The sequence below is a fragment of the Schistocerca cancellata genome, chromosome 4, assembly GCF_023864275.1.
Source record: "Schistocerca cancellata isolate TAMUIC-IGC-003103 chromosome 4, iqSchCanc2.1, whole genome shotgun sequence".
Taxonomy (NCBI): Eukaryota; Metazoa; Arthropoda; class Insecta; order Orthoptera; family Acrididae; genus Schistocerca; species Schistocerca cancellata.
This window is the reverse complement of record NC_064629.1, coordinates 183,895,115-184,039,293: the sequence shown is the minus strand read 5'-3', so window position 1 is coordinate 184,039,293 and position 144,179 is coordinate 183,895,115. Positions and strand designations below refer to the sequence as shown.

Genomic DNA, 144,179 nt, shown 5'->3' with positions numbered 1-144,179 from the left:
CTGCTGCATAGACGTGTTGAAGAAATCTGTGCCTGTGCGGGTGGCGACGAAGTGCTTTCCTCTGACAACGTCTGCCATCGTGATGGCGCTGCGGTACGTCGTAGTTCTCAGTACTGACCTTGTGTCCGTCACTGCGGCCGTCCTCGCGGTGATATGTGTTGGCCGCCGTCGTGCTGCTGTAGCTGCCCTCTTCTTCTCTACCTCCACTGGCGGTATCCCTCTCATTCTTCTGTTGGCGTTTTTGAACTGGGGACGCGCCCTGTAATTGACAGGGTGTGGCTCACCACAGTCGCAACAGCAGGCCTTTTGCTCTCTTGGATGTGGGCATTTCCGATTGTCACGCCCCTTGCCGCATTTCATGCACTTCGCCGGCATAGTGCAGTGACGCACGACGTGGGAAAATTCTTGGCAGTTGTAACACTGCGTTGGGACTCTAGTAGCTCGTAATTTCTCTGCGATGACGACTAGCCGGGTCATCTGGAAGATTTTGGGGTGTTCTTCCGTATCTTGAAGGTTCAAAATGGTTCAAATGGCTCTGAGCACAATGGGACTTAACATCTGAGGTCATCAGTCCCCTAGAACTTAGAACTACTTAAATCTAACTAGCCTAAGTACATCACACACATCCATGCCCGAGGCGAACCTGCGACGGTAGCGGTCGCGCGGTTCCAGACTGAAGCGCCTAGAACCGCTCGGCCACTCCGGCCGGCTTACCTTGAAGGATGGCAACAACCGTCGGTATGCGTTTCGTCGCCTGTGGTGGTTTATGTCGCGTCACGGCGGTGGTTACGAATCCAGCGTCTTCGAGGTCTTCCTTGAGCTCAACATCGGTGACTGACATCGGTATTCCATGTATGGTAACCTTAAACATCTTGGAACGAACTGTCGGGAAGGTGCAACACGGTATGCCCGCTGTTCCGACCGTATTCATCACCTTCGTATAGTCGATGGTGGCGGATAATGTGAGCTTCAATTTATCGCCACCTGCCTGCTTCACTATGAAGGGAAACCAGCAGTTGGTGTTCAACCAGTTCTCTAGCTTCTTGTAGCTCTCCGGATACTGGAGAACTATCGACGGGAGTTTCTCTCTTTGTGGCGTGTTGCCATCTTGGTGCTGTGTATCAGAGTCCAATTCTGGCACATCAGGTGCTGCAGCTAGCGCGCTGTAAGCATTGCTCGTCGTCACTGGTGTATGTGTGGGCGCTTGCCGCTGTCGCGTGGCCTTCTTGCGTGGTGGTTTCAGGAAGCCGCCGTCGCTACTTCCCGATGACTTTTGTGAATCTGTCGTCGTCTGCCGTGCCGTGCATTTTCGCCGTGTTGTTGTGTGCGCTTCCTCATCTAGGTCCATGTCGTCACAGGCTGAAACCATCTCATGAAGTACTGCAATTGGTGCCTCGTGTGTAGGATTATTCCGTGCGTCGATCCGTTGCCGTTGCTGGGTCGCCATCTGTGAAGCAGACAGCGGGAGCGTCGATGGTGCTTGACCCATCGGACGGTGACCACCGGCCACGAGCTCCTCTTCTGCAGCTGCCGTCGCAGTCGCTCTCGTTCGTCACGTCCGTTCGCTGTGACATCTCGAAGTCGACTTTTTTTGGAAATATTCGGTTTCATAGGTCTAGTTCTAGCTATGGCCCTGCAGGTTTCGCGACGCACCTCTTCCGCTGTCTTCCGGAAGCTAAGAGAAGATCCAATCATAGCGGTCTTACCAGCTATTTGACGGTGTCTCTTCAGATACGTGGACGACACGTTTGTTATTTATCCACATGGAAGAGACAAGCTGACTGAATTTCTCATACATCTCAACTCACGACACGAGTTCACCATAGAGGTAGAATCGAATGACATGCTCCCCTTCTTGGATGTTCTCGTCAAAAGACGAGATGACGGTAGGTTGGGGCACAGCGCGTATAGAAAAAAAACTCACACCGACTTATACCTAAACGCGGATAGCTGCCACCACCCTGATCATAAGAACGGCGTGCTAAAACCACTGGTATTCAGAGCTACGGTAATTACACCATGAAGATGCGGGGCCTGCTAGATGATACCGCATACCACAATATTGACAGCGACCCTACCAAGAGGGTCGAAAGAAAAACTTTGGCGCTTCTCAAAGATTCCGGTTTCCCTGAAGAGCTCACAAAGAAGTTATGACCCAGGGCCCCTCTTCCTCCAAGGCTGTACGGCTTACCGAAAGTCCCTAAGCAACACGTCCCATTACGTCTCATTCTCAGCAATATTGATGCCCGGCGTATCCTCTCGCAAAGTACCTCAAGGAGCTGCTCAGCCTTCACGTGGGGACGTGCCCAAAAACCATATACGTAACTCTTCGGATTTCTTGGGACGCATCAACCACCTCACGACTAAGGAATTTGACATACTTGTGAACTTCGACGTGGTTTCCCTGTTTACTACAGTTCCGTTACCTGAAACTCTGGAACTCATCGGCCGGAAATTTGATGAGAAAACTGCCGATCTGTTAAGACGTGTTCTAACGTCAACATATTTTCTATTTGACGGTGACTACTACGAGCAGACCATAGGCGTTGCTGTGGGGAGTCCTCTCTCTCCCGTCGTCACTAACATGTACATGGAACATTTCGAGAAGGAAGCCTTGGAGTCAGCGCAACTAAAACCTACCTGTCTCTTCAGATACGTGGACGACACGTTTGTTATTTATCCACTTGGAAGAGACAAGCTGACGGAATTTCTCATACATCTCAATTCAAGACACGAGTTCACCATAGTGGTAGAATCGAATGACATGCTCCCCTTCTTGGATGTTCTCGTCAAAAGACGAGATGACGGTAGGTTGGGGCACAGCGCGTATAGAAAAAAAACTCACACCGACTTATACCTATACGCGGGTAGCTGCCACCACCCTGATCATAAGAACGGCGTGCTAAAAACTCTGGTATACAGAGCTCTCACTCTCTGACAAGGAAAGACTCCAACAAGAACTGGCCCATCTGAAGTCCGTGTTTCTGAGGATCGGTTATAAGGAAAGGCAAATCCGGGATGCTCTACGTCCGACACTCGCAACACAACAGGCGGAAACTAATGAAAAACCTGAGGAAAACGCGGCCATGGCATTCATTCCGTTTTGTGAGGCCTTATCGGGAAAAGTTGGACGCATTTTAGGAATATCAAGTAAAAACCGTCTTCTGTGCTCCAACTAGAACCAGAGCACTTCTTGGCAGTGTTAAGGATGACCTTGGTATACGTAAATTAGGGGTTTACAAAATACCGCGCCAATGCGGTAAGGAATACATAGGTCAGACAATTCGCACCATTGAAGACCGATGCCGCGAACACCAATGGCACACGAGATTGCAACAGCCTAAGAAGACTATCGCCGAGCATTGGCTGTCAGAACTACACGGCATGGATTATGACAAGACCAAGGTCCTAACACAGACTTCGAAATATTGGGACTGTATCATCAAAGAAGCTATAGAGATCAGAGTAAGAAAACCTGAACTGAATCGTGACAGCGGCTATTCCTTAACCAAGCTTGGGAACCAGCCATTACCCGGATTAAAGAGAAGATAAAAATACCCCAGAATGTACTGACTTCAAGGCAGGGGGAGGAACCTTCGAAACGCCGCCAACAAATCTCCCTGGATGCGGGTCTACGAGGGAACACCCAGACGCGCTACGCAAATTCACGGAGCTTCGTACTCTGGTGTGTTGTAGGGTGAGCAGGTCACCCCTTTCCTACTTCTTCTTGGGGGTGTTGGAAGTTGTCTTCTCGTCTGAATCTTCCTCACGGTTGCGTTGCTTCTTTTAGTTCATCTGGCTCATGTTGCGGCGTGCCTTTACTCCAGCAACAGGTCTGGCCACGTCGTTGTCGGGCGCCAGTGCACTTGGTTGCCCAAGTTGCGGACGAGGTCGTTATCCGACATCCGGGCGTCTGCATAAAAACGATGCGACGCCTGCCGGAATCGGTGTTTGAGCAGCGGTACTCCCGCTACTCTGTGGAGTTCTCAGGTGCTGAAGTCTCGTGGCAGGTGAAGCGCTAACCTAAGCGCCTTGATCTGGGCCGTCTGCAGCTTTGCGATGGATGAATCGGCCGCGTTGCCCCACAACACGGCAGCGTACTCTTAACACTGACCTGATTAGTGTCAGGTACAGAGTTATCAGCATGGGTTTCGAAAAAGACGGTCGTGTGAAACCCAGCTCGCGCTATTCGTCCACGAGGCTCAGAGGACCATAGACACGGGTTCCCAGGTAGATGCCGTGTTTCTTGACTCTCTTGACTTCCGCAAGCCGTTCGATACAGTTCCCCACAGTCGTTTAATGAACAAAGTAAGAGCATATGGACTATCTGACCAATTGTGTGATTGGATTGAGGAGTTCCTAGATAACAGAACGCAGCATGTCATTCTCAATAGAGAGAAGTCTTCCGAAGTAAGTGTGATTTCAGGTGTGCCACAGGGGAGTGTCATGGGACCGTTGCTGTTCACAATATACATAAATGACCTGGTGGATGACATCGGAAGTTCACTGAGGCTTTTTGCAGATGATGCTGTGGTGTACCGAGAGGTTGTAACAATGGAAAATTGTACTGAAATGCAGGAGGATCTGCAGCGAATTGACGCATGGTGCAGGGAATGGCAATTGAATCTCAATGTAGACAAGAGTAATGTGCTGCGAATACATAGAAAGATAGATCCCTTACCATTTAGCTACAAAATAGCAGGTCAGCAACTGGAAGCAGTGAATTCCATAAATTATCTGTGAGTACGCATTAGGAGTGATTTAAAATGGAATGATCATATAAAGTTGATCGTCGCTAAAGCAGATGCCAGACTGCGATTGATTGGAAGAATCCTAAGGAAATGCAATCCGAAAACAAAGGAAGTAGGTTACAGTACACTCGTTCGCCCACTGCTTGAATACTGCTCAGCGGTGTGGGATCCGTACCACATAGGGTTGATAGAAGAGATAGAGAAGATCCAACGGAGAGCAGCGCGCTTCGTTACAGGATCATTTAGTAATCGCGAAAGCGTTACGGAGATGATAGATAAACTCCAGTGAAAGACTCTACAGGAGAGACGCTCAGTAGCTCGGTATGGGCTTTTGTTAAAGTTTCGAGAACATACCTTCACCGAAGAGTCAAGCAGTATATTGCTCCCTCCTACGTATATCTCGCGAAGAGACCATGAGGATAAAATCAGAGAGATTAGAGCCCACACAGAAGCATACAGACAATCCTTCTTTCCACGAACAATACGACACTGAAATAGAAGGGAGAACCGATAGAGGTACTCAGGGTACCCTCCGCCACACACCGTCAGGTGGCTTGCAGAGTATGGATGTAGATGTAGATGTAGATGCCGCCGTGTGGGGGCAGAGTCGTCGCTGGGTTGACTAATGGGTATAACAAGCGCAATCTGCCAAGCGCTTTACCCCTTACTTCCCTGACGTGCGCCTTCCACGTCAGGCGTTGGTCCAGAGTGACGCGTAGGTAGCGTCCGGTGTTCGACCACGGGATGGGGCCTCCCACGATGCTGAGTGGCTGCAGGTCGGCAGGATCCTTCTTCCTAGTGAAGATCACCGCCTGACTTCTGGCTGCGTTAAACTTGAGCTGCCATTTGGTGGCCCAAGCTCCGAGGACGTCGCAAGCGGATTGCAGGCGGTGACGCATCAGCCTGGCGTTGATGCTTCTGCCGTAGAGTGCCGTATCGTCCGCGTAGAGCGCAACGTGCACGCCCTGCCTCTTCGGAACGTCGGTGGTGTACAGTGAGTTGAGCGAGGGGCCGATGACGGACCCCTGTGGTACTCCATCTGCTATGGGGGGCGCTGTCGACGTCACGTCGTCGGCGCGCACGTGGAAGGCGCCCCCAGTCAAGTAGGATTTGAGCAGGCGGGCGTGCGACACCGGTAGGCCTTGTGTAAGTAGTTTATACATAAGGCCGTCGTGCCACACGCTGTCTCAGGCTCTGGAAACGTCCAGGAGTACCGCCCCAAGATACTCCAGCGTCCCCATCGCTTGCTGTACCAGTCGAAGTAGCTGCTGCTGTGTGGAGTGGCCCCTCCTGAAGTCGAACTGTTCGTCAGGGAGCAGGCCTTCCTCCCCGATGTGTCGCCATAGCCTCTTAACGTACAGCCTCTCGTAAACCTTCGAGACTGCGGGCAGCCCAGACACGGGGCAAGAAGCCAGGCGTCGAACCCCGGTGCGGACGGCGGAGGGAACGCCCGAGGGAGGGGAGGGGGAATCTGATATATACCTCACGTCTACTTACCCTTGGCAGTACATCAGCACACCTGATGATGGCAACAAAGTCGATTGCAGAAATACAGGGTTATTATAAATGATTGAAGCGATTTCACAGCTCTACAATAACTTTATTATTTGAGATATTTTCACAATGCTTTGCACACACACACAAAAACTCAAAAAGTTTTTTTAGGTATTCACAAATATTCGATATGTGCGCCTTTAGTGATTCGGCAGACATCAAGCCGATAATCAAGTTCCTCCCACACTCGGCGCAGCATGTCCCCATCAATGAGTTCGAAACGGTAAGGCTTCTGCTTTAGCCTTTTCCGCAAGATTTTCCAAACCGTCGGCTGTGGTACGTTTAGCTCCCTGCTTGCTTTATTTGTCGACTTCCACAGGCTACGCGTGAAACTTTCCCGCACGCGTTAAACCGTTTCTTCGCCCACTGCAGGCCGACCCGTTGATTTCCCCTTACAGAGGCATCCAGAAGCTTTAAACTGCGCATACCATCGCCGAATGGAGTTAGCAGTTGGTGGATCTTTGTTGAACTTCGTCCTGAAGTGTCGTTGCACTGTTATGACTGACTGATGTGAGTGCATTTCAAGCACGACATACGCTTTCTCGGCTCCTGTCGCCATTTTGTCTCACTGCGCTCTCGAGCGCTCTGGCGGCAGAAACCTGACCTGCGGCTTCAGCCGAACAAACCTTTATGAGTTTTTCTACGTATCTGTAGTGTGTCGTGACCATATGTCAATGAATGAAGCTACAGTGAATTTGTGAAATCGCTTCAATCATTTGTAATAGCCCTGTATTGTTTCCTTTGTTCACTCACACCAGGCTGTTCTTCAGACATTCTTTTCCTCATGAAATACGCATGGAGAAATTGAAGAATCACACTAGATAAATTACAAAGCTTATAAAGAAGCTGATTTCCGAAGACTCGTGCATAGGGCAGTCAATATACCTATGAGCGAAAAAGATAGAGAGACTGAAATTAATACCGTTAAGAGAATAGCGATGAATAACGGTTACAGAATAGATATGGTTAAAAAAACTGTTATGGAAAAGTAATAAGCGCAAAAAGGAAAAACCTGATGGAGAGAAAGTGAAAATTATCACGATGCCATACTACGGAACAGTCTCACAAAAGTTAGCAAATATTTTTAAGCCATACGATGTTAAAATAGCTTTTCAGACTAATAACCTAGTGAGGTATAGCCTTAAGCACGATATTGGCGAGAAGAGAAATAAGATCGGGAGTTTATAAGATTCAGTGCAGAACTTGTGATGCAAAATATATAGGGCAGACAGGAAGATCATTCGCGATCCGGTATAAAGAACATAAAGATGCGTTCAGGTTAGGAAATTATGACAAATCAGATGTAGCGAACCATATATATGAAACAGGCCATCCCCTAATAGCATAGAAGACAACGTAGAAATATTGCATGTAGAAAAGAAAGGGAGGAAACTTGATTTACTACAGGAATTCGAGATAGCTATCCATGAAAAGAAACAAAGCAATATTCTAAATGCACAAGATAATTTTAAAGAAATGAAATTTTTTAGCGGGTTTTTAGAATTATTTTAGGGTAGGTATGCGACTTTAAACTTGTAGCATGTCACTGACGGAGTTGCGAGAGGCTAACGATGGCAGACCAATGCAATAAGGAAATAAGGCGCCCAATAGCATACCGTTACCGTCAAGCACACGGCTGTAACCACGCCACAACACCTAGGCACGTCACTCCACAACAGCTCCCGAGCCGACACAGTGCGACAGCATATTTGGTAGCTATGGGACGGCCATCGACTTGTGTCAACAACTTCAATGTAAGACGAGGACCCACAGTCCAATATACTTTTAATTCTGTTTTACTCTATGGACTTCCCAACTATTTGTGATGGTATTTTGTCTTTTTAGTCCGTTTAATTTCATGACATAGACTTTACAACCTGATGATGAGAGCATTGTCTCTTGAAACGCGTTGTTAAAATATATGTATAAGAATCGCGGTTGAATGCTATCAGTCATAACCAGTATAACGACAACCGCTACCTCGACTCCATAATGGATTGTATTAAACTTGTTTTTTTTATCTCTTACACCCGTATGAGGCTTTGTACTGAATGTAATAAAAATATGAGTTTTTACAGGTTTGACACTTGCTTTTCTCTTTATGACTGAAACTTGTGTATTCCCCTTATAAATTTCGGTGTCGTACATTTATGATACTTTATACAAGGATGTAACTCACCTTCTTTTTATTCTTCACTGGTAAGAATGCGACAGGTACACCAACTTAGAGACTGGATTGGGACATGTAAGCGAAAATTCCAGAGTTCGTCGTATAACGAATAGCGTCAGTAACAAATCTGATGATACCGGATGTGATATGCTTCTTCAAGAGAAAATGTAATCATTTGGAAATTGTTGCAGGCTACCTTTTCTGACTGTAGATGACGCACGAAACAGAGATTTAAGGAACCAGTGGCAGTAGGTGCAGTACTCCACACTTCCGAAGCTCTCCTTTCGCCAGGGAGCCACCAACATTGATGGCGCAACTCTCTGCGACGACTAAACGTGAATTAGATTCTTAAGAGTAATTGAACAAATGGTTCAAAAATCTCTGAGCACTATGGGACTCAAAACATCTGAGGTCATAAGTCCCCCTTATAACTACTTAAACCTAACTAACCCAAGGACATCACACACATCCATGCCCGAGGAAGGATTCGAACCTTCAGCCGTAGCAGCAGCGAGATTGCGGACTGAAGCGCCTAGAACCGCTCGGCCACTACGGCCGGCAATAATTGAACAGTTTCTTATAAAATACACTACTGGCCATTAAAATTGCTACACCAAGAAGAAATGCATATGATAAACGGGCATTCATTAGACGTATATAATATACTAGAACTGACATGTGATTACATTTTCACGCAATTTGGGTGTATAGATCCTGAGAAATCAGTAGCCCGAACAACAACCTCTGGCCGTAATAACGGCCTTGATACGTCTGGGCATTGAGTCAAACAGAACTTGGATGGCGTGTACAGGTACAGCTGCCCATGCAGCTTCAACACGATACCACAGTTCATCAAGAGTAGTGACTGGCGTACTGTGACAAGCCAGTTGCTCGGTCACCATTGACCAGACGTTTTCAGTTGGTGAGAGATCTGGAGAATGTGCTGGCCAGAGCAGCAGTCGAACATTTTATGTACCCAGAAAGGCCCGTACAGGATTTGCAACATGCGGTCGTGCATTATACTGCTGAAATGTAGGGTTTCGCAGGGATCGACTGAAGGGTAGATCCACGGGTCGTAACACATCTGAAATGTAACGTCAATTGTTCAAAGTGCCGTCAATGCGAACAAGAGTTCACCGAAACGTGTAACCAATGGCACCCCATACTATCACGCCGGGTGATACGCCATTATGGCGATGACGAATACACGCTTCCAATGTGCGTTCACCGCGATGTCGCCAAACACGGATGTTACCATCATGATGCTGTAAACTGAACCTGGATTCATCCGAAAAAATGACGTTTTGCCATTCGTGCACCCAGATTCGTCGCAGGCGCTCCAGTCTGTGATGCAGCGTCAAGGGTAACCGTAGCCACAGTCTCCGAGCTGATAGTCCATGCTGCTGCAAACGTCGTCGAACTGTTCGTGCAGATGGTTGTTGTCTTGCAGACGTCCCCATCTGTTGACTCGAGGGATCGAGACGTGGCTGCACGATCCGTTACAGCCATGCGGATAAGATGCCTGTCATCTCGACCGCTAGTGATACGATGCCGTTGGGATCTAGCACGGCGTTCCGTATTACCCTCCTGAACCCACCGATTCCATATTCTGCTAACAGTCATTGGATCTCGACCAACGCCAGCAGCAATGTCGCGATACGATAAACCGCAATCACGATAGGCTACAATCCGACCTTCATCAAAGTCGGAAACGTGAAGGTACGCATTTCTCCGCCTTACACGAGGCATGACAACAATGTTTCACCAGGCAACGCCGGTCAACTGCTGTTTGTGTGTGAGAAATCGGTTGGAAACTTTCCTCAAGTCAGGACGTTGTAGGTGTCTCTTTCACACTTCCTTGTTGACAGCTTGGATCCATGGCTTCGTGGGATCTACGCCACAATGGAACCCTAGCATCAGCTCTTACCCAATGAAATCGAGACCCTGTGTGAATGCTCTGAAAAGCTAATCTTTTGAATATCACAGCATCTTCTTCCTGTCGGTTATATTTCGCGTGTGTAGCACGTCATATTCGTGGTGTAGCAATTTTAATGGCCAGTACTGTACTCCTAACATGCATACCCTGGATGGCGTGTAACACCCACGTCGTCATCTTTCTATGCAGGGTGTTACAAAAAGGTACGGCCAAACTTTCAGGAAATATTCCTCACACACGAAGAAAGAAAATGTGGACATGTGTCCGGAAACGCTTACTTCCCACGTTAGAGCTCATTTTATTACTTCTCTTCAAATCACGTTAATCATGGAATGGAAACACACAGCAACAGAACGTACCAGCGTGACTTCAAACACTTTGTTACAGGAAATGTTCAAAATGTCCTCCGTTAGCGAGGATACATGCATCTACCCTCCGTCGCATGGAATCTCTGATCCGCTGATGCAGCCCTGGAGAATGGCGTATTGTATCACAGCCGTCCACAATACGAGCACGAAGAGTCTCTACATTTGGTACCGGGGTTGCGTAGACAAGAGCTTTCAAATGCCCCCATAAATGAAAGTCAAGAGGGTTGAGGTCAGGAGAGCGTGGAGGCCATGGAATTGGTCCGCCTCTGCCAATCCATCGGTCACCGAATCTGTTGTTGAGAAGCGTACGAACACTTCGACTGAAATGTGCAGGACTCCATCGTGCGTGAACCACATGTTGTGTCGTACTTGTAAAGGCACATGTTCTAGCTGCACAGGTAGAGTATCCCGTATGAAATCATGATAACGTGCTCCATTGAGCGTAGGTGGAAGAACATGGGGCCCAATCAAGACATCACCAACAACGCCTGCCCAAACGTTCACAGAAAATCTGTGTTGATGACATGATTGCACAATTGCGTGCGGATTCTCGTCAGTCCACACATGTTGATTGTGAAAATTTACCGCCAACTAGCGGTGAATCGAGGAAGTACAATACATACTGACGAAACTAAAATGAGCGCTAACGTGGAAATTAAGCGTTTCCGGACGCATGTCCTCATAACATCTTTTCTTTATTTGTGTGTGAGGAATATTTCCTGAAAGTTTGGCCGTACCTTTTTGTAACACCCTGTATGTTTCATAAATACGAAAGTTTGTGAGTGTTAGTGTGTTTGTTACTCTTTCACGGTGAAACGCTGGACGGATTTGGATACAATTTGGAATGCAGATTCTGAATTAACACGTAGGCCACTACATAAACACTGAGGTGACAAAAGTCATGGAATACCTCCCAATATTGTGTCGTACCTCCGTTTTGCCTGGCGTATTGCAGCAATTCGGCGTTGCATGGATTCAGCAAGTAGTTGGAAGTTACCTGCAGAAATAGCGAGCCATGCAGCCTCTATAGCGCTCCATAATTCTGTGAGTGTTGCCGATGTAGGATTTTATGGACGAACTGACCTCTCCATTATATCCCATAAATCTTAGATGGGATTCATGTCTATCTGTCTGGGTGGCCAAATCATTCGTTCGAATTTTCCAAAACGTTATCCAAACTAATGGCGAGAAATTGTGGCCCAGTGACATGGCACATTCTCATCTACAAAAATGGCAGCGTTGTTTGGGTGCAGATGGTCTCAAAGTAGCCGAACATAACCAATTTCCAGACAATGATCGGTTCATCTGGATCAGAATACCCAGTCCATTCCATGTAAACACAGCCCATATAATTAGGGCGCCCAATAAATTTCAAACTGATGATGGTCGAAGTAGAGAGGATATAAAATGTAGACTGGCAATGGCAAAGAAAGCGTTTCTCAAGAAGAGGAATTTGTTAACATCGAGTATAGATTTAAATGTCAGGAAGTCGTTTCTGAAAGTATTTGTATGGAGTGTAGCCATGTATGGAAGTGAAACATGGACGATAACTAGTTTGGACAAGAAGAGAATAGAAGCTTTCGAAATGTGGTGCTACAGAAGAATGCTGAAGATAAGGTGGGTAGACCACGTAACTAATGAGGAGGTATTGAATAGGATTGGGGAGAAGAGAAGTTTGTGGCACAACTTAACTAGAAGAAGGGATCGGTTGGTAGGACATGTTTTGAGGCATCAAGGGATCACAAATTTAGCATTGGAGGGCAGTGTGGAGGGTAAAAATCGTAGAGGGAGACCAAGAGATGAATACACTAAGCAGATTCAGAAGGATGTAGGTTGCAGTAGATACTGGGAGATGAAGAAGCTTGCACAGGATAGAGTAGCATGGAGAGCTGCATCAAACCAGTCTCAGGACTGAAGACCACAACAACAACAACAATAAATTTCACACTTCTTTGTTGACAGCTTGGATCCATGGCTTCGTGGGATCTACGCCACACTGGAACCCTAGCATCAGCTCTTACCCAATGAAATCGAGACTCATGTGACCAGGCCGTTGTTTCCAGTCTTCTAAAGTTCAACCGATACAGCAAAGGGACTCACGTCGGTCGCCGCGCTGGATTAGCCGAGCGGTCTGGGGCGCTGCAGTCATGGACTGTGCGGCTGATCCCGGCGGAGGTTCGAGTCCTCCCTCCGACATGGGTGTGTGTGTTTGTCCTTAGGATAATTTAGGTTAAGTAGTGTGTAAGCTTAGGAACTGATGACCTTAGCAGTTAAGTCCCATAAGATTTCACACACACACATCACGTCGGTCGTCTACCGCCATAGCTCATTAACGTTACATTTCACCGCCATGTCATACCGGATAAGTTCGTCGTAGCTCCCACAGTAGTTTCCGCGGTTACTTCAAGCTGTGTTGCTTGTCTGTTAGCACTGACGACTCTACGTAAACGACACTGCTCTCGGTCTTCGTGAGGAGGCCGTTGGCCACTGCATTGTCCCTGGTGAGAGGTAATGCCAGACATTTGGTGCCGGCCGCGGTGGTCTAGTGGTTCTGGCGCTGCAGTCCGGAACCGCTGGACTGCTACGGTCGCAGGTTCGAATCCTGCCTCGGGCATGGGTGTGTGTGATGCCCTTAGGTTAGTTAGGTTTAAGTAGTTCGAAGTTCTAGGGGACTTATGACCACAGCAGTCCCATAGTGCTCAGAGCCATTTGAGCCATTTTTTGAAATTTGGTATTGTCGGTACACTCTTGACACTGTGGATCTCGGAATATTAAACTCGAAAACGATTTCCGAAATGGATTGTCCCATGCTTCTAGAACCAACAACCATTCCGAGTTCAGTGACCGTTAATTACCTCCATGGGAGCATAATCACGTCGGAAACTTTGTCACTTGAATCACCCTACTACATACCACAGCTCCCACAAGACAATGCGCTTTTATACACAGTCCGCATGGCTGTAACGGATCGTGCAGCCACATCTCGATCCCTGAGTCAACACATGGGGAAGTTTCCAAGACAACAACCATCTGCACGAACAGTTCGACGACGTTTGCAGCAGCATGGACTATCAGCCCGGAGACCATGGCTGCGGTTACCCTTGACGTTGCATCACAGACAGGAGCGCCTGCAATGGTGTACTCAACGACGAATCTGGGTGCACGAATGGCAAAACGTCATTTTTTCGGATGAATCTAGGTTCAGTTTGCAGCATCATGATGGTCGCATCCGTGTTTGGCGTCATCGCGGTGAACACACATTGGAAGCGTGTATTCGTCATCGCCATACTGGCGTATCATCCGGCGTGATGGTATGGGGTGCCATTGGTTACACGTGTCGGTCACCTGTTGTTCGCATTGACGGCACTTTGAACAGTGGACGTTACATTTCAGATGTGTTACGACCGTGGCTCTACCCTTCAAAAATGGTTCAAATGGCCCTGAGCACTATGGGACTCAACATCTTAGGTCATAAGTCCCCTAGAACTTAGAACTACTTAAACCTAACTAACCTAAGGACACCACACACACCCATGCCCGAGGCAGGATTCGAACCTGCGACCGTAGCAGTCCCGCGGTTCCGGAGCTCTACCCTTCATTTGATCCCTGCGAAACCCTATATTTCAGCAGTATAATGCACGACCGCATGTTGCAGGTTCTGTACGGGCTTTCTGGATACAGAAAATGTTCGACTGCTGCCTTGGGCAGCAAATTCTCCAGATCTCTCACCAATTGAAAACGTCTGGTCTATGGTGACCGAGCAACTGGCTCGTCACAATACGCCAGTCACTACTCTTGATGAACTGTGGTATCGTGTTGAAGCTGCATGGGCTGGTGTACCTGTACACGCCATCCAAGCTCTGTTTGATTCAGTGCCCAGGCGTATCAAGGCCGTTATTACGGCCAGAGGTGGTTGTTCTGGGTACTGATTTCTCATGAGCTATGCACCAAAGTTGTGTAAAAATGTAATCACATGTCAGTTCTAGTATAATATATTTGTCCAATGAATACCCGTTTATCATCTGCATTTCTTCTTGGTGTATCAATTTTAATGGCCAGTAGTGTAGGAAACAGTTACACCACGGAACGTAACAATCCGATTTCATGGACAAGGCGTCATAGAGCAGTTGCGTCACATGCGTCTAGTCCAGGGTACTTTACTGGAAGTGCGCAACTGGAATCGATCATTCTGTTTATGCAAGAGGCAGATAAGAGGCGAAAGTAAAAAGAAGAAAAGAGACGGCAGGAAGAAGACCAAGGACAGGAGACCCTCATTAATGAAATTAGGGAAATTCGGAAGCGACAAGACAAGGAGCAAAAGATATAGGACGAAGTCAGGAAACAAACTGGCAGAGGAGGGGAATACAAAAGGAGTCGAGGGAGGTGGGGGGAGAAGGGAGGTAGGGAGAGGTTTGGCGGGGAGAAAACAGGATGGAAGGGGGGGGGGGAGAGGGAGCCCAGGGAAAGGACGGAGGAAAAGAGGGGGGGTGAGAACCAGAGTTGGTAGGAGGTTCAAATGGGTCTGAGCACTATGGGACTTAACATCTATGGTCATCAGTCCCCTAGAACTTAGAACTACTTAAACCTAACTAACCTAAGGACAGCACACAACACCCAGTCATCACGAGGCAGAGAAAATCCCTGACCCGCCGGGAATCAAACCCAGGATCCCGGGCGTAGTTGGTAGGAGGGATAGATGGAGGGAGAGAGGGCGTCATCCGGGAGGGGGAGTTGATGGAAGCCACCTTGGGAAAGGAGATGAAGGGTGTAGAGATGGAGGGTAGGGGGGACACAACAGTGAAGACGTGGCAGGGGACGGGGATGGGAGAGGAGAGGAGCAACCAGGGGGTGAGGGGGATCAAGGCGGCGGGAGGTGTAGAGTATGCGGATATGTTCGAGGTAGAGGAGCAGATGTGGGAAAGGAATGAGGTCATAGAGGATCCGAGTGGGGGACGGGAGGTGTATACGGAAGGCGAGGTGGAGTGCATGACGCTCAAGGATCTGTAGGGACTTATAGAATTTGGGGGGAAATAATGATGGGCAAAACGCAAATAGAAACAGGTCGACAAAAAAAACCAATATTAAGTCCAAAGGTTTAATAATGAGCCTCAGTGGAATGTCAGAGTCTGACGAGGGGCGCATTTTGGTAACTTTTAAGAAAACAGAACTATCAACAGGAGGAAAACGCAAAATTGTAACCAGTTCATGCAGCCGGTCTGGAACTCACAAGGGGAACTCCCCATCGCACCCACATCAGATTTAATGGTAAGAGGACGCCTTGGACAGCCAGCAAAACTGAACATAGATCAAGCATGAAAGTAGTGAGAAGGTGGACTTGACTGTGAACACAAAAGCAAAATAGAAACAGTTAACCATCTAAGAACAAGAAGTACAATATAGATTAAGTGAAAAGTTAAATGGCGTCGCAATTAAGTGGTTACGGTGTTGGATTGCGCGTTGTGTTCTAACATCCCTCGTGTCCTTTTTTTCCGCTGTTCGCGTTATTCAGATTTGTGTCTGTGTTGTGTTGTAATGTCCGTTTGCAACAGCCAGGTGTAAAGTAGGGCCCAATAATGACAGGTGATTCTGCACAACTACTCTAATAGCAGCCGAAAGGAAGTGGCTTTCGAAAGGGAACCGCAAACATTTGATCACAAGGCGGCAAGTCAGCCGAATCCTCCACCGGAAAGCACGTCTGATGTGTCATACACGGCATTAGTGGCATTACGTGTGTCATATGATAGGAATGTCTTATCGACACACGCAATTTATACGACTGGTAAGTGAGTGAGATATGCCTCCTTGCCTGATACAGGTGTTTGTATAAATATGAATGTGATCACGCCCAAGGAAATGATGAAAACGTGACAGTTTGTCACATAGGCTGCAACAAATCAATGCAACTGTTTCACAATCACACAGTTTGTCTGTGCTCTGTTAAAATACATGTTTTTAACATTTCTGAAGTTGCGTTCCGTTTTGGAAGTCTTGACTCTTGAATTCGTTAGTTGTAACAAAGTTCACACCTACTTGCTTGTTGTTTTCATTTCTGTGAGATGCCTATGTCGTATCTCTCCTTCTCTCACTATTGATCACGTTTACTTGCTTCTGTAACGTTTTCTTACCACATGACTCATATTCTATAACTAATGACAACCGCCAAGGCCGGCCGGTGTGGCCAAGCGGATCTAGTCGCTTCAGTCTGGAACCGCGCGAGCGCTACGGTCGCAGGTTCGAATCCTGCCTCGGGCATGGATGTGTGTGCTGTCCTTAGGTTAGTTAGGTTTAAGTAGTTCTCAGTCTATGGGACTGATGACCGCAGATGTTAAGTCCCATAGTGTTTAGAGCCATTTGAACCATTTAAACCTGGACAAGAATAAGATTTACCGCTTATAGCGAGCTGTTGCCTTACCACTTTTTTTTTTTTTTTTGTTAACGTGGGACCTTCCGTTTGGCGGGCAAGTGCCCCACCGTTCTTTTTTTTTTAAATTGTAAACAAAAAAGATTCTCTGTTTGTTGGTATTACAAAATGAGACTAACAATTTCCTCATATATGAACTTATATAAGCTGAACACGATAACTATAAACCAGACTGACGTAAAATTTATAACGTAATAAATAGTAAACTTTGGGAAGTTAAACATACGTCAGAAACGAAAAACACAATAAAATTATGTTAAAAAGAAATACTTCTCCAGCTATGCTATGTTCGAGTAGGTCGTGTGAAACCCAGCTCGCGCTATTCGTCCACGAGACTCAGAGGGCCATAGACACGGGTTCACAGGTAGATGCCGTGTTTCTTGACTTCCGCAAGGCGTTCGATACAGTTCACCACAGTCGTTTGATGAACAAAGTAAGAGCATATGGACTACCAGACCAATTGTGTGATTTGATTGAAGAGTTGCTAGATAACAGAACGCAGCATGTCATTCTCAATGGAGAGAAGTCTTCCGAAGTAAGAGTGATTTCAGGTGTGCCGCAGGGGAGTGTCATAGGACCGTTGCTATTCACAATGTACATAAATGACCTTGTGGATGACATCGGAAGTTCACTGAGACTTTTTGCAGATGATGCTGTGGTGTATCGAGAGGTTGTAACAATGGAAAATTGTACTGAAATGCAGGAGGATCTGCAGCGAATTGACGCATGGTGCAGGAAATGCCAATTGCAGCCAATAGAAGAGATAGAGAAGATCCAACGTTTCGCTACAGGATCATTTAGTAATCGCGAAAGCGTTACGGAGATGATAGATAAACTCCAGTGGAAGACTCTGCAGGAGAAATGGTCAGTAGCTCGGTACGGGCTTTTCTTGAAGTTTCGAGAACATACCTTCACCGAGGAGTCAAGCAGTATATTGCTCCTTCGTACGTACATCTCGCGAAGAGACCATGGGGATAAAATCAGAGAGATTAGAGCCCACACAGAGGCATACCGACAATCTTTCTTTCCACGAACAATACGAGACTGGAATAGAAGGGAGAACCAATACAGGTACTCAAGGTACCCTCCGCCACCCACCGTCAGGTGGTTTGCGGAGTATGGATGTAGATGTAGATGTAGATATGTTTCAAATTTCCATGAATATCTGTCAGAAATCAAAGCAAGTACTGCCTCACATATAACATGTAAGTGAAGTTGAATTTCGGTAACAACCACTGCACTGTCATACCACAAATAATATTTCCGTATTGCTTGAAACCTGGTAAACTGAACATCATTGTCGCATTACGAAAAGAAAGAAAAACACTTCACAGTGGAGAATAGTATTTCCAATCCCCCCCCGCTGTTCTGACATCCGGGTATGTCTTCTCGAGAGTATACGGTATCCACCTTTCTTATCATCCGTTCATTCTTTCTTCACATCTTTCTTCGCATCCAGGACGATCCAGCTCTTGAGACGCAGTCCATAGGAAGTTAGAGAAATACTGTCAGTATTTGGGATCGTTCACTATCTTTAGATATCGTTCTTGTAAAAAGGCCCAAAAGCCCATTACTGTTTTTGGGCCATCTCTGAACATAGAGCAATGTCTGGTCTAGAGGCCACGTTACGGCATTTGTTTTGCTACGTGGGTAGTACGTCCCGTCCGAGAAGAATATAATCCCTGATTCAATTTTGTGTTGTCCCATTCGAAGAAAGAAAGCGATCATTTATGTCGTCAAACGCCACTCTTCTGCCGAGGGGCCGCATATGATGTGGCGTTCGTCGTTGTCCAAATTTTGGCACTGAGGGGCATAATGGTGAATTCATATGAATCGCGTGAAGTTTGGCATGGGTGACATTCCTACCATTAACAGTTAGGTACCACATTGCACTGGTTTCTGTGTCTAAGGAAACATGGTGTATCGATCGCCATACTACTTGCCAATTGATATGTGGATGCTTCCTCGTCCGCAGCTCGTGCTCGTGCGGTAGCGTTCTCGCTTCTCACGCCCGGGTTCCCGGGTTCGATTCCCGGCGGGGTCAGGCCGGCCGGAGTGGCCGTGCGGTTCTAGGCGCCACAGTCTGGAACCGCGAGACCGCTACGGTCGCAGGTTCGAATCCTGCCTCGGGCATGGATGTGTGTGATGTCCTTAGGTTAGTTAGGTTGAAGTAGTTCTAAGTTCTAGGGGACTGATGACCATAGATGTTAAGTCCCATAGTGCTCAGAGCCATTTTAAACTTTTTTTTATGCTTCCTCTCAATATGATTGGTGTGTCGTCCGGTCGTTAGTATCCGATAGACGTCACGCACCGTTACAGGTCTGGTTTACGGCAGAGCCGTCTGAACTTAGCTGTATTCTATAAAAAAAGGGCTTATATGCTGTAGTGACTGGGAAATGTGCTGGACCGCCACTGGTGCCGTTCTTCTATTAAGGTTCCTGCCAGACAAGTCTGGTGTCGTCTCCACAGTTTTAACATTGTGCTGCTATACAGGGTGGTCCATTGATAGTGACCGGGCCAAATATCTCACGAAATAAGCGTCAAACGAAAAAACTACAAAGAAAGAAACTCCTCTAGCTTGAAGGGGGAAACCAGATGGCGCTATGGTTGGCCCGCTAGATTGTGCTGCCATATGTCAAACGGATATCAACTGCGTTTTTTAAAATAGGAGCCCACATTTTTATTACATATTCGTGTAGTACGTAAAGAAATATGAATGTTTTAGTTGGACCACTTTATCCGCATTGTGATAATGGCGCTGTAATAGTCACAAAAGTTTAAGTACGTGGTATCACGTAACATTCTGCCAGTGCGGACGGTATTTGATTCGTGATACATTACCCGTGTTAAAATGGACCGTTTACCAATTGCGGAAAAGGTCGATATCATGTTGATGTATGGCTATTGTGATCAAAATGCCCAACGGGCGTGTGCTATGTATGCTGCTCGGTATCCTGGACCACATCATCCAAGTGTCCGGCCCGTTCGCCGGATAGTTACGTTACTTAAGGAAACAGGAAGTGTTCAGCCACATGTGAAACGTGAACAACGACCTGCAACAAATGATGATGCCCAAGTAAGTGTTTTAGCTGCTGTCGTGGCTAATCCGCACATCAGTAGCAGACAAATTGCACGAGAATCGGGAATCTCAAAAACGTCGGTGTTGAGAATGCTACATCAACATCGATTGCACCAGTACCATATTTCAATGCACCAGGAGTTGCATGGCCACGACTTTGAACGTCGTGTACAGTTCTGCCACTGGGCACAAGAGAAATTACGGGCGATGACAGATTTTTAACAAGCGTTCTATTTAGCGACAAAGCGTCATTCACCAACAGCGGTAACGTAAACCGGCATGATATGGACTATTGGGCAACGGAAAATCCACTATGGCTGCGACAAGTGGAACATCAGCGACCTTGGCGGATTAATGTATGGTGCGGCATTATGGGAGGAAGGATAATTGGCCCCCATTTTATCGATGGCAATCTAAATGGTGCAATGTATGCTGATTTCCTACCTAATGTTCTACCGATGTTACAACAAGATGTTTCGCTGCATGACAGAATGGCGATGTACTTCCAACACGATGGGTGTACGGCACACAGCTCGCATGCGATTGAAGCGGTATTGAATAGCATATTTCATGACAGGTGGATTGGTCTTCGAAGGACCATACCATGGCCCGCATGTTCACCGGATCTGAAGTCACCGGATTTCTTTCTGTGGGGAAAGTTGAAGGATATTTGCTATCGTGATCCACCGACAACGCCTAACAACATGCGTCAGTGCATTGTCAATACATGTGCGAACATTACGGAAGGCGAACTACTCGCTGTTGAGAGGAATGTCGTTACACGTATTGCCAAATGCACTGAGGTTGACGGACATCATTTTGAGGATTTGTTGCATTAATGTTGTATTTACAGGTAATCACGCTGTAACAGCGTGTGTTCTCAGAAATGAAAAGTTCACAAAGGTACATGTATCACATTGGAACAACCGAAATAAAATGTTCAAACCTACCTACGTTCTGTATTTTAATTTAAAAAAAAACCTACCTGTTACCAACTGTTAGTCTAAAATTTTACGCCATATGTTGTGACTATTACAGCGCCATCTATCATAAAGCGAAAAAAATGGTCCAACTAAAACATTCATATTTCTTTACGTACTACACGAATATGTAATAAAAATGGGGTTTCCTATTTTAAAAAACGCAGTTGATATCCGTTTGGCCTATGGCATCGCCATCTGGCGGGCCGACGATAGCGCCGTCTGGTTTCCCCTTCTAGCTAGACAAGTTTCGTTCTTTGTAGTTTTTTCGTTTGACGCTTATTTCGTGAGATATTTGGCACGGTGACGATCAATGGACCACCCTGTATAGTGCCACGGCACGATCACGTACATGAGCAAGACCAAGTCCACCCCTACTAAGAGGGAGGTTAAGGGTGTCGTATCTTAGTTTAAATAGAAGTCCTGCACTCACAAAGGAACCGAACGCCACCAGTATTCGTCGTGCTATCGTCACCAGCACTGGGAGTACTTGAGAAAAACGCGGAATTCGTGACACCGGGTAGGTGTAAACATACGTGACCCGTTGGATCATGTGTAATGCCCGTTTGATGTTGCGTCTAACGCCCGTCCGGACTGGCTGTAGTAGTCTCTTATAGTTGTATGCTGCTGTGCGACGTATGTCGTTGGTAAAAACAATATCTAGGCATGTCAAGCGGTCGCGTAGGTCGCAAAGTAACGAATCGAGAGCCAGTGCATATAATGTTGTTGATAAGGGACGTCCTTGTCTGACCGATCTCGTTACGATGAGAGGTTTTTTCATGCGTTCATTGACGAGTACTTTGGAGGAGGCATTGCTGAGTAGCCGCATCACGACAGCGACAAATGAGCGTGGAAAATGCGTGTGTGTCAGGACTTCTGCGAGATACTTATGGCTTAATCAAAATCTATTGGCGCTGAACTGCACGGAGGCGGCATGCCGTTGGTAGGGCGATGAAATCGCGATATTCAACAAGCGCCGTCTGGATGTTCGTATCTCCGCTCTGTGCAGTTCAACTGAGTGACAGTACTTGGCGCAATACTCTCCGGACGCGTGCTGCTAATAATCTGGGGAATATTTTAAAGTCGCAGTTAAGGAACGTCAATGGTCGGTAGTCCCGTATCCGTGTACCATCGCCGGCCGCGGTGGTCTAGCGGTTCTAGGCGCTCAGTCCGGAACCGCGCGACTGCTACGGTCGCAGGTTCGAGTCCTGCCTCGGGCATGGATGTGTGTGATGTCCTTAGGTTAGTTAGGTTTAAGTAGTTCTAAGTTCTAGGGGACTGATGACCACGGATGTTAGGTCCCATATTGCGCAGAGCCATTTTTGAACCGTGTAGCATCCGAGGGTTTGTATATCGGCATAATCAGCCCCCCCACAAAAGCCGGCGGTAAGGGCACTTCAGAAGACAGTAATTCGCGGCAGGTAGTAGTCAGTCCTGGTGCTAAAGGTCCTGTAGAATTCCAGAAGGAGGCCATCTTGCCACGGCGATTTCTTAACCGCTCCCCTACCAATGACCCCCTTCTCCTCCTCCTCTGTAATCTCCTCCATCATTTGTGCTTCCGTCTCTGATTCAATGGTGCCGAAAATCGTATGTGTAACTTCGTTAATGGCCACCATATCGGTATCCATTGCGGTGTAAAGTTGAGTGTAATCTTCCACAAAGGCATTGTCTATTTCTTGTTACGATGTTAGGTGTCTGCCATCATCCGAGTCCACGGCATGTACAATGGCTCTTCGTCGTCTTTGGTTTCGTTGATGATGTGACACTTCGATGGGCGTTCTCCTGCAACCCGATCTAGTGTCCGCGCCCTGACCACCGTACCTTCCAGGTGGCGTAGCATGACGGATATAATTTTGACCTTTGCTCGTTGTATCGCCTCTTGCCGCTCCGTGGGAGGCATTTGTTCGGCGCATTCCAGTAGCACCGTGAAATAGAAGTCCATCGTCTGACGTTGCCACACTGCCTGCTCAGGGCCACATGACATCACTACACGGCGCAGCGCCGGTTTGGCGCACTCCATCCACCAACTTAGGGTCTTGGGATACGACCGAAGACGTCGCTCGCAAGATCTCCAAACTTCTTCAATGACGTCTCGACAAGATGGGTCCCGCAGGTGGGCGACGTTCATTTTCCAAGGACCGCGGCTACGCCACACTTGCTGCCGCCGGAAGAAGATTGTGAATATTAATGCTGTATGGTCGGTATAGGCTGTAAGCCACAGCTCCGCTTCCAGGACGTCAGCGTGAAGACTGCGTGCAACATATATTCGGTTGTGATGGCTGGCAGAATGACTCGTTGTATGGGTGTATCCAGGACTGGGGCCATGGACGTGCTCCCAAATGTCGACAAGATGCATACTCTGCATCAACATTCGTCATTCTCGGCACGGGCTATACCGAGGAAATTGGTCTTTCGGTGCAAGTACACAATTAAAATCACCGCCTAGGATTAATCGGTCGCGTCGACCTAGGACGAGCGGGGCAATTTCGTCTGCTTTGAAGCGGTAATGCTCTCGCCTCCTTTCTGTAAAGGACGGTGCATAGATGTTGATGAGTCGTACGTCAAGTACTGCTATTGCTCATCCTCGTGCCGACGACAGGTACAAGTACATTCTCTGCCATGATACCTTCTTAATGAAGTATTTCTATGCCATTGCCAGTTTCAAAGGCGTGTGATATGTAGGATACGTACCCCCACATGACAGGAAATTCATCGACGTATACTTCTTATAGGAGGACGATGTCGATGTCCGCTGCTTGTAGCATGTCTTTGAGTAAGGAGATCTTAATCTGCGACCGTATGTTATTGATATTGATAGAAGCAAGCCGATATGCTTGTCTTCGATTCGTCGCATGTACACTACTGGCCATCAAAATTGCTACACCACGAAGATGTGCTACACACGCGAAATTTAGCCGACAGGAAGAAGATGCTGTGATATGCAAATGATTAGCTTTTCAGAGCATTCACACAAGGTTGGCGTCGGTGGCAACACCTACAACGTGCTGACATGAGGAAAGTTTCCAACCGATTTCTCATACACAAACAGCAGTTGACCGGCGTTGCCTGGTGAAACGTTGTTGTGATGCCTCGTGTAAGGAGGAGAAATGCGTACCATCACGTTTACGACTTTGATAAAGGTCGGATTGTAGCCTATCGCGATTGCGGTTTATCGTATCGCGACATTACTGCTCGCGTTGGTCGAGATCCAATGAATGTTAGCAGAATATGGAATCGGTGGGTTCAGGAGGGTAATACGGAACGCCGTGCTGGATCCCAACGACCTCGAATTACTAGCAGTCGAGATGACAGGCATCTTATCCGCATGGCAGTAACGGATCGTGCAGCCACGTCTCGATCCCTGAGTCAACAGATGGGGACGTTTGCAAGACGACAACCATTTGCACGAACAGTTCGACGACGTTTGCAGCAGCACGGACTATCAGCTCGGAGACCACGGCTGCGGTTACCCTTGACGCTGCATCACAGATAGGAGCGCCTGCGATGCTGTATTCAACGACGAACCTGGGTGCACGAATGGCAAAACGTGATTTTTTCGGATGAATCCAGGTTCTGTTTACAGCATCATGATTGTCGCATCCGTGTTTGGCGACACTGCGGTGAACACAAATTGGAAGCGTGTATTCGTCATCACCCGGCATGATGGTATGGGGTGCCATTGGTTACACGTCTCGGTCACATCTTGTTCGCATTGACAGCACTATGAACTCTGGACATTACATTTCAGATGTGTACGGGCCTTTCTGGATACAGAAAATGTTCGACTGCTGCCCTGGTCAGCACATTCTCCAGATCTCTCACCAATTGAATACGTCTGGTCAATGGTGGCCGAGCAACTGGCTCGCCACAATAAGTCGGTCACTACTCTTGATGAACTGTGGTGTCGTGTTGAGGCCGGCCGCGGTGGCCGAGCGGTTCTAGGTGCTTCAGTCTGGAACCGCGCTACCGCTACGGTCACAGTTTCGAATCCTGCCTCGGGAATGGATGTGTGCGATGTCCTTAGATTAGTTTGGTTTAAGCAGTTCTAAGTTCTAGAGGACTGATGACCTCTGATGTTAAGTCCCATAGTGCTCAGAGCCATTTGAACCATTTTTTGTCGTGCTGAAGCTGCATCGGCAGCTGTACCTCTACACGCCATCCAAGCTTCATTTGACTCAATGCCTAGGCGTATCAAGGCCGTTATTACGGCCAGAGGTGGTTGTTCTGGGTACTGATTTTTCAGGATCTATGCACCCAAATTGCGTGAAAATATATTCGCATGTCAGTTCTAGTGTAATATATTTGTCCAATGAATACCCGTTTATCATCTGCATTTCTTCTTAGTGTAGCTCTTTTAATGGCTAGTAGTGTATATCGGCCATGGGAACTTACGGCGTCAGCCGTTGTACTGGCACCTTACGTGACCCCGTCCTGCCCGCCGTCGTTGGTTATAAGTTTAACTTTAGAGGGGCGCCACCCCCACCGTGTTGTCTGTTGCGACTGCCGGTGTGTCCCCTTCACTATCATCAGCCCAGTCTCCTTGGGACAAGTTTTCCGTGGGCCGGTGCTCGCCAGTTCCGTCTCTCTGTGGCTCCTCTTCTGCTACCTGGGAGTGGTACTGGACTGCTGGTTGCCGTACGTTGTCAAGTTTCTCATGTCGCTCTTGACGTATGCTGCTGTCCAGACCGCGGTGTTCTGGATAAGGAGTCTCGGGACCCTCTGTAAGGTGGCCATCTTCCTCGGTCCTTTCTTGATCGTCGCCCTGCATACGTATTAAGGAGTCGTCCGACGGAGTTAGACGTCGTTTCTTGCGTCGTTTCGGAGATCGTTGCTTACGCGTGTGAGTTTCCTTATCCGCATGTGGGCGAGTGTCTCTATCGCCACTGCAGTCTGACAGGAAGGCTGCCGTTGGCACTATTCGACTGTCGACGCCCATTTGTTCATCCTATCTCTGAACTGGTGGTATCGGTCGGTGCTGCTCGATGAGGGGGGCGTCGCCGCCGCCACCATGCTCTTGTCGTCATCCGCCGTGATCGACTTTTCGACTGGTCTGTCCAGCTGCTGGGCGCTGTCACTGTTCAGTGGGGTGTCCTTCCGGAACACGTTTGCATATGTGAACGGGAGAGACGTCGCCATAGGTGTTACTACAGCTTCACCTATCAGTATTTGCACAATTCTTCGTTGGAGACACGCTGAGCGAACGTGGCATTCCTGACCACAACCTGAAGAAATTTTGGGCTCACCATCGTAAATGACTATCGCTCTGCAGCCTCCAGTTGTGAGATAAGACGGCACATGTTTCGATAGCTCGATCCGTATTTGTCGCACACCATTAAGTACCGGATAGATCGTACAGTGTGTGAAATCTTATGGGACTTAACTGCTAAAGTCATCAGTCCCTAAGCTTACACACTACTTAACCTAAATTATCCTAAGGACAAACACGCACACCCATGCCCGAGAGAGGACCCGAACCTCCGCCGGGACCAGCCGCACAGTCCACGTCTAAGGCGCTGCAGTCATGGACTGTGCGGTTGGTCCCGGCAGAGGTTCGAGTCCTCCCTCGGGCATGGGTGAGTGTGTTTGTCCTTAGGATGATTTAGGTCAAATAGTGTGTAAGCTTAGGGACTGATGATCTTAGCAGTTAAGCCCATAAGATTTCACACACATTTGAAGATTCTTTTTTATCGTACAGGTTGTCCAGTTTTCTGCTATGTGACTAAGTACCCGACCATAGGGTTGTAGCGCGTTAACCAGCCGGAATCTCAAATGGTAGCTCAAATACTCTGACAGTTTTCAATCCCAGCCCCACATGATCAGTGGGTACCGTCCCGACATGACCGTCAGAACGTTGAAATTTAATTCCATCTTTATGGTCGCGTACGATCTTGTCACACACCATGTCGTTGTTCAGTATGACGTAGACCACGCTGCTTGTCATAGAGAAGTGGATGCCAATCATATAAATTTTAATTTCTTCACGTATAAATCGTTCAACTTCAGATGCCTTCGGTCGTGCAAATTCATTATTAAAGCTAATCTTGATAGTACATTGTCGGTACGAAAGGTCCATTCTAGGTCGAAAGTGCAAGCACTATCGAAGGCTAACACGTAGTAAACAACCTTGTGTGAGCGAAGCTTCGCGGCAGGGACGTAAACAGACGTCCGAGCCTCACGACTGCGGAAAGCAGACTTCCCATTTGGCACGGCCCCAACCAAACTTCCAACCACGCGTTTACTACCTGTACCTGTACTCCAACATCCATTATGTATATTCCCACACAGGTCAGACGTGGAACTGAACTTCTGAGGTCATCGGTCCCCTAGAACTTAGAACTACTTAATCCCAACTAACCTAAGGGCATCACACACATCCATGCCCGACGCAGGATTCGAACCTGCGATCGTAGCGGTCGCGCGGTTCCTGACTGTAGCGCCTAGAACCGCTCTGCCACTCCCACCGGCTAACACTTTAGCATTGCTGTATTAGTAGCTTGTCTCGTCACAGTAAAGGTATGTCCTAGAACAGCATGAAAATTGCATTTTTGGTTCAGAAGTAATTGCACAAATCTTGGAGACACAATTCTTCTCAGAATCCATCATAGAATGTAGTAATGGTTTGGTTTCTTCCGTTGATATTTTGTGTGTTGCCAGCGGGGCGAATGCACGGTCTGTTCCACCATTCGTAGCGAGGAGGCGATAGTGGTGCAACAGAAGTTGATTTGCGATCCGCTAATGGATATTGGCGTGATTTCAGTCATCTACCGATACCGATGGTGTACCTTGCAAGAGGAACATCATTTGTCTAGGCCAGAGGCGTGTTGACGTACAAGTATGTTTTTTTTGTCGTTATTCGATTAGGGTTATCGCTAGTGGAGCTATGTGTTCTCGTTGGTGGTTATCGAGTATGGTTACGCTTGTGGATAATAGCCTATGATGAGATATTTTTCCGCTTATGGATTATTGCCAACAGTGCGATGAAGATTGCATTTTGATATTTCGATTGTGGATCGCCAAAGCCAGAAGCGTGTCATCAGCGAACTTTGGTGAGCATGTGGAGTGCCAGTCACAGTAGTACGTTTTTGGATAAAAAAAGGAAGATGATCACGGATCCTTATGCACTACAAATTACAGAATCTGGTATCTTATGTCTTTGCCGCAGCTGTTAATTGATGATACTTGTATGTCGATTTCTGAGAGTTGTATGTCAGTTTCAGAGGGAAAGGTGAATTCGTGCCAAAGTCTGATTTATCCTAATATCCAGGTAAGGAGTGAGCGGATGGCGGTGGATGGTATTCGTCTCGGCTTCTGTGTCAGATAGCTGCATCAGCGACACCACCCAAAAAGTTGGCATCAGGAGAAGTTTAAAAATCCAGATTAGTGTAAAGTAGAAAGGGGTATAGGTAGCTGGAGCTGGTAATGGGTATAATAAAATTAGAAGTCAAATGAAAGCCTTAAATTTTTTTAAATATTATTTATTGTGCAGAAGTGGTACAAAGCTGTATCACTTTTCAACATAATCTCCCCCACGCTTAATGCAAGTCCTCCAGCGATTACAAAGTGCATAAATTCCTTTAGAAAAAAATTCTTTTGGTAGTCCGCTCAACCACTCATGCACCGCGTGACGTACCTCTTCATCAGAAATGAACTTCTTTCCTCCCATTGCGTCTCTGAGTGGTCCAAACATATGGAAATCACTTGGGGTACGGTCTGGTGAGTATGGTGTATGAGGAAGACACTCAAAATGCAGGTCTGTGATTGTTGCATCTGTTGTACGAGCAGTGTGGGGCCTTGCATTGTCATGTTGCAAAAGGACACCTGCTGACAGCAATCCACGTCGCTTTGATTTGATTGCAGGCCGCAAATGATTTTTTAGGAGATCTGTGTATGATGCACTGGTGACAGTGGTCCCTCTAGGCATGTAATGCTCCAAAATGACGCCTTTTTCGTCCCAAAAGAGAGTCAGCATAACCTTCCCTGCTGATGGTTCTGTTCGAAACTTCTTTGGTTTTGGTGCTCTCTTTGTTTCCTGTTGGTGGAAGTGAAGCCAGGTTTCGTCCCAGGTAACGATTCTTGCAAGGGAGCCATCACCTTCTCGTTCAAAGCGCCGAAGAAGTTCTTCACAAGCATCAACACGTCGTTCTCTCATTTCAGGAGGCAGCTGCTGTGGCGCCCATCTTGCAGACACTTTGTGAAACTGGAGCACATCATGCAGATTGTGGTGTGCTGACCCGTGACTAATCTGTAAACATGCTGCACTGTCATTCAGTGTCACTCGGCGGTTTTCCTTCACTATGGCTTCAACTGCTGCAATGTTCTGTGGAGTCACAACTCGTTGTGCCTGACCTGGTCGAGGAGCATCTTCCAATGAAGTCACACCATTTGCGAACTTCCTACTCCATTCGTAGACTTGGTGCTGTGACAAACCTGCATCACCGTACTGAGCCTTCATTCGTCGATGAATTTCGAATAACAGAACGCTGTTCTTCCCTGGTGCAAGTCGCAAGTGGGGCGGCCATCTTTATACTGGTACTGCGACAGTATCTGTGCACCTGCACTAGGCTGCTACCTACAGGCAATTCTGCACGCTGTTTGTAGCCTGCTTACCAACTTACAGGATAACGGCGCGAAATTTCGATTTGTTATTACAAATTTAAGGTTTTCATTTGACTCACCCTCTTAAGTGTTGCATTGTGAGAGTGCTTGAAGTATGAATGTGGAGGCTGTGCCCATTTAGCCCATTGGGGTGCACGAGTAGTGTTGGGAAACCAACAAAACGATGATATACACTACAGCAACACGACTACACTACTAGAGAATGATTAGTTTATGTCTTTTAGATAAGCGCTTAATGATCAATCTTAATTAAAATAAAAGAGATGTATATGTGAAGGACTGCAATTTTTTAAAGGAGCCTTGGTAGTAACATTGTTAAAATAAAAGAATGCAGCAAGGCAAGTGTCAATTCTTTGCATTAATCATACTGTAAAGTTTCAACTACAAACAGTTCAAGTTTTTGTTATGATTCTCTGTCTATGTATTTTTGTAAACATTCATTGTAAAAACACAGTACTAAGATATGCGATACGGATCGTGCAGAGGGGTAGAGCCTTCCAAACATTGATCTAGAAGCAGACCTGTGCTGGGTTGGCAGTACCGACACCCCCGGGATAACAAGGCCGCCCAGCAGTGTTAGTGACGTCACACTAAGCGGCCCATAGCCGACGCAGCAGTCCACGGACACCTCCGCACAGACGCGCCTGATGCTAACTATCTTCTGTCCGTCATACAGAAAGGAGCGAACTAATCGCTAATTCGAACCAAAGACCAAATTATATATATTCTTGTAAACAGCATAAAGGTTCATAACGAAATAACGATTACATATACGGGCAGGAATAAGTTTAATCGATTGAAGAACTTTGCAACTATTTTATAATTGTCAGAACATTATTTAGCTTTAAAACTCGCATACAGGTGGTGACAAATGCCAACTGACAGCAGGACTTAACATTTTCAAGTTATTACACTGAAAGTAAGTTATCTTAAACACTGTCATACATAGCAAAACCCTACAACTTTCGTGGTAACAAGAGTTCGCTTTATCTCATAAAACACATTACTATTGTGAATTTATTCACATGTTCATGGTGACAGCTCTTTTCAAGAATTTTTACAAGTGTATCCCCAGTAATAAAGAATGGAAACAAAAGATAGATATCAAATATTCTCCTTTTAACATAGACATCACTGAACACAAGATTCTGTCTTGCACTGTGATACTAAGGGACTGCTCTTTCCTTTAAGAAAAGCCTGAAAATTTCAAGTTCACTCTGCTATTGAAGATACACTTCTTGAAACAATATTAAAAATGTTATGAAAGGTAAGGAAATGAAAAACAACCAAGTGCATTACGTGTAAGAATGTGAGCAAAAGGCTGAGGCTCTCTTTACTTACCATTTTCAATCTCTCTACAGCTTATTTCCTTTTCCACGTAGAAATCACCAACTGCAAGTCTCATTATTGCTGTCTGTTACTAACAAAGTGCTTTTCTATTTAGAAAACCTGACAATTTGATGTTCATTCTGGTACTGAAGATAAACACTTTTCAGAGGAGTTCTAGAACCTATTCCTGCCCGTATATGTAATCGGTATTTCGTTATGAACCTTTATGCTGTTTACAAGAATATGTATAATTTGGTCTTTGGTTCGAATTATAGTTCGCTCCTTTCTGTTTCACGGACAGAAGATCGTTAGCATCAGGCGCGTCTGTACGGAGGTGTCCGTGGACTGCTGCTGCGGCTATGGGCCGCTTAGTGTGACGTCACTAACACTGCTGGGCGGCCTTGTTATCCCGGGGGTGTCAACAGTACTCACTGCAGTGCAGCTGGCGGGGCTGGTGTGACGTAGCGCGACGTCGCCGGCAGCTGGTAATGTGACGTCACCACATGGCCATCAGCCGAGACGAGCCATCGCATGGCCTCAGCAGCAGCTGTCAGCTGCAGGTGACCTGTCCCCTCATCTCCCTCCCCCAAGGCGACAGGGCAGACAGACGGCTGACGTGACTACAAATAGGGGTGGCTCACAGGCGATAGATGCATGCACAGTCCCTCTCGGCGCTTTCACTCACGCCAATGGAGAGGGAAAGGAATTCCAGGCACTGTGGCACATCAGCACGGAGGCCTTGCCAGCAGGCAGCTGGTTACGAAGTTTCGCCCCCGACGTCATGCGCCCAACTGGGGCCGCTGTCGTTTGATGCAAGAGGCTTGAAGAAGCAAATCTGAAGGCAACGCCACCTCCGACGAAAAAGGTGGGACTAGAGAGCTCCAAACCAAGTGATTAACGTCTCCGAACACTCGTCACAATACTGGCAACTGCTGCTGGAGGACAGTCTTCAACAAGAGCGACAGTCTGTCAACTGCTGCCCCATCTCTTGACTGTCAATAGCCCAGATGCCAACCTGTTGCTACCATAGACAGGAGGCAGGTCCTACTGCCACCCATGATGCTGTTAAGTAAAGGGGTAAGGTAACCCTTCTCTTAGAACCAACTCGGCCACCATAGGTGCCATGCCCAACTTGTTACACACCTCATGAGTTTTTTATTTGTGTGATTAATGTAAAGTTAATTTTTGTACTTCCTAAAGACCCTTGAGAACGGAGCAATAGGAAACTTAAATTTTTTTTTGTTTAATACTTGTTTTTGTGTGCCTTCCTGTATTTATTTTATTAGGTTAAATGCAATTTTTACTTTTCTTTCCTACTATGTTTGTCATGAGGGACAATACCATTTTCTGATGTTTACTGGGGTACAAGGTCACTCTCATCGAAAATTTAAGATTGACAAAAGATCACACAAAACAAATAAACTAATATTCAAACCACTTTTTCATGCTGACTTGTGTTTTTCATTTTGTCTTTGTCATTTGTGTAAGGTTGAAGCTTATGCATTACGGATATTTTAGAACCCGTGACTGTTAATGGAGTGTAAGTACATAAAACTGCAACCAGTCACTTTTTTGGACAGTTATTTATTATTCCATGAACCGGTTTTCGAACCTTTTCAGGTACTCTTCAAATGTTTCCCGGAAGTTACATATCTACTTCTAGCAAATACTTCTTCTCACAGAGCCAGCACTCTGTATTATGCTAGGAACAGATATGTAATTTCTGGAAAACCATTTGAAGATGTACCTGAAAAGGTTCGAAAACCGGTTCATGGAATAATAAATAACTATTCAAAAAAACAGACTGATTACAGTTTTATGTATTTACATTTGAATCAAGCCTTACTACGTTTCACATGTCATTTAGATGTTGCTTATTTTGTGTTAACACTATTTACACCATTGTACTAAAGGAACAGAAACTTACTATGAAATACGGGTAACAGATGACACATGTCACAGAAACACGCACGCGACTTGCCTAAATTTCCTGAACACTTGATTAAAATTTTGTCATTTTATTTTTCTCTATAGAGGATTGAATCATTGTGAATGCTTGGCTAGCGGTAACAAAATCTACAAAGTCTGTGAGGCAGAAAATTTTTAATACTCAACGATATTGTATCGTGATTAGGAAAACCAGTCATCTCTGACCTCAGCTTCGGTGTGAATGGATTACTTAAATGTCTTCATGATCTTTTAACCGTTCGCTCATTGCGCTTACATTCAGATGTTTATGTCAGTAACCTGAGGAGCCACAGGAACAACTCTAACATCCAGAAAATCACGTAACTTTTGCAGGCATGCATCAGTGTTTGTGTATGTATGACCCCTGGTTGAAAGGGGTTAAGACAGCGTGTGGTATTTTTAATTAGTAAGACTGTCATGGTCCAGCATGTCATTCTCGAAGAAGCCGGCCGCGGTGACCGAGCGGTTCTAGGCGCTTCAGTCCAGAACCACTTTACTGCTATGGTCGCAGGTTCGAATCCTGCCTCGGGCATGGATGTGTGTGATGTCCTTAGATTAGTTAGGTTTCAGTAGTTCTAAGTTCTAGGGGACTGATGTCCTCCAATGTTGAGTCCCATAGTGCTCAGACCCATTTGAACCATTCTCGAAGACCCAATTAAAGTGCAATAATTTCTTCTGCTCCATGTCGCACTAACCTTTTTATTGAAGTATGACACTCTCCATGTTGGGTAATGGGATTGGATCGGATTGTTTGGGGGAGGAGACCAGACAGCGAGGTTAGGGAAGGACGGGGAAGGATGCCGGCAGTGCCCTTTCAAAGGAACCATCCCGGCATTTGACTGGAGCGATTTAGGGAAATCACGGAAAACCTAAATCAGGATGGCTGGACGCGGGATTGAACCGTCGTCCTCCCGAATGCGAGTCCAGTTTGGATAACGGGGACGTAGCGAGAGGAGGCACACTAGTCTCTCATTTTAACAATACCGTCAGTCAGATTAACTTTCATATTTTAGGGTGTGATCTCGGTGTTACCCAGTCCAACATTTCCTGCATATGGTTAATGGCTTTTTCTGCGTGAAGAAATTGTGGGTAGAATGTTCTTGTTACTGCATGTGTAAGCTGTAGGAAGTTTGCACCAAGGTGAGACCAGGAAGAGGAAATGAGATGAATTGGGGCCGCAAATGGTGAGCACAGTGACCTAGCTGAGCAAGTCATTCTTGGAAACAGTGTTCAGTGTTTCTTACCTGCAGAGGGCTTCTGGCCAAAGTTCTCTTCTACTTCTGCTTAGGATCGGACACAAGAGCGGCAGTTTACAAAACATTTTACCTGGGCCTGGCGCCAGTCTGTCGTGGAAGACAGCTGGGTGGAGGGTATCATTTCAAAAAAACTGCTGTAAACTGAGCTATTGTGTAAATGACAGGAAGGCCATACAGCTCTGTACATTCTCATGTTAGAAGGTGGGATGATACTAAAAGAGTAGCTGGAGTACGGTCGCAGGTTCGAATCCTGTCTCGGGCATGGATGTGTGGGATGTCCTTAGATTACTTAGGTTTAAGTAGTTGTAAGTTCAGGAGGACCTGAGATGTTAAGTCCCATAGTGCTCAGAGCCATTTGAACCACAGTAGCTGACATACAGTGGAGATACCACTGCAATCCCTGTTCCCCTGACGCCAGGAAGTAGTCAGGTTCTTTTAGTGACCGGCAAAAGCACATATTTCAGGGCCTGGGAAGCTTAACAGTTTTCTTTCAGAAACTGGAAATGGTAGGTCTGGAAAGATTGGATCACTCCGTAAATGAGGGACGTTGGTCCCATGTAGGTAGATGTTTTTTGCCAAAACGTGGCCGTGGTTACCGTGAGAACGATGCCTCTATAGTCTACAATCTTCTTTTTACAAACAAGACAGATTTGGAGTCGCTGATTGGCTTCTGTCAGGATATGAAAAGTAGAGGCTTATTCCCCCAGTGCGGGAACCCCGGTCATGTGTCTAGATTGGCTACCAAGCCAACAGAACCGTCAAGAGAAGAGATTCGTTCAGAAGAAGACAGTTCGATTGGTTTGTGCAATGTGGGGACGGTTTTCGTTTTCCTGTTTTGGCTCCCATACCGAGGCTTAGTGGAAAGTGGTGGTGATTCTTCGGGATCTTCATCTTCTGCACCTCCCCTGCTGGAGATCTTCACGTCTTTCCTTAGTGGGTGAGACTTGTGGTCTGTATCTTGTGATGGACTAAGAGCCTGTGGCAGTTTCCCTCTGTACAGACAGTGGATTTGCATATTATCTTGGACATATCGTGTGCCACGAGGTAGAACTTATTCATCCTGCATCGGCCAACTGACGTTTCACAATTGCAGCTTGCATCATCGTGCCTGTGAGTCAAAATGGTTTGGCCAGATCAGCGAATGGGTGCACCTCACACTGAAATCTTTCGGGATTTCAGGGCTCTGATAGGGAAGATTCCTGCGTTCTGATAATCAGAACGCCAGACCGTGTAGTTCGCATACTTTCGTGGACTCGTCAGAACGTTACAGCTGCCGCAGCCACCATTTCTCGCCCACAGCGCGCCGTTTTCTGCTACCGCCTGAATCAAGGTGAAAGGGTAAAGAACTGCTTCACCAGTGTAGGGTTGTTAAATGATATTCACAGGCCGGCCGGAGTGACCGAGCGGTTCTAGGCGCTACGGTCTGGAACCGCGCGACCGCTACGGTCGCAGGTTCGAATCCAGCCTCGGGCATGGCTGTGTGTGATGTCCTTAGGTTAGTTAGGTTTAAGTAGTTCTAGGGGACTGATGACCTCAAAAGTTAAGTTCCATAGTGCTCAAGAACCATTTGATATTCACAGCTCCCTGTTTTCGGGTAAACCGCAGAGTGTGGTATAGTTGATTATATTTAACTAGAGTTAGGCGTCACAGTGGATTCAAATAAACAGAGTCAGATTTCGTTGTAAAAAGGATTAATTCATGGGAGAGTTTGTACAGCTTCCACTCCAATATATGCTTTGCCTATCGAACACTATTCCTTATCTCATTTTTGTTTTTCATTTTTGTGTAGGATTTATCAGCTAGTTGTAGTTACTAATGGGTTAATAAAACCTGTCATTATTTTGTAAACTTCAATGTGCCACTCTTCTCATTCACGCTCCGTCTACTATTCACTGTTTTCATTTTGTTGTGGTGGTACATGAGTAGCTTCACTCAGACATACATTTATGATTTAATTGCGCGGTGGCCCCCCAATTGCGAGGCACAGCTAGTCATACAGAAATTTGTTAAATTACGTTTCCAGCCGCATTTTGTGCCGGATCTTGAACTGTTTGTTGATTTTTTTATAACCATGGCACAAATGTAGGTACCCAAAGGATATGTAATGTTTACAGCTAACAGTTAATTTTATTGCTATAGTAAATTTTGTTACAAGTATTTCATTGCTATAAATAACTTGTGTCATAAATTACCATGTAAGTAAATTCCTTTTTTGTGTCCATACTGTTGGTCAGCTTTAACTTGTTACTTGATCAGGCATTCCTAAATAACATAAGCAATCTTGAAATTCCGGATTTATCTCATTGACTAACTTGAAATGTAGTTTGTAAGCGTCTCTGCAATATTTAAGAGTCAGAATTCACAAATCTCAGTAGCGTATACTTGTCAGTGGGTAGATTTAGTACACAATTTGTGAGCTATTATAGGTATTTATCACTATTACTATCAAATTAACATATGATTTTGCAGACAGTAACTGTATCGAGTAATAGTGATACATACATCAATCTTGGCCAAGATAAAAATTCCCACCTCTCCTTCACTTTTATGATCTTCAGCGGTATAACACGCTCAGTCGCGTTTTCTTGTGCTATACTTCCAAACACACTATGTGGTGACAGAAGAATGTAACGACGTTATATTATCGTTCTTCACCGGACCAGTGATTTTCTACAACCATGGTTTTGTTCACTACGAATCCTATTTTCTTTGCACATTAAAACGAATAACACGTGCCTGTGTCTAATCAGTCAGACAATTTTCTTCCAGTAATGTTTTTACACTAAGGGTGCAAATTTAGAACATAAACTATTTTACAATGTAACTTTTAATCCGTCTTGATTGCAAAATGTTTATTCATATCACCGGTTTCGAGTCCTCTAGAACCATCTTCAGATCTGCAAAGATAATGATAAATTATTTACTATTTCACGAATGCGAGCCTTTTTCATCTTATCTAATCAACATCAAATGTACCTGAACGTACCTGATATTTCGGTTACAGGAGTAACCCGTCCAAATACAGAAACTTTCACATGCTGCGTCACATAAAATTGGTTGGCAGAATGCAAGTCATTTATAGTAATTATACCACTTTTACTGACAGGTGGCGTCTGGTACGTTTGATACGTTATAAATGACGAGCATTCTGTCAACCAAATTTATGTGGCGCAGCATGTGAAAGTTGCTGTGTTTGGACGGGTTACTTCTGTAACCGAAATATCGGGTACATTTGATGCTGATTAGATGAGATGAAAAAAGCTCGCATTCGTGAAGTAGTAAATTAGTATCATTCGCCCGGTTGGGCGTGCGGTCTAACGCACTGCTCTCCGGCAGGAAGGAGCGCCGGTCCCCGGCACGAATCCGCCCGGCGGATTTTTGTCGAGGTCCGGTGAGCCAGCCAGTCTGTAGATGGTTTTTAGGCCGTTTTCCATCTGCCTCGGCGAATGCTGGCTGGTTCCCCTTATTCCGCCTCAGCTACAGTTTGTCAGCGATTGCTGCGGAAACAAGTTCTCCATGTACGCGTACACCACCGTTACTCTATGATGCAAACATAGGGGTTACACTCGTCTGGTGTGAGACATTCCCTGGGGGGGGGGGGGGGTCCACCGGGGGCCGAACCGCACAATAACCCTGGGTTCGGTGTGGGGCGGCGGAGGGGTGAAGTGGACTGCGATAGTCGTCGTGGGGTTGTGTACCACTGCGGCTGCGGCGGGGACGGAGCCTCTCCGTCGTTTCTGGGTCCCCGGTTAACATAACCTAACATAACATCATTATCCTTACAGATCTGTAGATAGTTATAGAGAAACCGAAACCGGTCGTACGAATAAACATTTTGCAATCAAGACGGATTAAAAGTTACACCGTAAAACCACTGATTGCGGCCATCCTATCAGACATTATGTCTGTTTTTGAGAAAGCAATTTTGTTGTAATTACTCAATGCCTAAGTGCGATATAAGCCCTCGGGATGTGAGAATTGCAACAAAGGAACTTTTAGAACGAAGACGCATCGCACCGCGCCAACGCGGCCAGACGGTAAACTACTCACAGGGATTTTCAGGACGTTCGCGTGGCAGCAGCTGATTGGGAACACGAGATGTCAACAGTCGTACGTAAATAATAAATATTTCATCCAGGACATACAAAAGTTAAACCATAAATACATCGTACGTTGCGGAATGAATACTGTTTCGCGTGTATGTAGAAAAAGTGGTGTCAGCTTCAGACGCGGAATAATTTGAGGTGAGCCGCTGCGATGACGTCCTTGCAGTCGACGTCGGGGCTGTGCCTGGCGAGCGCGAGGACGAGCCCGATGAGGAGCCCCACGACGAGCAGCCCCAGCGCCGCCACCACCAGCACCAGCCGGCGCTCCAGCTTGGTGCGCGGCCGGCACATGCAGTACTGCTCCCGCACCACCGTCCTGCAACACACCACTCCACTCAGCACATCTTCACTATTACGCAATAAACTGTATACACACTACTGCAGGGCTTAACAACTGGCCGGTTTGGAGCGCGAGTACTCGCATCTGCTCAGGCACGTGCTCGCGAGCAGCTGCAAGGTCACGGAGTAGGGAGGGAGGGGAGGGAGGGGAAATGCGCGCGCACGTTTGAATAGGGCCGCTGCGTGCCTATTGAATTCGCGCCGACTGTGTAACGTTTAAAGTACTACGATTAGCTCTAACAGTCACTTCGCTAGTTAAGAATCATGTCAAGTCGCCGTTGTGTATCCCCAACCATGCTTTAGCAGTTCAACCCCCACTGGGAGGAATTGTATGTGTTTACAGAAAAAGATGGTGTTGCAAAATGTTTAGTATATCACAAAACGCTGAATTCTTCGACGAAATTTAATTTGCAGCCACATTATATGTCGTACCACGCGAAAGGCTACGGCCGTGGAAAATGTGATGGACCAGATTGTGCACAGGAAGTTATTAAACTTAAAAAGATGCTATCCGAAGAAGATCTGGACGACAAAGAAAAATCAACTGAGGCAGCTCTTAGAGTGAGTTACAAAATTGCTTTCTTTTTAGCAAAATCCCTGCGCCCCTTCACTGATGGCGATATAATAAAATAATGTTTGGTAGTCGCAGCGGAACATTTGTGTCCATCTCAAGTTGAACAGTTTCGGATTGTGCCATTATCTAACATGACCATTATGCGTCGCATGCAGGACATGGCAGACGACGTCCAGAGCCAGCTTGCAAATATATGTAAAGATTTCATGGCGTATTCTCTAGCTCTGGACGAAAGTGTTGATATCACTGGAACAGTGCAGCTTGCCATATTTATTAGAGGTGTTAATAGAGATCTTCAGGTGAGGGAGGAGCTCCTCGATGTAGTAGCCATGAAGAACACTACAACCGGAGGTGATATTTTAAGTAGTGTTGAAGAAAGTGTTGAAAATATAGGATTGTCGTGGAATTCTTTAGTTTCAGTGTCTACAGATGGTAGAGGCATACACTAAGCTAATAAAATTATGTGGCACATGTACATTCTCCTTTATTTGTTTCATTTGTCACAGTAATAATTCGTGAGTGATATCCCTGCAGGTAGCCGCGGATTTACATTGACTGGCGGCAGCTGTTATGTACCCCAAATGACTCTCCCCACTCTCCGCTCTGGTCCAGTAGTGGGGGTAGCGTGCTCACGCTGCTCCATGCTCGCTCCTTGCTGCTCAGAGCTTGCTCCGCGAGCACGTATGTTGTGAAGCCCTGCACAACTGGCCATTACAATTGCTACACCACGAAGATGACGTTCAACAGACGCGAAATTTAACCTACAGGAAGAAGATGCTGTGATATGCAAATGATTAGCCTTTCCGAGCATTCACACAAGGTTGGCGCCGCTGGCGACACATACAACGTGCTGATACGAGGAAAATTTCCAGCCGATTTCTCATACACAAACAGCAGTTCACCGGCGTTGCCTGGTGAAACGATGTTGTGATGCCTCGTCTAAGGAGGAGAAATGGGTACCATCACGTTTCCGACTTTGATAAAGGTCCGATTGTAGCCTATCGTGATTGTTTATCGTATGGCGACATTGCTGCTCGCGTTGGTCGAGATCCAATGACTGTTACCAGAATATGGAATCGGTGGGTTCAGGAGGGTAATACGGAACGCCGTGCTGGATCCCAACAGCCTCGTATCACTAGCAGTCGAGAACACTGGCTGTAACGGATCGTGCAGCCAAGTCTCGATGTCTGAGTCAACAGATGGGGACGTTTGCAAGACAACAACCATCTGCACGAACAGTTCGACGACGTTCGCAACAGCATGGACTATCAGCTCGGAGACCATGGCCGCGGTTACCCTTGACGCTGCATCACAGACAGGAGCGCCTGCGATGGTGTTCTCAACGACGAACCTGGGTGCACGAATGGCAAAACGTCATTTTTTCGGATGAATCCAGGTTCTATTTACAGCATCATGATGGTTGCATGCGTGTTTGGTGACATCACGGTGAACGCACATTGGAAGCGTGTATTCGTCATCGCCATACTGGCGTATCACCCGGCGAGATGGTATGGGATGCCATTGGTTACACGTATCGGTCACCTCTTGTTCGCAACGACGGCACTTTGAACAGCGGACGTTACATTTCAGATGTGCTTCGACCCGTGGCTCTACCATCCGTTCGACCTCTAGGTGGCAGCATATTGCAGATGCACACATACCGTCGCAGTATCAGTATAAAGATGGCCGCCCCACTTGCGACTTGCACCAGGGAAGAACAGCGTTCTGTTATTCGGTTTTTGCTTAGTGAAGGTGTGAAACCTATTGAAATTCATCGACGGATGTAGGTTCAGTACGGTGATGCATGTTTGTCACAGCAGCAAGTCTACGAATGGAGTAGGAAGTTCGCAAATGGTGTGACTTCAGTGGAAGATGCTCCTCGTCCAGGTCAGGCACAACGAGTTGTGACTCTACAGAGCATTGCTCGCCAGGTTTCGAGAGGGTGCGTTTCTGGATGAGGTATCGAATATATTGCTTCCCCCTACTTATACCTCCCGAGGAGATCACGAATGTAAAATTAGAGAGATTCGAGCGCGCACGGAGGCTTTCAGACAGTCGTTCTTCCCGCGAACCATACGCGACTGGAACAGAAAAGGGAGGTAATGACAGTGGCACGTAAAGTGCCCTCCGCCACACACCGTTGGGTGGCTTGCGGAGTATAAATGTAGATGCAGATGTAGAAATACCATAATTTTGTTTTATTTCATGTTTTAAATTATGTAAATACATTATATCCTACAAATATGTTCTCTAGGGCCTAACAGTAAAAAAAATAGCAAACACTAATTACAGCTAACTTTTGGCATCAGATACCCCCATGTGCGGCAGGCGCCAACGCAAAGAAAGCCACACGACCGGAGCTGCATTTTCTTTCTTATTAATTGGCTTTCGGGCAGTGCCTGTTTAGCCACTTCATGACTGGAATGTCAGTGATGACAATAGGAACGGGAGGACAACACAACACCAGTCTCCAAGCGGAGATAACCTCGGAACGTGGTCTGGGATCGAACCCGGGCTGTTATTTCCTGGACACAAAAATGATATGACGGACAGCTGTTTGGTTATGATGCTGTGTTGTATGGGAAGATCCTGTCTTTGGGTGACTGTAGGTGGATACAAGATGGGCGGCCGCTGTGGCCGAGCGGTTCTAGGTGCTTCAGCCCAGAGCCACACTGCTGCTACAGTCGCAGGTTCGAATCCTGCCTCGGGCATGGATGAGTGTGATGTCCTTATGTTTGTTAGGTTTAAGTAGTTCTAAGTCTAGGGGACTGATGACCTCAGATGTTAAGTCCCATAGTGCTTAGAGCCATTTGAACCATTTTCGATACAGGATGACTCAGACAAAATTTCTAGTTGGTGAGTTGAATGGCAGTGTAGAGGAATGTAAGTTGAGACAGATGAGTGGGGAAAACAAACCTGTATGTTAGAATACAGCGTTAGTAGTGTGGTTCTTGACTTACCAGGGGACCCTTCATAATGTAAATCACGGATTTTGATGTCCTTCAAATATGTTGTAGAGGCACTTATCCAGAGTACCTGGCTATCCGGTTTTTTAGCGACGGGCCTTGGTTTTTGAGAAAATCGATTTTGAATTTCACTGCGTGCTTTCTATACCTGTATCATTATACACTCCTGGAAATGGAAAAAAGAACACATTGACACCGGTGTGTCAGACCCACCATACTTGCTCCGGACACTGCGAGAGGGCTGTACAAGCAATGATCACACGCACGGCACAGCGGACACACCAGGAACCGCGGTGTTGGCCGTCGAATGGCGCTAGCTGCGCAGCATTTGTGCACCGCCGCCGTCAGTGTCAGCCAGTTTGCCGTGGCATACGGAGCTCCATCGCAGTCTTTAACACTGGTAGCATGCCGCGACAGCGTGGACGTGAACCGTATGTGCAGTTGACGGACTTTGAGCGAGGGCGTATAGTGGGCATGCGGGAGGCCGGGTGGACGTACCGCCGAATTGCTCAACACGTGGGGCGTGAGGTCTCCACAGTACATCGATGTTGTCGCCAGTGGTCGGCGGAAGGTGCACGTGCCCGTCGACCTGGGACCGGACCGCAGCGACGCACGGATGCACGCCAAGACCGTAGGATCCTACGCAGTGCCGTAGGGGACCGCACCGCCACTTCCCAGCAAATTAGGGACACTGTTGCTCCTGGGGTATCGGCGAGGACCATTCGCAACCGTCTCCATGAAGCTGGGCTACGGTCCCGCACACCGTTAGGCCGTCTTCCGCTCACGCCCCAACATCGTGCAGCCCGCCTCCAGTGGTGTCGCGACAGGCGTGAATGGAGGGACGAATGGAGACGTGTCGTCTTCAGCGATGAGAGTCGCTTCTGCCTTGGTGCCAATGATGGTCGTATGCGTGTTTGGCGCCGTGCAGGTGAGCGCCACAATCAGGACTGCATACGACCGAGGCACACAGGGCCAACACCCGGCATCATGGTGTGGGGAGCGATCTCCTACACTGGCCGTACACCACTGGTGATCGTCGAGGGGACACTGAATAGTGCACGGTACATCCAAACCGTCATCGAACCCATCGTTCTACCATTCCTAGACCGGCAAGGGAACTTGCTGTTCCAACAGGACAATGCACGTCCGCATGTATCCCGTGCCACCCAACGTGCTCTAGAAGGTGTAAGTCAACTACCCTGGCCAGCAATATCTCCGGATCTGTCCCCCATTGAGCATGTTTGGGACTGGATGAAGCGTCGTCTCACGCGGTCTGCACGTCCAGCACGAACGCTGGTCCAACTGAGGCGCCAGGTGGAAATGGCATGGCAAGCCGTTCCACAGGCCTACATCCAGCATCTCTACGATCGTCTCCATGGGAGAATAGCAGCCTGCATTGCTGCGAAAGGTGGATATACACTGTACTAGTGCCGACATTGTGCATGCTCTGTTGCCTGTGTCTATGTGCCTGTGGTTCTGTCAGTGTGATCATGTGATGTATCTGACCCCAGGAATTTGTCAATAAAGTTTCCCCTTCCTGGGACAATGAATTCACGGTGTTCTTATTTCAATTTCCAGGAGTGTATGTTTTCCGAGCAAGTCGGCGTCGCTCAGCGGTTCAGGTTCACGGCTACCGTGCTGGAGATACTGTGTTCGATTCCTGCTCGTGTACTTTTTTTTCCAAAATCTACCGAATATTTCAATTTTATTTCAAAGAATACCAAAAAAAAATGTAAGGTGTGTGAAATTATAAAGATATATTCTGTTATTATTTTTTTCTGTCATACAATATTACAAAACCTTATTTTTCATCGTCCACACTGCTTGATGTGCCAGAACACTATTGTGGGTGATACTTATCATAGAAACAACCGAAGCACAAATTTTCGCATCATGCGCATGTTATGAAAGCAACAGTCTTGCAGACGCACGGTTTCCTCATGAGCGATACTGGGAAACATAATACTTTTGCATTCAAAAAGATTTCTCTTTCATCCGCTAATTTCGATGCCAACCATGGGTATCTAATGATGCTTTTAAAATTAGGTGTGCTGAATTGATGTAGGATAAGCGAATGTAATTTTATCGAATCTTCCCTAGAAGCGATCTCTATATTGTCTTTCATCAAGTCGGCAGCATTCTGAATAATTTTCGTGAAGATTTTCACCTGTCGGTAAAAATAAACATCGCAGGGCTGGCAATGAGGAGTGCACTTTGGTGGGACCACTTTTACGGTGCAGGTGCTCGCTTTCCTTTCATCAGTGAATAGATGATCGTATAGAGTTTAAACGGTTTGCCCTCCGCCGGAATCGGTAACGTAGAAAAAAATTATCTGTTCCACATACGGAAGAATTACAGAAGCCAAAAATTCTTCGTACATCCGTTTCGAGAACTTCACGAATTTTGTGCAGGACCCGACTACACTTCTGCATTTCGCAGTTAATTAGTCTACGCGTTTTTGAACGTTAAAACCGAATTTTCTGGACAGTTCTTGCATACATAAAGAAATACCTGGGAGCAGGATTTGAACACGGTACCTCTAGCGCGGTAGCCGCGAACATTTACCGATGCACGACGCTGACTTGCTCGGAATATACATAACGTTACGGATATACAAAGCGCTCAATGAACTTCAAAATTGATTTTCTCAAAAACCAAGGCCCGTCGCTGAAACACCGAATAGCCAGGTACTCAGGATAAGTGCCTCTACAACGTATTTGAAGCGCATCAAAATCCGTGATTTACACTATGGAGGGTCCCCTTGTTAGTCACGTTGATTAAATGTCTGGGCGTAATATTTTAGGTCGGTATGCAGTGGAACCGGCATTTAAGGATAGTAGTAGGGAAGGCGAATGGTCAGTTTGGGTTTATTTGGAGAATTTTAGCAAAGTGTGGTTTACCTGTAAGGGAGACCGCATATAGGACACTAGTGGGACCCATTCATGAGTACTGATCGAGTGTTTTGATTCGGCGCCTGTTCGGATTAAAGGAAAACATTAAAGTAATTTGTTATCAGTAGGTTAGGAAAACACACAAGTAATAAGGACATGCTACGGTAACTCAAACGGAAATCCCCGGAGGGAAAGAGACGTTATTTCCGAGGTACATTATTAAGAAAATTTAGAGAACCGACATTTGAAGCTGAATGCAGAACGATTCCACTGCCACCAACATAAATTTCGCGTAGGAACCACGAAGGTAAGATAAGAGAAGTTAGGTTTCATATGAAAGCATATAGTCAGTCGTTCTCTATCGCACTATTTGCGAGTAAAAGAGGAAAGTACATGACTAGCAGAGGTACAGCGTACCCTCCGCCACGCACCGTACGGAGGCTTGTGGGGTATGTATGTAAATGAGCAGATAGACGCAGTGGCCAGTGCTAAAAGATTGGAAAAGGGCACAGGTCATCCCCGTTTTCAAGAAGGGACGTCGAACAGATGTGCAGAACTATAGACCTATATCTCTAACGTCGATCAGTTGCAGAATTTTGGAACACGTATTATGTTCGAGTACAATGACTTTACTGTAGACTAGAAATCTACTTTGGAGAAATCAGCATGGGTCTCGAAAAAGACGATCGTGTGAAACCCAGCTACTCGTCCACGAGACTCAGAGGGCCATAGACACGGGTTCCCAGGTAGATGTCGTGTTTCTTGGCTTCCGCAAGGCGTTTTGTACAGTTCCCCACAGTCGTTTAATGAACAAAGTAAGAGAATATGGACTATCAGACCAGTTGTATTATTGGATAGAAGAGTTCCTAGATAACAGAACGCAGCATGTCATTCTCAATGGAGGGAAGTCTTCCGAAGTAAGAGTAATTTCAGATATGGCGCAGGGGAGTGCCGTAGGACCGTTGTTATTCACAATATATATAAATGACCTTGTGGAGAACATCGGAGGATCATTGAGGCTTTTTGCGCATGGTTCAAATGGCTCTGAGCAGTATGGGACTTAACTGCTGTGGTCATCAGTCCCCTAGAACTTAGAACTACTTAAACCTAACTAACCTAAGGACATCACACACATCCATGTCCGAGGCAGGATTCGAACCTGCGACCGTAGCGGTCACGCGGTTCCAGACTGTAGCGCCTAGAACCGCACGGCCACTCCAGCCGGCTTTTGCGCATGATGCTGTGGTATATCGAGAGGTTGTAACAATGGAAAACTGTACTGAAATGCAGGAGGATATGCAGCGAATTGACGCATGGTGCTGGGAATGGCAATTGAACCTCAATGTAGACAAGTGTAATGTGCTGCGAATACATAGAAAGAAAGATCCTTTATCATTTAGCTACAATATAGCAGGTCAGCAACTGGAAGCAGTTAATTCCATAAATTATCTGGGAGTAGGCATTACGAGTGATTTAAAGTGGAATGACTATATAAAATCAATCGTCGGTAAAGCAGATGCCAGACTGAGATTCATTGAAAGAATCCTAAGGAAATTCAGTCCGGAAACAAAGGGAGTAGGTTACAGTACACTTGTTCGCCCATTGGTTGAATACTGCTCACCGGTGTGGGATCCGTACCAGATATGGTTGATAGAAGAGAGAGAGAACATCCAACGGAGAGCAGCGTGCTTCGTTACAGGATCATTTAGTAATCGCGAAAGCGTTACGAAGATAATAGATAAACTCCATGGGAGGGCTCTGCAAGAGAGACGCTCAGTAGCTCGGTACGGGCTTTTTTTGAAGTTTCGAGAATATACCTTAACCGAGGAGTCAAGTAGTATATTGCTCCCTCTAATATGTGTCTCGCGAAGAGACCATGAGGATGAAATCAGAGAGATTAGATACCACACAGAGGCATACTGACAACCTTTCTTTTCGTGAACAATACGAGACTGGAATAGAAAGGAGAACCGATAGAGATACTCAAAGTACCCTCCACCACACACCGTCAGGTGGCTTGCGGAGTTTTGATGTAGATGCTTAACTTCGGTTGTCTGACGGAAACTGTTGTATAAACCTCGGCACAGAAGTTGATAGTGGCTCCACTCATTGGAGCCCATTCTACAAGTGGCAGCAGTTTCGGAATGTAAGAGATTTATACAGCCTACCGGTAACATACGAGGGTAATCCCAAAAGTAAGGTCTCCTATTTTTTTTATAAGTACATAGATCTGTATATTTCTACAATGGTTTACATAAGTTTACAGCTTGAACATTTAGCTATTTTTCGAAATAATCATCATTTCTGTCGATGCAGTTTTGTAGACTCTGTGGCAGTTTTTGTATGCCCATGGCATACCAGCTCGCCGCCATTTTGCGAAGAAGGATGCCGCCACTGGCGTGATTGTTGCTTGGTCTCAGGTGTAAAGTGGTATGCCCAGGTCTCGTCACCCGTGACAATTGAGTCCATAAAGTTGTCCTGTTCGACTGCAAGGCGGTGAAGAAATGCGCGGGGAGCATCAACTCGTTGCCGCATGTGGTCCTCAGTCAGCACGCGTGGCACCCATCTTGCGCACCCCTTCCGGTAGTTCAATGTTTCCGTTAAAATTCTGTGAGCGGTGCTTCGGGAAACCTCAGGAACCAACGTGCAGAGATCGTCCAAGGTGATCCGCCGATCTTCACGCATGCTTTGCTCAACCTTCAACACTGTCTTCTCAGAAATTGACGGTTTTCCGCTCCTTTGATCGTCGTGAATTTCGGTCCGATCAGCTGCAAACTCCCTACACCACTTACGAACATCCATGCACGACTCGCCATATACTTCCGTCAATTGGCGATGGATTTCAATTGGCGCAGTGCCCTTTGCGTTCAAAAACCGAATAACTACGCGCAATTCGCACTTGGCGGTAACATCCAACGGGAACACCATTCTCAACGGCATCCAAAACTGAGCGCCTCAGGCGCGGCGCGCGCATCTTCAGACACAGCGCACTCTTCATAACAGTGTGACCAACCGCCAAACAAACAGTTCTGTACTTATAAAAAAAAATAGGAGGTCTTACTTTTGCGATTACCCTCGTATTTAATGGTGGAGCAGTGCGGAAACTTTGTACTGGTCATTCATTAATTCACCCCAGGATGACTAAAACACAATTATACACGTTTACATTATGTTGGCAAAGATAGATAGCAGCAAGGTCCCACATTTACCAACCCGATTACTTTCCCACCAACACTACCAAGGTCACTGAGGAAACCACTCTTCCAATGAGATACTTCTCATCCTTTGTTTGTTTTTGTTGTTGTTGTGGTCTTCAGTCCTGAGACTGGTTTGATGCAGCTGTCCATGCTACTCTATACTGTGCAAGCTTCTTCATCTCCCAGTACCTCCTGCAACCTACATCTTTTTGAATCTGCTTAGTGTATTCACCTCTTGGTCTCCCTCTACGATTTTTACCCTCCACGCTGCCCTCCAGTACTAAATTGGTGATCCCTTGATACCTCAGAACATGTCCTACCAACCGATCCCTTCTTCTAGTCAAGTTGTGCCACAAACTCCTCTTCTCCCCAATCCTATTCAATACTTCCTCATTAGTTATGTGATCTACCCATCTAATCTTCAGCATTCTTCTGTAGCACCACATTTCGAAAGCTTCTATTCTCTTCTTGTCCAAACTATTTATCGTCCACGTTTCACTTCCATACGTGGCTACACTCCATATAAATACTTTCAGAAACGACTTCCTGACACTTAAATCTATACTCGATATTAACAAATTTCTCTTCTTCAGAAACGCTTTCCTTGCCATTGCCAGTCTACATTTTGTATCCTCTCTACTTCGACCGTCATCATTTATTTTGCTCCCCAAATAGCAAAACTGCTTTACTACGTTAAGTGTCTCATTTCCTAATCTAATTCCCTCAGCATCACCCGACTTAATTCGACTACATTCCATTATCCTCGTTTTGGTTTTGTTGATGTTCATCTTATATCCTCCTTTCGAGACACTGTCCATTCCGTTCAACTGCTCTTCCAAGTCCTTTGCTGTCTCTGACAGAATTACAATGTCATCGGCGAACCTCAAAGTTTTTATTTTTCTCCATGGATTTTAGTACCTACTCCGAATTTTTCTTTTGTTGCCTTGACTGCTTGCTCAATATACAGAGCCTTTGTTTATTGGCATATATTTGACATATAATCTCCCTTAACAACTAAGTACTCAGTTAACAAACAGAAAATAACTGCACTATAAACACGAGATCAGTGATGTTATTTTGTCTACTCACATAAGAGAACTGGACAGGAAATGCTGGAAGATTCAGTCTGTCTGCAATATGTAATGCGAGCATAGATCGTGGTGGGGAAAGTTGCTTTTCCCAGAAGATTGCAACAGCTGCTGTACAGGAGGACAATCAATTACCCCTCTAGCCGCGTAGAACAGTACGCAGAGACTTACGTAGATACTGTCCAAATGCATTTCTTGCGTTAGTATTATTAGTAGATCGTCTCATTATTCTATTTAGTATTACCGGACTTTGTGGAAAGTAACCCCCCCTCCCATCCCTCCACCCCTCACCCCCCACCCCCCGTCTGCCATGCCTGCGGACTGCGTCTCCAGTGCTTTATAATGCGCGCTGCGCTAAATAAAGCACACGATCTGAATTATCGAGTTACATTGATGGAAAGAAAAAACGTAATACCAAAAAATAATTAATCTAGAGTAATGAAATTTCAGTAATACACTCGTCTAGGTAACATAAAGCTAACATAAACATTGCAAGAGGAGGAGGAGGAGGATATTAGTGTTTAACGTCCCGTCGACAACGAGGTCATTAGAGGGAAGGGTGGGGAAGGTAATCGGCCGTGCCTTTTCAAAGGAACCATCCCGGCATTTGCCTGAAGCGATTTAGGGAAATCACGGAAAACCTAAGTCAGGATGGCCGGAGACGGGATTGAACCGTCGTCCTCCCGAATGCGAGTCCAGTGTGCTAAACATTGCAAGATCTCAGGTTAATGTAAGCGCGAGGTAAGCCATTGCAAATGTGAAATTCTGGTGCATTAATAACCGGTGCAGCCACGAGACACTTGAATGCACGAATTCACGCTTGCATACGTGCATTCAGATGACGTGTGGCACTTTGTGGAATACAGTTCCATGCCAGTTGCACTTGGTTGGTTGGCTGGTGTTATGTCCGCACTATAACACAACAAATATTCCGTGATAACCAAATTCACTTGACCTTCTGTCACTCAAAACAAAACTTATGTACGACTACACAACACTTCGCTGGCTGTAGCGCCAAGGAGAAATCAGAGTCACTAGTAGAGAATACAAGTGCAAACCACTGCCAACCAGTCGACACCGACGCGCCGCAAGTTTCCAGCCAGGGAGGCCACAGTACGGTTCGGTCGTCGTGAATCCGGCAGCCGGGTAATAACACAGTCATCGGCGAAGGTCGAACTGGTTAAACGGGCTCAGGAAGCTCACTTAAATCCGCAGGTCCGGCCAATCAGAGTGCTGGTAGATGGCGCCCTTATACAGTTGCTCACTCTGGGGGCAAGGGCAGCGCCGCCAGGGTAATCCGTATCTGTAGTGGTGTGTACGCTGCCGCTAACCCCGCGACGACGCGTTCACTGGCGCCAGTTGTTGACATCGTGTGCGGCGCCAGAGGTACTCGTTGTGTGCCGCACCGAGTTGACGGCTGCTGTGCGGCGGCCGATACGACAGTTGGTTGGTTCGGGGGAAGTCAACATGTCGACACTGTGGAGAGCATGTTGCGTTACAACAGCGGTATGTGGACGAGTGTTATCCTGCTGGAAAACACCCGACGGGATGCTGTTCATGAATGGCAACATAACAGATCGAAGCACTTGATTGACATACAGATTTCCATTCAGGATGCGTGGGATAACTACGAGGGTTTTCTCACTGGCATACGAAATCACACACCAGACGACAACTCCAGGTGTCGGTCCAGTGTTTCTAGCACACAGACAGGTCGGCTGCATGCTGTCAACTGGCCACCTTCTAACCAACACTCGGCCATCACTGACACCGAGGCAGAACGAGTTTTCATCAGAAAACACTACGGACCTTCACCTGCCCTCCACGGAAGTGGCAAACGGCGGTGGTTTGAGGTCAGTGAATTGCTCAAAAATGGTTTGAGCACTATGGTACTTAACATCGGAGGTCATCAGTCCCCGAGACTTATAACTACTTAAACATAACTAACCTAAGGACATCACACACATCCATGCCCGAGGCAGGATTCGAACCTGGGACCGTGGCAGCAGCGCTGGTCCCGAGTGAAGCGCCTAGAGACGCTCGGCCACAACGGCTGGCTCAGTGAAATGCTCGCTACAGGACGTCTAGCATGGAGCTGCCCTTGAAGTAACCGATTTGTAAGAGTTCGTTGTGTCACTGCTGTGCCAATTGCTGCTAGGATTGCTGCTGCAGATAGGTGCTGTACGATGCGCCAAAGCCATACGCCGAACATGATGATCTTTGCTTTCGGTAGTGCCAAGTAGCCGTCCGGAGTTCGGTCTTCTTGTGACTGTATATCCTCGTGACCACCGCTGCCAGCAATCATCTACAGTGGCTACAATCCTGCCAAGTCTTTCTGCGGTATCGCAAGATGAACATCAAGCTTCTCGTAGCCCTATTACACGGCTCAGTGTGATGTTGGTAATGGCGTCTCTGTCATATTAAAGGCATTCTTGACTAACATCAACTCATCACGCCAAATCTCAAAGACAACTAAGGCTCACGACCTTTACTGCGTGTATTGAAATCAAACCTAATTTGCATCCTCATAGAGGCGCATCTAATAACCCGCCAGGGTAGCCGAGAGCGCTAACGCCCTGCTTTCTGGTCTCCGGTAGGCGCGCCGGCCCCGGATTGAATCCGCCCGGCGGACTGACGAAGAGGGCCGGTGTGCCAGCCAGCCTGGATGTGGTTTTTAGGCGGTTTTCCACATCCCGCTAAATGAATACCGGGCTGGTCTCCACGTTCCGCCTCAGATACACGACTTGCAGATATTTGCTTCACGTTCGCACTATTCCATGCACGCCCGGGTTCCCGGGTTCGATTTCCGGCGGGGTCAGGGATTTTCTCTGTCTCGTGATGACTGGGTGTTTTGTGATGTCCTTAGGTTAGTTAGGTTTAAGTAGTTCTAAGTTCTAGGGGACTGATGACCATAGATGTTAAGTCCCATAGTGCTCAGAGCCCACTATTCCATGGATTACACTAGCTGCAGACAGTTGGGGTGCACACATTCCATCCCGGGGGGTACTGCATGGCGACAGGAAGGGCATCCAGCCACCCCTCAAAATTAACACGCCAAATCCGGTTAACCGTAACAGCAGACCCCGCCAGTCAGGATAAATGCTTGAAAAGAGAGAGTGGGGCATCTAGCAATACTCTTATCCTACTGGCACAACATTTGAAGAGACGTCATCTTTCATATGTAGAAGCTCTCCTTCGAACTTTGTGTCACACAGCTCCTTCTTGAAGTTCAGATTTTTTGTGTCAGTGCATAATGACCGTTGTACTAAGTATTGGTGTGTTACTCGAGAAAGGGCAATCTTTAGGTGGGACTTTATCACCACCCAGTGCTGTGGTTTAAAATACAAGCAGAAGTCTGTACTATACAGACACAGTACAATATCAAGAACCAGTTACAAGGGTTGTGGGCTACGTTGCCTCATGAGAGGCTCTACAACACCTGTCCCAGGGAATCAGTGTACGCATCCAGGCCAGAGAGAGGGCAGCTCCTAATGATAACTGAGATCATACTGCCGAGCTCTTTCCAAATTTGACTCGATGTTGTAATTACTGAAATAGCATGACATACCATCCCACCCTGCGAAGTTTCATTTCGTTTTTACCTCCATTTCTGGGTTCTTCACTTTCTTTGTCGGTCAGAGTAAATTCCGCGTGTCAGTATACAATGTATAGCAGACCAAATTTCGTACGAATATTAGCGACTGTCTGTCTTACTCCACTAGCGCATGGAGCGATGTCATGCCCTGAACTTTCTCAGCTTTCTTGGCCACCAGTTCTCTACAATTTACCCAATGTATTTTCATGGACATCTGTGTTGCATTTCCGTGAGACTTGTATCAACTTGTTACGATCTTAGCGACGCGCTTCTGAATTCGTTCCACGTTTGTTGTAATGCCTATAATAAACACCACAAAAAATAATTCTCACCCAGGTGTAGTACCCATAATGTACAACCAACAAAAGTAAATGCAAAAAAATTATTTGGGCCACACAATGAATAAAATGAACAAACTTTTACATAACACAAACGTAAAATTAGCATTCCACACGACCAGTGACCTGAAAATATTAATTCGATCAGGAAAAGTCAAAATCTCAGAATTTCCGAACGCAGGACTCTCCAAAATGTTTTGTGAAAACTTAAAGAAATTCTAAATCAGACAGACAAGAAGAAACATCAACATTAGATTTAAAGAACATGCGAGATCATGAGAAAGCAATTATTCAACTTTCGACCAACACCTTAAAAATGAAAACGACAAAGCAGAACACATTGAAAACACTTTACAAATTTTACACAGAATATCTAAATGACGTTCCGTGAACATTTTGGACGAATTAGAGATATACACAGATACGAGAAATTTCGCGAACGGCCTGGTCAGTGAACAAACTGACTTGCAACTCAAGCCCTACTTAGAAAATTTTATTGAAATTGCCTACCACGAGAAAGGTTAAAGAGATGAAATCACAAATAACAAATACATAAAAATTTTAACCAAATAATAGCTATGCTACAAACACTCCATCCCTGGTACTCAAAGATAAAAAGTCTGTAAGCATCTAAGATTCTAGCTGTCAAACACTTATCAGAAAAAAATTACGTGATTCTAATAATATTATTTCGTAACAGACAGCTCACAGTTGGCCCCTAGGTGCCATGTGATCGTCAACTCTGCATAGACGTAAGTAAAATCTAAATTACAAAAATGACATTCTTGATCATAAGTAAGCCGAAAATAAGGTTTACTGTTCACAACATCCACAGGTACACTTCAAAGTGGCATTGTAAGCCGAAATAGGCAAGCATGTTTTGCAGAAATCTCGAAATGCAAGCAAATTGCCTCATTACAAAATGCCATATTTCGACTCTGCTCGTGCTGTAGGCCCTACTGACAAGCAACTTTCGTTTATAATAAAATGTTGTTGTCATTGTGAAGTAGCCTCAAATGGGAGTTGTAGGAGAAGTCTATAAACGCCATAGATGCACGCTTGTTACAATTTAAATGCTATCAGAAATCTAATTAATAACCTAAAAGGTGTCATTTGTTAAAAAAAAAAGACCTCAAAATGCATCCGCAGGCAGGCGAGTTCGGCCATCGATACACGATAAACTAAGACTTCTGGCACTGAAGTAGTTCATTGAGTGGTGAAGACTCATAAACGCTGTTCTTAATATTTTTTAATGATAGCCTATTACAGTTTTACTTCTGATCTCCTACGCCGTAGACAGTGATAGAATATTAATTTTTCTGTGAAATATTCAACGCCAAAATCGAATGTAACAATGTGCGTCGATGCTAATTTTAGTTTAGAAAATTGTCGAAGACATCCCGAAGAACATTACCGACCACGATGTAAATCCTACTGAAGAGTGTTGATAGGTCCTGTTCCCTGCTAGGACAACTGAAGAAACAATTACCCAAGGAACATTTGAACTGAACTAGGCATTTATACAAGAAATTTACATTATGTGTACTTTTACCAGGTCTCTGTGATGTGCTACCATGTGACGTACTTTAAGAGGGGTACTTACAGTCTGAAGATAGAGAACGATGAATTAGCAAGATAACTTGTAAAGACTGCTCAGTACCTCGCTTTGAGGAAGTGCAGCGCTTGCACCTAGTGCTGTGAAAAGCAGCAAGTCACCTTACGGTTGAGTTTACTCGCTCGACCCAGGAGCATTTTATTCAGCCCGTCTCAGAAAACAGATATGAACATACCGATGGCATGCATTCAACTGCTAAATGCAGCTATAAATTTGGTAATAAGTCTGCACAATTTGGTTGACTTCTTGAAGTAACGTCGAGAAGTATTAGCCTCTAGTAAAAATGCTACTGTCACAACAATTACGAGTATGTTTTTAAATAAGTACCGTTTCGAAATTAAAAAAAAAGACCTGCTAAGGTATCTCAATAATTTTATCTTTACATGAAAGCCTGTACCTTAATCTACGTACCGACGCCATTACAGTCTGATTCTTCCTTGTTCATGTTCTGTACTGAGTGTTCAAGATGCCTCCGATAATTGTGAGTCCCGCCGACTGCGAAGTACGGGCTGTTATAAGATTTACTAGTGCTAAAGGCCTAAAAGCGATCGATATTCATCGTGAGATCTGTGCAGTTTACGGAGAAAACATTATGAGTGATGGAATGGTAAGAAAGTGGGTGAGAGCATTTAAAGGTGGCCGCACAAATGTGCATGATGGACAACGGAGTGGGCGTCCTTCGGTCGTTAATGAAAGTTTGGTGCTGGAAGTGGACAATAAGGTGAGAGAAAACAGACGCTTTACGATTTCCTGCTTGAGGGATGACTTTCCTAATGTTTCTCGTAATGTTTTGTATGGCAATGTGACAGAGCACTTATCGAAAATTGTGCGCATGTTGGGTACCGAAAATGTTGCACAAAATGTGCACAAAACCAAACGTTTAGCCAGTGCATTGACTTTCCTTGAGCGGTACGACAACGACGGTGATGATTTCTTAAGCCAAATTGTTACGGGTGATGAAACATGGGTGGCGTACGTTACACCAGAATCAAAGCAACAGTCCATGGAAGTTGAGCAAGGGCATCGTTTTGCTGCAAGACAATGCCCGTCCTCATGTGGCGAATCAGCCCAAAGATCTCATCACATCTTTGCGATGGGAAACTCTAGATCATCCTCCGTACAGCCCCGATCTTGCGCCCAGTGACTACCATCTGTTCCTGCGCTTGAAGAAACACCTAGGCAGTCAGCGTCTTTTAAGACGATGACGAAGTCAAAACAGTGGTGATACAGTGGTTGACAAATCAGGCGGCAGACTTCTATGAGGAGGGTATTGAAAAACTGGTACAACGTTATGACAAGTGCCTTAATATTGACGGAAATTATGTAGAAAATTAGATTAAGGTACAGGCTTTCATGTAAAAATAAAATTATTGAGATATCTTAGCACGTCTTTTTTAAATTTCAAAACGGTACTTACTTTAAAAACACGTCTCGTATATCACCATAACAGAATTTCAAAATTTCATCTAGCTTCAATATCCTTTGGGAAATAAGACCATGATCCCGATAGCTAAGGATATTATACCGTTTGACAGCTCCTACAGTAAAATTTGCCGAAAAGTTTTACTATAGTTTTGAGAACCGGCCTGAAAATATAGGATATAAAGTCATCAGCAATGGAGCTTAATTTAAAGGTAGAAGTCCTTTGCATTACATTTCATATATAACGTTCTTCGCTAGAGCATGTGGGCAGTGATTTGCAAAACACGCCTTTCCGTTGAATACTCATATCATCAATGTGCACTTAAATCCAAATAGAAGCATAGTTTCTATGTCATTTATTACGAATTACTAGAAAACTTACAAAAATGCCTTAGTTTTCTGTGAAGTTACTTTGTGAGGAAATCATTCATAAAGATATATAAAAAATATTTCTTAATAAGCGTGCTATCATAAAGTCATTACCTATTAGACTCGAGTAGACGGGAATATGGTGTACGTAAAACAGGCTCTAAAAGGAAATTACGTCCCAAAAAACGTATAACTACTGAAAATTAAATGAAGTGGCTATTAAAATATTTACAAGATCTCGTAATTGATTGTCATTCTTAAAGTAAGGTAACACCTGCAAGAATAGTGAGGGAATGAAAGAGCATAATAAGAGGAATGAGTCAGATGTTACATATTTTGGTTGTAGGTTTGGTAATAACATTCCAATGGCATGGTATGCTAACCTTACATGATGATGAATATGCAGACGAGACATTCACCCCGTGCATCTGCAATTTCTTCAGGCTAACCAAATCTGACCGGAATTAAATCGTATCTAAATCTCCCGGTTACGAATACATCATTTTATCTTTTTGTAAACACTTTCTGTGTTCTGTTGGAAAAAATAAGAATGCGTTAAGCATTCAATGAACACGATACATTACAGAAAGTATGTCCAGAAAGATTATATTTCCTATAAATATAATTTTTGTGTCTTATCGAGAGGTATTTGATACTTACGAAACTTGAGAGATATTCCCCGCACTACCCATCTGCATAGACCCGAATGTGGACGGGGTAGATGTCAAAGTATGTATGTCAAGGGTACGGGGTGCATCTTCGATTTGATCATTGATCCTTTTCATGGTGACTCCCTCTGAAATAAAATTAAAGTTCTTAATTTCTTTCTACCAGAAGTCATACATAATACAATTATTTGCATTTCACTTACTCTACACATATTTAAACTGTATAACGCTTACTGCTGTAAAGCCAGCAAAACGCAGATGAGTTTATGTACCTCCACCTCCATTATCTTTAATTGAACTCGCCACTGTTTTACAGGAAGAATGAGGAGGACTTGAAAACCATGCAGGACATGTATTTATCCATTCAAAGACGACTGGAAGTTGTTTTGAATGCCAACGGACTTCCTAACTCGTGTTATGTAGCGTAATGTACTGTGTTTGTGGTGTTTCCATATTTCTGTCCAACCACTTGTAACGCCGGAAATGCATATCCTCCTATTTCCATCCATTGCACTGCACATTTTTTTTCCTTATTTTGTCACCTGAAGATATGACATTTCTGTCTCTTTATATATTGTAATTGTTTTACTGTTTGTATATATATATATTTACGCATTTATGTTGGTTTGTTTTGTGAATATTATTTGTATTTTACGCTGGGTCTGGCCTAGGGAAAACTATGCTATCGAACGAATACATCGATAGGTCGTGTGGAGAACCAAAGTGTTGAGGATCTTTGGTAGTGTTAACTCTGTCGCGTGGAGCGCCAGCAGAGCGGAGTCTGGCTGGGGTAGTGCAGTAGAGCAGGTGTGTTGTGTGACGCTCCCGCGAGTTGCCGCGTTTTCGGGGTTGGGCAGCATGTAATTGCGCTCGACTTGCTATGATAGTTTCTGACACGGTGTCACGGACGGGAAGCATTAGCTGGCGCTCATCAAGAGCCCGTTTCGCCTGGTGACCGTGTCGAGAAGAAGGCGCGCCAACATCCAGCTTCTGCAACAGCGACGGCCGACAATGAGTGACTGTCGCCACCTCCTCGATCGGCGGCTTCAAACCTTCAATCAACCAACAAGGAAGACTGGAAGCACGTAAAGTTTTAGAACTGTATGGCAGACCTCAGCTTTTCAAACTGTTCCATTTTCATAACTAAATTACAGCAACGTAGCATGAACCTTTGTTGCTCCTTGTCCCAATTGCATTACCAAGCAGGGTCCCTTCCTTTTCCGGAATGAACCCGAGTGTCGTTGAAATTCAAACGCCAGCATCATTCGATTTCACTGCTTTAATTTCAAAGTTCAGTTAAGGTATTCATAGCTGGCTACAATATTTAGATTACACAAGCACAAATTTAGAGTGCGAGTTTTGTTACCGTATTTTAGCTTACCTGTGACTGCAGTTCAGCTTGGTACGTACTAAATTTTACTATTGTTAATTGTTCAGAATCATTTAATTCAAGTTCAAAGTTAAATCTCTTATTTCTAAATTGCGTAGATTCAAGTAGCTTTTGAAATGATTGTTGAGGTAGTCCAAGACTAACCGTATTTTACTGAATTTCGATGTGCTTCAGAAAGAAAGCTCACTATTAACTTCAGTCACTAAATTAACTTTCGATTTTCTGGTTTTATTAATTCTTTTGCTAAATTAAGTCAGAGTGTAGCGAAATTTATTACTTCTGACAAACGTTCAGTTTTCACACTACACGTGTCAACCTTCAGTTGCCACGCTTCTAGTGCTAATTATATGTGTAATAACCTTTTTTTTCAGTTACTATAGTAATTGTCCTTAGGACTGGCGACCATAATTTCCCCCAAATCTCAAATATCTAATTACCACTAGTTAATTGTTAACGTAACGGCCGCACATTTACTTTCTTTATTAACTTTACCCCTTTTCAAAATTAGTTTCCACCAGTTTAATTTGCATTTTTCCTTTCATTTAAATGTAATCCTTTCCTCCCTCTTTACCGACAAATTAACTTCGGTGACGATTGCTTTTCCCAAATTTCCATTAGGTACACACGGTTTAATTTTTCACTGTCATTAAGGTCGATAAGTGAGGGGGAGGTTACACGTGGCGACCTGGTGACAGGACAATCTTCAGATTTGAGGTTGTTCTGGACACGAATTTTGTATGGTGCAAATCTCGTAACAAAGTATTGGTTACGAACAGGTCGTTACGTCAGGGAGGAATCCTAATTAGATTTGAGATTTGTCATTTATATTGAAAATTATTAAAATGAGTGAAGGCAACAATTACCAAAATTTGATAGACTTGGATACGGAACAATCGGTCGAACAGTGGGAAACGCGCACCGCGGAACCCATTGTTCAGGGGCAGGCGGCTAGCACGAAAGACGCGACCGCCGAAACGCAACAAAGAGCAGAAATGGAATTCCAAACTTTAGAAAATGTTTCGGAAACGGAAGTGAAAATCAAATGTGAATCTCTTGATGAGGAATACGGGAGGACAATTAAAGAGGAAGCCGCTACGGAAGTAAAACCGGTAGTTTCTGGGAATTTAACTGATTTATTGAATGTTTTGATTAACGAAATCACGAGTCAGTCTGAAAAAATTGAACGGAAGCTAGACAATCAGAACAAAGCTATTAATGTTGTTAACAACAATGTTGGAGTTGTTAACACAAAAGTTGCTAAAATCAAAGAAGATATTGTTGTGATCAATACCGAAATCGGTAATCTTAAACAGGAAATGGTAGGCGTTCAGGCGGAAGTTGCGAGCATAAATACTCGTTTTTATTCCGAAATTAGCAGAATCGAGAAAAGTGTAGGAGAAACAGTTGCTCCGATCATCGAGAATAAGGTGACGGAACAAATTCAATTAGTGAAAAAAGAGGATCGAAAGAAGGTGGAAACTTTAAAGGCTTTAGTATCCGAAGTAGATACCAAAGTGACGAAGCAGGCTAATACCTGCGAAGAAAAAAAAAGGGAAGTAGAAACGCTTGCGACAACCACTTGCCAAGTAATTACGAGAGTGTCGGAATTAGAAAAGAAACTTGAAGAAAAACAGAGCTATGTGCCAATCTGTGCACATTGTTCGGAATTGTTGACGAAAGAGGAGCGGTTCGACCCCTTGAAAAAAGGTGGTATACACCCGACGGATTTCATTAAAAATTGTGAAAGAGTTTTACCCAGATCATGGACTAATGAGTGAAAAATTAATGCGGTTATCGATGTGTTGGCTGGTGATGCCAAGCGTTGGGGCTTAAACCTCAACATTACCAACCTGACTTTTGACGAGTTTAAAAATTTGTTTCTGGCTGAATCCTGGTCAGAGCAAAAACAGCAAAGTGTCTGGCGCGAATTTGTCGTATCGAGGCCGTTCGATGCGAATTCGCGCAGCTCGATGAAGGAGTTTTGTGAGGGCTGGATCCGCTAGTTGGAATATTTGCGTGGTCGCCCCACGGAATCCGAAATAGTCTGGGAACTCTACAAGAAGCTTCCAGATGATACAAACGCTACATAGGAAGCAATTACAGGACAATCAATGATTTCCTGGAAAGAGTTGAGGGCGAGGACAATTGGCGCAATAATCGCGATAGTGGTAGAAGCCGTGGTAACAACAACGGGAACCACAGCAACCACAACGATGACCATGGGAATAATGCATACCGCAACCATGGCAGCAATAACAATAATGGTTCGGACCGTAATAACAATCGGTACAATGTAAATAATAACAGGAATGACGGAAACCAGTATCATACTAACGTGATACGGGCTTCACAGGATAGTAATAACGCCAGAGGGTGCGATAAGCCGCCTCAGCAGCATCCGGGGAGCAGATCTGCTGGGACGAGACAGGGAAACCATTAGCCACGCCGGTGAGGGGTTCACCGGCCGTGGAGAAATTTTGGAGGCCCAATAACTGGAGAAAACCCAGGTGTCGTCGTTATGAAAATTCCGTATGGAATATTCAACGGCGGGAGAGTGTGCCAGTGTTAGGAGAAAGGAGTGCGCCCACAAGTAGTAGATCAGCTGTAGACACGGCGGTAGAAAATACATTCACTGTCAGTGAGAACAATTTAAGTAGTGTTCCGGAAAACGATTATAAAGTGGCAGCTGTAACACCCACAGCGGAAATGAAGATTGAGTTTAAGAATGATTCGCAATTGTTGAGAGAAGATCAGATGTCGGATAATACGTTCGTCATTGAGCGAGGGGATGCAGAGAGGGATGAGGTCTGGTTAAGGCAGTTCGGTCACTTATACGACGAACTAAGAGATTATAGGGGCCTGTACGGGAGAAGTGTTCATGGGGAGCGCGGGCAGGATTTGCCGCGTCTCGTCCCACAGGAAGATAGTATTTGTGAAGTGATAGAAAGTTCTGGCCCTAACCGGCAGACTTTACTAGAAATAGTTGATGTTAATGGGGAGCACGAGCAAGATTCGTCGTGTTTCGTCCCGCAGGAGTTGGATGTTGAAGTAGTAACGGAAAGTTCTGGCCCTAACCGGCAGACTTTACCGATAATTATAGTGGTAGAAGTAGCCGACCCATCCGACGCAAACCTCCAGTTTAAACATTGCGAGAGTATTAAGGAGAAAGATTGCAAAATTTTAGTGATAGCCGGACACGACTGGTAGAAAAGCACATAAATTACAGCGTGTATGAGGTTAGAGCTGACATTATACGGTCAGACGATAGCAGTGTGGGTTGCGCAGATCTAGAGGAAGTAATTGCAGATACTACTGGGCACATTCCTCCAGGTAGATTGGCAGATGAGATCAATCTGACCAAAGAGGAATCAACGAAGGTGACAATTAATGAATTGATAGCAAAGCAACACTCACTAGTTGACGAGTTACAGGAAAAGGTTTCGGTATCGCAGGCGAAGCTACAGACTAAGCCTCAGGACAAACGTGTTGAAATTGAAACTGTATGTGAACAGAGGCTGAAAAAGCCGCCAGATAAGTCGGATTTAGGATCAAAGCCGGATGGTTTTTTCTGGAATGACCTGGATATAGACGAGGATTTACTGTGGGAAAATAAAGAAACAGTCGAGGACAAGTGTAGACAGATAGTAGTGTCTGTTAATATGCACGACCTACAACTAAACGTGTTGATTGACACCGGTGCAGAATTGAGTGCTGTATCTGGGAAAATGATTGAGTTACTGAAAGACAGACCTGGCATCGTAGTTATGCCAGTAACAGGAGTGAAAATTATCGGTGCTACTGGGAAGGCCAGTAAACCAGTCACAAAACAGATTTTTGTCAACTTCGAGATATGTGGGGCACGATTTGAACAAGAGTTTGTCGTCGTGCCAGACTTAACTACGGAAGTAATTATCGGGTTAGATTGGCTATTACCGTGCAGTGATTAATTGCGAAAGCAAAACTTTGACATGTACGTCACAAGATAAAACAATAGTAGTTAGTTTTGACGAGGCAGGAGACGGTGTGCATAGGAAATACCAGCCTATACACATTGTTAACTGGCTGGATGCTATTGACGTGGGTATGAATTTGAACTACTGTAACATGAGGAATCTCGGCATTGACAATATTGTAGAAAGTGAATTGGAAAGTATTGTAGACGGTGTGTCAAACGTAACACACGGACAAAGACGAGGCCTGTATGAAGTAATAATGAGGAATAAGAGTGTGTTTCCAGACAAACCGAGTATTGGTGTGAAAAAGAGCGTTTGCCAGAAATAATGAAGCTAAAAGCCGATGCTCGCATACGTCGTCATGACGCTAAAGCGCGTTTTGCTAAGTTTGCAGTCGGAGACTTAGTAGTTGTAAAAGCTCATGAGAAATCGAGCGAGATAGACAATGAAATCTCTAAATTTAAGTTTGTTTAAAATGGACCATATAAAGTAATTGGTATACCTCACACAAATGCTTATTGCTTAGAGTATCCAAGCTCTGGAAAACTATTAGGTATACGGAACATTGTAGACTTGAAATTGTACCAACCTAGGATTACCTAGAATGGGTAATTTGTACAGTATGTAAATATAGAGTGTAAGATTTAAACGATTTGCTATATTGCCATGCTTTTGCCTGACCAAGAGGACATTAAAGAAGTTGTAATTAATAAGTAATTAATTTTTACTAAATGATTTAAGAGAGAGTGATTATTTATCAATTGAAAAATCCAAGCTGCTAGTTTAAGTTTTCAGCTGAGTCACAGTAGATTAAGGAATATAAATATGATTTTGTAACTAGCTGTAAGATTTTATGAACATGTGATTTCCTAGTCATTGCCGATGTACTTAGACGCTGTTTTAAGTTTCAGGCTAGTACATGCGTGTGATGATGGACGGTGTTGAGTTATCTACTGTGATAGTGTTAATGGACTCCTTGAGATTACTAGGGAGTGAGTTTTTCCGAAAGAATTCCGTGAAACGGACGTTCTGGAAATGCCGTTACACAGGCGAATGAGATCAAGCGTGCCGCACAGGCGGGCGCAACAATACTGGCGAGGCGGAGCCGCTGTCGGCTCTTGTGCCGCTCTCGGCATTCTTTGTACTTGCGGGTACGGAAGGCGGAGTTGTTTTTCTTCCCGGACAGCTGATGTGAAAGAATTCTGCTGTCAATATTTATGTTCTTGTCGATCTGCTGTATATTATTTTCTTGTTTAGCGTTAAGTGGACTCTCATGACGAGAATATTAATTATGAAAAGGTTATATAAAATGTGTATTCTATGTAATTAATTATTAATTTGCGTATTTTGATATACCTGTTTTCTATGACCATGTACCCTGATTAATTTTGTAAATAGTATTCCATTTCTTGATACTGTTAGGAATCTTAATGATTTTGGAATAGCTAAACCATTTTCTATGAGTTTTAATATGTTATCAACCTGTTTTATTTTGTGCAAAATGACAGAGTGGAATAAGATTAGGAGTGTCTCCACTCAATTATTATGGTCTAAAATTTGGTTTACGCTTAATTAGCCTAATGCTAAATTTCTTGATGTTTTAAGCATAAGCATTTCCGCTGTTTTTTTTTTTTTCTTTTTGGGACATTTTCTGAGTCTGTTTAGGTTACACGAACATCCTCAGACAATGTGGGGCACATGTGCTGGCTCTTTGCTTATTGTAAACTAGGCCAAAACGCCTCAGAGGAAGCCAGAATGTTAATACATATCATGCTACCATTCGTGAAAATGTGAGCAATGTATTTTCGAGTTCAACTGTTGATGCTGTGTAGACATCTCCACCTACCGAGTTACAGCAACTACGAGAAATCTTCTGCAAGAAAGGCTACTTAAAGGCACAGATATGACTCGTTCTCCAACCAAGCAAGAAGAAGAAAAAGAACTATCCAGAAGAAGAAACGAAGCGCCTTCCGTTCTTTCCGTACGCAGATAGCCCACAACCAAGATTGCCAAGATAATGGGGAAGCATAACATAAAAACCATTTTAAGGTCAAATGGTTCAAATGGCTCTGAGCACTATGGGACTCAACTTCTGAGGTCATTAGTCCCCTAGAACTTAGAACTAGTTAAACCTAACTAACCTAAGGACATCACACACATCCATGCCCGAGGCAGGATTTGAACCTGCGACCGTAGCGGTCTCGCGGTTCCAGACTGCAGCGCCTAGGACCGCACGGCCACTTCGGCCGGCTTTCCGGTCAACAGTTGTAACTAAGAACATTATAGGGTCAATCAGAGACCACTAGGGCAACGGACACCTGGCGCTTATGGCATCAGTGGGGAGTATGGCAGGTATTACACGCAGCACAGCTCAGAGATTTTGAGGACTATTCGCCTCGGCCAAACTTACAAGTCTGGGGTGGCAGAGCACAGCATCAACGAAAGATGTATGTTTGTTTTCGAACAAAGATACTGTGCTGCACCACCGGATTCTGGGATTCAGTCATAAAAGAACATACGACCTTGTAAGTCGGGGCAGCGGTTTCCATCTGGGATGTGACGTCAGCAAAAACACCTCAGGAACGCTTTGATGTGGAAGCGGTTGAGGGAGGGGGTGTAGTGGGTGTAATGCCCCAACCCGCCTTGAAGCCCCCACGCCCCCACTGTAGTCACGTGTCTCTTCCAGAGACACGTGACTAACGCACCCGTTCGGCCCTCAATAGGCGAGTCTGCGGTCCAACGGCTATTAAAAAAAAAAAAAAAAAAAAAAAAAACGAGGTGGACATGAACCCGACTTTTCCCGGAAGATCACAAATAGAAAATTCGTCGGGAGTTACGACAACACCATTTGACTGAAAATCCGGGAAGATTTCATCAGTAACACTATCTCCTTACAAAGAACTGCAATTTCTGTGCAACATACCCACTGCGCAGTATTTTCCTATATAAATGGCTTTACATCTACCTATTCGTGGTGTTACGCTGGAATGATTATCATGTGCATATCAAAGTATGCAGTAGTGTATTGTAATGTATGTGAAATGGGGACCTAGAAACGACGGAGAGGCTCCGTCCCCGCCGCAGCCGCAGGGTCCGCAACCCCACTACGACTACTGCGGTCCACTTCACCCCTCCGCCGGCCCACACCGAACCCAGGGTTACTGTGCGGTTCGGCCCCCGGTGGACCCCCCAGGGGACGTCTCAAACAAGACGAGTGTAACCCCTATGTTTGCGTGGTAGAGTAATGGTGGTGTACGCGTACGTGGAGAACTTGTTTCCGCAGCAATCGCCGACATAGTGTAACTGAGGCGGAATAAGGGGAACCAGCCCTCATTCGCCGAAGCAGATGGAAAACCGCCTAAAAACCATCCACAGACTGGACAGTTCACCGGACCTCGACACGGATCCGCCGGGTGGATTCGTGCCGGGGAGCAGGCGCTCCTTCCCGCCCGACCAACCAAGTATGCAGTACACAGTATACGAACATGACTTGATATTTTGTTGCCTGCTGCCTTCATGGTGTTGCAGCTTTAATGCCGGTAAGCGTAAATGGTGTGGGAAACGTGGAAAGCAGTCGCTAGACCTACATCAGATATGTTTTTGAGTCTGAGGTACTGAACATGTTCCAGGGAACTTCATTTTTCACTAAACCAGTGCTGAGCCACTATTACGAGAAATGTTTAAACATTTTTCAAGGTACGTCGTGCACAACTGCTGCCTAGATTTGGTGGTTTCTCTTGTTTGTTGTTTGTTCGGATGTCTAGATTAGCCAAAAGCTACAGAGTCTGTGCAGTGGTTGAAGAAGTGCACTCTTATCTGGAAATGCTAGATGCATATCTCAGTCCGAGTAATGTAATGTAGATCGCTGGCCTTAGTACACTTTTCTCCACCCTAAAATGTGCTTTGTCCCGAATAAGTTCGACTAGAACGGTATGACCGACCCTTACATCAGTAGTGGCCGGTAAACATTTAAGGGTTTCACAAAAGCATCAAGACGAGAATAACAATAATGATGGCTTTCACTGCTGAACACATCTTCTCATACCCGTTGTCAACTGGTTACGAATTTTTAGATTTGACCTCTTATTTGTGACGATACGCACGATCAAAGCTTCATGTCAAGAAAGGGCGTGGTTCTCTTCGAACTCTATACTTGAATGATGTTGTGTACATAGTTCCGCGTAATCAGCGCATACACAACTTTCCCACTAGAGCGCGCCCCGCTAAGCACAACAGCGCAGGCGCAGCACTCGTCCGTCTCCGCACTATGAGATGGCGCTGCCCTATAGACGGACCAAATTCTGCTTCCGCCGATCCGCGTATTAATATGTAACGCAGCCAATGAGATTGCTGCCAACGTAGAACCTTTTCTCCTCGCGGATCACACTCGCGCAGTGATACATGAACGCGCGAGGTATTATAATGAGTGTACAGACCTCCGATTAGTCAGTCTGCATTTGTCAGCACCGGTCTGCATTTACCTGCACCTGTCTGTACCAGTCTACATTAGTCTGTACCAGTCTATAGTCAAGTTTCAGTCTGCCCCTAATAAGATTATCATATTCCTGTACATAGCCATGAAGAGAAATGTATAGACACTTTGTCAAGTATCAGAGAAATGTGAGAATAAGATTAACGTACCAAGACCAAAGGAACTTCAGATTATCAATTGTAAATAGCATGCAGAATCAAGTTAAGTAAGGTTTATGTTTGTTACTATTTTAATAAATGTGTGTGAAAATTAATCAAGTTCTGTTTAAAGTTGGTCACCGTCAATCTGCTACTCTAAGCGTGCAAGTGGCATTTCTATCGTCTCACCTAACGGCAGAAGATAAACACGCCACGATAAGACCACGAGACATATTGCTGACACTCGCCTACTTCGTTAGTGCGACAAGTCAAATAATCTGATGGTGTGTGTACCGAAGGTCTTACAGTATGCACACCACAAATGACAAGTAAGAATGATAAGGAAGATCGGGGTTAATCGTCCCGTCGACGCTGAGGTCGTTTGAGACAGAGCAGAAGCGCCGACAGGGCAAATATGGGGAAAGATCTATGTCCCGTCGTTTTCAAGGGGTAAGACAACCCCGCATTTTCTTTTAACAATTTAGGGAATCGAAGGAAAAATCTGGAAGGTCAGAAGTGTTTCTTAACCGTCATTCTCCAGAATGGGATTTCAGTGTCTTATCATTCCGACACGTTGCTCACCGACAACATTGTATGTGTACTCCGGTATGCCACTTTGAGAAGCATGTTACAACTAGCGGCGCTTATTTTGAGCTATAGAATTATCTTCTTAACCCCTTAGTTCTATTGGACACATAATAATTAATTTCTACAGATCTATGTAAAAATGATAATACTTACAAATATAGTATTTGATACGTACAATGAATATATGCAAATTATTTCAACTGAATCCTACTTATAGCTAAACTCTATGGTTGTTGTTCACATCAAAAAATTCTAGATATATCTGTTAGAACTAGAAGAAACTTAAGTATTATGTGGGAGATTGATCTATTAATCAGAAGACAATATCCCACTCGGAATATTACAGAGTCTCGGAAACCCTAGAGTATTTGTCAGATATGTGAAACAAGTGAACAGCTCTACAAAATACAACTATTTCCTCCGGTTCTGGCCAGTCGTTGTAATTAACTGATCTGTACATCGAGGCGACTTATGTGTATCGTGATCAACACTGAGTTTCAGTTAATATTCGGAGACGTGATGGCTACAGAAATGCTCCTGTTCTTCCGTTATGACAGACGCTTTGATTTTTCGCGATATTAAGTGACAAGCCAGTAATTATTTAACTAAGGCTTGTCAGCACTGTCCGGTTATGTGAATAATCTACGATAATCTCGGTACGTTGCGAGCTATTGAAACTTGTTACGTATGTAAAACTAGAGTATTGTGGTTTATGTGTCAAAATGTTTTAATAACATGTACTCGCATAATAATGAGGTAAACAGCCGACACTGTTTCCACCAGTTATGTACTACCAAAACAATTTCATAAAGCATTTTATACGTGAACGGATCACCTCAGACTTGAAAGTTACAGAAATACGTGACATAAAAATCATTGGCTATGCTATGAGAAAACTACCAAAATAAGAATTCTACTGTCGAATAAAGTTTCCTCAGGACATGAATATTAGTGTCAGTACGTGGCAAAAGAAAGACGGCATATCCCTTTAAATCTTTCATTTTTCATTGTATGTTGAATTAAAGTTCTTTCTGGATTACAGCGACAGGAAAAAAACAGAAGAAATATTCTAAACCGTTTGGTCAACACCGATCTTTTCATTTTCAGCTATGAAAGAGAAGCTGTAACATTCGAAAAATATTGTAACTTCGTTTCAACAAAGACGAAGTATTACCTCAGCCATTTTATATGTACTTACAAATATGTGAGCTACAATATTCATTAATTAAAATTTCATATCTTAAAAAATACAAATAACATTGCAACCATTTGCAGATACAGCATCTGAAATTTCAAAACATCCTACAGATGTTGTTGTTGTGGTCTCCAGTCCGGAGACTGGTTTGATGCAGCTCTCCATGCTACTCTATCCTGTGCAAGCTTCTTCATCTCCCAGTACCTACTGCAACCTACAACCTTCTGAATCTGTTCAGAGTATTCATCCCCTGGTCTCCCTCTTTGATTTTTACCCTCCACGCTGCCCTCCAATACTAAATTTGTGATCCCTTGATGCCTCAGAATATGCCCTAGCAACCGATCTCTTCTTCTAGTCAAGCTATGCCACAAATTTCTCTTCTCTCCAATTCTGCTCAATAACTCCTCATTAGTCATGTGATTTACCCATCTAATCTTCAGCATTTTTCTGTAGCACCACATTTCGAAAGCTTCTATTCTCTTCCTGTCCAGACTATTTATCGTCCATGTTTCACTTCCATACATGGCTACACTCCATACAAATACTTTCAGAAACGACTTCCTGACACTTAAATCTATACTCGACGTTAGTAAATTTCTGCGGTAGCGTTCTCGCTTCCCACGCCCGGGTTCCCGGGTTCGATTCCCGGCGGGGTCAGGGATTTTCTCTGCCTCGTGATGGCTGGGTGTTGTGTGCTGTCCTTAGGTTAGTTAGGTTTAAGTAGTTCTAAGTTCTAGGGGACTGATGACCATAGATGTTAAGTCCCATAGTGTTCAGAGCCATTTTGAACCATTAGCAAATTTCTCTTCTCCAGAAACGCTTTCCTTGCCATTGCCAGTCTACATTTTATATCATCTTTTCTTCGACCATCATCAGTTATTTTGCTCTCCAAATAGCAAAACTCCTTTACTACTTTAAGTGTCTCATTTCCTAATCTAATTCCCTCAGCATCACCCGACTTAATTCGACTACATTCCATTATCCTAGTTTTGCTTTTGTTGATGTTCATCAAACATTAATCTAGACATCCTTAACTGAAGTGTGTATGTAACGAATACTGAAGAAATTTAAGTAATTTTATTTAACATAATTAAAAATGGAACCTTTCATGATATGATGTCCGCTGAGTTTGTAGAGGATTAATACAACTCCCAAATTATTTTAACTGCTAAGACAGTCATTTCTAGTGTTCCGTATCGCAGTTGGTAAAACTGGAACACTTACAGAATCACTTTGTTATCTGTCTGTTTGTTTGTCCGATTGTTAAGACCCTTTTTTCTCAGAAACTGGTCTCAAGTTGAAAATTACGTCATATACTACGCTCTGTGGTCCCAAGCGGAGTGAAAAACTTAATCTTTTGAGTCAGTGAAATCAAAAGATACGGCCGTCTGTAAAGACCTCTCTTCTCACGAACGGGCAGAGTTATCAAACTGAAATTTATGTCAAATACTAAGGGTCTGCAGCCCCTTGGCGGTGTGAATAATTTAAGATTCTAAGTTAATGCAATACGGCCATTTATGTCACATATTTACCCAGAAACTCACACATCAGAACCCGTAGGGGACTTAGCCCTTGCCGTAGGACCACAAAATTTGGCCAGAAGCAATCTTCCACAGGTCAAGTGAAGGATAAAAATCCGATAATTGTTAAATATTTAATTAATTTCGTTGCGATTTGTTGCCCGTCTGTCTGTCTGTCCATCGGTTAAGACCGCTTTTACTTAGGAACGGGCAGAGGAATCAAGTTGAAGTTTATGTCATATACTTAGGATATAACCCTGTGCAAAATAATAACTGAGCGAAGTTTTCATCGATGGAATTTCAAACGTGAAAAATAGCGAAGGAACAGAAAGATAGAAAAAAAGTGGTAAGGTGTATGACTGGAATACTAGTGATCGCAGGATCGAATCTCTGTCGGACCAATGAATTTGGAGCCTTCGTTTTAACCTAGCCTTCACCTCGCAACGATGTGAAGAGTCACCAAGACCAACTTGCGGTTTGGATTCCACGTTAAACTATCAGGTCCCCTTCCCCTGGTTGTATAAATGAGGTGGGTAGGAACACGTAAGTTATTTAAGTGGCGTCCACAGAATGATTTGTACCAGGCCATGGAACCACACAATATTGTTATTATCTTCTGTATACACAATTAAGTTTATATGGAACACAGCACGATTTCTACTCGCACTTGCTGTTTTTTAGTTTTTTTTTTAATTGCTTCACACACAAGGAATTAAACTAGTATGTGTTACAGCAGTTTTAATAAAATCGTAAAATTACTATTTGATTCAAATACATTTCTAAATAACGTTAAATATTTACATGCTGTATACAAAAGCGGTTCCTAAACATAGCAAATATGAATAACGTACTGTCGTTAATTCCTTGTTGGTGAAGTGCCCGTGCGGTGTTCTGTAAATCCCGTGGTTAACATTCACATCAGTAATCGAAAGGTTCTGCACTCGACAGTTACTTAATTCTACAACTTTTTCTCTCGTTTCACATGACTGTTACTTACACCAGTCTTTCGTTCATATTCAACTTTTAAATGTAAGCACTACAGAACTGGTTGGGTGAACTACTTTTAACTTGAAAGACAAGACGAAAGCTCCTCTAGGACACTGCCCAACAAAGGCACTGTTCAAATAATACAGCTGGTTGATTACTGCGTCATCTGGTTTAACAATAATAAAATAAATCTACTCTGTCCCACATTTTATGCCTATCCCAGCGCAATCAGTAAAATACACTGAAGAACCAGCAAAACTGGTACATCTGTCTAATATCGCGAGCACGCAAAAGTACCGCAACACGACGTGGCATGGACTCGGCTAATGTCTGAAGTAGTGCTAGAGGGAACTAACACCATGGATCCTGCAGAACTCTCCATAAATCCGTAAGAGTATTAGGGGGTGGAGATCTCTTCTGAACAGCACATTGCAAGGCATCCCAGATATGCTCACTAATGTTCATATCTGGGGAGTTTGGTAGCCAGCGGAAGTGTTCAAACTCAGAAGAGTGTTCCTGGAGCTACTCTGTAGCAATTCTGGACGTATGGGATATCGCATTGTCCTGCTGGAACTGCCCAAGTCCGTCGGAATGCGCAATGGACATGAATGGATGTAGGTGATCTGACAGGATGCTTACGTACGTGACACTTGTCAGAGTCGTATCTAGACGTATCAGGGGTCCCATACCACTCCCTACTGCACACGCCCCACACCATTACAGAGTCTCCACAAGCCTGAACAGTCGCCTGCTGACATGCAGGGTCCATGGATTCATGAGGTTGTCTCCATACCCGTACACGTCCATCCGCTGGATACAATTTGAAACAGGACACGTCCGACCAAGTAACATACACTCCCGGAAATTGAAATAAGAACACCGTGAATTCATTGTCCCAGGAAGAGGAAACTTTATTGACACATTCCTGGGGTCAGATACATCACATGATCACACTGACAGAACCACAGGCACATAGACACAGGCTACAGAGCATGCACAATGTCGGCACTAGTACAGTGTATATCCACCTTTCGCAGCAATGCAGGCTGCTATTCTCCCATGGAGACGATCGTAGAGATGCTGGATGTAGTCCTGTGGAACGGCTTGCCATGCCATTTCCACCTGGCGCCTCAGTTGGACCAGCGTTCGTGCTGGACGTGCAGACCGCGTGAGACGACGCTTCATCCAGTCCCAAACATGCTCAATGGGGGACAGATCCGGAGATCTTGCTGGCCAGGGTAGTTGACTTACACCTTCTAGAGCACGTTGGGTGGCACGGGATACATGCGGACGTGCATTGTCCTGTTGGAACAGCAAGTTCCCTTGCCGGTCTAGGAATGGTAGAACGATGGGTTCGATGACGGTTTGGATGTACCGTGCACTATTCAGTGTCCCCTCGACGATCACCAGTGGTGTACGGCCAGTGTAGGAGATCGCTCCCCACACCATGATGCCGGGTGTTGGCCCTGTGTGCCTCGGTCGTATGCAGTCCTGATTGTGGCGCTCACCTGCACGGCGCCAAACACGCATACGACCATCATTGGCACCAAGGCAGAAGCGACTCTCATCGCTGAAGACGACACGTCTCCGTTCGTCCCTCCATTCACGCCTGTCACGACACCACTGGAGGCGGGCTGCACGATGTTGGGGCGTGAGCGGAAGACGGCCTAACGGTGTGCGGGACCGTAGCCCAGCTTCATGGAGACGGTTGCGAATGGTCCTCGCCGATACCCCAGGAGCAACAGTGTCCCTAATTTGCTGGGAAGTGGCGGTGCGGTCCCCTACGGCACTGCGTAGGATCCTACGGTCTTGGCGTGCATCCGTGCGTCGCTGCGGTCCGGTCCCAGGTCGACGGGCACGTGCACCTTCCGCCGACCACTGGCGACAACATCGATGTACTGTGGAGACCTCACGCCCCACGTGTTGAGCAATTCGGCGGTACGTCCACCCGGCCTCCCGCATGCCCACTATACGCCCTCGCTCAAAGTCCGTCAACTGCACATACGGTTCACGTCCACGCTGTCGCGGCATGCTACCAGTGTTAAAGACTGCGATGGAGCTCCGTGTGCCACGGCAAACTGGCTGACACTGACGGCGGCGGTGCACAAATGCTGCGCAGCTAGCGCCATTCGACGGCCAACACCGCGGTTCCTGGTGTGTCCGCTGTGCCGTGCGTGTGATCATTGCTTGTACAGCCCTCTCGCAGTGTCCGGAGCAAGTATGGTGGGTCTGACACACCGGTGTCAATGTGTTCTTTTTTCCATTTCCAGGAGTGTATTTCCAGTCGTCAACAGTCCAATGTTGGTGTTGACGGGCCCAGCCAAGACGGAAAGCTTTCTGTCGTGCAGTAATCAAGTGTACACGAGCGGACCCTAGGCTCCGAAAGACCATATCGGTGATGTTTCGTTGAATGGGTCGCACGCTGATACTTGTTGATGGTCCAGCGATGAAATCTGCAGCAATGAGCGGAAGGACTTCACTTCTGTCACGTTGAACGATTCTCTTCAGTCGTCGTTGGACCCGTTCCTGCAGGATATTTTTCCGTCCGCAACGATATCAGTGATTTGATGTTTTACCGGATTCCTGATATTCTCCGTACACTCGTGAAATTGTCGTACTGGAAAATCCCCACTTCATCGCTACCTCGGAGATGCTATGTCCCATGGGTCGTGCGCCGACTATAACACCACGTTCAGACTCACTTAAATCTTGATAACCTGCCATTTTAGAAGCAGTGACCGATCTAACAACTACGCCAGACACTTGTTTTGTTTAGGCGTTGCCGACCGCTGCGCCTTATTCTGCCTGTTTAAATATCTCTGTATTTGAACGTTCATGCCTATACCAGTTTCTTAAGCCCTTCAATGTAAATACATTGCATAATACACACTAGCTATAAAACTGGTACTGATTAGCATGATAGGAAAGGCTGTCGAGCAATTGCATGATACTTGCTTTCCGCAAAGCCTTGGCAGGTATCCTCAGTTTAAAAATGGCACCTGTGTCTTTTGTGAAAGACGGCTACGACCGTTTGCTTGAGCAAACATCACTGCACAAAATTTATGCTTATTGATTAACTTTAAGTTGAAAGTTTGAATAACTTAATTGGAATGGTAACGGAAATATGGCGTAGCTGTGAGAAACCAAGTTAAGAATTTTATGTAACAACAACATTTATTAAATAAAAATCATGAAAATACTCCTTGATCACTCACCAGCAATTTTATGCAGCGTATCTCTCCTAACTAAGATGACTATAGGAGCCATCACGCAGAGTGTCTATACTCACCAGAGTCTCAGCAGGGAAGGCCTAACTGTCTCCCCTCGTCCAGGGGCAGACAGACAGACAGAGAGAAGGAGACAGAGAGAAAATATTCAGACATTGTGTTTCAACATTATCGTTGTTGTCTCTTAGTTCCTTTAATTCAGTGAGTATACAGGGTGGTCCATTGATCGTGAACGGGCCAAATATCTCACGAAATAAGCGTCAAACGAAAAAACGACAAAGAACGAAACTTGTGTAGCTGGAAGGGGGAAACCAGATGGCGCTATGGTTGGCCCGCTAGATGGCGCTGCCATAGGTCAAACGGCTATCAACTGCGTTTTTTTAAATAGGAACCCCCATTTTTTATTACATATTCGTGTAGTACGTAAAGAAATATGAATGGTTTAGTTCGACCACTTTCTTCGCTTTGTGATGGATGGCACTGTAATAGTCACAAACATATCGCTCACAATTTTAGACGAACGGTTAGTAACAGGTAGGTTTTTTAAATTAAAATACAGAACGTAGGTACGTTTGAACATTTTATTTCGGTTGTTCCAATGTGATACATGTACCTTCGTGAACTTATCATTTCTGAGAACGCATGCTGTTAGAGCGTGATTACCTGTAAATACCACATTAATGCAATAAATGCTCGAAATGATGTCCGTCAACCTCAATGCATTTGGCAACACGTGTAACGACATTCCTCTCAACAGCGAGTAGTTCGCCTTCCGTAATGTTCGTACATGCATTGACAATGCGCTGACACATGTTGTCAGGCGTTGTCGGTGGAAGGCGATAGCAAATATCCTTTAATTTTCCCCACAGAAGGAAATCCGGGGACGTCAGATCCGGTGAACGTGCGAGCCATGGTATGGTGCTTCGACGACCAATCCACCTGTCATGAAATATGCTATTCAATACCGCATCAACCGCACGCGAGATATGTGCCGGACATCCATCATGTTGGAAGTACATCGCCATTCTGTTATGTAGTGAAACATCTTGTGGTAACATCGGTAGAACATTACGTAGGAAATCAGCATACATTGCACCATTTTGATTTCCATCGATAAAATGGGGGGCAATTATCCTTCCTCCCTTAATACCGCACCATACATTAAACCGCCAAGGTCGCTGATGTTCCACTTGTCGTAGCCATCGTGTATTTTCCGTTGCCCAAAAGTGCATATTATGACAGTTTACGTTACCGCTGTTGGTGAATGACGCTTCGTCGCTCAATAGAACGCGTGCAAAAAATCTGTCATCGTCCCGTAATTTCTCTTGTGCCCAGTGATAGAACTGTACACGACGTTCAAAGTCGGCTCCATGCAATTCCTGGTGCATAAAAGAATGGTACGGGTGCAGTAGATGTTGATGTAGCATTTTCAACACCGACGTTTTTGCGATTCCCAATTCTCGCGTAATTTGTCTGCTAGCGATGTGCGGATTAGCCGCGACAGCAGCTAGAACACCTACTTGGGCATCATCATTTGTTGCAGGTCGTGGTTGACGTTTCACATGTGGCTGAACACTTCCTGTTTCCCTAAATAAAGTAATTATCCGGTGAACGGTCCGGACACTTGGATGATGTCGTCCAGGATACCGAGCAGCACACAAAGCACACGCCCGTTGGTTGTTTTGATCACAATAGACATACATCAACACGATATCGATCTTTTCCGCAGTTGGTAAACGGTCCATTTTAACACGAGTAATGTATCATGAAGCAAATACCGTCCGCACTGGCGGAATGTTACGTGATGCCACGTACTTACATGTTTGTGACTATTACAGCGCCATCTATCACAAAGCGAAAAAAGTGGTCCAACTAAAACATTCATATTTCTTTACGTACTACACGAATATGTAATAAAAAATGGGTGTTCCTATTTAAAAAAACGCAGTTGATACCCTGTATAATTAACTTTCTCTACATGTACGTAGTAGAAGTAGATACGTTGTGCGTGTTCTGGACCAAAGTCTGTCAACGTTAGTGATGTCATTAATGACTCATTAATATTAGATTTCCCCATCCCTTCTCACTCCTCCCACTGACAAAGACCAGTTTCCTTATGTATAAAATGACGAAAATAATAAAGAAAACCAGTTGTGCTAGTGTGTTTTCCCCCACTTCTGTGAAAGTAAGCCTGTTGTCGTAAGTATAAAGTGGCGGGAAATCTAAAGTGGTGCATTATCGTGTTGCTTTATCTAGAATATTGGCCAATGTTTTATGTCGTCACAATTCAGTTCAAACCTGTTGGGCTCTTTATAACTGCGCAGAATTCTGGTATACTGACCCAGAGCTAGAATGATGGTCCAATTATATTGCATCACAATCCAGCTCAAACCTGTTGGACTACTCACATCAGCGTAGAATTCTGGTGTACTGCACCAGAGCTGAAATACTGGTTCTGGCTCTATTACGTCACAGTTCATCTCTGACATGCTTGGCTATGTACAAAAGCGTAGAATTCTGGTATAATACCCCAGTGTTTGAATACTGGACTTGGCTCTATGATGTCACGATCCTCCTGAGATCTGTTGGGTTGTTTATAACAGTGCGAAATTCTGACATACTGGCCCAGGCTTGTGATACAGAGAATGCGAACTCTGGAATACTGGCAATTTGGCGTCTCAGACAAAGGCCTGTCTGCTGACCTACTTGATAAGTATTTCCAAGAGATGTAAGGTCACTCCTTCTCCTAATTCTAAGTTTGAGTCTTTCCACTTGTGTCTTCATTTTAACAAACGCCAGTGGCAAAAGGCTTTCCGAAGGCTTTAGCATTGCCGGGGCCGCAGCCGATTGCATAATACCCTACCACCGCGAAGTGATCCAGATTCTACTTATACTATGCCGGTACATCGCCTGTTGTCCTCTAAGGCAGTGCGTCCACACCACAGTCGATATGCTTTCTGACGTGTTCCTAAGACAACATGATTTTACCCTTTAACATAGAGTAATTTTAGAAGAGCTGTGCGTCTTGTTGTGGCGATGGAACAGTTCCGGCATTCAATATAAGTTCCCCACTGCCCACTCGGAGATCGCCGCCCTTCACATGACGTAAGCATGAGGAAAGGTTGCTGGACCTGATGGGATACCAGTTCGATTTTACACAGAGTACGTGAGGCAATACTGACCTTACGACTTATCTTAGAAGAAAGATTAAGGAAAGGCAAACCTACGTTTCTAGCATTTGTAGACTTAGAGAAAGCTTTTGACAATGTTGACTGGAATACTCTCTTTCAAATTATAAAGGTGGCAGGGGTAAAATACAGGGAGCGAAAGGCTATTTACAATTTGTACAGAAACCAGATGGCAGTTATAACAGTCGAGGGACATGAAAGGGAAGCAGTGATTGGGAAGGGAGTAAGACAGGGTTGTAGCCTATCCCCGATGTTATTCAATCTGTATATTGAGCAAGCAGTAAAGGAAACAAAAGAAAAATTCGGAGTAGGTATTAAAATCCATGGAGAAGAAATACAAACGTTGAGGTTCGCCGATGACATTGTAATTCTGTCAGAGACAGCAAAGGACTTGGAAGAGCAGTTGAACGGAATGGATGGTGTCTTGAAGGGAGGATATAAGATGAACATCAACAAAAGCAAAACGAGGATGATGGAATGTAGTCGAATTAAGTCGGGTGATGTTGAGGGTATTAGATTAGGAAATGAGACACTTAAAGTAGTAAAGGAGTTTTGCTATTTGGGGAGCAAAATAACTGATGATGGTCGAAGTAGAGAGGATATAAAATGTAGACTGGCAATGGCAAGGAAAGCATTTCTGAAGAAGAGAAATTTGTTAACATCGAGTATAGATTTAAGTGTCAGGAAGTCGTTTCTGAAAGTATTTGTATGGAGTGTGGCCATGTATGGAAGTGAAACGCGGACGATAAATAGTTTGGGCAAGAGGAGGATAGAAGCTTTCGAAATGTGGTGCTACAGAAGAATGCTGAAGATTAGATGGGTAGATCACATAACTACTGAGGAGGTATTGAATAGAATAAGGGAGAAAAGAAATTTGTGGCACACCTTCACTAGAAGAAGGGATCGGTTGGTAGGACATGTTCTGAGGCATCAAGGCATCACCAATTTAGTATTGGAGGGCAGCGTGGAGGGTAAAAATCCAGAATGATTTCATCAGAAACACTAACTCCTTACAAAGAACTGCAATTTCTGTGCAAGATACCCACTGCGCAGTATTTTCCTATATAAATGGCTTTACATCTACCTATTCGTGCTGTTACGCTGGAATAATTATCATGTGCGTATCCAAGTATGCAGTATTGTATTGTAATGTATGTGAACTGGGGACCTAGAAACGACGGAGAGGCTCCGTCCCCGCCGCAGCCGCAGTGGTACACAACCCCACGACGACTACCGCACTCCGCCGGCCGCGGTGGTCTAGTGGTTCTGGCGCTGCAGTCCGGAACCGCGGGACTACTACGGTCGCAGGTTCGAATCCTGCCTCGGGCATGGGTGTGTGTGATGTCCTTAGGTTAGTTAGGTTTAAGTAGTTCTAAGTTCTAGGGGACTTACGACCTAAGATGTTGAGTCCCATAGTGCTCAGAGCCATTTGAACCATTTTGACTACCGCACTCCACTTCACCCCACCGCCGCCCCACACCGAACCCAGAGTTATTGTGCGGTTCGGCCCCCGGTGCACCCCCCAGGGAATGTCACACATAGACGAGTGTAACCCCTATGTTTGCGTGGTAGAGTAATGGTGGTGTACGCGTACGTGGAGAACTTGTTTCCGCAGCAATCGCCGACATAGTGTAACTGAGGCGGAATAAGGGGAACCAGCCCGCATTCGCCCAAGGAGATGAAAAACCGCCTAAAAGCCACCCACAGACTGGCTGGCCCACCGGACCTCGACACAAGTCCGCTGGGCACTATGTGGGTACTAGGCATTTCTTCACAACGTAGAACATAATCCTTTCCCTGTCATTCCAGTGGAATAGGGAAGCTAGCATTTAACAGTGCTATATGGTATACACCCAGTATTATTCTTTTACTAACAGTAATCTTTGGTCTAGGTATGCCTTGGTGTGATGGAAATTTGATATCGTCGCAGATAAAACGTTACCCCATCCAGCGTCATCAACGAACAGAGTGAGTCCCCTTGACTGCTAAGAATAACGCGTAATGTGCTAGAAACTGTTCAGTTCAGTCATGAATCCTGTATCATGTTCCGTATTTACAAAATCTATGTGGGATGTACGAATATATATATATATATATATATATATATATATATATATATATATATATATATATATATATATATATGCAACAGAGACGCTCAGTAGCTTGGCACGGGCTTTTGTTGAAGTTTCCAGAACATACCTTCACCGAGGAGTCAAGCAGTATATTGCTCCTGCTACGTATATCTCGCGAAGAGACCATGAGGATAAAATCAGAGAGATTAGAGCCCACACAGAGGCATACCGACAATCTTTCTTTCCACGAACAATACGAGAGTGGAATAGAAGAGAGAAACGATAGGGGCACTCAAAGTACCCTCCGCCGCACATCGTCAGGAGGATTGCGGAGTATGGATGTAGATGTAGATGTAGCACGTATCCGTTAGCACAATTCGTTGAAATTTGGGGTCAATTTGCTACGGCAGCAGACGTCCGATGCGAATAATTTTGCTCACAGTACGACATCGCCTGCAACGTCGCTCCTGGGCTCGTGACGTATCGGTCGGACCATCGACGACTGGAAAACCGTGGCCTGCTGAGATGAGTCCCTATTCATTTCGCAAGACCTTAAAGTGGGATTCGAGGATGGCGCAGGTGCCACGAAGCCATGGACCCAAATTGTCAACAAAGCACTGTGGAAGCTGGTAGTGGCTCCATAGCGATAAGGGCTGTGTTTACGTGAAATGGACTAGGTCCTTTGGTCTAACTGAACTGACGATAACAGGTAATTGTTATGTTCGGCTACTTACAGATCATTTGCAGCCATTCATGGGCTTCATGTTTCCGAAAAACGACGTCATATAACCGCGCCAAAAGCGTTCTAGAATGGTTTTAAGAACATACTGCACAATTCGAGGGAATAATCTGGCCACCCAGATCGCCCGACTTTGTGGTATACAATAGCACAGGAACTTTTATTTATGTAAGTAAACACTACATGTGGAGATCGCTAGACCAGCTACGCCGTCTGCTGCAAAGCCCCACAGTAACAGTAGATCACCATAGTCTTTCTCTCTGACACACATACACTACTGGCCAATAAAATTGCTACATCACAAAGATGACGTGCTACAGCCGCGAAATTTACCCGACAGGAAGATGATGCGATATGCAAATGATTAGTTTCCCAGAGCATTCACACAAGGGTGGCGCCAGTGGCGACACCTACAACGTGCTGTAGGATAACGCCATAGAAATACCACTACCCTGCTACGTCGTTTCCTGAGTTACATTCAAGATGAGTAGAGCACATGTTTGTAGACTTGAAATAGAACTGAGTGGAGGTACGACAGTCGGATGTTGTGGCCGAGCGGTTCTAGGCGCTACAGTCTGGAACCACGCGACCGCTACGGTCACTGGTTCGAATCCTGCCTCGGGCATGGATACGTGTAATGTCCTTAGGTTAGTTACGTTTAAGTAGTTCTATGTTCTAGGGGACTGATGACCTTAGATGTTAAGTCCCAAAGTGCTCAGAGCCATTAGAACCATTTTGAAGTACGACAACTATAAATAGCTGGTGGAACTTGTTTGTGCTTTACACATGCCCATCTGGGACACATTTTGCAGGGCAACGATATAGAAAACCTACTTTAAGCTCTTAAGAACTGCACAGGAGCACATCTCACGAGGCTACGGTTTTCCATTCGTCTATGATCCAACCGTTATGTCATGAGCCCAGAAGAGGCGCTGCAGGCGATGACGAACTGTTAGCAAAATTACTGGTGTCGGTCGTCTGCTGCCATATCAAATTAACCCCAAATTTCAGTTCACTGTCCTAACGGATACTTTCGTCGTACCTGAAATATTCATTTCTGCCGTTATTTTATGCAGTGTTGCGTGTCTGCTAGTAGTGACAACACTACGCAAACGCCGCTGTTCTTTGTCGTTAAGTGAAGGCCCTAGGCCACAGCTTTATCCGTGGTGAGAGGTAACGCCTGAAATTTGGTATTTTCGGCACACTCTTGACATTGTGGGTAGTAGAATATAGAATTACCTAACGATTTGCTTCATGGAATGACGCCTTCGGTCTACCTCTGCAGTGAAAATCTTTTAATTCCCGTCGCGCGGCTGTAACCACTTCGGAAGTCTTTTCACATGAACCACTTCAGTGTAAATTACCCCTCCATCAATGCAAGGCCGTTCTATACATTGTGTAAGCGATGCTGCTGCCTTCTCCTTATGTGGATATCGCTATCCCATGACAAATTTCAGTGTATTATTAAACTGGTATTTGTCGTTCTACGAACCAGTGTTTGTAATACATCATGTCATATGCGTCCGTGTGACATACACTACTGGCCATTAAAATTCCTACACCATGAAGATAACGTGCTACAGACGCGAAATTGAACCGACAGGAAGAAGATGCTGTGATAAGCAAATGATTAGCTTTTCAGAGCATTCTCACAAGGTTGGCGCCGGTGGCGACAATTACGATGTGCTGACATGAGGAAAGTTTCCAACCGATTTCTCATACACAAACAGCAGTTGACCGGCGTTGCCTGGTGAAACGTTGTTGTGATGCCTCGTGTAAGAAGGAGAAATGAGTACCATCAAGTTTCCGACTTTGATAAAGGTCGGATTGTAGCCTATCGTGAGTGAGGTTTATCGTATCGCGACATTGCTGCTCGCGCTGGTCGAGATCCAATGACTGTTAGCAGAATATGGAATCGGTGGATTCAGAAGGGTAATACGGAACGCCGTGCTGGATCCCAACGGCTTCGTATCACAAGCAGTCGAGATGACAGGCCTCTTATCCGCATGGCTATAACGAATCGTTCAGCCACGTCTCGATCCCTGAGTCAACAGATGGGGACGTTTGCAAGACAACAACCATCTGCACGAACAGTTCGACGACGTTTGCAGCAGCATGGACTATCAGCTCGGAGACCATGGCTGCGGTTAACCTTGACGCTGCATCACAAACAGGAGCGCCTGCGATGGTATACTCAACGACGAACCTGGGTGCACGAATGCCAAAACGTCATTTTTTCGGATGAATCCAGGTTCTGTTTACAGCATCATGATGGTCGCATTCTTGTTTGGCGACGTCGCGGTGAACGCACATTGGGAGCTTGTATTCGTCATCGCCATACTGGCGTATCACCCGGCGTGATGGTATGGGGTGCCATTGGTTACACATCTCGGTCACCTCTTGTTTGCATTGACGGCACTTTGAACAGTGAACGTTACATTTCAGATGTGTTACGACCCGTGGTTCTAACCTTCATTCCATCCCTGCAAAACCCTACATTTCAGCAGGATAATGCACGACCGCATGTTGCAGGTCCTGTACCGGCCTTTCTGGATAGGGAGAATATTGGACTTGTGACCTGGCCAGTACATTCTCCAGATCTCTCACCAATTGAAAACGTCTGGTCAATGGTACGGGCCTTTCTGGATACAGAGAATATTCGACTGGTGACCTGGCCAGCACATTCTCCAGATCTCTCACCAGTTGAAAACGTCTGGTCAATGGTGGCCGAGCAACTGGCTCATCACAATACACCAGTCACTACTCTTTATGAACTGTGGTATCGTGTTGAAGCTGCATTACTCTATGCCCAGGCCGTTATTACGGCCAGAGGTGGTTTTTTCTGGGTACTGATTTCTCAGGATCTATGCACCCAAATTGCATGAAAATGTAATCACATGTCAGTTCTAGTATAATACATTTGTCCAATGAATTCCCGTTTATCAGCTGCATTTCTCCTTGGTGTAGCAATTTTTATGGCCAGAAGAGTAGATTGTGTAACTGTTGTGTACACAGTTCTGCGTAGTCAGTGCTTACACAACTTTCCCACTAGAGCGCGCCCCGCCAAGCGCAGCGCTCGTCCGTCTCCGCACTACGAGATGGCGCTGCCTTAGAGACGGACCAAATTCTGCTTCCGCCGATCCGCGTATTAATATGTAATGCAGCCACTGAGATTGCTGCTAACGTAGAACGTTTTCTCCTCGCGGATCACACTCGCGCAGTGATACACGAACGCGCGAGGTATTAAAACGAGTGTACAGACCGCTGATCAGTCAGTCTGCATTGGTCTGCACCAGTCTTGACCAGTCTGCATTTGTCTGTAGGAGTCTATAGTCAAGTTTCAGTCTGCGCCTAATAAGATTACCATATTTCTGTACAAAGCCATGATGATAAATGAATAGATACTTTGTCAGGTATCAGAGATATGTGAGAATAAGATTAACGTACCAAGACCAAAGGAACTTCTGATTGTCAATTGTAAACAGCATCCAGAATCAAGTTACGTAATGTCTATGCTTTTTATTATTTTAATAAATGTGTGTGAAAATTAATCAAGTTCTGTTTAAAGTTGGTCACCGTCAATCTGCTACTATAAGCGTGCAAGTGGCATTTCTATTGTCTCACCTAACGGCAGAAGATAAACACGCCACGATAAGACCACGAGACATATTGCTGACACTCGCCAACTTCGTTAGAGCGACAAGTCAAATAAACTGATGGTGTGTGTACCGAAGGTCTTACAGTACGCACACCACAGTAACACTGTTCTCTAACGTGTCCACTGGATTAGGAGAGCGCCACATAGCGCATCCACAAGCCAGGAAGCAGTTTGCCACGTTTTTAAAAACCGGTGAGATAATTGCATTTAACAACCATTCGTTTGTTATACTGGTTAACTTACATGAAAGACTACCTGGAACTTGATGATAAAGATTTCGATACTATTTATGACTCTATAACCAACTTGATCAATTTTAGAATTGCTTGGATAAGTAAGGAGATAGCATTATACCGCGATTTGTAACTGGTTGTTTGACTCTGCACGAACAAACGTTAACAGAGACGTAATACAGGCCCTATGAGGAACTGACGAGAGATCATACATCGGGCCTTTTCGATTCATGGATTGGCACTTCCTAGCACGGTTGTCTTATGGAGCTTTCTGCACTGCTGTGACTACGGGCCTATCGTGATGTGACCGTGGTCTGCTTGCACGGAATGCTCTACTATGAAAGCTGTATCAGGCTCCTATATAAGAGGGCTGACTGGAGTTTCGTGTCTCCTGCAAGTCAATGCGGTACTGTTCTAATGATTTGACTATAACATATGGACCTAACGACTGTTGGACGGCGTTAAAATCATAATCAACAAGTTTGCTCCCGGAAGGCAGTACCATAAGAAATGCGCTGCATATGTTGGATGCCCTTAGTGCAACGTAATACACTCAAAGTTTTCTTGAGGTTCTGTCAGCTCTGTGCATATGTTACTCTAGCACTTTCCTTGATAGTTACTGTATGTATGTGTGTGTGTGTGTGTGTGTGTGTGTGTGCGTGTGTGTGTGTGTGTATGAGAGAGAGTGAGATTGTGGTGCTCCATTGTTAGATATCCTATCTCTCTCTCTCTCTCTCTCTCTCTCTCACACACACACACACACACACACACATACACACGCATATGGTAAAACAAATTTCGCTGTGATGCAGAGCTTTGCGGCGGCAAGGGTGGATGGTGTAGTGGTCTCAATACGCAGTGCCGGCCGGTGTGGCCGTGCGGTTCTAGGCGCTTCATTCTGGAACCGCGTGACCGCTACAGCAGCAGGTTCGAATCCTGCCTCGGGCATGGATGTGTGTGATGTTCTACGGTTAGTTAGGTTTAAGTAGTTCCAGACCAGAGATGTTAAGTCCCATAGTGCTCAGAGCCATGTGATACGCAGTGTTTGTTTAGATAAATAAACGTTCCTGCCCTTTTCTAACCTACAAAGTAAGAACTATGCACTTAGGTCTCATGCCTCCTTGTAGTTCAGTCGGTGTCTAACATCGTTGTGTTATTACACTTTGTGTAAAACCATATTACACCATCAACTTGTAGCGAATGGAGAACGGAAGTATCTCTGTGTATATGTGACGATTTTTCCTATCTCCTTGTGTATCACACAAGCGGCTCGTAGTGAAATTGCGTGCTTATGGAATATCGTCTCAGTTATGTGACTGGATTTGTGATTTCCTGTCAGAGAGGTCACAGTTCGTAGTAATTGACGATAAGTCATCGAGTATAACAGAAGTGATTTCTTTCGTTCCCCAAGGTAGTGTTATAGGCCCTTTGCTGTTCCTGATCTATATAAACGATTTTGGAGACAATCTGAGCAGCCGTCTTCGGTTGTTTGCTGAAAATATCTGAATGGTGCGAAAAGTGGCAGTTGACTCTAAATAACGAAAAGTGTGAAGTCATCTACATGAGTGCTAAAAGGAACTCGTTAAACTTCGGTTACACGATAAATCAGTCTAATCTAACAGCCGTAAATTCAACTAAATACCTAGGTATTAAAATTACGATCAGCTTATTTGGAAGGAACACATTGAAAAGGTTGTGTCAGTGTTCATGACATTATATCTCCTAAAATAAGTGTCGTACAATGAAGCAATATTTCTGGAACGTTGAGACGTATATGTGACTACTCTCTGCGAAAAGTGTCACGAGTTCAGTTATTAGTAAAGAAGTAATAAATTAAAACGTCATAATTCATGTGGCACATTCACTGAATGAACAACGAAACTGTAATAAGTTATAAACTTTTTCCCTTTCATCGTTTTGTGGGGGTCTTCAACGAGAAAAAGGCTCGTAAAAGTTTGAAGCTATGTGTAAAGTTGGTTGCAAGAATCTAAGTGCCCTCATTCTCAATTACTGGATGTTTCATGGTTTCTATAAGGTTGTTGGCATTAATATTCACATCTATCAACATCTTTTGAAAATCACATTTCCTTTCGCTCGAAGTTTCGTTACTAGTTCTCTTAGTTGTATTGTTTCGTGTCATGATTATATGTTTTTAAATAAATATCATCTGAATCAATTTCCATTTCTCTCATGATTCTGCTGTTCTTGATTTCTTGAAAATTATGTCTGGAGATGGCGATATCGTCATTTTGAGACTCTTTCATATCGGGGTTTGGTTATATCCATGTTTTCGGCTTTCTAGGTGTTTTTTTGAATAGTGTTTTCATGATATTAAGATCGTATGAGTTGCATATATCTACCAATCTTGAGAAATTTGTGTTAGACATTGTGAGCAGAATACTTTCGAATAACTTTTCGAAATGATTTCTTCTTACCTAGTTTGCCACGTAAGCCCCCCGTCGTGATTATTATGCTCTTTTTGTGAGTTTTCCACAGTCTTTTTTCCAGATTTTCACAGAAGTTTTCTACTTTGTGTCTGTTCTCCTTGTTTCCTTCATTTGTTGATGCATGGCAGTTGAGTATTGAGAAATATTTATTATTTCAATTAATCACTAAAAGAGAATCGTTCAATAAGGGACTCAAAATCAAAACCATTTCGGATTATATTTTTGTGAATTTCTATGGTTGTTACCAGAATTCTGAGGTTTGAGTTGGAAAGTCTAACTCCACGTTTATCTTTCAAAATTCGATACTTTGCCTTATCCATTGTTAGGTTATCAGCATAACGTGTTTCTTGAATGGCTGCTAGCAAGGTGGAAGTTGAAGTTCAAGAAGTTTATAGTTTGGTTTGGTTTTCCGTATTTGCAGAGTGTGTTAATATTTATGGAAGCAAATTTATATTTGCTCTTAAACTTCAGTTTGAAATTAAAAAGGTTTTCAGGGTCCCCAAACGTTCTTTGCGTGATGGTGCAGACACTCAAAAATCCGAACGTCTGCTTGCACTCCTTTCACGACTGGTTTGGCAACCTGGTGTAATACTGTTTTTTTTTTTTTTCATCATACGCTATGATTATCCAGTTTTTGCAATGTGGATAGACATTTGTCTAGCAACGTTATAACTTAAATTCTTAGTTCTAGAGTGTTAATTACCAGTAGGTTGTCTACACTATGTTTGTCCGTCCTCTTCTGAAGTATTACTGCGCTGTATTGAATCCGCATCAGATAGGACTGACGGATAACATTGTAAAAGTTCAGAGAAAATCAGTTCGTTCTGTATTATGGCGAAACAGGTGAGAGAGTGCCACAGATACCATAAGCGAGATGGGGTGGCAGTCATTAAGACAACGTCGTTTTCGTGGCGGCAGGATCTCCTCATGAAATTTCAGTTACCAACTTTTTCCCCCGAATGAGAAAATATTTTGCTGGCACCCATTTACATAGGTAGAAACGATCATTGTAATAGAACAAGAGAAATCAGAACTCGCACGAAAAGGTTTAAGTGTTTGTTTTTCCCACGTACTGTTCGAGTGTGCAACGATAGAGATATACCTTGATGGTTGTTTGACTAACCCTCTGTCACACACTTAATAACGAATTGCAGAGTAGTCATGTAGATGTAGACGCAAACAATACGGCAGATTCCATAAGTGAATGTGATCCATTTCACGTTAAAATAAAAAGGAAGCGGTCAGTTCATGTTGTTGTTGTGGTCTTCAGTCCTAAGACTGGTTTGATGCAGCTGTCCATGCTACTCTATCCTGTGCAAGCTTCTTCATCTCCCAGTATCTACTGCAACCTACATCCTTCTGAATCTGCTTAGTGTATTCATCTCTTGGTCTCCCTCTACGATTTTTACCCTCCACACTGCCCTCCAATGCTAAATTTGTGATCCCTTGATGCCTCAAAACATGTCCTACCAACCGATCCCTTCTTCTAGTCAAGTTGTGCCACAAACTTCTCTTCTCCCCAATCCTATTCAATACCTCCTCATTAGTTACGTGATCTACCCACCTTATCTTCAGCATTCTTCTGTAGCACCACATTTCGAAAGCTTCTATTCTCTTCTAGTCCAAATTAGTTATCGTCCATGTTTCACTTCCATACATGGCTACACTCCATACAAATACTTTCAGAAACGACTTCCTGACACTTAAATCTATACTCGATGTTAACAAATTCCTCTTCTTGAGAAACGCTTTCCTTGCCATTGCCAGTCTACATTTTATATCCTCTCTACTTCGACCATCATCGGTTATTTTACTCCCTAAATAGCAAAACTCCTTTACTACTTTAAGTTTCTCATTTCCTAATCTAATTCCCTCAGCATCACCCGACTTAATTTGACTACATTCCATTATCCTCGTTTTACTTTTGTTGATGTTCATCTTATATCCTCCTTTCAAGACACTGTCCATTCCGTTCAACTGCTCTTCCAAGTCCTTTGCTGTCTCTGACAGAATTACAATGTCATCGGCGAACCTCAACGTTTTTACTTCTTCTCCATGAATTTTAATACCTACTCCGAATTTTTCTTTTGTTTCCTTTACTGCTTGTTCAATATACAGATTGAATAACATCGGGGAGAGGCTACAACCCTGTCTTACTCCTTTCCCAACCACTGCTTCCCTTTCATGCCCCTCGACTCTTATAACTGCCATCTGGTTTCTGTACAAACTGTAAATAGCCTTTCGCTCCCTGTATTTTACCCCTGCCACCTTTAGAATTTGAAAGAGAGTATTCCAGTTAACATTGTCAAAAGCTTTCTCTAAGTCTACAAATGCTAGAAAGTAGGTTTGCCTTTTCTTAATCTTCCTTCTAAGATAAGTCGTAAGGTCAGTATTGCCTCACGTGTTCCAACATTTCTACGGAATCCAAACTGATCTTCCCCGAGGTCGGCTTCTACCAGTTTTCCCATTCGTCTGTAAAGAATTCGCGTTAGTATTTTGCAGCTGTGACTTATTAAACTGATAGTTCGGTAATTTTCACATCTGTCAACACCTGCTTTCTTTGGGATTGGAATTATTATATTCTTCTTGAAGTCCGAGGGTATTTCGCCTGTCTCATACATCGTGCTCACCAGATGGTAGAGTTATGTCATGACTGGCTCTCCCGAGGCCATCAGTAGTTCAAATGGAATGTTGTCTACTCCCGGGGCCTTGTTTCGACTCAGGTCTTTCAGTGCTCTGTCAAACTCTTCACGCAGTATCTTATCTCCCATTTCGTCTTCATCTACATCCTCTTCCATTTCCATAATATTGTCCTCAAGTACATCGCCCTTGTATAAACCCTCTATATACTCCTTCCACCTTTCTGCCTTCCCTTCTTTGCTTAGAACTGGGTTGCCATCTGAGCTCTTGATATTCATACAAGTGGTTCTCTTTTCTCCAAAGGTCTCTTTAATTTTCCTGTAGGCAGTATCTATCTTACCCCTAGTGAGACAAGCCTCTACATCCTTACATTTGTCCTCTAGCCATCCCTGCTTAGCCATTTTGCACTTCCTGTCGATATCATTTTTGAGACGTTTGTATTCCTTTTTGCCTGCTTCATTTACTGCATTTTTATATTTTCTCCTTTCATCAATTAAATTCAATATTTCTTCTGTTACCCAAGGATTTCTATTAGCCCTCGTCTTTTTACCTACTTGATCCTCTGCTGCCTTCACTACTTCATCCCTCAGAGCTACCCATTCTTCTTCTACTGTATTTCTTTCCCCCATTCTTGTCAATTGTTCCCTTATGCTCCCCCTGAAACTCTCTACAACCTCTGGTTCTTTCAGTTTATCCAGGTCCCATCTCCTTAAATTCCCACCTTTTTGCAGTTTCTTTAGTTTCAATCTGCAGTTCATAACCAATAGATTGTGGTCAGAATCCACATCTGCCCCAGGAAATGTCTTACAATTTAAAACCTGGTTCCTAAATCTCTGTCTTACCATTATATAATCTATCTGATAGCTTTTAGTATCTCCAGGATTCTTCCAGGTATACAACCTTCTTTTATGATTCTTGAACCACGTGTTGGCTATGATTAAGTTATGCTCTGTGCAAAATTCTACAAGGCGGCTTCGTCTTTCATTCCTTCCCGCCAATCCATATTCACCTACTATGTTTCCTTCTCTCCCTTTTCCTTCTGACGAATTCCAGTCACCCATAACTATTAAATTTTCGTCTCCCTTCACTACCTGAATAATTTCTTTTATCTCGTCATACATTTCATCAATTTATTCATCATCTGCAGAGGTAGTTGGCATATAAATTTGTACTACTGTAGTAGGCATGGGCTTTGTGTCTATCTTGGCCACAATAATGCGTTCACTATGCTGTTTGTAGTAGCTAACCCGCACTCCTATTTTTTTATTCATTATTAAACCTACTCCTGCATTACCCCTATTTGATTTTGTATTTATAACCCTGTAATCACCTGACCAGTTCATACCATGTTAAAATAAAAACCAAAACAGTAGATTATGAATTCGAAACTGAAGGAATGAATCAGAGTGTAGTTGTTGGACAGCAACCAGTTACTTCTAAAATGACGGGAATATAAAAAAATATCAGCGTTAATATGAATACTATGAACAGAAATATAGGTATTATACAATGTGGTCTTACTAGCAAGAGTGAAGAAACTAGTAAGATAGATATTAACCTTTGTAAAACGCAACATAGTAATAGCAAGATGGAATATAATATCAGTAAACAGGAGACGAACTGTACTAATATGAAGAAAGAGAAGATTACTCAATTAGATAACAGTCTTACAGTTTAGATGATGCACTCCGCAAGCACGAGCTCTCCACTCATACCCGCACTTAGCCCTCCGAGTTTCGCTGAGCGGGAAGGAGGAAGAGAAAAATAAAGGTTGCAGCCAGACGCCGCTAGAACAAACTATTCGCCATCTCAGGCGTCAAGCAGTTTGCTGACAATACTATCTGCGTTAAATTAGATTTACATTCTGCATTAGGAATACTATGGCGTATCGTCCTTGTGTAAAAGAGAAAAAGTAGAGAAGCCAGTTCTTTCTATGCTGAATGGGAATTGTCTTACTTTTCGTATCGTTTAAAGGCCCTGCAAAGTGCTTAGTGTACCATGACACGATCATGCGCTGGAAAATCAGTTACTGGAAAGTCACTACGACATCAGCCAGAAAGACGGTACGACGCACTTGTCTTCTGACAAGCTTCAGTAAGTGCTGGCTTTACTGTAGGCGGCCATTAGGACAGAAACACAGTTAATGGTAAGTATAGTAGTGATAAAATCTTCTGTGGTCGACATCAGCTTTTATTTCAATTCATTAAGCGTGTTAATGCAAGGTGTCAATCATTTAGTAACAGATACGGCGGACAAGACTGATGCTGTCAAACAAACAGAAACCATATGGAAAAATCGGCTTCAAGTTCATGATAGAACATTTCCCGTATCTCAAGACAATCATCTGTAGAACAGACATGACTGACTACCCTTTAGTAACCGAACCATTTCATCATGAGTTCTCAAAGAGACTCCAGGACAATGAACGAATGACGACGGATTTCGATTTATTTGTCAGGCGATTCCCGCTTTTCGCTGATAATATATCTCTTTACTATCAACTTGAAGCGATTGATATACAGTGTGTCACCTAGATCAACGACTGTTTGTTCAGTCCATGAACTTAAAAAACTTTGATAAATGTTATCCCAAAAGCAATATCCTCGACTGCACACACAATCTTCTAAAGTTATTTCAATTTATGACCTTCTGAAAGTCCCGTTTTAAAACATTCATGCGTACCGGTTGTTTGTCACTCATTGCGCCCCACTGCAGCCGCCTAATGTTCCAGTTGCAAAGTACTGTATACCAGAGTAATAACCAGAGCGCGTTGTTGAAGTAAAGAGAAGAGGGGGGCGATCGACACATTTGCCCAACGTGTTTTGAAATCTTCGAGCATACGTGCGGTTTAGCCCAGCTGTTTAGTCCATACCTAAGATCTCCACCGATGGGCCGTGATCATACGGGTGGAAGCCGTTAAGAAGTCACTTTTTGCTTTTCTTGAATAACTCGAAAACTATTGCTTCTAGTGAAAATATTTCTCAGTACAAAATTAAATTACATTTAAGTTCCTACAAAATAGGTACTATCCATTTTTTTTCTCTTGGACTATTGGTTTCTGCCTTACATGGGATGGAAAAATCGCAAGGCTGGAAAGAAGAAGTACGAGGGAAGTTCGGTCGTGGGAATTTGGTCTTGCATTTACCTGCATCATAGGTCTGCAAAGTGAAGAAGGAGAAGTTGATTCCCCACTCTATCTACCCCACCACGACACAACAAACAATTAAATGGTGTTTCACAAAGTTACACCGACCCACCGCAACGTGCCTCACGAATCACTGGCGACGCAGTGCGCAGATATGCCACGGGAAGATTATTTTCCAGAAAGCGCGTTAACATTGCATGGTATACAGATATACACTACTCGCCATTAAAATTGCTACACCACGAAGAAGACGTGCTACAGACGCGAAATTTAACAGAAAAGAAGAAGATGCTGAGATATGCAAATGATTAGCTTTTCAGAGCATTCACGCAAGGTTGGCGCCGGTGGCGACACTTACAACGTGCTGACATGAGGAAAGTTTCCAACCGATTTCTCATACACAAACAGCAGTTGACCGGCGTTGCCTGGTGAAACGTTGTTGTGATGCCTCGTGTAAGGAGGAGAAATGCGTACCATCACGTTTACCACTTTGATAAAGGTCGGATTGTAGCCTATCGTGATTGCGGTTTATCGTATCGCGACATTGCTGCTCACGTTGGTCGACATCCAATGACTGTTAGCAGAATACGGAATCGATGGGTTCAGGAGGGTAATAGGGAACGCCGTGCTGGATCCCAACGGCCTCGTGTGCAACCACGTCTCGATCCTAGAGTCAACAGATGTGGACTTTGCGAGGCAACAACCATCTACACGAATAGTTTGAGGACGTTTGTAGAAGCATGGACTATCAGCTCGGAGACCATGGCTGTGGTTACCCTTGACGCTGCATCAGTGACAAGAGCGCCTGCGATGGTATACTCAACGACGAACCTGGGTGCATGAATGGAAAAACGTCATTTTTTCGGATGAATCCAGGTTCTGTTTACAGCATCATGATGGTCGCATCCGTGATTGGCGACATCGCGATGAACGGCTTGGCTCTGAGCACTATGGGACTCAACTGCTGAGGTCATTAGTCCCCTAGAACTTAGAACTAGTTAAACCTAACTAACCTAAGGACATCACAAACATCCATGCCCGAGGCAGGATTCGAACCTGCGACCGTGGCGGTCTTGCGGTTCCAGACTACAGCGCCTTTAACCGCACGGCCACTTCGGCCGGCTGCGATGAACGCACATTAGAAGTGTGTATTCGTCAGCGCCATACTGGCGTATCTTCCGGCGTGATGCTATGGGGTGCCATTGGTTACACGTCTCGGGCACCTCTTGTTCGCACTGACGGCGCTTTGAACAGTGGACGTTACATTTCAGATTTGTTACGAGCCGTGGCTCTACCCTTCATTCGATCTCTGCAAAACTCTACATTTCAGCAGGATAATGCACGACAGCATGTTGCAGGTCCGGTATGGGCCTTTCTGGATACAGAAAATGTTGAACTACTGCCCTGGCCACTACATTCTCCCGATCTCTCACCAATTGAAAACACCTGGTCAATGGTGGTCGAGCAACTTGCTCGTCACAATACATTAGTCACTACTCTTGATGAACTGTGGTATCGTGGGCAGCCGTACCTGTACACACCATCCAAGCTCTGTTTGACTCAATGCCCAGGCGTATTAAGGCCGTTATTACGGCCAGAGGTGGTTGTTCTGGGTACTGATTTCTCAGGATCTATGCACCCAAATTGCGTGAAAATGTAATGACATGTCAAGTCTAGTATAATATATTTGTCCAATGAATACCCGTTTATCATCTGCATTCGTTCTTGGTGTAGCAATTTTAATGGCCAGTAGTTAAGTTATTAACTACCCGAGAAACGCATATAGACTCAATCTACGTAAATCTCTGCACATTGTATTGTATTGTATTTTATGGAACTGGGGACCCAGAATCGACGGAGAGGCTTCGTCCCCGACTTGGCCCTCAGTGGTTCACAACCCCACAACAGGCCACAACAGGCCACTCACCCCAGCGCCGCCCCACACCGAACCCAGGGTTATTGTGCAGTTTGGCCCCTAGTGGACCTCCCCGGGAACGTCTCACACCAGACGAGTGTAACCCCAAATGTTTGCGTGGTAGAGAAATGATTGTGTACGCGTACGTGGAGAAAGTGTTTGCGCAGCGTCGCCGACATAGTGTAACTGAGGCGCAATTAGAGGAACCAGCCCGCATTCGCCGAGGCAGATGGAAAACCCCCTTAATAAGTATCCACAGACTGGCCGGCACACCGGACCTCAACACTGTTGTACACTGCTAGACGTGAAATTGATTCTTAGTCAGTCTGTACGGTAGCTGTTGTGTTCCTCCCGGAAACGCTGCCCTCCTTTCCTTCGGGACGAATGAGAGGTATGTGTTTATCTGTTAAGTGAAGATGACTGTAATGGTGTCTGTACAATGTAGTGTCGTTTCCGTGTTGGAGCTGATAAGAGACACTTGGGACAGACCCTTCAGTGTGGTACACAGGTGACTGCTTCAGCTTTGAAATTTTCACATAACATCTCACTTAACAGCTTCAACTAAGCTCTCTATTAATAAAGTGAAAATAACATCACTATACAGGGTGGTCCCTTGATAGTGACCGGGCCAAATATCTCACGAAATAAGCATCAAACGAAAAAACTACAAAGAACGAAACTCGTCTAGCTTAAAGGGGAATCCAGATGGAGCTATGGTTGGCCTGCTAGATGGCGCTGCCTTAGGTCAAAAGGATATCAACTGCGTTTTTTTTGTTTTTTTTTAAATAAGAACCCCCATTTTATTACATATTCGTGTAGTGCGTAAAGAAATATGAATGTTTTAGTTGGATTACTTTTCTCGCTTTGTGACAGATGGCACTGCAATAGTCACAAACGTGTAAGTACGTGGTATCACGTAACATTCCGCCAGTGCGGACGGTATTTGCTACGTGATACATTACCCGTGTTAAAATGGACCGTATACCAATTTCGAAAAAGATCCATGTCGTGTTGATATCTGGCTATTGTGATCAAAATGCCCAACGGGCGTGTGCTATGTATGCTGCTCGGTGTCCTGGACGACATCATCCAAGTGTCCGGACCGTTCGCCGGATAGTTACGTTATTTAAGGAAACAGGAAGTGTTCAGCCACATGTGAAACGTCAACCACGACCTGCAACAAATGATGATGCCCAAGTAGGTGTTTTAGCTGCTGTCGCGGCTAATCCGCACATCAGTAACAGACAAATTGCGCGAGAATCGGGAATCTCGAAAACGTCGGTGTGGAGAATGCTACACCAACATCAATTGCACACGTAATATATTTCTGTGCACCAAGAATTGCATGGCGACGACTTTGAACGTCGTGTACAGTTCTGCCACTGGGCACAAGAGAAATTACGGGACGATGACAGATTTTTTGCACGAGTTCTATTTAGCGATGAAGCGTCATTCACCAACAGCGGTAACGTAAACCGGCATAATATGCACTATTGGGCGACGGAAAATCCACGATGGCTGCGACAATTGGAACATCAGCGACCTTGGCGGGTTAATGTATGGTGCGGCATTATGGAAGGAAGGATAATTGGCCCCCATTTTATCGATGTCCATCTAAATGGTGCAATGTATGCTGATTTCCTACGTAATGTTCTACCGATGTTACTACAAGATGTTTCACTGCATGACAGAATGGCGATGTACTTCCAAAATGATGGATGTCCGGCACATAGCTCGCGTGCGGTTGAAGGGGTATTGAATAGCATATTTCATAACAGGTGGATTGGTCGTCGAAGCACCATACCATGGCCAGCACGTTCGCCGTATCTGAAGACCCCGGATTTCTTTCTGTGGGGAAAGTTGAAGGATATTTGCTATCGTGATCCACCGACAACACCTGACAACATGCGTCAGCGCATTCTCAATGCATGTGTGAACTTTGCGGAAGGGGAACTACTCGCTGTTGAGAGGAATGTCGTGACACGTATTGTCAAATGCATTGAGGTTGACGGATATCATTCTGAGCATTTATTGCAGTAATGTGGAATTTACAGGTATTCACGCTGTAACAGCATGCGTTCTCAGAAACGATAAGTTCACAAATGTACATGTATCACATTGGAACAACCGAAATAAAACGTTCAAACGTACCTACGTTCTGTATTTTAATTTAAAAAACCTAACTGTTACCAACTGTTCGTCTAAAATTGTGAGCTATATGTTTGTGACTATTACAGTGCCATCTATCACAAAGCGATAAAAGTGGTCCAACTAAAACATCCATATTTCTTTACGTCTACACGAATATGTAATACAAAATAGGGGTTCCTATTTTAAAAAAAAACGCAGTTGATATCCGTTTGGCCTATGGCAGCGCCATCTAGCGGGCCAACCATAGCGCCTTCTGGTTTCCCTCTTCACGCTAGACAAGTTTCGTTCTTTGTAGTTTTTTCGTTTGACACTTATTTCGTGAGATATTTGGCCCCATCACGATCAATGGACCACCCTCTATAAACACGAGCTCAGTTACTTTGTTATTTTATCTACTCACATAAGAGAACTGGACACGCAGTGCTGTAGGAAGTCACTTCCCTTGGAAGAACACTATAGATTCCGTCCAGGATGACTAAAATTCAATTTGCCCTCTAGCAGCGTAGACCAGTGCGCAGAGATTTACGTAGATTCTGCCCATATGCATTTGTTGCGTTACTATTATTGGTAAATCATACCCGTATTCCACGTAGTATTCATGCACTTTGTGGAGAATAAACGCTCCCGGGCATGTCTGTGCACTGCGTCACCAGTCATTCATAAAGTGCGCTGTGGAGGGTGGGTAAATCTTTGTGAAAAACCCTGTAGTGGCTTCTTGTGGTGCAGCGGGGTAGTCAGAGTGTATAATCACCTGCTCACTCTTCAGTCAGCAGACTTATGAAGGAGGAAATGCACGACCACAATCCGGCGACCTACCTTCCCTCGCGCTTATACTCTCCCCTCTATTACAACCACAAATCAAAATTTACCTCCTACTAAGGCTTTAATGCACTTGGACGTGGTACACACGATTAACATTTGTGCTTCACGCATTTCATTTAACAGTAAATAATAATTTGACACCAGTAAAACACTGTGTTTAATAATCTGTGATTATTTCATCCTCCGACAGGCGGAAACAGTTAGTCCTAGAGTAAAAGTGAATAAAACCTTTTTTTAGGAAATTTAATTTCACTTCATTTTGTACTGCGAAACATTTTCGCTGGAAGCCGCGGTTATTCAAGAATAACAGCAAAAAGAGACCTTTAAAGCCCTGCTGCCAAACCCTCACTCTCACAGAATAACGCTGGGGATTTTCAGTCTGTTGTTCATGACACTCCCTCCCTCCTCTGTAAAAATAATTTGAGACTACACGATTTTCCCTTAATTTTCCATCGTTCTCTGAACTAATGTTACACGAAAAGTGGTAGTATGACTACAAAATATGTTAGTCTCATACATATATACTTTCAACGCTACTTTAACAGTATTCTTGTATCGATATTCTGCATCTGTATACTCGTATATGCATTAAAATCAAACCGAATAAATCAAAGCCACTGAAGAATTTTTAAGAAATGAAGTTAATGACTTTCAATGTCCATGCTAATAACGTTGAAGAATAGTTAATCTCCTGCAAATTATCTACGCTTTAACACTGTCAGCTTTAAAACCCAAAGAAAATAAGAGCAATGGTAATCATTCAAGAGCTACTTAATTAATTCCACACTCATTCATTTCGTTTATTAAGGTCTGTGGCTTCCACTACAAGTTCGAATCCGTGCACTTTAACACAATCAATAGTTCTGGTTCCAAAATATTATTTCACAAAGGTTTTACTCACTCCACTCTGTACTACTTTGCGCTTTGGCACTAAACTGTTGCAGTGGGGTGGGGCGAGTGACAACGGGTGCGTTCGCCTGTTAAAAGCTGTGCTTTCAGAAGGCCGTAACTGCGTACTATCGGGATTATAGTCCAAATTTTTAAGTGTGATCGATTGCTGGGACTGATATCGTTTTTCGTTAAAATATGATGTCAAACTGGTGATGTTTCCTTGTCGGACAAATCAATACAGTCACCCGTACAATCAACTAGAAAAGCAGTTTAAAGAGGTCTAGATCCTAAGATATACGTTAATCAGTCGTATTATCAAGAATATCTGCCGTCTGAAGTTCTGCGAACAGTGACATACCATCATGTGGTGACCACGTTACAAGTGACTAATACGAGGGTGAGTCAAATGAAAACCTTAAATATTTTTTTAAATATAATTTATTGTGCAGAAAAGGTACAAATCTGTATCACTTTCCAACATAATCTCCCCCACGCTCAATGCAAGTCCTCCAACGCTTACAAAGTGCATAAATTCCTTCAAAAAAAATTCTTTTGGTAGTCCGCACAACCACTCATGCACCGCGTGGCGTACCTCTTCATCAGAACGAAACACATGGAAATCACTTGGGGCAAGGTCTGTCGAGTACAGTGTATGAGGAAGACACTCAAAATACAGGTCTGTGATTGTTGCAACTATTGTACGGGCAGTGAGGGGACTTGCATTGTCATGTTGCAAAAGGACACCTGCTGACAGCAATCCACGTCGCTTTGATTTGACTGCAGGCCGCAGATGATTTTTTTAGGAGATCTGTGTATGATGCACTGGTGACATTGGTCTCTCTAGGCATCTAATGCTCCAAAATGACGCCTTTGTCGTCCCAAAAGAGAGTCAGCATAACCTTCCCTGCTGATGGTACAGTTCCAAACTTCTTTGGTTTGGGTGATGAGGAATGGCGCAATTCCTTGCTCGCTCTCTTCGCTTCCGGTTGGTGGAGGTGAACCCAGGTTTCGTCCCCAGTAATGATTCTTGCAAGGAAGCCGTCACCTTCTCGTTCAAAGCGCCGAAGTAGTTCTTCACAAGCATCAGCACGTCGTTCTCTCATTTCAGGAGTCAACTGCCGTGGCACCCATGTTGCAGACACTTTGTGAAACTGGATCACATCATGCACAACGTGGTGTGCTGACCCATGACTAATCTGTAAAAATGCTGCACTGTCATTCAGTGTCACTCGGCGGTTGTCCGTCACTATCGATTCAACTGCTGCAATGTTCTGTGGAGTCACAACTCGTTGTGCCTGACCTGGACGAGGAGCATCTTCCACTGAAGTCACACCATTTGCGAACTTCCTGCTCCATTCGTAGACTTGCTGCTGTGACAAATATGCATCGCCGCACTGACCCTTAATCCGTCGATGAATTTCAATAGGTTTCACACCCTCACTACGCAAAAACCGAATAACAGAAGGTTGTTCTTCCCTGGTGCATGAGCGAGCGGGGTGGCGCAGTGGTTACACACTGGACTCGCATTCGGGAGGACGATGGTTTAATCCCGCGTCCGGCCATCCTGATTTAGGTTTTCCGTGATTTCCCTAAATCACTCCAGGCAAATGCCGGGATGATTCCTCTGAAAGGGCACGGCCGACTTCCTTCCCAATCTTTCCCTAATCCGATGAGACCGATGACCACGCTGTCTGGTCTCCTTCCCCAAACCAACCAACCAACCCTGGTGCATGTTGCAAGTGGGGCGGCCATCTTTATACTGGTACTGCGACGGTATGTGTGCATCTGCACTATGCTGCCACCTACAGACCATTCCGCACGCTGATTGTAGCACGCTCACCAACGTACTGCACTACGGCGCAAAATTTCGATTTGTTATTACGAAATAGGGTTTTCATTTGACTCGCCCTCGTATAAGGAGGGAACAAAAAGTTTCCATTCGAAGGCCTTACTGTCCAGCGCCGGTATAAAAAACACAAAACCCCCGCGAGCAATCATGTTACCAACATATCAATTTGAAGATACGCATGTGGTGAAACACCACGTTCTGCTGCATGAAGAAGTCCGAAACTGCCTGCTGCATATTCTCGTCCCACGTGGGCTCTTTCTAAGGGACTGAAGGCGTGATAGTAGCATGGGGAGAAAACAGCGCTGTAGGACGGATGTTCGAGTGTCTCTCATTCGTCCGTAACAGATGAGACTGATCTCTCAGATCGACTGGAATCTTTTGCCGAACCCCGATCTGCACGAAACTTGGCGCACCATTCCAGAACTGTGGTTTTCGGCAGACATGCTGTGCCATACACCTTCGTCATTCTCTTACAGATGTCTACCGGTGTTTATCCACCGGCAGACAGGAAGAAGATGCTGTGATATGCAAATGATTAGCTTTTCAGAGCATTCACACAAGATTGGCGCCGGTGGCGATACCTACAACGTGCTGACATAAGGGAAGTTTGCAACCGATTTCTCATACACAACAGCAGCTGACCGGAGGTGCCTGGTGAAATGTTGTCGTGATGCCTCGTGTAAGGAGGAGAAATGAGTACCATAACATTCCCGATTTTGATATAGGTCGGATTGTAGCCTATCGCGATTGCGGTTTATCGTATCACGACATTGCTGCTCGCGTTGGTCGAGATTCAATGACTGTTAGCAGAATATGGAATCGGTGGGTTCAGGAGGATAATACGGAGCGCCGTGCTGGATCCCAACGGCTTCGTGCGCGAATGGCAAAACGTCATTTTTTCAGATGAATCCAGATTCTGTTTACAGCATAATGATGGTCGCATCCGTGTTTGGCGACATCGCGGTGAACGCGCATTGGAAGCGTGTATTCGTCATCGCCATACTGGCGTATTACCCGGCGTGATGGTATGGGGTGCCAATGGTTACACGTGTCGGTCACCTCTTGTTCGCATTGACGGCACTTTGAACAGTGGACGTTACATTTCAGATATGTTACGACCCGTGGCTCTACACTTCATTCGATCCCTGCGAAACCCTACATTTCAGCAGGATAATGCACGACCGCATGTTGCAGGTCCTCTACGGGCCTTTCTGGATACAGAAAATGTTCGAATGCTGCCTTGGCCAGAACATTCTCCAGATCTCTCACCAATTGAAAACGTCTGGTCAATGGTGGCCGAGCAAGTGGCTCGTCACAATACGCCAGTCAGTACTCTTGATGAACTGTGGTATCGTGTTGAAGCTGCATGGGCAGCTGTACCTGTACACGCCATCGAAGCTCTGTTTGACTCAATGCCCAGGCGTATCAAGGCCGTTAGCACGGCCAGAGGTGGTTGTTCTGGGTACTGATTTCTCAGGACCTATGCAACCAAATTGCGTGTAAATGTAATCACATGCCAGTTCTAGTACAATATATTTGTCCAACGAATACCCGTTTATCATCTGCATTTCTTTTTAGTGTAGCAATTTTAATGGCCAGTAGTGTAGACGAACTTATGCCGATGGTGGCAGTATCACGTACTCAGTGTATTAAAGGGCAGTACATTGGTGGAGCTGTCATTTGTACTCAGGTGATACATGTGAAATGATTTCTGACACGAGTATGGCCACACGTCTGGAATTAACAGATTGAACAGAATGGTAGTTGGAACTAGATGCATGGAAAATTTCACTACGAAAAAGGTTAGAGAATTCAATATTCCGAGATCCACAGTGTCAAGAGTGTGGCAAGATTACGAAATTTCAGGCATTACCTCTCACCACGGCAACGCAGTGGCATAAGGCTTTCAGTTAACGTCCGAGAACAGTGGTGTTTGCGTAGTGTTGTCAGTGCTAGCAGACAAGCAACACTACGTGAAATAACCACAGAAATCAACAAGGGACGAACGACGAAGGTATCCGTTAGGACCATTGCGCAACGAAATGTCACTTAAGTCTACGGCCTTTTTGCCGTACGCAGGAAGGGCAGACACACAGTGTGTTACCCTATGACGAGCTAGTGACCTGTGTTAAATTCTTTCACTGTCTGCACAGAAGCAATCTCATCCTTCAACAGTATACGTGAACACACACACACAAACACACGAAGCCGTTATCTGGACAGCGGAGCGCCTGAAATATCTATCAAACAACATTTGGGCAGTGTACCTGAAGAAATAGAATAAACGCGAGCGATAATGGGTTATAATCGAATGCAGCGGCGGAGGCTAACATGTGCATGCACCGCTCTCCACATGTCATGGGCAGAGCAGACAGACCAGCACACAATGGGATGAATAGTTTAAAGATCCGTGTATATCTCAGTTACACAGGAAGAATTATTTCGATGTTCGTCCTACACGAGATCGATTTTATTTAGGAAGGACCACTTTCACACAGTGCCGACATATCCAGAGTGTTTGGAAGCACACTGCTGTGGACTGTTAGTTCTTCATGCATAACGATGTCACGTATTTCGGTATTGTTCCAGGGAGGCCAGTCTTGTCTAGAAATACATTTAACGGCTTTCAGGAAGCATCCTGTTCTTGAGTCTTTTGTTCATCTTTGAGTGATTTCTGGAAATTGGAGAAAGTTTATCACTGCCAGTGACAGTTTAGAACACGACTGGCAGACCGGTATCCTTACTTATTGGGGGGGGGGGGGGATGTAGGAGGGCGGTAGGAGGGGAGGTAAGACTAGTTCTGAGCTGTTTAGTCTGTATCCACACATCGATGTGAACACACATGCAGCTGCCGCCACTCTATCCTGGCGATCCTTTTTTGGTCGGTTTATGTGGTAGGTGTGTTATTACAAAGCATTTTTGTCAACTCTAAGTGCATGTGTTACATTATGATGTATATGAGTGGCGGTTTTTCATGACAATTTCAATGTGCAATTAGAGCAGTGAAACACTTTCATCAGTTGTCTAGCATCTGTTAGCCTTCCTACACTTCAGTGAAATTTTTGATGCCCTATCGCTTTGTACTATGTATATATACATGTGTACAAGTTTCTCAGCAGTTATACACTTATAGATTGGTAGGAGGCTACTCTTCCAACACTTCAATGATATGAAACTTACTGGCAGATTAAAACTGTGTGCTCGACCGAGACTCGAACTCGGGACCTTTGCCTTTCGCGGGCAAGTGCTCTACCATCTGAGCTACCGAAGCACGACTCACGCCCGGTATTCACAGCTTTACTTCTGCCAGTATCTCGTCTCCTACCTTCCAAACTTTACAGAAGCTCTCCTGCGAACCTTGCAGAACTAGCACTCCTGAAAGAAAGGATATTGCGGAGACATGGCTTAGCCACAGCCTGAGGCATGTTTCCAGAATGAGATTTTCACTCTGCAGCGGAGTGAAAATCTCATTCTACTTCAATGATACTTTGCTGTCTGAGCCCTTTTTCTACTGTGCATCTGTGCACAAGTTCCTCAGCAACTGCACGCTTGTAGATCAGCAGGAGGCAATTCTTCCAGCAGTGGTGTAGGACAGTTCCGCACCAATTTCGAGTGGTATTGTGGACTATGGCACACAGAAAGGTGAACACATAGCCATAACTTTACTTTACTTTACACGTGGCTAAGGCCTTATCGACCATACACCTGCTCTACGAGCCTCTTCCAATTATTTCTATCCAGGGAAATTGTTGTCCAATCAGAGTTGATGCCCATCCTAGCTGCATCTTCCCGGATATTCTCCATCCACCTAATTCGAGGTCTTCCTCTTCTTCTCTTTCCTTCTAATTTCTTAGTGGATGCTATTTTGGGTAGTCTGTTCTCCGGCATCCTTGCTACATGACCAGCCCAGTTCAGTCTTCTCTTCTTTAACATTTCCACAATGGTACTATGTTTGTACAGCTCCCGTAGTTCTTCATTTTTCCTTATCCTCCACTCCATGACATTTTCATCGAAGATTGGTCCAAATATTTTTCTTAGTATTTTTCTTTCAAATATCAACAGTTTTTCTTCATCTTTTTTCCTGAATGTAATAGCTTCACATCCATATAATGCTACTGGTACAATAGTTGACTGATAAAAACGGATTTTGAATTCAGTACTAAGTGATCTCATCCTTAAAATTTTGATACAGCTGTAAAAAGTTCTATTAGCTGCTGCTAGACGGGCGTCTATTTCTATTTCTGCTCTATTGTCTCTGCTAAAAAGACTCCCTAAGTACTTGAAGTGGTCAGCTGCCTTGAAAGTGAGACCATTTACGGTCAGTGGTGTATTCTTTTGGAGTTTTTTACTTATGACTAGATATTCTGTCTTTTCTTCATTCACATGAAGTCCAGCTTTCTCAGCTATTTTGTAATAATTTTGCATCATCCTGATTAATTCAGCTTTTGAAGTGCTTATTAAGGCTACATCATCTGCATAAGCAAGTCTAGTAATGTTCTGTCCCTGCAGTTGAATCCCTTGTGGATTAGTTTTGGTGAATTCTCTATCAATCTTCTCTAAGATAATATTAAATAGAATAGGTGAGATGGCATCCCCTTGTCTCAGTCCAGTGTACACCTTAAAATTTTCAGTCTCTCCTGCAGGTGTCTTAACTTTGCATATGGTTTCTTCCAAACACATTTTAACTAATTTGATTAATTTTAATGGTATTTCAAATTCTTTCATGGTGTTTAAGAGTGTCTGTCGGTGTATGCTATCATAGGCCTTCTTGAAGTCTATAAATAGAATATGGATATCTACATTAAATTCCCATGTCTTCTCAGTTATTTGTCTCAATGTGAATAAGTGATCCAAAGTGGATCTGTTAGTGCGGAAACCACATTGGTAGTCCCCAATCAGTTCTTCGGTTATGGGAATCAGTCTGTGTAGTATACACATCGACAAAATTTTATACGTGACATCGAGTAGGGCAATTCCTCTGTAGTTATCACAGACAAGGGGATCATTCTTCTTAAAGATGGGGCATATAATTGCAGTTTTCCAATCGGCCGGTATGTTTTCTGTCTCCCAAATTGTTTCAATTAAGGAATGTAGTTCTATTTCCAATTGTGGTCCTCCATTTTTTAAAAGCTCAGCATATACCTGGTCTTCCCCACAGGCCTTATTGTTCTTTAATTTCTTTATTGTTTGTCTTATTTCATTTACTGATGGTGTGGTGACTTGTATATCAACTGTATCTGGGAACAAAATACATTTCAAGCATCCTCAGTCAAGTCCCATACACAAAGGTGAGCACCTCTGTTTCATTCAGTCTGGGGTAGTGGAATAAAACGAAGTTGTCGACTGCACTGAGAATTGACCGGTCATTTCAAGAAACATTAACAGATCAAGCGCAGGCAGAAGTCTTTAGGAGTTGCGAAATCATCCTCAGTCCATCCTCCTGCATCACCATTATTTGCTGAAAAGTATTCCGTCTAATCTCATCCAGTAACACGTCATTTCAGTTCTCATGTAGGAGGCTATCGATATAGTCCTCGGCTGTACGCTTACAGATAATACACTTAGTAAACTCCTCTCTGATTGACACCAACATCTCGTCAATTGATCACATTCCCTGGCAATTTAATTAATTAATGAAATTACTGTTTACATAAATAAGCAAAATATTGCTCGAATTATCAGCCAATTTCATGTAATCAGAGCGTTTTCCTATCATTGTGCCAATTTTAAGCAGTTGCACTACGTGATCGAAAGTATCTGAGCACGTGGCTGAAAATGACATACAAATTCGTGGCGCCCTGCATCGGTAATGCTGGAATTCTATATGGTGTTGGCTCACCCTTAGCCTTGATGACAGCTTCCACTCTCGGAGACTTATGTTCAATCAGGTGTTGGAAGGCTTCTTGGGGAATGGCAGCCCATTCTTCACGGAGTGCTGCACTGAGGAGAGGTGTCGATGCAGGTCGGTGAGGCCTGGACAAAGTCGGTGTTCGAAAACATCCCAAAGGTGTTCTGTTGGATTCAGGTCAGGACTTTGTGCAGACCAGTCCATTACAGGGATGTTATTGTCGTGTAACCACTCCGCCACAGGCCGTGCGTTACGAGCACGTGCTCGATCGTGTTGAAAGATGCAATCACCATCCCCGAATTGCTCTTCAACAGTGGGAAGCAAGAAGGTGCTTAAAACATCAATGTAGGCCTGTGCTGTGATAGTGCCACGCATAACAACAAGAGGTGCAAGCCGCCTCCACGAAAAACCCGACCACACAGTAACACCACCGCTCCGAATTTTACTATTGACACTACACACGCTGGCAGATGACGTTTACTGGGTATTCGCCATACCCACACCCTGCCATCGGATCGCCGCATTGTGTACCGTGATTCGCCACGCCACACAACGTTTATCCACTGTTCAATCGTCCAATGTTTACGCTCATTACACCAAGCGAGGCGTCGTTTAGCATTTACCGGCGTGATGTGTGGCTTATGAGCAGCCACTCGACCAAGAAGTCCACGTTTTCTCACCTCCGGCCAAACTGTCATAGTACTTGCAGTGGATCCGGATGCAGTTCCGGTGTGATGATCCGGATAGATGTCTGCTGTTACACATTACAAACCTCTTCAATTCTGACAGTCTCTGTCAGTCAACAGACGAGGTTGGCCTGTACGCTTTTGTGCTTATGTGTCCCTTCAGGTTTCCACTTCACTACCACAACGGAAACAGTAGACCTAAGGATGTTTGGGAGGGTGGAAATCTGACGTACAGACGTATGACACAAGTGACCCCCAATCACCTGACCTCGTTCGAAGCCCGTGAGTTCCGTGGAACGCCCAATTCTGCTCTCTCACGATGTTTAATGACTACTGAGGTCGCTCATATGGAGTACCTGGCAGTGGGTGGCAGCACAATGCACCTAATATGAAAAACGTATGTTTTTGAGAGTCTCCGGATGCTTTTGATTACATAGTGTATGTTTATCTGAATACCAAGCAGCAAGGCTTTAGGATAATTTTCAGTTCAGAATCCCGTCCAAAATTTAGGAAATTCTTCAAACAGGATAACACATATATAAATAAATGAATACACTTCTCAAGACAGTACCTTAGGTCATTCCTCTCCAGCTGCTCAATAGTCTTTTTTCAACCAGTTCACAAGTGCAGGAGGGAAGAGCAATTAGGGTGAGGAAGAGAGAAGTGGAGGGTGAGAGGGGATGTTAAGAATGGAGAAGAATCGAGGTGGTCACGGCAACAATGTGATGTTCTGACATCCATCCCCATGCAGTGAAGGTGGAGGTATTATCCAGGAAGAGCCGCCACCTTGAATAAATTTGGCAACAACACAGACTGCACCAGAATCATGCCACTACTAAAGCAGACATTATTGTATCATTGCCGAGGCATATTTCATGCTTTTTTAGAAGCGTTATATCAACAGGGAAATCAATGTGGATGGCCAAGAAAACAACTGACTGCCATTTTTACTCACAATTTAACTACGTCTGTTACGGAAATAAATAAGTTGCCATTATACTATACATCTTATATGGATTTAATTCGGAATTTAAAGTTTCTTTGCCATTTAGCTCTGGTTTGAATCATTTTTCTGTTCAAAGTTTTTTGTGAGTGTTCTTACCATAAAAAGTTAAAGTTATTCTTTACTGATCTTCTAGGATCTGCATTTCACTATATAATAAACGCTAGTGACTTGCCCGTGGCTCTGTGTTACACTACCTCCAAATTGATCTCGTCTCCAGAGGATGTTTTAGTGCCTAAAATATCACCATATGCACGGCAAACGTTTTTCCCTACTAGATTAGCTTCTTCGTATTTGTAGTATTCGTATGAGTGATTCAAATGAAAGGTGACTCTCCAAGCTAATTTCCTTTCTTTTTTGTGTAGATATTTGTCTGGCAGACTTGTATACACTGAAATGGCAAAAGTCATTTGTTAGCGATATGCACATATACAGGTGGCGGTAGTATCTGGTACACAAGGTGTAAAAGGACAGTGCATTGACAGAGCTATTATTTGCACTCAGGTGATTCATGTGAAGAGTTTTGTGACGTGATTGAGGTCACAGGACGGGAATTGACGGACACTAGACACGAAGTCGTAGTTGCAGCCACACGCATGGGGCATTCCATTTCGGAAATAGTTATGCAGTTCTATGTTTCGAGATGCACAGCGTCTAGAATGTGACAGAAAACCAAATTACAGGCATTACCTCTCACCACGAACAACACAGTGGCCGACGGCCTTCACGTAACGAACGAGAGCAGTGAGATTTGCGTAGAGTTGTCAGATCTAGAAGACAAGAAAAACTGCTTGAAATAACCGCAGAAATCAATGTGAGACGTACGACGAACGTATCAAAAAATGGTTCAAATGGCTCTGAGCACTATGGGACTTAACATCTGTGGTCATCAGTCCCCTAGAACGTAGAACTACTTAAACCTAACTAACCTAAGGACATCACACACATCCATGCCCGTAGCAGGATTCGAACCTGCGACCGTAGCAGTTGCGCGGTTCCAGACTGAAGCGCCCAGAACCGCTAGACCGGCGCGGCCGGCGACGAACGTATCCATTAGGAGAATGTGGCGAAATGTGGCGTTAATGGGCTACGGCAGCAGACAATCGACCCGAGTCCCTTTGCTAACACCACGGCATTGCATGCAGCACCTCAACCAGCCTGGGTGGCCGAGCGGTTCTAGGCGCTACAGACTGGAACAGCGCGACCGCTACGGTCGCAGGTTCGAATCCTGCCTCGGGCATGGATGTGTGTGATGTCCTTAGGTTACTTAGGTTTACGTAGTTCTAAGTTCTAGGGGACTGATGACCTCAGAAGTCGAGTCCCATAGTGCTCAGAGCCATTTGAACCATTTTTTTTAACTTGCAGCACCTCACCTGGGCTCGTGACCATTTCGGTTGCATCCAAGACGACTGGAAAACCGCATCTTGGTCAGATTAGTTCCAATGTCATTTGGTAAGAGATGACGGTAGGGTTCACGAAGCCATGGACACAAGTTGTCAATAATGCACTGTGTAAGATAGTGGTGGCTCTGTAATAGTGTGGGCTGTGTTTACATGGAATGGACTGGGTCTTCTAGTCCAACTAAACCATTCACTGGACATGGCTATGTTTGGAGAACATCTGCAGCCATTCGTGGAATTCATGTTCCCAAACAGTGATGGAATTTTTATGGATGACCATGTGCCACCTCACCAAACTGCAATTGTTCGCCATTGATTTGAAGAACAGTTTGGACAATTCGAGAGAATGATTTGGCCATCCAGATCGCCCGATATGAATCCCATCGAACATGTGTGGGAGATAAAGAAGAGCTCAGCTCGTGCACAACATCCTGCACTAGCAACAATTTCGCATTTATGGACTGCTATAAAGACAGTATGGGTCAATATTTCTGCAGGGGCTCCCAGCGTCTTATTGAGTCTATGCCACGTAGCGTTTCTGCACTACACTGGGCAAAAGGAAGTTCTACACGATATGAGGAGGTATCCCATGGCTTTTTTCACATCATTGTATGTCCTGAAAAGATGTTATTTTCTGTTTGTTGTGTCCCATTTGGAAGAGCTTACGTATGGTCCAGCAATATTTGTTTTGTATAATTACCTGCATCTTTTAATCGTTCGCCGGCCGAAGTGGCCGAGCGCTTCTATGCGCTACAGTCTGGTACCGCGCGACCGCTACGGTCTCAGGTTCGTTTCCTGCCTCGGGCATGGATGTGTGTTATACCCTTAGGTCAGTTAGGTATAAGTAGTTCGAAGTTCCAGGGGACTAATAGCCATAGAAGTTAAGTCCCATAATGCTCAGAGCCATTTGAACCATTTCTTTTTAATCGTACACTCCATATCCCATAGTAATCTCTGCAAGTAGAAATGCGTGGATATATGAGTTCCAATTCATCTAGGTAGACACAGACTCTCTAGTGGTTGTCTTGAGAATGAGAAACCCCCCCCCCACTCCCTTTTCCATGGCATCCACCATTGGCTGGCTTTTTTAACGGTTGACAAGGTTTGAATCGGAGCATTTTCCGCTCATCCGTCTCTAGGAAGCATTGGCTATCTACCACAAACACTTTAAAAATAGCGGGTCTGACTTCAACGGCCACTATCGGACCCCACAGTATTATTACTCGTGGTCCGTATGCTGGTGTGGTAAGTATTATGTCCTTCGGAGCATATTTTGGTACACCTTTGTGTTTTGACTAGTGAGAATAGATACTCCTTTTGACTATGTTATGTTAACCAGCGACCTAGAAACGACGGAGAGGCTCCGTCCCCGCCGCAGCCACAGTGGTCCACAACCCCACGACGACTAACGCAGTCCACTGCACCCCTCCGCCGCATCATATCGAACCCAGGGTTATTGTGCGGTTCGTACCCCGGTGGACCCCCAGGGAACGTCTCACACCAGATGAGTGTAACCCCTACGTTAGCGTGGTAGAGTAACGGTGGTGTACGCCTACGTTGAGAACTTCTTTGCGTAGCAATCGCCGACATAGTGTAGCTGAGTCGGAATAAGGGGAGCCAGCCCGCATTTGCCGAGGCAGATGGAAAACCGCCTAAAAACCATCCGGAGACTGCCCGGCTCACCGGACCTCGACACACATCCGCCGGGCGGATTCGTGACAGGGACCGGCGCTCCTTTCCACCCGGAAAGCTATACGTAAGACCGCACGGCCAACAGGGCGGGCTTTCCTTTTGACTAGGTAATTGCTTCATTTAATGGAAAATCGAGGATGGACTATAACAATTTTGACAAGGGCCTTCTTGGCCGAAAGCTTATTTCGTGACAGTCTTTTTGTTGTGCCTATCTGCGACTCAGCATTTCCGCTGTATTGTTAATTGCTTCATTTATTTCATTAAGAATTCTAGATCGTTTTTCGCTTAACATCGTACAGTTCTTTTTGATCAGTTTACGTGGGTTCAAATGGCTCTGAGCACTATGGGACTTAACATCTGAGGTCATCAGTTCCCTAGAACTTAGAACTACGTAAACCTAACTACCCTAAGGACATCACACACATTCATGCCCGAAAGCTATAGATCTCAAGTCAAATCCTAAACATGTTTTATGTATCATTACATTTCTGGCCATTAAAATTGCTACACTAAGAAGAAATGCAGATGATAAACGGGTATTCATTGGACAAATATATTGTACTAGAACTGACATGTGATTGCATTTTCACGCAATTTCGCTGCATAGATCCTGAGAAATCAGTACCCGCAACCACCACCTCTGACCGTAATAACGGCCTTGATACGCCTGGGCATTGAGTCAAACAGAGCTTCGATGGCGTGTACAGGTACAGCTGCCCATGCAGCTTCAACACGATACCACAGTTCATCAAGATTAGTGACTGGCGTATTGTGACGAGACAGTTGCTCGCCCACCACCGACCAGACGTTTTCAGTTGGTGAGAGATCTGAAGAATGTGCTGGCCAGGGCAGCAGTAGAACATTTTCTGTATCCAGAAAGACCCGTACAGGACATGCAACATGCGGCCGTGCATTATCCTGCTGAAATGTAGGGTTTCGCAGGGATCGAATGAAGGGTAGAGCCACGGGTCGTAACACACCTGAAATGTAGCGTCCACTGTTCAAAGTGCCATCAATGCGAACAAGAGGTGACCGAGACGTGTAACCAATGGCACCCCATACCATCACGCCGGGTGATATGCCAGTATGGCGATAACGAATACACGCTACCAATGTGCGTTACCGCGATGTAGCCAAACACGGATGCGACCATCATGATGCTGTAAACAGAACCTGGATTCATCCGAAAAAATGACGGTTTGCCATTCGTGCACCCAGGTTCGTCGTTGAGTACACCATCGCAGGCGCTCCTGTCTGTGATGAAACGTCAAGGGTAACCGCAGCCACGGTCTCCGAGCTAATAGTCTATGCTGCTGTAAACGTCGTCGAACTGTTCGTGCAGATGGTTGTTGTCTTGCAAACTTCCCCATCTTTTGACTCAGGGATCGAGACGTGGCTGCACGATCCGTTATAGCCATACGGATAAGTGCCTGTCATCTCGACTGCTAGTGATATGAGGCCGTTGGGATCCAACTCGGCGTTCCGTATTACCCTCCTGAACCCTCCGATTCCATATTCTGCGAACAGTTATCGGATCACGACCAACGGGAGCACCAATGTCGCGATACGATAAACCGCAATCGCGATAGGCTACAATCCGACCTTTATCAAAGTCGGAAACGTGATGGTACGCATTTCTCCTCCTTACACGAGGCTTCACAACAACGTTTCACCAGGCAAGGCCGGTCAACTGCTGTTTGTGTATGAGAAATCGGTTGGAAACTTTCCTCATGTCAGCACGTTGTAGGTGTCGCCACTGGCGCCAGCCTTGTGTGAATGCTCTGAAAAGCCAATCATTTGCATATCACAGCATCTTCTTCCTGTCGGTTAAATTTCGCGTGTATAGCACCTCATCTTCGTGGTGCAGCAATTTTAATGGCCAGTAGTGTAGTTTCTCTAGGAAGTGAATTTCATCACCAAGCAGTCGAACCGTATTACCGGTATATCACTGTTGCACAATTTAATATTAGGATCTTGATAAATCTCGAAAAACATCCCTGGTGATTGACATTGCACGCAAGGTGGCTGAGAATGACACAAAAGCTACGTTAATGACTTGTTTCCTCGGTTACAGATGCACGACCAGTACCAAAATCCGTGATAATGCCCATAAGTGTGCAGTCTTCTGGGATAAAGTGTCTCTTGTAGATCGAGGACAGATTTTAATAACAGTGTTTCTAATGGGAGTAGTAGTTTTGAACTTGCTGGTTTCTGTCAAAAATAGGTGCTTCAAGAAGCCGAGGTCAGGAAACCTATACCGGAGATTGTCTAGTGATCGCTGGAGAGCCTCGTTTAAGCATTTTGAGCAGCTTCAGACATGAAGACTCTAGAAACTGGAGCTGTGCTGCCTACTCCCCCGACCCACTCCTCCCAGAGAGGGTAACCTTCTTCACTGCTTCGGCCAGCCACCTCTAAGGACAGCGGATGGCGTTTGAAGATTGTAAACAGCTGTCATGGAGGCTGACTGGAGCAACTGAATTCCTCTGGCTGCATTCGGTGAGTCAGATAACTGTCAACAGCTTACTACCCATCTCTAAGTAGGACTGTATTTCGTGAGATTATCGTGAAGGTTTTTGCGTTATCTGTATTGAACCACAGACAAGTATTGTGTCCCTGGATGTTGAAACATTTACAGTCTCAGAGATGATAACAGCTACGTCAAGGAATTACGAACCTCAACAGATCCTGACTTAAACAGTGAAAGGATGATAAAAAATACGCGGAAAGACTGGGCACCTGTCAAGATATCAGTGGCGCGTACTAAGCTTTTCGGAGAAAAAGACATAATAAAATCTTAAGGAAATGAACACAAAGATCCACCAGTAGGATAAAAATTCCAAGAATTTTCCCAAATCCACTACGTCGTTTAAGCGTGGCAGTAAATTCTGATTGCAGTAGCTGCAAGAAAGATAGTAGTGAAAATATTACTGAAGCAACAGGGAAGCCTCAGTGAGAGATCTGAAGAGTGGCTTGCAGGAGATGCAGTTCAGATATTTACACACGTGTGTGAAAATGTATTTACGATAGTTCGAATTAGCAGATGGCACCGTACCATAACAAACGATTCACCGTTTTTGTGCAAATTAGCGATGGAAGGTATTTCTGACATAAAAACGTGCGTAATATTGACAGTAATCTGTATGTTAAATTGTGTACCACGGATAACATGTGGTGCATAAGGCGTCCACAGTTCAAAGGAAGTCAGTAGTCACAGGTGCAAAATATTCAAAGATATGAAATCACTGAATGACCCAATTTAAGATGTGAGTAGTGTTCTGTTACAGAACAAGAAAAACTATATTTCATATTTCGAACAAAAATTTGCTGAACATAGGAGGTAACACCTGTGTCGGTTTCTTATGGTAAATATTTTTATCGTGCGGTACGAACAAAAGGTACTCTGAATATTTTGGTACATTTTTTACAAACATATATGTTTTCAGCAGGCTAGTGTAGGACATAGTGACTTTTCAGTCTGCCACACTCAAAATCGAGTCAAATACGCACGAAGTCGTGATGAAAAGTAATACCTCCGCATTTTTATATGAAAACTCTTAATGCTTTTTAAATAAAAGAAAGGTTATTAACATTGCACAACTTTATTCTTTGTATCTGCATATTTATTTCTCAACATAGTGCACCTAGCGATGAACATTTCTCCCAACGAGAGACCAGTTGGTGAACGCAGTTTTCCGAAATTCCTTCACCAGGGAAGACGAATGGAATATTCCAGAATTTGAAACACGAACAGCTGCTAGCATGAATTTCTTAGAAGTAGATACCTTAGGGGTTGCGAGGCAAATCAAATCGATTGATACGGGCAAGTCTTCAGGTCCAGATTGTATACCGATTAGGTTCCTTTCAGATTACGCTGATACTATAGCTCCCTACTTAACAATCATATACAACCGCTCGCTCACCGATAGATCTGTACCTACAGATTGGAAAATTGCGCATGTCGCACCAGTGTTTAAGAAGGGTAGTAGGAGAAATCCATCGAACTATAGACCTATATCATTGACGTCGGTTTGCAGTAGGGTTTTGGAGCATATACTGTATTCAAACATTATGAATCACCTCGAAGGGAACGATCTATTGATACGTAATCAACATGGTTTCAGAAAACATCGTTCTTGTGCAACGCAGCTAGCTCTTTATTCGCACGAAGTAATGGCCGCTATCGACAGGGGATCGCAAGTTAATTCCGTATTTCTAGATTTCCGGAAAGCTTTTGACACCGTTCCTCACAAGCGACTTCTAATCAAGCTGCGGGCCTATGGGGTATCGTCTCAGTTGTGCGACTGGATTCTTGATTTCCTGTCAGGAAGGTCACAGTTCGTAGTAATAGACAGCAAATCATCCAGTAAAACTGATGTGATATCAGGTGTTCCCCAGGGAAGCGTCCTGGGACCTCTGCTGTTCCTGATCTATACAAATGACCTGGGTGACAATCTGAGCAGTTCTCTTAGGTTGTTCGCAGATGATGCTGTAATTTACCGTCTAGTAAGGTCATCCGAAGACCAGTATCAGTTGCAAAGCGATTTAGAAAAGATTACTGTATGGTGTGGCAGGTGGCAGTTGACGCTAAATAACGAAAAGTGTGAGGTGATCCACATGAGTTCCAAAAGAAATCCGTTGGAATTCGATTACTCGATAAACAGTACAATTCTCAAGGCTGTCAATTCAACTAAGTACCTGGGTGTTAAAATTACGAACAACTTCAGTTGGAAAGACCACATAGATAATATTGTGGGGAAGCCGAGCCAAAGGTTGCGTTTCATTGGCAGGACACTTAGAAGATGCCACAAGCCCACTAAAGAGACAGCTTAAACTACACTCGTTGGTCCTCTGATAGAATATTGCTGCGCGGTGTGGGATCCTTACCAGGTGGGATTGACGGAGGACATCGAAAGGGTGCAAAAAGGGCAGCTCGCTTTGTATTATCACGTAATAGGGGAGAGAGTGTGGCAGATATGATACGCGAGTTGGGATGGAAGTCATTAAAGCAAAGGCGTTTTGCGTCGCGGCGAGATCTACACTCCTGGAAATTGAAATAAGAACACCGTGAATTCATTGTCCCAGGAAGGGGAAACTTTATTGACACATTCCTGGGGTCAGATACATCACATGATCACACTGACAGAACCACAGGCACATAGACACAGGCAACAGAGCATGCACAATGTCGGCACTAGTACAGTGTATATCCACCTTTCGCAGCAATGCAGGCTGCTATTCTCCCATGGAGACGATCGTAGAGATGCTGGATGTAGTCCTGTGGAACGGCTTGCCATGCCATTTCCACCTGGCGCCTCAGTTGGACCAGCGTTCGTGCTGGACGTGCAGACCGCGTGAGACGACGCTTCATCCAGTCCCAAACATGCTCAATGGGGGACAGATCCGGAGATCTTGCTGGCCAGGGTAGTTGACTTACACCTTCTAGAGCACGTTGGGTGGCACGCGATACATGCGGACGTGCATTTTCCTGTTGGAACAGCAAGTTCCCTTGCCGGTCTAGGAATGGTAGAACGATGGGTTCGATGACGGTTTGGATGTACTGTGCACTATTCAGTGTCCCCTCGACGATCACCAGTGGTGTACGGCCAGTGTAGGAGATCGCTCCCCACACCATGATGCCGGGTGTTGGCCCTGTGTGCCTCGGTCGTATGCAGTCCTGATTGTGGCGCTCACCTGCACGGCGCCAAACACGCATACGACCATCATTGGCACCAAGGCAGAAGCGACTCTCATCGCTGAAGACGACACGTCTCCATTCGTCCCTCCATTCACGCCTGTCGCGACACCACTGGAGGCGGGCTGCACGATGTTGGGGCGTGAGCGGAAGACGGCCTAACGGTGTGCGGGACCGTAGCCCAGCTTCATGAAGACGGTTGCGAATGGTCCTCGCCCATACCCCAGGAGCAACAGTGTCCCTAATTTGCTGGGAAGTGGCGGTGCGGTCCCCTACGGCACTGCGTAGGATCCTACGGTCTTGGCGTGCATCCGTGCGTCGCTGCGGTCCGGTCCCAGGTCGACGGGCACGTGCACCTTCCGCCGACCACTGGCGACAACATCGATGTACTGTGGAGACCTCACGCCCCACGTGTTGAGCAATTCGGCGGTACGTCCACCCGGCCTCCCGCATGCCCACTATACGCCCTCGCTCAAAGTCCGTCAACTGCACATACGGTTCACGTCCACGCTGTCGCGGCATGCTACCAGTGTTAAAGACTGCGATGGAGCTCCGTATGCCACGGCAAACTGGCTGACACTGACGGCGGCGGTGCACAAATGCTGCGCAGCTAGCGCCATTCGACGGCCAACACCGCGGTTCCTGGTGTGTCCGCTGTGCCGTGCGTGTGATCATTGCTTGTACAGCCCTCTCGCAGTGTCCGGAGCAAGTATGGTGGGTCTGACACACCGGTGTCAATGTGTTCTTTTTTCCATTTCCAGGAGTGTATTTACGAAATTTCAGTCACCAACTTTCTCTTCCGAATGCGAAAATATTTTGTTGAGCCCAACCTTCATAGGTAGGAATGATCATCAAAATAAAATAAGAGAAATCAGAGCTCGAACAGAAAGGTTTAGGTGTTCGTTTTTCCCGCGCCCTGTTCGGGAGTGGAATGGTAGAGAGATAGTATGATTGTGGTTCGATGAACCCTCTGCCAAGTACTTAAATGTGAATTGCAGAAAAATCATGTAGATGTAGATGTAGATGTAGATATTATCACTGTAGAATGCTTGACGTTGTTGACGAAACCATAACCTCACCTTCTTTTGCACAGCTTCATCACTACCGAAGTGAAGTCTTCGACCGTTTTTTTAAGTTTCGGAAACAGATGAAAGTCGGATGGGGTTAAGCCGGAACTACAGGGAAGATGATGGATGGCAGTGAACCCGAGGAGTCGGAATGCTGCAAATTTCCCAGCACCCGTGTGTGGTCTCGCATTTCCATGTTGATGGAGAGGGTGCTTCACGTGTGGAATAATTTTTCGAATTCGAAACTCGATTAAAGCACGCTGTCTCTGATGCACCGACGTACTTACGTTACAAACCACTCTGTTACATCCCACAGTTCGTACCTCTTGAGCGAGCGTGCATGTTCGTGTGTGTGTGTGTGTGTGTGTGTGTGTGTGTGTGTGTGTGTGCGTGTGTTGTAAGTAGGCTGTTTAGGTTTTTATATTCGTAACGCCACGTTGCGCTCTGTAAGAAAATCACTGGCTGTGCTGTGTGCAGTCTGTGGCTGGTTGGCATTGTTGTAATATTCGCATTTATAGTGTTGGGGAGTTGCATGTGAACAGCGCGTGGCGTTGCGCAGTTGGAGGTGAGACGCCAGCAGTGGTGGATGTGGGGAGAGAGATGGCAGAATTTTGAGAGCGGACGATCCGGACGTGAGTCCATCAGAAAGAGTAAATTTGTAATATTGGATATCATGAACTGATATATATGATGACTTTTGAACATTATTAAGGTAAATACATTGTTTGTTCTCTATCAAAATCTTTCATTTGCTAACTATGCCTATCGGTAGTTAGTGCCTTCAGTATTTAGAATCTTTTATTTAGCTGGCAGTATTGGCGCTCGCTGTGTTGCAGTAGTTCGAGTAACGAAGATTTTTGTGAGGTAAGTGATTCATGAAAGTTATAGGTTATTGTTAGTCAGGGCCATTCTTTTGTATGGATTGTTGAAAGTCAGATTCGTTGCGCTAAAAATATTGTGTGTCACTGTAGTGATGATCAGAATAAGTAAAGAGAGAAATGTCTGAGTACGTTCAGTTTTGCTCAATTGTTTGAAGATCAAATAACGTAAGGGGTTTATCAGCACAATCATTCATAAATTTTTCTAAGGGGACGTTTCAGTGCGTGTGTGTGTGTGCGTGTGTGTGTGTGTGTGTGTGTGTTTGTGTGTGTGTGTGTGTGTGTGTGTGTGTGAGAGAGAGAGAGAGAGAGAGAGAGAGAGAGAGAGAGAGAGAGAGAGATTATGCTCCTTGAAAGCGGTAAGTACCACTGAAAATTCCAACAGCCCGAGTGAACTGCAAAATTTCATTTTAATATCTTTGCAATTTCTTTTTTAATTTAAACATCAGGTTCCCAGGGTGTGTTTAGCTACCGTCTGAAAATTAGTTATACGCAAAACTAAAATGTCCATTAGAATAAATAAGCAATACAGAATAAATGATACGTGTCGATATGCAATTCTTAATGGTAACTGAAGACGGGGCCACTCTTCCTAAGCTAAAATGTGGCCCATTCAGCATACAGCAGTTTAACAAATAATGTAAAGGGAAGTTACTGTGTGTTCTCCAGCGTTAACAGAAACCAAAGGCGTGGTCGAGAAAGCTGGAGCTGATAATCTAAATACAGTAGATAAGCTATTCACGTAGTACGAGATTAGATACACCTGGTATTGCAACAAGCAAGATTTGAGACTAGCTACAAACAGACAATTTACCAAAGGAGGGAATCGGAACATTTTGAAAATTCGTCGGTAATCGACACATATCCATATTCTGTAGCTCCAAAACTGGAATTGCTAGGATGAATTAAATGCGACAAATTTTTCTTAAGATGATTCGATATATACAGTACTTGACGGTGAACGTAATGAAATATAGATGACATGGGATTTACACCTTATGCAAGACACCGTTTTGTTTCTTTATGTTCACACATACATGTTTCATCACTTTTTGTGCTATCTTGACTAGGTTTTTTTCATTCTTTTCTTTCTGTAAAACTGTTATCACATGTTAACATCTTGGACGAGTAGTGAACTTTTGGCACAAGCTACACTGACGGAAAAAAAATCTCATCACCAAGAAGGAGTTGCATGACTAAGCCCGCCTCTCACGTAAACAAGCCTGTGCGAAGCATGCAGCCGACCACACGTTCGCTACGTAGAGTGGGGGAGGAGAGCAACTACCAGCACGTTATCACGGAGTGAGCGTCAACGACCACGGTGTGCAACTGACGGATCCAAATCGATTGAAGGAACGGGATATGGATACCTCTGCACCACAACGATAAAAAAAATGGTTCAAATGGCTCTGTGCACTATGGGACTGAACTTCTAAGGTCATCAGTCCCCTAGAACTTAGAACTACTTGAACCTAACTAACCTAAGGACATCACACACATTCATACCCGAGGCAGGATTCGAACCTGCGACCGTAGCGGTCACGCGGTTCCAGACTGTAATGCCTAGAACCGCACAGCGACCCCGGCTGGCCCACAACGATAACTTGAGGTGTTTACAGTCTTTCTCTCAACAGAGAAGCTATACGGCCGTGGTAGTAGCAATGACAAATGCACTCGGGAAAGAAGACTGGAAAGTTGCACAGGTCACACCAATATACATGAAAGGTAGTGTGAGTAATCCACTAAATTACAGGTATGTAGCAGGATTTTAGAACATATATTGTGTTCGACCATTATGAATTAGCAGAAGGAAACGGTCTATTAACACACAAAATCAAGTGGCTCTGAGCACTATGGGACTTAATTTCTAAGGTCATCAGTCCCCTAGAACTTAGAACTACTTAAACCAAACTAACCTAAGGACATCACACACATCCATGCCCGAGGCAAGATTCGAACCTGCGACCGTAGCGGTCGCGCGGTTCCAGACTGTAGCGCCTAGAAACGCTCGGCCACTCTGGCCGGCAAATTGGAAGGAACACATAGAAAATGTTATGGGGGAAGGCTAACCAAAGGCTGCGTTTTATTGGCAGGACACTTAGAAAATGTAACAGACCTACTAAGGAGACTGCCTACACTACGTTTGTCCGTCCTCTTTTAGATTACTGCTGCGCGGTTGGGATCCTTACCAGATAGGACTGACGGAGTACATCGAAAAAGTTCAAAGAAAGGCAGCACGTTTTTATTATCGTGAAACTGGGAGAGAGTGTAACGGAAATGGTACTGGATTTGGGCTGGAAATCGTTAAAAGAAAAGAGTTTTTCGGTGCGACGGAATCGTATAACGAAATTCTAATCACCAACCTTCTCCTCCGAATGCGAAAATTTCTTGTTGACACCGACCTACATAGGTCGGAGCGATCACCACGATAAAATAAGGGAAATCAGAGCTCTTACTGAAAGATATAGGTGTTCATTCTTTCCACGCGCTATACGAGATTGGAATTATAGAGAATTGTAAACGTGGTTCGATGAACCCTCTGCCAGGCACTTAAATGTGATTTGGAGATTATCTATGTAGATGTAGATGTAGATGAAAGTTGGTATGCGCGTTTCTACATCTGAAAGATGGCGTCCAGTTTTCGTGCGCCTAAGAGTGGCGCTAGTGGTGACACCATGAGGATGCAAATCAGGTTTGGTTTACATAGAGGCTGTAACGGTCGCTAGCGTTAGTTACCTTTGAAATTGGACGTGGTGAGTTGATGTTGGTCAAGAAAGAGTTTAAGGCGACAAAGACGCCATTACCAGCACCTTACTGAGTTTTGAAGAGGGAAGACCATCGTGTCCGGCGTATGACTCTGGCGCATCCTAATGCATCAACAATAGCAATTTGAGCAGCAGTTGGCACCACTGGGACACAATGAATTGTAACAAATCTGTTACTTCAAGGATAGCTCCAAGCTAGATACCCTGTAGCGTGCATTCCACTAATCCCAAAACACCCCCATTTGCGACTTCAGTGGTGTCAAGCGAGAAGTCACAGAAAGATCCGTACCTAAAGACTGGAAAATTGCTCAAGTCACATCAATACCCAAAAAGGGAAGTAGGAGTAATCCGCTGAATTACAGGCCTACATCACTAACGTCGATTTGCAGTAGGGTTTTAGAACATATACTGTATTCGAATATTATGAAGTACCTCGAAGAAAACGATTTATTGACATATAGTCAGCACGGATTCAGAAAATATCGTTCTTGTGAAACACAACTAGCTCTTTATACTCACGAAGTAATTAGTGCTATCGACAGGGGATGTCAAATTGATTCCATATTTTTAGATTTCCAGAAGGCTTTCGACACCGTTCCTCACGAGCGTCTTCTAACCAAACTGCGTGCCTACGGAGTATCGCCTCAGTTGTGCGACTGGATTCGTGATTTCCTCTCAGAAAGGTCACAGTTCGTAGCAATAGATGGGAAGTCATCGAGTAAAACAGAAGTAATTTCCGGCGATCCCCAAGGAAGTGTTATAGGCCCTTTATTGTTCCTTATCTACATTAACGACATAGGAGACAATCCGAGTAGCCGTCTTAGATTGTTTGCAGATGATACTGTCATTTACCATCTTGTAAAGTCATCAGATGATCAAAACGACTTGCAAAATGATTTAGATAAGATATCTTTATGGTGCGAAAAGTGGCAATTGACCCTGAATAAAGAAAAGTGTGAAGTTATTAACATTAGTACTAAAAGAAATCAGCTAAATTTTGATTACGCGATAAGTCACACAAATCTGAGGGCTGTAAATTCAACTAAATACTTAGGGATTACAATTACAAATAACCTAAACTGGAACGATCACATAGATAATATTGTGGGTTGAGCAAACCAAAGACTGCGGTTCATTGGCAGAACACTTGAACGTGCAACAGGTATACCAAAGAGACTGATTACACTACGATTGTCCGCCCTATTCTGGAGTACTGCTGTGCGGTGTGGGATCCGCATCAGTTGGGACTGACGGATGACATCGAAAAAGTACAAAGAAGGACAGCTCGTTTTGTGTTATCGCGAAATAGGAGAGATAGTACCGCAGACATGATACGTGATTTGGAGTGGCAATCATTAAATCAAAGGCGATTTTCGTTGCGACGGGATCTTCTCATGAAATTTCAATCACCAGTTTTCTCCTCCGATTGCTAAAACATTCTGTTGGCACCCACCTACATAGGGAGAAATGATCATCATGATAAAATAAGGGAAATCAGGGCTCGGACGGAAAAGTTTCAGTTCTCGTTTTTCCCGCGTGCCGTTCGAGAGTGGAACGGTAGAGAGACAGCATGAAGGTGGTTCATTGAACCGTCTGCCAGGAACTTAATTTTGAATAGCAGAGTAATCACGTAGATGTAGAATGGTTGCAGGTGCACCTGGGGATTGGATCTCATATGCTCACATGGATTACCTTACGGGAGTTACCCAGACTCAACCGTTTACCTCAACGTTAGACTACCCATTCTGGAAAAGGAGTTCCACAAAATGGTCTATGATTGAGGGTATCCCGTCATTAAGTATTTAGCAGTACCGTGCTGCGAACAGACATACCCCAAGAAGAAGGTAGTAATGGTGTGGACGAGAAATCCATTATCTACAGTATATTATGGGTGAAAATAGTGTGAAATTGCGTTGTTATGGAATATCGTCTCAACTATGTGACTGGATTTGTAATTTCCTGTAAGAGAGGTCACAGTTCGTAGTAATTGACGGAAAGTCATCGAGTAAAACAGAAGAGATTTCTGGCGTTCCCCAAGGTAGTATTATAGTCCCTTTGCTGTTCCTTATCTATATAAGCGATTTGGGAGACAATCTCAGCAGCCGTAATGGTTGTTTGCAAATGACGCTGTCGTTTATCGTCTAATAAAGTCATCAGAAGATAAAAAAATTTCAAAACGATCTAAAAAGGTATCTGAATGGTGCGAAAATTGGCAGTTGACTGTAAATAACGAAAAATGTGAGGTAATCCACATGAGTGCTAAAAGGAATTCGTTACACTTCGGTTACACTATAAATAAGTCAATTATAAAGGCCGTAAATTTAACTAAAAACCTACATATTACAATTAGAACAACTTAAATTGGAAGGAACACATAGAAAATGTTGTGGGGAAGGCTAACCAAAGACCGCGTTTTATTGGCAGGACACTTAGAAAATGCAACAGATCTACTAAGGAGACTGCCTAAGCTACGCTTGTCCGTCCTCTTTTAGAATACTACTGCGCGGTGTGGGATCCTTACCAGATAGGACTGACGGTGTACATCGAAAAAGCTCAGAGAAGGGCAGCACGTTTTGTATTATCGCCAAATATGGGAGAGACTGTCACAGAAATGACACAGGGTTTGGGGCTAAACATCATTAAAAGAAAGACGTTTTTCGTTGCGACGGAATCTTCTTACAAAATTCCAATCACCAACTTTCTCCTCCGAATGCGAAAATACTTTGTTGACGTCGACCTACATAGGGAGAAACGATCACCACGATAAAATAAGGTACATCAGAGCGTGATATTAAGGTGTGACTCAATTGCTAAATGGTCCAGTGACTTTATCTTGAGTGTCTTACTGGGTCAGTTTCCCAAAATGCAGGAACGAGGGCCAGGTAAGGTTCTCAGCCGTATACTCTACTTCGACATCGAATCACATGTCAATGACCCTATAAATGGGGGTCTAGCTACATCGCGCTTCGCAAGGATATTAATGGCCAATGCTGTATTATTATCTAAAATCCAGGAGATGAATTTTGCTTCACATGGTCAATACTAGTTCATGAAAGAAATTACATGAAAAACGCAGGATTCCTGAGTATGTATGAGATGGATGATATCTGTGGATTTTTAACTTTCATGGTATCGATGTCCTTACTAAACTTAAAGACATAGCTAAATCCGTGAGGCAGAACTTGCATACTTCAGTGCACGTTTGAAACCTGAAGGAGGATGAAAGCAAGCCAAAAGAAGAGCAGCACGACGATGACGTGCTGAGAAATGACATGAAGCGTAAAGCTGTTTGATCTCTGCACTCTTCCAGAGTAGCCAGTCAGCATGAAAGACATGCAGATTTAGTGCATTTGTGCAAAGGAGCAAATCAACACTACGTATTGGCCAAGAACACGTCCAATCTTCTTTTCTCGCAAAATATTAAAGACTGCCATAAACTGTATTATTGGTCTAAATGTCTCAGCTCTTTTAGTTTGAGTGATTGATTACTAAAGCATCTGATGGACTGCTATAGCCAGGAATCGGTATGTACCGAAATGTTCATTGAGGTAAAGAAGTTCTTAAAAATTGTGTATTTGAGTATCAGGACTGTGTTCGCTTTGCAGAATCCGGTGTTTTCGAAAGCATTCTCGCTCTTGTGATACACTGTGAGGGCAAACATACTGCCGCCCACAGAACCTTCACAGAGCGGTAGGTACCATACGTGGCTCACATAAATCAATTTTCTATCATTTTGAATCATATGTTAGTGAAAATCTTGCAAGTTGACTGCTCCCTGAGCTTCTACAACTTTTCAGAGCATGTGGCTCTGATTTGCTGTAGCAACATTCCCATGACCGACTCGTTGGAGACTGACGCTTTATGCAATAAAGCTGTTGACTGTCATATTTGTGGGCTGCTGTCAGATAGATAGGAGGAAACTCCGCATGGACACCACTATCGTCTAACGCGGACACGACGCTTGAAACTTCAACTATCAAGTACCATGATATGCACAAGTCTTCTGCCAGAATTTGAAAGCATAAGATGCTCATTTCATCATTGAGCGCTTGGATGTTTTTATCTTGTCTACATCTACATCTACATTTATACTCCACAAGCCACCCAACGGTGTGTGGCGGAGGGCACTTTACGTGCCACTGTCATTACCTCCCTTTCCTGTTCCAGTCGCGTATGGTTCGCGGGAAAAACGACTGTCTGAAAGCCCCCGTGCGCGCTCTAATCTAATTTTACATTCGTGATCTCCTCGGGAGGTATAAGTAGGGGGAAGCAATATATTCGATACCTCATCCAGAAACGCACCCTCTCGAAACCTGGCGAGCAAGCTACACCGCGATGCAGAGCGCCTCTCTTGCAGAGTCTGCCACTTGAGTTTGTTAAACATCTCCGTAACGCTATCACGGTTACCAAATAACCCTGTGACGAAACGCGCCGCTCTTCTTTGGATCTTCTCTATCTCCTCCGTCAAACCGATCTGGTACGCATACCACACTGATGAGCAATACTCAAGTATAGGTCGAACGAGTGTTTTGTAAGCCACCTCCTTTGTTGATGGACTACATTTTCTAAGGACTCTCCCATTGAATCTCAACCTGGTACCCGCCTTACCAACAATTAATTTTATATGATCATTCCACTTCAAATCGTTCCGCACGCATACTCCCAGATATTTTACAGATGTAACTGCTACCAGTGCTTGTTCCTCTATCATACAATCATACAATAAAGGATCCTTCTTTCTATGTATTCGCAATACATTACATTTGTCTATGTTAAGGGTCAGTTGACACTCCCTGCACCAAGTGCCTATCCGCTACAGATCTTCCTGCATTTCGCTACAATTTTCTAATGCTGCAACTTCTCTGTATATTACAGCATCATCCGCGAAAAGCCACATGGAACTTCCGACACTATCTACTAGGTCATTTATATATATTGTGAAAAGCAATGGTCCCATAACACTCCCCTGTGGCACGCCAGAGGTTACTTTAATGTCTGTAGACGTCTCTCCATTGAGAACAACATGCTGTGTTCTGTTTGCTAAAAACTCTTCAATCCAGCCACACAGCTGGTCTGATATTCCGTAGGCTCTTACTTTGTTTATCAGGCGACAGTGCGGAACTGTATCGAACGCCTTCCGGAAGTCAAGGAAAATAGCATCTACCTGGGAGCCTGTATCTAATATTTTCTGGGTCTCATGAACAAATAAAGCGAGTTGGGTCTCATACGATCGCTGTTTCCGGAATCCATGTTGATTCCTACACAGTAGATTCTGGGTTTCCAAAAACGACATGATACTCGAGCAAAAAACATGTTCTAAAATTCTACAACAGATCGACGTCAGAGATATAGGTCTATAGTTTTGCGCATCTGCTCGACGACCCTTCTTGAAGACTGGGACTACCTGTGCTCTTTTTCAATCATTTGGAACCTTCCGTTCCTCTAGAGACTTGCGGTACACGGCTGTTAGAAGGGGGGCAAGTTCTTTCGCGTACTCTGTGTAGAATCGAATTGGTATCCCGTCAGGTCCAGTGGACTTTCCTCTGTTGAATGATTCCAGTTGCTTTTCTATTCCTTGGACACTTATTTCGATGTCAGCCATTTTTTCGTTTGTGCGAGGATTTAGAGAAGGAACTGCAGTGCGGTCCTCCTCTGTGAAACAGCTTTGGAAAAAGGTGTTTAGTATTTCAGCTTTACGCGTGTCATCCTCTGTTTCAATGCCTTCGAGTGATTAGGTTAGTCTCCTGCTTGTGAGTCTCATTCTAAAAGAGGATGACACCGAAAATTTCGCTGCGGTTCCTGCACTCACTTCGATTTATGCACGTGCCACTTCTACGTCTACATCTACATCGATACTCTGCAAATAGCACTTAAGTGCCTCGCAGATGGTTCACCGAACCATCTTCGTAATAATTCTCTGTTAGTCCAATTTGGTTATGAACTGTAGATTAAAACTGAAGAAACTGCAAAAAGGTGGGAAATTGAGAAGATGGGACCTGGACAAACTGAAAGAACCAGAGGTTGTAGAGAGCTTCAGGGAGAGCATTAGGGAACGATTGACAATAATGGGGAAAAGAAATACAGTAGAAGGAAAATGGGTAGCTTTGAGAGACGAAATAGTGAAGGTAGCAGAGGATCAAGTAAGAAAAAGACGAGGGCTAATATAAATCCTTGGGTAACAGAAGAGACATCTAATTTAATTGATGAAAGGAGAAAATATAAAAATGCAGTAAATGAAGCAGGCAAAAAGGAATACAAACGTCTCGAAAATGAGATCGACAGGAAGTGCAAAATGGCTAAGCTGGGATGGCTAGAGGACAAATTTAAGGATGTAGAGGCTTATCTCACGAGCGGTAAGATAGATACTGCCTACAGGAATGAAAATTAAAGAGACTTTTGGAGAAAAGAGAACCACTTGCATGAATATCAAGAGTTCAGATGGAAACCCAGTACTAAGCAAAGAAGGAAAAGCAGAAAGGTGGAAGGAGTATATAGAGGGTCTACACAAGGGCGATGTTCTTGAGGACAATATTATAGAAATGGATGAGAATGCAGATGAAGATGAAATAGGAGATATGATACTGCGTGAAGAGTTTGACAGAGCACTGAAAGACCTAAGTCGAAACAAGGCCCCGGAAATAGACAACATATCATTAGAACTAATGACAGTCTTGGGGGAGCCAGGCCTAACAACACTCTACCATCTAGTGAGCAAGGTGTATGAGACAGGCAAAATACCCCTCAGACTTCAAGAAGAATATAATAATTCCAATCCCAAAGAAAGCAGGTGTTGACAGATGTGAAAATTACCGAACTGTCAGTTTAATTAGTCACAGCTGCAAAATACTAACGCGGATTCTTTACAGACGAATGGAGAAACTGGTGGAAGCCGACCTTGGGAAAGATCAGTTTGGATTCCGTAGAAATGTTGGAACACGTGAGACAATACTGACCTTACGACTTATCTTAGAAGAAAGATTAAGGAAAGGCAAACCTACGTTTCTAGCATTTGTAGACTTAGAGAAAGCTTTTGACAATGTTGACTGGAATACTCTCTTTCAAATTCTAAAGGTGGCAGGGGTAAAATACAGGGAGCGAAAGGCTATTTACAATTTGTACAGAAAACAGATCGCAGTTATAAGAGTCGAGGGGCATGAAAGGGAAGCAGTGCTTGAGAAGGGAGTGAGACAGGGTTGTAGCCTTGTAGCCTCTCCCCGATGTTGTTCAATCTGTATATTGAGCAATCAGTGAAGGAAACAAAAGAAAAATTCGGAGTCGGTATTAAAATCTATGGAGAAGAAATAAAAACTTTGAGGTTCGCCGATGACATTGTAATTCTGTCAGAGACAGCAAATGATCTGGAAGAGCAGTTGAACGGAATGGACAGTGTCTTGAAAGGAGATTATAAGATGAACATCAACAAAAACAAAACGAGGATAATGGAATGTAGTTGGATTAAATCGGGTGATGCTGCCGGAATTAGATAAGGAAATGAGACACTTAAAGTAGTAAAGGAGTTTTGCTATTTGGGGAGCAAAATAACTGACGATGGTCGAAGTAGACAGGATATAAAATGTAGACTAGTAATGGCAAGGAAAGCGTTTCAGAAGAAGAGAAATTTGTTAACATCGAAAATAGATTTAAGTGTCAGGAAGTCGTTTCTGAAAGTATTTGTATGGAGTGTAGCCACGTATGGAAGTGAAACGTGGACGATAAATAGTTTGGACAAGAAGAGAATAGAAGCTTTGGAAATATGCTGCTACAGAAGAATGCTGAAGATTAGATGGGTAGATCACATAACTAATGAGGAGGTATTGAATAGAATAGGTGAGAAGAGAAATTTGTGGCACAACTTGACTAGAAGAAGGGATCGGTTGGTAGGGCATATTCTGAGGCACCAAGGGATCACCAATTTAGTATTGGAGGGCAGCGTGGAGGGTAAAAATCGTAGAGGGAGACCAAGAGATGAATACACTAAACAGATTCAGAAGGATGTAGGCTGCAGTAGGTACTGGGAGATGAAGAAGCTTGCACAGGATAGAGTAGCATGGAGAGCTGCATGAAACCAGTGTCTGGAGTGAAGACCACAACAACAACATTCCAATTTGGAACAGTGCTTGGAAAAAGCGAACACCTATATATTTTCGTGGGAGTTCTGATTTCCTTTATTTCATCATGATTATTGTTTTTCCCTATGTAGTCTGCATCAACAAAATATTTTTGCATTCGGATGAGAAAGTTGCTGACTGAAACTTCGAGACAAGATTTCTCCGCAACGAAACAGACCCTTGTTTTAATGATGTCCACCGCAAATCCTGTATCATGTCTGACGCTTTCTCCCTTATTCTCGATAATACAAAATGTGCTGCTCTTCTTTGAACTTTCTCGATGTACTCCTATAATCCTAGCTGGTAAGGATCCCACACCGCGCAGCAGTACTCCAAAAGAGGACGGACAAGCGTGATGTAGGCGCTTTCTTTTGTAGATCTGTTGCATCCTCTAATTAGTGTTCTGCCAATAAAACGCAGTCTTTGGTTCGCCTTTCTGACAATATTTTCTACGTATTCTTTCCAATTTCAGTTATTCGTAAATTTAATTCCTAGGTATTTAGCTGAATTTATGGACTTTAGATTTGACTGGTTTATCGTGTTACCGAAGTTTAACGGATTCCTTTTAGTACTCATGTGGATGACCACATACTTTTCATTATTTAGGGTCAATTTCCAATTTTCACACCATATAGGTATGTTTTCTAAGTCGTTTTGCAGGTTGTTTTGATCTTCTGATGACGTTACTAGATGATATGCGACAGCATCATCTGCAAACAACCTAAGACGGCTGCTCTGATTGTCTCCTAAATCCTTTATATAGATAAATAACAGCAAATAGCCTATAACACTACCTTGAGAAACGCCAGAATTCACTTCTGTTTTACTCGATGACTTTCCGTCAAATACTAGGAACTGTGAACTTTCTGACAGGATATTACGAATCCAGTCACATAACTGAGACGATTTGCATATGCACGCAGTTTGACTAAAAGTCGTTTGTAAGTTACAGTATCAAAATCCTTCTGGAAATCTAGAAATACGGAATCAATTTGAAATATCTTGTCAACAGCAGTCAGCAAATTCTTGCGAGTAAAGATAGTTTCGTTTCGCAAGAACGATGTTTTCTAAATCCATATTGACTATGTGTCAATAGACCGTTCTCTTCGAAGTAATTCATAATATTTGAACACAATATATGTTCCTAAATCCTGCTGTACATCGACATTAATGATATGGGTCTGTAATTTAGTGGATTACTCCTACTACCTTTCTTGAAGATTGGTGTGACCTGTACATATTTCCAGTCTTTGGGTACGTATCTTTCGTCGAGCGAGCGATTGTATATGACTGTAAAGTATGGAGCTATTGCATCAGCATACTCTGAGAGAAACCTAATTGGTATGCGGTCTGGACCGAAAGACTTGTTTCTGTTAAGTGATTTAAGTTACTTCACTAGTCGGGGAATATTTGCTTCTAAGTTACTCATGTTGGAAACTGTTCTTGATTCGAATTCTGGAATATTTACTTCGTTTTCTTTGGTGAAGAAATTTCGGAAGGCTGTGCGTGGTAACTCTGCTTTAGCGGCACCGTCATCGACAGTGCATGACACAGCCATATTCACTTCAGAAACTTGCTGAGAGAATGCAACAAGAGAACATACACCTCACCACAGCTGCACATCCAGAAGGTGCAAAGTTTCAGCTCATGATGAGCAAGAGGTCTTCTTCCCATACGAATATCTGGATTCAATGGAGAGACTCAACAAAACGACACTACACGACATAGCCACATTCGCCAAAAGGCATACAGGCAGTGCCGTTACGGATGCAAAGTGTGGGCATGCGGTGAATACTTGGCAGGAGTTCAGCATCTGTAATTGAGGGGGGTACGCAAAACTATATGTGGACAAGGATGTACGCCTGCTTACAGATATTTTCTAGAAAATGTATGCATGACCACATAAAAGCTCGATCCTGCATCTATTATACTGTGCCATGGGATGCAGTGTCGAAAACGACACGTCTCAATATCAAAAAACTGTCTGTTGTGACATATTGCTCGTTTTCGAATGTGGAATTTGCGGGGAACTTTTACAGTGTGTCCGTAGGCACCCCGAGGCAAATAACTTGCTATTAGGTAAGCATTTCTAGGCATCTGATGAAGTGAGTCACATAATGTACGAGGATGTTAATAACTTACATGGGCTCGTTATGCAACAATCTCTGGCTGTTGGAGTGTTTCGGTGCCTGCCCAATAGGGAATTCGTTAGGATTAGATAAATTCACCGATATGGCAGCGAAATATGGTGCAGCATCTATCGTCGAGGCAGACCTAGCCTCTCCTAATAGTTTACATGACATACGCAGTGATTTTCCACTGTTCCAGAAGTCTAGTTCCGGATAACACTTCCAGCGCCAACCTTGTGATGACACTTTGGGGTAAACAGATGGGCATTACGTACTATAGAAATCTCCAGCAGTGTCTCAATTTGGGAATGAAACTGATTAGAGTGACCTGCACTATCTCATTCATGCAGTGATGCTGGCTGAAGGAATATATTAATGTTAATATCAAACAGAGGGCACTCACAACGTGCGAATATGAAAAATACTTTTTTAAATTAATTAATAACGCTATTTTTGGGAAAATTAATGGAAAATCTGTGAAACTAATGCAAGATTAACATAGCATACTGGCTGGATGGGCGTTATGGCCTACATGACTATATCCCCACGCCATGTTTTGAATGGGCCACTATCTTCAATCAAGGAATAGTAGTTCTGGATATGGCTAAGATTTTGGAACGTTCAGAAAACCTGTCTATGTAGATATGTGTATACTAGACCTTTACAGGCTTCACATGTACCATTTTCATTATGTTATTTGCGAAAAATCATTTTGCAGATCCAAAGTTTTAACCAATCGTGTAAGTACTCAGTTTCCTGGATGAGATTTTTACTCTGCAGCGGTGTATCTCGTCTCCTACCTTCAAGCCTCAGTCCAGCGCACAGTTTTAATCTGCCAGGAAGTTTCTTATCAGCGCACACTCCGCTGCAGAGAGAAAATCTCATTCTGGAAACATCCCCCCCGCCGGCTGTGGCTAGGCCATGTCTCCACAATATCCTTTCTTTCAGGAGTGCTAGTTCTGCAAGGACAGCTTCTGTAAAGTTTGGAAGGTAGGAGACGAGATACTGGCAGAAGTAAAGCTGTAAGGACGGGGCGTGAGTCGTGCTTGGGTAGCTCAGATGGTAGAGCACTTGTTGGCGAAAGGCAAAAGGTCATGAGTTTGAGTATCGGTCCGGCACACAGTTTTAATCTGCGAGGAACTTCCAAGTACTCATTTCTTTCGTAGAACGAAGCTGGTAATCATACACTGAAATGTAAGCTCTAAGATCAACTACAGTCCTTTTACCCTTTTATTCTGAAACACTAAAATTCACTCTGAGTCTCAGTTTCGAGTATAATCAGTTCCAAATCCGAAGATGAAGTTTTCTCTCTATGCATAAAACTATTCACAGATGCAGCAAAAAGATCAGTAAGATGAAATTGAGTAAGAAATAATAAATGTTTAACGGCGAGCTCCAATAGAAATTATGGCCAGTTTCTCGCTAATTTTTAGGCAAAATAGAACTTAGCGATTTCGGTGATCTGCGGGTATGAAACTACAGATGACACTAACGTAATACGCTACACTTTGCCTTATTACAACTGGAATTTAATATGAGAAAATGACTACACTATTTGTGTTCTGGTATGACATTGTTTCTAATTTACCCACAAGACACTACTATTGCTGAAAACAATTTTGAATACAGAGGAAAGGTGCCTATTATGGGAGAGTTCACTAATGTGAAACAGCTGGGTCCTGACCAAAGTTAGTGCCCAACTCAGTTGGAACTTGGTTCACACAGCGCCGGGAGTATACGGCATGACATTAAGACTGTTACGGATCTGGACATTGTACACAATCCTTGATTTTAAAGGCGTTAAATTTCAAGTTTTTTAATGTAGGTGCTTGTAGCGCTTTAATATCTGAAACTGAGTAGCTGTTGCAACAATTTTCATATTATTACATTTTTCACAGAACATAGTCGCTGGGTCACTGCAAACCGAGCAGTGTAACTATGTGGCTATGTTTAGAGCGCAAGAGGTTTGTTCTTAATATACGATAGTTTGAGTATCCTTACAGGTGCAGTATCTCATATTAGGAGACGCTGTCTCGTAATAGGATAACTTCGCCTTGTCACCTTAGTAGCTGGATTCATACTCAAATTTTTGGTAAGCAGTTCGACAGTTCGGTGAACTTTGTGAAGCCATCTGGTGGTGATCCTGTTTTGCTAATATTTGTTGGGGATCATATAACATTTGTTTGACGGACAAACCAAGAGAAAACCATGTCCACATCATCTGTCTATCGCCCCATCCCACGCATAAAATGCAGTCTCCTCTGTGGAATTTATGACACCGTTTAAAACGCACCATCCCTAAGAAATAGAAATATGGTGGGAAAATTATCCACCTCAAGTAGTACATTCATTTTCATTACCAGGTAACTTGGAGCGGCCAACTTCAAGCAGGAAAAATGCATTATGATATGAACGACCTGTAGAAAAGGGGACGCTTCCAATATAACAGGCATGTACGTAGAAGCAACGACTTTGAAATACAACAGGAGTTTGACGTACAAGATGCAGGTTTCCTGTGTCCTGACTGCACTTCGGTTGCACAATAAACGCAGAAAATGGTGGAGAGGCAATAAGAACGAGAGTATTATTGGTTTAGCGTTTGCCTATTCTTGAATTGGTCGACATTAAGCGTTTTCCCTGATTGTCTCATATTAGTACGCCCTTTCCATTTCGATTTAAAAGGACTTGTTTGTGATTTTCTTCACATTGACATGTATCACGTTTTAAGTGGAACGAATTCAATAAATAAAATATGAAGTGCAATGGGTTCTCGTAGATTCCCGATTAACAAACATACTGCTACACTACTGGCCATTAAAATTGCTACACCAAGAAGAAATGCAGATGATCAACGGGTATTCATTGGACAAATATATTATACTAGAACTTTGTGATTTTCTTCACATTGACATGTATCACGTTTTAAGTAGAACGAATTCAATAAATAAAATATGAAGTGCAATGGGTTCTCGTAGATTCCCGATTAACAAACATACTGCTACACTACTGGCCATTAAAATTGCTACACCAAGAAGAAATGCAGATGATCAACGGGTATTCATTGGACAAATATATTATACTAGAACTTTGTGATTTTCTTCACATTGACATGTATCACGTTTTAAGTAGAACGAATTCAATAAATAAAATATGAAGTGCAATGGGTTCTCGTAGATTCCCGATTAACAAACATACTGCTACACTACTGGCCATTAAAATTGCTACACCAAGAAGAAATGCAGATGATCAACGGGTATTCATTGGACAAATATATTATACTAGAACTTTGTGATTTTCTTCACATTGACATGTATCACGTTTTAAGTAGAACGAATTCAATAAATAAAATATGAAGTGCAATGGGTTCTCGTAGATTCCCGATTAACAAACATACTGCTACACTACTGGCATTAAAATTGCTACACCAAGAAGAAATGCAGATGATCAACGGGTATTCATTGGACAAATATATTATACTAGAACTGACATGTGATTACATTTTCACTCAATTTGGGTGCTTAGATCCTGAGAAATCAGTACCCAGAACAACCACCTCTGGCCGTAATAACGGCCTTGATACACCAGTTGCTCGGCCACCATTGACCAGACGTTTTCAATTGGTGGGGGACCTGGAGAATGTGCTGGTTAGGGCAGCAGTCGAACATTGTCTGTATCCAGAAACGCCCATACAGGACCTGCAACAACAGTGTAGGCTCGATTGCAGCACCTGGCACCAATCACACAGGACCGAAATGACGCATGGTCGAAAAGCGAGTCGCGCAACTCACAGCAGTTTCAGTTTGCCTCAGGAATAGCTTTCCGTTGTCACCGACGAAGGACGCCTTGCGAATTGGCAGAAGAGGCCAAGCCGGCTGCTTTCCTGTCATACTATACAGCAACGAGAAGCAACTTAGTACGTATGCTGCGTAGATGTGGACTGAGGCTTATGTTCTTGCCTGCCCCCAAAATACACTCCTGGAAATGGAAAAAAGAACACATTGACACCGGTGTGTCAGACCCACCATACTTGCTCCGGACACTGCGAGAGGGCTGTACAAGCAATGATCACACGCACGGCACAGCGGACACACCAGGAACCGCGGTGTTGGCCGTCGAATGGCGCTAGCTGCGCAGCATTTGTGCACCGCCGCCGTCAGTGTCAGCCAGTTTGCCGTGGCATACGGAGCTCCATCGCAGTCTTTAACACTGGTAGCATGCCGCGAAAGCGTGGACGTGAACCGTATGTGCAGTTGACGGACTTTGAGCGAGGGCGTATAGTGGGCATGCGGGAGGCCGGGTGGACGTACCGCCGAATTGCTCAACACGTGGGGCGTGAGGTCTCCACAGTACATCGATGTTGTCGCCAGTGGTCGGCGGAAGGTGCACGTGCCCGTCGACCTGGGACCGGACCGCAGCGACGCACGGATGCACGCCAAGACCGTAGGATCCTACGCAGTGCCGTAGGGGACCGCACCGCCACTTCCCAGCAAATTAGGGACACTGTTGCTCCTGGGGTATCGGCGAGGACCATTCGCAACCGTCTCCATGAAGCTGGGCTACGGTCCCGCACACCGTTAGGCCGTCTACCGCTCACGCCCCAACATCGTGCAGCCCGCCTCCAGTGGTGTCGCGACAGGCGTGAATGGAGGGACGAATGGAGACGTGTCGTCTTCAGCGATGAGAGTCGCTTCTGCCTTGGTGCCAATGATGGTCGTATGCGTGTTTGGCGCCGTGCAGGTGAGCGCCACAATCAGGACTGCATACGACCGAGGCACACAGGGCCAACACCCGGCATCATGGTGTGGGGAGCGATCTCTTACACCGGCCGTACACCACTGGTGATCGTCGAGGGGACACTGAATAGTGCACGGTACATCCAAACCGTCATCGAACCCATCGTTCTACCATTCCTAGACCGGCAAGGGAACTTGCTGTTCCAACAGGACAATGCACGTCCGCATGTATCCCGTGCCACCCAACGTGCTCTAGAAGGTGTAAGTCAACTACCCTGGCCAGCAAGATCTCCGGATCTGTCCACCATTGAGCATGTTTGGGACTGGATGAAGCGTCGTCTCACGCGGTCTGCACGTCCAGCACGAACGCTGGTCCAACTGAGGCGCCAGGTGGAAATGGCATGGCAACCCGTTCCACAGGACTACATCCAGCATCTCTACGATCGTCTCCATGGGAGAGTAGCAGCCTGCATTGCTGCGAAAGGTGGATATACACTGTACTAGTGCCGACATTGTGCATGCTCTGTTGCCTGTGTCAATGGCCTGTGGTTCTGTCAGTGTGATCATGTGATGTATCTGACCCCAGGAATGTGCCAATAAAGTTTCCCCTTCCTGGGACAATGAATTCACGGTGTTCTTATTTCAATTTCCAGGAGTGTATGAGATATTCTACGACCTGTTAATGAAGCTCTTCATGTGTCTGGTGTGTGTGTGTGTGTGTGTGTGTGTGTGTGTGTGTGTGTGTAGGACAAAATATTGGCAGATCTTCGGAGTGTTGTACTGAGCATAAAGACATATTAAACAGAGGGAGCTTGAAAAGTTGATAACTGCCTGGAAAATAGACGCAAAATACTGTTTGAAAAGACGAGTGTCTTATCTTACGCTTCAATATATAGGAATTCTGTTATAAAGAAGGCAGCCGATATTTTAATAAATATCAACAATTTTCACAGAGGCCAGGATACACATTTAGTAATGCAAGCTGGTGGGTTTCGGATATCGAAAGAAAGCAAAGCCGGACGACTAGCGCCTGTAGGAAGGCGGGAGCGGCAGTTTCAAACGAGGAACCAGCACCTCACTGCACGTGACATTGTTGGATCTGTTGTGAGCTGCGCAATTTGCCTTCTCAGTACGAGTCATTTCAGCTCTCTGTGACGTGCCAGATGTTGCAATCGTGCAATTGTATGCGGGGCGTGCCGCTGCGAAAGACTCCGAGGGCACGTAGTGGCTTACGCTAGTGGATTTCCCCATATCATCGCTCGAATGAGTCCTCATGCGCCTCTGCTTCTCACATTCTTACCGCGCAACTACCCACAACACCATCAGGCGGTACTCAATTTGTCGACAGGCAGCGGTCATGATGTTTTGGATCATCAGTGTATGTGCAGTGTGCTTCTTTCTCAAAACATGACTAATGTGGTGCATCCAGCTTAAGTCTCTCCTCATCTATGCCATTAAATGTTTGTTTGTTTGACTTTATGCCTCTGATTGAAATCCGAGTAACGTAAAAGTAAATATACTCGGAGTAGTGAAGCAACTTAATAAAACCAAGTCTTCTGTTCCTGACTGTATAACAATTAGGTTACTTTCCTAGTATGCTAATGCATTAGCTCCATACTTAACAATCATATACTACAGGTCGCTCGACAAAGATCCGTACCCAAAGACTGGACAGTTGCACAGGTCACACCAATATTAAAGAAAAGTAGTAGGAGTAATCCACTAAATTACAGGCCCATATCGATAACGTCGATATGCAGCAGGATTTTAGAACATGTATTGTGTTCGACCATTATGAATTACCTCGAAGGAAATAGTCTATTGACACACAGTCAACATGGGTTTAGAAAACATCGTTCCTGTGAAACACGACTAGCTCTTTATTCACATGAAGTGCTGTGTGCTATTGACAAAGGATTTCAGATCGATTCCGTATTCCTGGATTTCCGGAAGGCTTTTGACATTGTACTACACAAGCGGCTCGCAGTGAAATTGCGTGCTTATGGAATATCGTCTCAGATATGTGACTGGATTTGCGATTTCCTGTCAGAGAGGTCACAGTTCGTAGTAATTGACGGAAAGTCATCGAGTATAACAGAAGTGATTCAGGCGTTCCCCAAGGTAGCGTTGAAGGCCCTTTGCTGTTCCTTATCTGTATAAACGATTTGGGAGACAATCTGAGTAGCCGTCTTCGGTTGTTTGCAGATGACGCTGTCGTTTGTCGACTAATAAAGTCATCAGAAGATCAAAACAAACTGCAAAACGATTTAGAAAAATTTCCAGCTGACCCTAAATAACGAAAAGTGTGAGGTCATCCACATGAGTGCTAAAAGGAACTCGTTAACCTTCGGTTACACGATAAATCAGTCTAATCTAAGAGCCGTAAATTCAACTAAATACCTAGGAATTACAGTTACGAACAACTTAAAATTGGAAAGAACACATAGAAAATGTTGTGGGGAAGGCTAACCAAAGACCGTGTTTTATTGGCAGGACACAGACCTACTAAGGAGACTGCCTACGCTAAGCTTGTCCGTTCTCTTTTGGACTACTGCTGCGCGGTATGGGATCCTTACCAGATAGGACTGACGGAGTACATCGAAAAAGTTCAAAGAAAGGCAGCACGTTTTGTAATATCGCGAAATATGGGAGAGAGTGTCACAGAAATGATACAGTATTTGGGCTGGAAACCATTAAAAGAAAGGCGTTTTTCGTTGCGACGGAAAGTTCTCACGAAATTCCAATCACCAACTTTCTCCTCCGAATATTTTGTTGACACCGACCTAAATAGGAAGGAGCGATTACGACGATGAAATAAGGGAAATCAGAGCTCGTACGGAAAGATATTGGTGTTCATTCTTTCCGGGCGCTGTACGAGACTGGAATAATAGGGAGTTCTGCAGGTGGTTCGATGAACCCTCTGCCAGGCACTTAAATGTGATTGGCAGAGTATCCATGTAGATGCAGATGTAGATCTAAAATATAAGATCCTTTTTTATGCTTATTGCACTACTTTTGGTTATGTTGAAGTTTAGCTTTCATTCTGTGCGTCAGGCCTAGGTCACCTGAAAGTATTCATTTGACCACAACTTTCTAGTGTAACCTTACTTTATACAACTTTACGCGAAGAGGCTCAGGAAGTTACCAGGTATTGTATACATAATGCGTAGTAATGCTACTCTCATACTTCCCCGAGGATCTACACGTTGTACTTCCACTCTCTGCGGCGCGTTTCCTCTGAGAACAATGCACCAGCTTCTGGCTATCAAAAAGTCTTCAGTCCAGTGTCATAACTATCCTTGTATTCGGTATGCAAGTGTATTGTTTTCAAGGTGGCACTCGGAAATCGTATCAGATATTTCACAGAGCTCCAGAATCACGGCATAAACTTGGCTTCAGCTGTTTACAACCTTCTTGATCTCACGAAGGAAAAAAAAGGTGTAGAGGTTCACAAATAGGTGTTTCTGGTTCTGTACTTAATCTTCTGTTGAAGTTGCTCCTTGTTATAAATCCTGAGTTCCGTTAATCTGTCTTCCAACCCTTATTAATATCCTCAACTATCAGTGAATTTTTGTAAACTTAGGAGCTGCTGCAGAGATCTCCCATGAACCTTACTAAGTGACATTCCATTTCCAGCTTTTTGCATAAACTAAAAGAATTTGACATCCCCTTCACCTCAAACGGCCTTCACATTCAGGGGCTTCTCTAAATCCTTCTCGATTCCACATAATGTTCCTTTAAATACACGAAGGGACTTCAGAAAGTAAATTACACAAGTCGATGTCGTCCCAAGCTAAGACCAACATGAAAGAAGAGCGGCTGTATTGTCAGAAGAGAGTTCACGACGCGGATCTCCTGTAGTTACAGTTCTGCTGCGTTCAAATAACAGGTACATCACACAGTGCGAGATAAATCGAACGTTAACTGCCCATCACGAAATTCTAGCGGTATACAGTCCTAATACAATGCTGCGTACAACCACAGCGAAACGTTGCCAACGTTTTGACCAAGGCCGCGCGGAAGCAAGTGGTTTTTGTCGGGAAGGCGTGAGGGAAGATGTGATTTCCATATTTTCGGGAAGCTGAAAAAGATCTGTGGGGAAAGAGATGGGGATGTTCACACAGTGGTTCTCGAATGATTCCCTGGCCGAGTAGTGGATTTCTATCGTCGAGGAGCTGAACGAATGGTAGGACATTCAAAAATGGGTCAAATGGCTCTAAGCACTATGGGAGGCACTGAGGTCATCAGTCCCCTAGACTTAGAACTACTTAAATCTAACTAACCTAAGGACATCACACACATCCATGCCCCAGGCAGGATTTGAACCTGCGACTGTACCAGCAGCGCGGTTCCGGACTGAAGCGTCTAGAACTGCTCTGCCGTTGTTTACATATATTTGGTGACTATGTTGAAAAATTTGCACTTTCTAGTCTACTGCAGCGTTCAATAATGAGTATTATCAGCGCACGTGAGATGATCGAAACGCGAAAATACAGTGCGACAATCTTCATTGAAACAGTTTGAATTTCTTGATCACGGTGGCCACTATGTGGCTCCACTTCCTGTACATTATCACACAGTGTCACCGTGAACGTTAACAGACCGATTCTACTAACTTTTAATTAGTAAATCTCTAAGAATAATTTTTTCAGAAATTTTTCACCGCCTTTTTAAATCTATTTTAACTCAAATTTCTTAAACTACGCCGCCTGCAGTAGTGGTACTTACTTTATTTTAACATCCCAAAAATATTTGTAATATAAGTACTTGTTTCTCAATGAGCAATCCTGTATTTCTTCTATAAGCTTAATTCGTTCATAATGTTCATAAATCGTGAGATGTCTTATGATCAGCGAGGAATCTTATACGAGAAAATTATACTGGTGTAGTTCTGTAAATTATATCCACAAACATTTCCGTAATTGAGCCTATTCACAACCGGATTCTTGGAGAAAAAAATGTTCAAATGTGTGTGAAATCTTGTGGGACGTAACAAAAAAATGGTTCAAATGGCTCTGAGCACTATGGGACTCAACTGCTGTGGTCATCAGTCCCCTAGAACTTAGAACTACTTAAACCTAACTAACCTAAGGACATCACACACACACCCATGCCCGAGGCAGGATTCGAACCTGTGACCGTAGCAGCAGCGCGGCTCCGGACTGGAGCGCCTAGAACCGTACGACCACCGCGGCCGGCTTGGGACGTAACAGCTAAGGACATCAGTCCCTAAGCTTACACACTACTTAACCTAAATTATCCTAAGGACAAATACACACACCCATGCCCGAGGGAGGACTCGAACCTCCGCCGGGAACAGCCGCACAGTCCATGACTCAGCGCCCCAGACCGCTCGGCTAACCCCGCGCGGCGATTCTTAGCGAAAATGACCGCAAAACACAGTCATTTGGATGTAATTAAATTGCAGTTCTTGGGATATAACAGCAGGAACTCTTTAAGTGGAGCCACGGCCTGATATCTTTTCACAGCGTACAAATTCCCTGTACTTTCGGCTTGTTAAGTGAAAGGAAATACTATAACCCGGTGTTTAAAAAGATTCGTACGATTGTATTGTGTGACGTTGTTGGATGCCAGTCATGGCGGTGTTGATCGCGGAGAGACTGCTTCACAGTAAGTTAAGATTCCTAAGCACAACAAAAGTGTAGAGAATATTGTCACACTTCCCGAGCAACTCATTATCCGCTGGTAAGTTGGGTAAAACGAAGCAGAGGCATGAAATTTCAATAAAACATGGATGAGAGTCAGTTGACATCTATTCCACTTTGCACACGTAAAAACAAATGACAAACATTAGAGTTGATGATAGAAGCTTTACACGTGATACGCTAGACTTTAAAATTAACTCACTATGATCTTCAAATACAGGACGACGATATTGTAATACTGTATGTCATGTCATAACGAAATAAGAGATATAGAAAAATTGTAGAATTTGTAACAGCGACGAGCATCTCTCGGAAAACTGAGATGAACGATTGGTTGCGTGTATTAGTATCTGAAGCGTGCATTTCATTTGACTGAATATAGACTGGCAAGACAAGAGCGATGAAATCTCTAGTGATGCCGCAATTAGCTTTGAAGCTAGAACCGCAAACATAAATACCTTGAAGCAGTCGGCGTGCTGAGGTATCGCCTGATGAGTTGACCGTTGACAACAGGGAGAACACACGCCGAATCTCCTCTGACACCTGCCCACCGATAGCAGATAACACTCTTATCAGAATCGCTCTCCTGTTTCCACGACACGTAATCTATGAGTGCAGTCCTTATCTTGGTCCAGCAAAAGACGGGCAGGAAATTGACGCACGCTGATACCACAGCTCACTAATGCCCTTCCTTCGCGCAGGTCACGTTCCGTGCTAATGAGGAACATTGCTTACAGAGAGGGGAAAGATTTTTCGTGACAACACAGAGCACCATAATCGATATTCACTAATAAAAAGTATCTTCGTGTCATATCGTCAATATGCAGCAGGATTTTAGAACATATATTGTGTTCGAACATTATGAATTACCTCGAAGGAAACGGTCTATTGACACACAGTCAACATGGGTTCAGAAAACATTGTTCCTGTGAAACACGACTAGCTCTTTATTCACATGAAGTGCTGAGGGCTATTGACAAGGGATTTCAGGTCGATTCAGTATTCTTGGATTTTCGGAAGGCTTTTGACACTGTACCTCACAAGCGGCTCGTAGTGAAATTGCGTGCCTACGGAATATCGTCGCAGTTATGTGACTGGATTTGCGATTTCCTGTCAGAGAGGCCACAGTTCGTAGTAATTGACGGAAAATCATCGAGTGAAACAGAAGTGATTCCAGGCGTTCCCCAAGGTAGTGTTACAGGCCCTTTGCTCTTCCTTATCTATATAAACGATTTGGGAGACAATCTGAGCAGCCGTCTTCGGTTGTTTGCAGATGGCGCTGTCGTTTATCGACTAATAAAGTCATCAGAAGATCAAAACAAACTGAAAAACGATTTAGAAAAAATATCTGCGTCGTGCGAAAAGTGGCAGTTGACAGTAAATAATGAAACGTGTGAGGTCATCCACATGACTGCGAAAAGGAACTCGTTAAACTTCGGTTACGCGATAAATCAATCTGATATAAAAGGCGTAAATTCAACTAAATACCTAGGTATTACAATTAAGAACAACTTAACTGGAAGGTTCAAATGGTTCAAATAGCTCTGAGCACTATGGGACTTAACTTCTGAGGTCATCAGTACCCTAGAACGTAGAACTACTTCAACCTAACTAACCTAAGGACAGCACACACATCCATGCCCGAGGCAGGATTCGAACCTGCGACCGTATCGG

At 44.4% G+C, this 144,179-nt stretch overlaps 1 protein-coding gene across 1 annotated transcript; it reads right to left on the bottom strand.

The window, feature by feature from the left end:
- Positions 1-38,032: 38,032 nt before the first annotated feature.
- On the bottom strand, positions 38,033-143,005 carry LOC126184608 (uncharacterized). Its single transcript, XM_049927061.1, has 3 exons — positions 142,964-143,005; positions 57,589-57,724; positions 38,033-38,850 (listed from the first exon to the last, which is right to left on the bottom strand). The coding sequence occupies exons 2-3, from the start codon at positions 57,711-57,713 to the stop codon at positions 38,652-38,654; spliced, it is 324 nt and encodes a 107-aa protein (XP_049783018.1). The 5' UTR covers positions 57,714-57,724; positions 142,964-143,005; the 3' UTR covers positions 38,033-38,651.
- Between the last annotated feature and the right edge of the window lie 1,174 nt (positions 143,006-144,179).

Excerpts from the sequence above, each read along its gene's own strand:
- LOC126184608 (XM_049927061.1), bottom strand. The coding sequence starts at position 57,713 with ATGAAAAGGATCAATGATCAAATCGAAGATGCACCCCGTACCCTTGAC. Across the intron at positions 38,851-57,588 it reads GGGAATATCTCTCAAGTTTC|GACGGTGGTGCGGGAGCAGT; the intron begins GTAAGTATCAAA and ends GGTGTGTTGCAG.